Source organism: Wolffia australiana, chromosome 4 (genome assembly GCF_029677425.1).
Source record: "Wolffia australiana isolate 7733 chromosome 4, ASM2967742v1".
NCBI lineage: Eukaryota > Viridiplantae > Streptophyta > Magnoliopsida > Alismatales > Araceae > Wolffia > Wolffia australiana.
Window position 1 is genome coordinate 16,926,141 of NC_135838.1, and position 142,725 is coordinate 17,068,865.

General features: G+C 41.4%; 9 protein-coding genes and 2 long non-coding RNA genes across 16 annotated transcripts in view; 7 read left to right on the forward strand and 4 right to left on the reverse strand.

Annotated features, from left to right (window-relative positions):
- The window catches only part of LOC144702121 (Mitochondrial substrate carrier family protein), a 3,499-nt gene extending 1,515 nt beyond the window's left edge, over positions 1–1,984 (forward strand). For both annotated transcript variants that reach the window (XM_078574012.1, XM_078574013.1), the window contains exons 4-7: positions 100–296; positions 378–522; positions 1,170–1,323; positions 1,707–1,984. In XM_078574012.1, the coding sequence (XP_078430138.1) occupies positions 100–296; positions 378–522; positions 1,170–1,323; positions 1,707–1,738 (528 nt within the window). In that variant the 3' untranslated portion in view covers positions 1,739–1,984. The remainder of the gene's footprint in view (positions 1–99; positions 297–377; positions 523–1,169; positions 1,324–1,706) is intronic.
- A 1,640-nt stretch (positions 1,985–3,624) lies between these two features.
- On the forward strand, positions 3,625–8,177 carry LOC144702119 (Transducin/WD40 repeat-like superfamily protein). The gene is made up of 14 exons (XM_078574011.1): positions 3,625–3,875; positions 3,935–4,021; positions 4,093–4,175; positions 4,309–4,378; positions 4,847–4,930; positions 5,011–5,097; positions 5,348–5,418; positions 6,104–6,155; positions 6,223–6,280; positions 6,394–6,494; positions 6,619–6,773; positions 7,585–7,693; positions 7,791–7,847; positions 7,950–8,177. The coding sequence occupies exons 1-14, from the start codon at positions 3,777–3,779 to the stop codon at positions 8,100–8,102; spliced, it is 1,266 nt and encodes a 421-aa protein (XP_078430137.1). The 5' UTR covers positions 3,625–3,776; the 3' UTR covers positions 8,103–8,177.
- Positions 7,852–9,521, reverse strand: LOC144702122 (small acidic-like protein). Its single transcript, XM_078574014.1, has 8 exons — positions 9,372–9,521; positions 9,204–9,286; positions 9,084–9,122; positions 8,957–9,009; positions 8,806–8,869; positions 8,625–8,715; positions 8,323–8,507; positions 7,852–8,059 (listed from the first exon to the last, which is right to left on the reverse strand). The coding sequence occupies exons 1-7, from the start codon at positions 9,450–9,452 to the stop codon at positions 8,346–8,348; spliced, it is 573 nt and encodes a 190-aa protein (XP_078430140.1). The 5' UTR covers positions 9,453–9,521; the 3' UTR covers positions 7,852–8,059; positions 8,323–8,345.
- Positions 9,522–33,194: 23,673 nt separating this feature from the next.
- SIK1 (Protein kinase superfamily protein) lies at positions 33,195–66,167 on the reverse strand. 4 transcript variants are annotated; one of them, XM_078574018.1, is made up of 18 exons: positions 65,601–66,167; positions 65,337–65,425; positions 63,552–63,659; positions 56,393–56,500; positions 56,122–56,212; positions 55,730–55,782; positions 53,207–53,269; positions 51,089–51,133; positions 50,893–50,928; positions 40,454–40,509; positions 38,106–38,187; positions 34,902–34,997; positions 34,695–34,794; positions 34,477–34,609; positions 34,242–34,404; positions 33,859–34,062; positions 33,482–33,567; positions 33,195–33,406 (listed from the first exon to the last, which is right to left on the reverse strand). In XM_078574018.1, the coding sequence occupies exons 1-18, from the start codon at positions 66,103–66,105 to the stop codon at positions 33,307–33,309; spliced, it is 2,118 nt and encodes a 705-aa protein (XP_078430144.1). In that variant the 5' UTR covers positions 66,106–66,167; the 3' UTR covers positions 33,195–33,306. The 4 variants fall into 4 exon arrangements, with proteins under 4 accessions (XP_078430144.1, XP_078430145.1, XP_078430141.1 ...); XM_078574019.1 differs by having other exon boundaries at positions 34,695–34,791; positions 65,601–66,166; XM_078574015.1 differs by having other exon boundaries at positions 34,477–34,618; positions 65,601–66,165.
- On the reverse strand, positions 45,046–47,168 carry LOC144702124 (uncharacterized). The gene is made up of 2 exons (XM_078574020.1): positions 45,481–47,168; positions 45,046–45,163 (listed from the first exon to the last, which is right to left on the reverse strand). Exons 1-2 carry the CDS (start codon positions 46,526–46,528, stop codon positions 45,135–45,137), a joined length of 1,077 nt encoding a protein of 358 aa, XP_078430146.1. The 5' UTR covers positions 46,529–47,168; the 3' UTR covers positions 45,046–45,134.
- A 3,779-nt stretch (positions 66,168–69,946) lies between the features above and the next one.
- ABCB27 (transporter associated with antigen processing protein 2) lies at positions 69,947–78,390 on the forward strand. The gene is made up of 18 exons (XM_078574021.1): positions 69,947–70,087; positions 70,193–70,265; positions 70,546–70,602; positions 70,687–70,722; positions 70,799–70,873; positions 71,139–71,263; positions 73,401–73,500; positions 73,567–73,738; positions 75,135–75,253; positions 76,048–76,158; positions 76,244–76,388; positions 76,578–76,710; positions 76,796–76,871; positions 77,018–77,083; positions 77,161–77,268; positions 77,665–77,772; positions 77,836–78,033; positions 78,106–78,390. Exons 2-18 carry the CDS (start codon positions 70,206–70,208, stop codon positions 78,298–78,300), a joined length of 1,884 nt encoding a protein of 627 aa, XP_078430147.1. The 5' UTR covers positions 69,947–70,087; positions 70,193–70,205; the 3' UTR covers positions 78,301–78,390.
- A 12-nt stretch (positions 78,391–78,402) lies between these two features.
- LOC144702126 (RHOMBOID-like protein 12, mitochondrial) lies at positions 78,403–80,959 on the forward strand. Its single transcript, XM_078574022.1, has 8 exons — positions 78,403–78,683; positions 79,075–79,189; positions 79,349–79,468; positions 79,895–80,005; positions 80,090–80,128; positions 80,205–80,309; positions 80,421–80,462; positions 80,553–80,959. The coding sequence occupies exons 1-8, from the start codon at positions 78,403–78,405 to the stop codon at positions 80,640–80,642; spliced, it is 903 nt and encodes a 300-aa protein (XP_078430148.1). The 3' UTR covers positions 80,643–80,959.
- A 2,142-nt stretch (positions 80,960–83,101) lies between these two features.
- Positions 83,102–84,781, forward strand: LOC144702128 (transcription initiation factor TFIID subunit 8-like). Its single transcript, XM_078574025.1, has one exon. It carries the CDS (start codon positions 83,501–83,503, stop codon positions 84,584–84,586), a length of 1,086 nt encoding a protein of 361 aa, XP_078430151.1. The 5' UTR covers positions 83,102–83,500; the 3' UTR covers positions 84,587–84,781.
- A 933-nt stretch (positions 84,782–85,714) lies between these two features.
- On the reverse strand, positions 85,715–88,257 carry LOC144702127 (uncharacterized). The gene is made up of 5 exons (XM_078574023.1): positions 88,121–88,257; positions 88,013–88,029; positions 86,819–87,931; positions 86,653–86,749; positions 85,715–86,557 (listed from the first exon to the last, which is right to left on the reverse strand). The coding sequence occupies exons 1-5, from the start codon at positions 88,245–88,247 to the stop codon at positions 85,785–85,787; spliced, it is 2,127 nt and encodes a 708-aa protein (XP_078430149.1). The 5' UTR covers positions 88,248–88,257; the 3' UTR covers positions 85,715–85,784.
- LOC144702129 (uncharacterized) lies at positions 87,845–88,863 on the forward strand. Its single transcript, XR_013581190.1, has 2 exons — positions 87,845–87,954; positions 88,036–88,863. It is a non-coding gene; the product is annotated as an uncharacterized LOC144702129 (long non-coding RNA).
- A 20,131-nt stretch (positions 88,864–108,994) lies between these two features.
- On the forward strand, positions 108,995–112,397 carry LOC144702652 (uncharacterized). Of its 2 annotated transcripts, none has more exons than XR_013581312.1 (3): positions 108,995–109,999; positions 111,642–111,844; positions 112,067–112,397. It is a non-coding gene; the product is annotated as an uncharacterized LOC144702652 (long non-coding RNA). The 2 variants fall into 2 exon arrangements; XR_013581313.1 differs by having other exon boundaries at positions 108,996–109,999; positions 111,653–111,844.
- Positions 112,398–142,725: the final 30,328 nt, after the last annotated feature.

The following is a 142,725-nucleotide window of genomic DNA, read 5'->3' on the forward strand; positions in this document are numbered from 1 at the left end:
ATCCAATATTTTACCCTTAACTGTTTTTGAAATATATCTTACCCTTAATGATTTTGTAAATTTACTCTTTTGTTACTGATCATGATACACTTTTATTAGGTCAGCCAAAAGTTGATGGTCCAGGGTTACTCTGGATATGCAAGATACACAGGCGGTCTCGATGTTGCTCGCAAGGCAATAAAAGCTGATGGGATTCGAGGCCTATACAGAGGGTTTGGGCTTTCAGTCTTGGTATATTCTCCCTCAAGTGCTGTGTGGTGGGCAAGCTACGGCTCGAGTCAACGGATCATTTGGAAGTATGAAAATTATTTATTCTGTCTTTAATAACTTTTGAAGATCTCCTGGGCTTTTTATTTTTCATGTGATTGGGGTTACAGTTTCTTGGGTCATGGCAAGGACCAAGCAGAATACCGTCCTAGTCCATGGATGTTATCTTGTGTTCAAGGGGCCGGAGGACTGATTGCTGGTGCAACGGCTTCCATCATTACTACTCCTTTGGATACAATAAAGACGCGATTGCAGGTAATTCTCAATACACCCAATCCTTATCAAGGGTATTTCTATCAGTAATCGTTCGATTGTATGAGTTTTTATTCACCAGTTATGGTGTAATCATAGTTTTTCTAAAGACTTCGGACTAACAATAGGACTCTGGCGTGATGTCAGACTTCTGATTGTTTAACCTCCAGAATTTATTTAATTTTCATTTTTGAATACCTTATTCTGACATATGTTACATTAGAATGTACCTGTGGTTTAATTGTTGTGGGTCGTATGATGCAAGAAAAGTGGCCCAGGTTGACGGAATTGAATTGATCGAGTTAGCAGATTTCTTTTTTATAAAAATGCGAGCTCTACCTTCCAGTTGTTTCTCTCTGCAGAATGATTCCGTTAAATCATTTCACATGTGATGAGTTTTGTGATCTTTTTTCTCGATGTGACGTAGTTATGTGTTGAAGAAAAGGAGCTATTTAAATAAACTTTGTGAGACATGTTTCTTGCTCTTGTCCTTCAGGGTCGGATGGTTGTACTTTTTGTAGAAAAGAGAGTATCTTATCGTATTTCTATATTATTATTAGAAAATATATTATGTCTCAAGCGACATAAAATGTTTCTTTCTCTGAAACGGATGTAGACTACTTTTTAAAATTCTTGAAATTTTCATGTAGGTTATGGACAACAGAAATCGAGAAACTGGAAGAGATGTTATCAAAAGACTAATTGCAGAGGACGGATGGAAAGGCTTCTACCGAGGATTGGGCCCCCGTTTTATGAGCATGTCCACGTGGGGCACTTCAATGATATTGGCCTATGAGTATTTAAGTATGACATCTCTCCTCCTTTCAAAGAAATTCCTAGAATTCACCATACTGCAACATCATTCTTCACTTTTTAGCATTTATTTTCTCTATATTATCATCGCTCTTCACATGCAGTTCTACGTTTCATTTCCATCGTTTCCTTGAAAAAAATCGGTTTTCGTTTTTACACATTATGATTATTCCGACGCTTTGGAGATAACACGTCTGATGAATTCTTAAGTGTAGGAAAAACTGGGACGAGAAAGCTTAAACCTCATTATAGCTCATTTACATACAAACATATATGTATGTATGTGTTTGTGTGGCGCATTTTCTTGCAGTCTGCTTAATTTCTTGCCTAGTTTACCAAGATTGAAGCTTATATTATCTGTCTCATCTGGGCAGAGCGGTCGTGTGCTAAGGATGACGGTGTTTGACTTTCCCCTTCTCCCTGTTGCTGACTGGATGATCTGAAGAAATATGGAACGTAGAAGAGTATCATGCTTGTTGAAAAACGATGGTGCGAAGTCTCCCGTCTTTTCTGGAGGCTCATTCATCGCCAAATTGTATTTTTACGATGACCCATTGACATTCTTATTCGGATACCACATGGGTAGTAATTTTTTTGGACATATCTTTGGGAAATGTATTGATACATTAATAAATCTTGATATTCTGATGACCATACTAAAACTCATTATTATCAAATCCAGAATCAGCCTCCAATGACAGTGATGAGTCGCCTTCGTCCCCGTCTTTCATCAATGTCTTTTGCCAGGATGCCGATGATGAAACTGTCATTTTCTATCCTAAGCATGTTGTATCATGATCTTATGTCACTGTCTCCTGGCCAACTAGGGATGGTTAGATCATTCAGAACGTTGAGCTGGACGGTTGTGCGATTCGGGGCGGTTCTTATGTTATTTTCACTCTCTTGCCCTCTCTCTCTCTCTTGTCTCGCAATCTTTCTCTGTTATTTTCACCTCCCTCTTCTCTCTATCTTTCTATGTCATTTCTCATTTTTTTTCTCTCTCTGGTTTCTCATCTCTCTAGTTTCGCAAAAACTCTTGGAAATCCTTTCTTTCTCGTCCACTTCAGGGGTTGCAGATGCGCCTGCACGGGTCACGAGTGATGGTTACAAGAATGTTGAAGAAATGATGGAATGTTCAGCATCTCTCCGCACAGATTACGGGGAAGTGTATCATACACGATAACATTCAGATATGAATGTAGACACATCGGGCAGCGATTATCATTCCAGTCCTGGGTTGAGGTTTTGAATGCGCAACTTTAAGTTGCAATGAACAAAATGGCTGAAGCGAAGAAATGACCGAATATTCAGCATCTCTCCGCACAAATTACAGGACGAAAATTCGTCCCGAAGACCACCGGACGGGACGGTTTTCGTCATGTGGGATGAAAAACCGCCGGATTCACATCCAACGGTTGAGACAATTTGCGTGGCCTTGCTGTGACAATTTGCAACAAGGTCCCTGTATTTTTTCGCGCGTGCAAACTGACGCCACTTGGAATTAATTGTAGATAAGTCCATTTGCGTTCTATCTCAGTAATTCCCTAAAAAACTTGAAAAAATCCATATTAATATATTAAAAATATAAAATGGGTAATTTTCGTTTGGGACGAATTTCGGGACGAAAATCGTTCCGGAAGGACTGGATGGGACGAAAAACCATCCCGAGATTATTAGACGGGATGGTTTTTTTGTCGGTGGACGAAAAACTGTCCCATCCTTCGTCCCTGAGCTAACATTGGACGTAGGGCGGACGAAATTCGTCCCATCCTGTCATCTGTCCACATCCGGTACGATCTGGAACTATAATCCCGGGGCGAATTTCTGTCCCGGTTTTCGTCCAACCTCGCGGAGGGGATGATTTTTTCGTCCTGGGATGAAAAAACCATCCCCTCCGCGTTCCTGCACTAGTAATAGTTCCGGATCGTCCGGGACGTGGACGATGAATGGGACGGGACGAAGATGTCCCCTCCGGAGTTCGGAATCAGTGCAGGGACGCGGACGGGACGGTTTTTTGTCCGAGTGGACGAAAATCATCCCTACTCGGACGAAAAACCGTCCTGTCCGGAGGTTTCGGGACGAATTTCCGTCCCAATTTCGTCCAACCTCGCAGACAGGACGATTTTTTTTCCTGGGACGAAAATCCCAGATGCACAAGAGTCCATGCACAAGAGTTAAGCTAAACCAGATGACGATTTTTTTGTGACGATGACGGATTTTTTATGACGACGATGACGACTTCCGGCGAGTCGTTCTTTTTTTTTTTTTTTTTTTTCGAATATTGTTTAGGGTATTGCCAGTCTTCGAGTTCTTCAACCAACGTTCGATCGGCGGCGATCAATTTCAGCGTTCGACTTCGTTTCCTTCGCGCGAAGAATGATTCTCGTGGTTTCGTGATCAAATATTTTGAATCTTCAAGTTGCGAAATCTGTCGATCCTGAGCAATGGACTCGAGCTTAGATAAACTTCTTCAAGAAGGGAAGCTCCGGCGCCTTGCTGACGCCCTAATCGTCTCTCATCTACGCGGCCATCACCACCATCAAGTAATCTCCGATTGTTGATTTCCACTTCATTTGCATTTTCTCATGTTTCTGTTCTGCAGGCTGCTGCTTCGGTGGCGGCGGCGACGATGACGCCGTTGAACAGCGGCAATGATCTTCCTGGCCGACTCATGGAGCTTATCGCGAAGGTGTTATCGAATGTTCTTCATTCGCCTTCATCGATGAGTTAATTTCCACTTTCTTCCTGCTGCGATTACAGGGTCTTGCGGCTGAAGAGGGATCAAGGGGCCTTCTGTCTACCTCGCCTTCGGCTTTGGCAGCCTGCGGCGCTGTCGATTTCAGGTTTAGCTTGTTTTAGCTGAGGTTAACTCTCGTTTTTATTGGTTTTGATATGATTTTCTCTTGATTTTGCTTCTTTTTTTCATTAATTTTGGTGTATGTTCTTCGTTGATTGTATTGCTGTGGAAATTACCAGCGTCCGGGAAAAAAAGGGCGCCCCGAAAGTTTTTCCTAAGTATGATACGAGGCACATTTCTGAGCATAAGGTGGGGAAACTTTTAATTTCAATCATTATAAATTTCACTCAAAAAAAATTTCAATCATCATCGATGAGGAATCGTACCCGGTTGGTCTTCTAGAAATAAATATTACTCGGAATAACACGAGTACAATCTAGTTTTTATTTCATCCCAGGAATTCCCCTGTGATCACCTCTAAATTTCATTGAATTAGAATGCCCAGACTTAATGCTATAAAATCCTCAGAACAAATATTCTTATATATTTGTTCTGAATTTTGTTTCGTTCATGTGGTTTACTGATTACGCTCATTATTTTTCAAAAATGTGGGGCCATACCTGATAATTTGTTTAGTTAATTAGAGTCTTTAGCCATATTTGCTACTGCAGAAAGGAAATTAGCTCAATTTCCTCTATTATTTCAAATATTCCCTTCTGTTCTTGAACTTCGGCCTACCTTTCAATTTAGTTAAAGGAATGTCCCGGATCTTTGTAGAACATAGCTCGATGCGCTAAATTTAGCCCAGATGGGAGCTTTGTCGCGACGGGAAGTGCTGATGCGTCAATCAAACTCTTTGAGGTCAATCACACATCTGACATTTCGCTTATATTCTTTCCACCCACTCTTGATATTTATCTTCATTCATATCTTCATGATAGGTCTCGAAAATAAAACAAACGATGCTTCCAGAATTGCATGACGGATCTGCCCGGGCAGTCATCCGGACGTTTTATGATCATTCTCAGGTTCGCTTCTGACTCTAATATGAATCGTTGGAGACATTTTCATTTGCATATTAACTAATTCAGCTCGAGAATCATCTTATGTTGATGGCATGACTGATGTTTGACTGGGTGTTATTTATTTATTTATTCCGGTTTATGGAGAATAAAAACATACTTTTTATTCAATTGAGTCGTATCAACTTTATCTAACTTTTGGAACAGGCTTTCATAGCTTGTTAAATGCTTGGCTAATTTTAAATTTTATTTTCAGACAGTGAACGACCTTGATTTTAACCCTCAGAACAACATCTTGATATCTGGATCCAAAGATCAGACAATCAGGTGAGTGAATGTAACCTTTAATTTTTGTTTTTTGGTCCATCAGTGCGGCAATTAATCCTGAATTTCCGCAACATTACTATGAATTCGACCCTTCTACCCTTTTGGATTAAATTTCTATCAACACCCCAGAATCCAGTGTTTTGAAGTTCTTTTGTGGCCTAAAAATGAGAAATCCTATCAATTCCTGAATTTCTGGAACCTTACTATAGATTCGATTCTTCTACCCTTTTGAATTTAATTTCTGTCAACACAAAATCCAGTATTTTGAAGTTCTTTTGTAACCTACAAATGAGAAATCCTATTAATTCCCCATTTTCCGCAATCTTACTATAGATTCGATTCTTCTACCCTTTTGAATTTAATTTCTATCAACACAAAATCCAGTATTTTGAAGTTCTTTTGTGACCTAAAAATGAGAAATCCTATTAATTCCTGAATTTCTGGAACCTTACTATGGATTCGATTCTTCTTCCCTTTTGAATTTAATTTCTATCAGCACAAAATCCAGTATTTTGAAGTTCCTTTGTGAGCTAAAAATGAGAAATCCAATTAATTCCTGAATTTCTGGAACCTTACTATGGATTCGATTCTTCTACCCTTTTGAATTTAATTTCTATCAACACAAAATCCAGTATTTTAAAAGTTACTTTGGAACCTAAAAATGAGAAATCCTATTGCTTGCCAGGTTCTTCGACTTTTCCAAAACAAATGCTAGGAGAGCTGTCCGAGTTCTTCAGGTCATACTAGCCCTGTAAAATTTCTCTGCCTGACGACATGCTACTAACATCTGTTTCAATGAAGCAGGATACCCATGAAGTCAGGTCTGTGTCATTTCATCCTTCAGGCGAATACCTTCTGGCTGGTAATTCACCAATTAATTTATATCTTCAGCTATAAAATATTTGATATTTGGCAAATATTTTCTATTTATGATACCTTCGGTTTGAACTAGTTTGCATGCAATCTCCACTGCAGGCACAGACCATCCTATACCCCATTTGTATGATGTGTATACCTTCCAGTGCTTCATCTCCTCCGACACGAGAGACTTGGGTAGCAACGCCGTGATCAACCAAGTGGGCTAAATTTCATAATATAGCCCATTATTTTATTGGGTTGATCACTGATTTTGGGTGATCTTCCTTTTTTCTTTCAAGAAAAAATAACCCCCTTGATTATTTACCTAGATTTCTTTTCTAGGTGAGGTACTCAAGCAATGGAGCGCTCTATGTTACAGCATCCAAGGATGGGGCCGTTAGGATTTGGGATGGGTTGACTGCCCAGTGTGTGCGGACTATTGCTCAGGCTCACCGGTCAACTGAGGCTACCAGTGCAAGGTTCACCAAAGATGGAAGGTAAATTGATACGATCCTCTACCCCCAAGGGTATCTTAGGCATTTTAGCCCACTAGGGGCATTTTAGTCATCTCATGCTTAGGGGAGATTGCTTTATTTCCTATAAATATGTATAGCCGTCCCCTGAGGAGGGCAGTCGAGACTTAAGGTAATATTGGCCTCTTGGCTCACTATCTCAATCATCCCTGTCTCGGTCCCGTTCCCGTGACCGTCTCACCGGATCTTCAGCCGGCTTGTCCCTGGTTGATCCCTGACTCCTCTGTTCGACCCTCCTATCATTCCCGTTTCGACTCTCCTACCCTGGGAACGTCTACCTCGCCTCACCCTCTACCCGCCTTCCGATACGAACCTAGACGAGGTTCTTATCATAAACTTTCATGAATCTAATTGAATCCTAAATCCTTAACATTTATAAACCCCCCTGAGTTTTATAAATATCCATCCATTGTTTTCAAAAAAAAAATGCATCCGTGAGTGGAGGCCACAGATGGATCAGTCTACGAGCACAAACCTGGGGTCAGGTTGTAACTGGCACTGTGTTTTTGCTCCAAAAAAAAGCTTAGTAGGTTTATTTTTAACATATCTCATTTTTTTAATAAACTGAATATCTGACACTTTACCATTCTCATACATTTTGATATATTTTTCAACTTCTCTGTCCTTATAATTGGGCTTTTTAAGTTCAGTTTAGGTTATAGCATTAATTCATGCCTATTTTTTATTTTGCTTTCCTGGGCAACTGTTAATTGTATGGGTCAATAATTTTGTTTTAATTTGCTAATTAATTATTTCTCTTATTCCTGATTTCTAGGTATATTCTTTCCTGCGGGAAGGACTCTGCTGTAAAATTGTGGGAAGTGGCGTCAGGTCGGATGGTCAAGCAGTATCTCGGTGCTGCTCACACACAACTTCTTTTCCAGGTTGCGCTAAATTTTCTTCTTTTCTAGATCTTAAGTGGTTGAAATATCTCTATATTTGGAGAAAAATATATAAAATCTTTACCTTGCGCTGCCTCAGGCGGTTTTCAACGAGACTGAGGAGTTTGTTCTCTCTGTGGATGAGATAAAAAACGAGGTACTTTTTGCAATTTTGGCGAACTTTATTATTCAAAACAACTTTTTTTTTTGCAAATCTTAATTTCTCAGAGTACGGAAATAAATTCCAAAAAAATACCAGGTGGTGGTCTGGGACGCAATTTCTTCTGAAAGGATGGTTAGATGGCCATCAAACCATGTGGGAGCCCCAAGGTGGCTTGAACATTCCCCAATTGAGGCGGCCTTCATCACCTGCGGCAGTGACAAGTCCATCAAATTTTGGAAGGAAGTTTGAAAAATTGATGTTGTTATACTGTTAATGTCGATTAATAAGTTCTAGTTATTAATCAAACCCAACAACCTTATCGTAGACAGCATTTTTTTTTGTTTTTTGAAAGAAAAGAGGAAGATCACCCATATTGCATAAACCCAACAACAGAGAAAGTTTGCATGGTTTTCAACTGCTTATATTGCAAATTAAATGGAAAAGAGACCATATTAATCAAAATAATCACCATGATTATGGAGTTCCTCCGCATTAATTGCAAATTAAACTATCTTGTTGGTCACGGATGTTGTTTTCCACAGCCTGGGCCACGTATTCATCGATGGACTTAGCCGGAAACAGCTCCCCCTCCCTGCTCCTATCGATGATTTTAGAGCCTTCACTCTCCTTAGGTTCAGAACTGCCTTTGCTCATCTGCTCAGAAAACAAAAAATATTTGAAATCACATCACTTTCTCCTTTGATCAATCCGAATTTCCAAGACCCAACACCAAAAAAGTTCAATTTCTTCAAGTAGATCTTTGAAATTCACCGCTCGCAGAAGAGTTCTTCTGTCTCGCTCACGCGCATGTTTGAGCGCGTCTTCAACGGCTTTTCGTTCAGCTTCTACTTCCGTGATATCTCTGTTCATCAGAAATTTCAACCAAAGTGCACTCGAATCGGTAATCGAAGAGCTTTTGGCGAAGAAAAAACTCATAACCAAAGAGCAGAACCTTCCGACGATCTTATCCGTTTTGCAGCAGCACTTGGCGCATACACCATGTTCTTTGGCGCAGCCTGAACACTCAAAGAGAAGAGATTTCTGAGCACGAATGAACGAAATTTCAGAATATCAAGAAATTTGTAGATCGCTTAGAGACTAACTGGTGCAGAGATTGTGATAGGCTTGGCGCACCGCACGCTTCGAGCACCTCTGACTGAAGATTAACAGAATCATAAACTAAGTCGAGATGGATCGGATCCGTGAGAACAAGGCTAGAGGACGCATTACCACTTGGCCGGTTCGCTCAGAGGTTTGTACTTGCCGTATCTGAAAAAAAATCAGGTCAGATCCATCAAAAACGGCCGAGGAAAATCGATCAATAATCGGATCAAGAACAAGAGATTTGACCTGCGCTTCCAATCTATCTGATCTTTGCAGCGGGCGCAAACACCGGTGATGTCTGAATAGGGCCGGAACTTCCCTCCGACTTCCTGCAAACACGCGCATTCCGACATCGCTCTAAATCGATCGATGAAATGAACAAAAAGAAGATTGAAGAAGGGGACGAGGAATCACCGTTTCGTTGATCTTCTGGCCCGCGTGGGGCTTCCATGCGACCTTGTTCTGGTGCTTGGGGGGGCCCTGACGAGTCGACATCGCTTCTTCTTCGTCTCTCGCTTGTTCTTCCTCGAAGAGAGCGCGCCCCCAAAACCCCAGAAAAACCCAGAACGTATTTATACCCTATTCAAGTCTTCATCGTTCACTGCTATCCCGTCGGCCCAGTAAGCCCAATTAGTGTCTATATGCTTGAGTGAAGTTTTGTGTACAAATAAACTAAAGAAAAGCTGGATATCTCCGATGTGGAGTAGGAAGAAAGGGTAATGGGGAACGAAAACATCGAAAATGTCTGATTACAGTAAAGCTGGTGGCATATACAGGATCGTGGTCAACCATTAAAATTATTATCCTTTCATAAATAATTTTTATCTAAAAACATTTTTCTGTTCAATACTCCAATCACAAGATCTCTTGTTCTCTCACTAGAAAACAATCCCCTCTTCCATGTGAGTATAAGTGAAGGCCTAATATTGGAATTTTCCCTGTGTTTAACCATGGTGCAGGATTTTAGCTATGATAAAAGAAGTAACCATGGTGTATTATGATTTTATGGTGTTATTGTCCCCCATCACCAAAACCATGTGATAGCCATAAGAGACCACCATCAACAGCTTCATGTGTTTAAAGGGATTCTACTGATAGAAAATCACCGCTTCTTCACTATAAAACAACCATCTCTTCCCTGTGCCTAATGAGATTCTGCACTAGAATACTTCTGGGATATTTTTGGAATTTTCTAGATATAAATCCTAATTAATTATAATTAAATACTTTTTCTGGAACTTCAGCATCATCAGGTGATGGTTGATGGAAGTGGCATGAATGGAGTAAGAAGATAACTTTGATTGTCACGGATTTGATTACAGATGGCTGCTGATAAACACAAGAAAGAAGTGGAGTAAGGCAAGTGATATAGAGTTAACCGTCACTGGTGGTGGTGGATTTGGATGCAGATATGCACCAATGAGCAGAGGAGTTGGTGTGGCATGTATGATGGTGAAAACCTAGGCTATCGATGATGATAACGTAGGAAAAAGGATGACAACACAAGATTGGAAAATGCAAAAATCATACTAACCCCATTGTCAGGTGCCTGACAAGTCTAAAAATGCTTTATCCTTATGAGTCTTGATCTAAACGTCCCTATTTCCACCATTTTCTCTTGAAATGAAAGAATGGACCCAACAAAAAATTTGGATGAGGAAATCACTCCCCTACTCATTATTATGAACACAATGGGTGCCTTTTAACATTGATGAGAGGTCTACTTATGATAGGGTGGATTGATAGAGGAGGTTAAGACAAAAATAACAAAACTTTGGCCCAAAACACCTAGATCTTTAGATATCACTCTTTGAAGTAGGAATAACCATATCCATTGTAATTTCTCTCTCTTCATCATAGATCCTCTCGTGAGGACATGTTTCAGATACCTGATTAAATAAAATGATTCACTTCGTAAACAAAAATTTATTGTGTGTTCCTTTTACTATTTGTCCCTGTGTTAGCCAATGTTTATTGCGAAAATAACTCATTTTTTATATTTTACGGGCTAAATTTAATATGTCTTTCAAAAACATGATCCTACCAATGACCACGGCTAAGGATTGAATGGACGCAATAATTAATTATACTCAATGATAGGTCAAAAACTAAAAACAGTCGGAAGAAATCTGTGAATGATAATCTTCAAACCAAGATTGTTAACAACACAAATTCTCAGGCATAATAATTTTCTCCTTGTAATTTCTTCAAATTTTGACCAGAAAACACTATTTCAAATCTTACGGATATGGAATGATGTCAGGAAAAAACTTGATATTGAGAGATCTCTCAAAAAAAGCTTGTAAATTTCTGCAGAAAGCCAGATCTGATGCTTTCTCGTTGTATTGTGACTTTTCACTGATATAGGGAGAAATGAGTGGTCTAAAATTTGGGGTCTGATCAGCCTGTAGTTTTCATAAACCCAACAATCAAATGAATTTAATATTAAAGATAAAATAAAACACAATAAATGCATCAACTTCAAATCGACAATCATTACAAGTTTACCATTCACTTCATAAGTCATAAAAGGTAAATTAATAATTAAATTTCCTCCATCAATTTTATTTAAAAGAATTCATAAAAAAATAATGTTGACATCTGATAACATCGTCTTTAAAATTTTATAAATACATAATTTTATTCATCTATATTTAAGCTCTTATAAAATATTTTATTAATTCATACATAAATATCTAAGGTTGGTGGAGAAGTCCATGTTGGGCATCATGTTTTACAGGAAAAATGGTGTCCGATGCATTTAAATATTTGACCAGTGACATAGGAACTGGTGATCCATAATTTTCTTTGTTGACCAGACGGTCAAAATCACATATGCTTTTGTACATAAAGGAAGGCATCCAATGCATGAGTGACTTGCATAGTTTGAACCTTAAGAATTTGATTATATTCATATGAATAATTTCTGATGTAAAACCATTCACTGAGGGTTGAATTTGCATAATCCAATTTGAACATTCATCAAAATACATACTTATGCATTTTAGTAAAATTCACTAAGTCTTGATATTTTCAATCATCCCTTGTAACATCAGTATAAAATGAATGAAGGGTTAATGTTTGATGATTAACCATACCCTAAGTCATTCATGATTCTCATGAGGATGAAGGATCATAACGTTAATTGATGATGACAAAAGGTTCCGTAAGTTCAATAATTACTTTGTGGTTCTAGATCATAAGGTGTAGCATGACACCACACAAGTTGGAAACTGAACTTCTTGATTGGATTGAATTGATTCTTAATTCCTTAATATATTTTACTACAATTAATTAATACGATTGGCCAATACATGTTTATTGGGTTATTTAAGTTAATAACTAGACTGACACATGGGCCTTGAGGGTCACATAAATAAGATTAATGGATGTTGGTAGATAAACCTAACATTATAAGTATTTTTATTAAAAATACTCATTTTAGGTGCGCATTATTCCCATCTTCTCACTCTACACTCCATTTGTGAGATTTGATGGTGTGGAGATCAACCAGATCTTCAAGAATAGTCGAAGAAGAAGAAAAAGATGAGATCCCTTGTCCCATAGATCATGTGGATACGTCTAGAGGCTGTACATGTGAACAGTTTGAAAATCTCTCCCAAGGGGCAAGTAAAGGGTGGAATTAGTTTCCCATAAGGTAAAGTGATTATCTGATATCTACATAATATCTCTATACAGATTCTGAGCTTCTGCGGCTTGAAAAAAAGTTTCTAGCATTCAATCAAGGCCAGAGAACCCAACAACATGTGTATGAGTCCCTTGTTAAGAGCTAACTAATAACTAAATATATGCAAGTAAACCATGAAGTGTACTTCTTAATCAGTGAACTTGTAACTTTTTTACACATGTGACCACATATATTAAAAGGTATAAATAATTCTACTATTTTTGTGGAGTGTAGGAGTAGGCTCATCATAAATATTAATCGATGAAAACATAAATAATTACTTCAAAATTTTAAAACTTATAATTATTACAAGATTTCATGTATCAAAAGGTATGATTACTTGACATCTAAATTATAATGCACATGATAAGATGTGATATAAAAAACATTAAATTTTATACCATCTATTATATAATCTTTGGAGCTTATTTCACTCATAAATTTAATTGGATGTTATATATATCATATGGCACATCATATGCTACAACAAAAAGCTTAGATATATATACATTAGTCCTATTAAAAATATAGAATTAGTCATATCAAAAATATAATTATTTTTATTATATATATAGATTAGTAAACTTATCAATTTAAAATTTACATATATCAGTGCGATCTATCTTTGAAATATTGACTTGGTATAAAATTATTATGAGATTAATATGATACTTACAAATACACAAATAATTCCAGCATCCTAAATAGAATACTTTGAAATATCTTAAAATTTCCATAAAAATTTTTCAATAAATATTTATCTGATGTTTGAGAATCAGATTAAAAAAATTTGCACTGATTATTGCATTCAATATTTGTTTTAAAAATAAAATCTATGGTCCATGAAACTAAAAACAGGACATCTACGGATATTTTTTTACTATGATTTGATATTAATATATTTTAAAACATTAAAAACATCTCTTGAAAAATCCTAATTTTCATGTAATTGTTTGGACTCATATTTTCATTATGTAAGTAGAGTGGATTTCACTTAGGCAAACACAATTTAAATTATAATGTGATTTAACTTTTCTATTTCTTGAGTTCCATGTGCATCTGGAGTTTCTTATGTTTTTGATAAACTCAAATTAAGATTTTAATTTGTTGTTGGTGCTTTTGAGTATAAAATATACATATATATATAAACATGTGATCATGCATATAACTCTAGTTAGTGATAAGTATGAATGGTCTCCACATATAACAGTAATTAAGGATTCAATATTCTCTAAGTAGGAGTTAAGAGAGATGAAAAGATATATAAAAAATATGTGATAGTGAGATGATGAAAAATGTTAGACAAGGAGGTGATAACTATTACTAATATTGAGATGATTAATATAAACTAAGGGGCATAGGAGATAGGGATATGAGCAAAAAGATAATAAGAACGAGCGAGATGGAGGATGACAAGATAAGAAGGCAACTAGATAGATGATAATCTCAATTTTAGGGTTAAAATTTGTCGTTGGTGATTGAGATTATTCAATAAAAATATATTTAACCGTACTTAAAAATACTTAGTTAGTGATGAGTATGGATCGTCTCCACAGGGAATGATGATTAAGGATTTACTTTCTTATACTAGTGATGATGGATGAGAGGATCGACGAAAGCAAGATTTGAGGACGTGAGCTAGTGATATAGATAAAAGATACGTAATTATAGGCTAATTTAACTTAAAGAAAAGAGTAAGTGATTGTGATGGATATGATGATGAACGACGGTATGAACGAGGATAGTGGTTCGATATGGAGTGGTACGATGGCAAGGATGGAGAGATGAGAGAATGGGGACGTAAGTAAGGGAAGTGATAATGAAACGTTGATGAAAACCTATAACTATGATAACGATGATGTTGGGAGAGAAACAACGTAAGGCGAAGACAGTTACCTTAGATCCTTACGTTCCGCCAGGATCACGGCGATTTGCGAGTGCCGGTAAGCTCCCCCTATTCTCTTTTGTCTCTTTCCACACACCCAAGACACCAAGAACACTCTTGATGGATCTCAAAACTCACTCTCTTTCAATCAGCCCACAAAAGTGGGAAGCAAGTTCAAGATGATTTTTACAATGATCCAGGCCTCTATTTATAGATTAGAGGGTATGGATAGAAAGAGGAAGGGAAGATGAAAAGTTATGGCCGTTGGAAGTTGAAGCAATCCTAGCCTTTAATTTCTTCTCTCTCCTCATCAATGTCATCAGTTTGTGCCTGTTAAGAAGTCAAAGCACTTGGTATTCTGTGGCTTTTCGTATTTCGTGGCTTTTTCATATTCCATGCCTTTTTTTATTCCGTGGCTTTTCATATTCCATGGCTTTTCGTATTCCGTGGCTTTTCGTATTCTGTGACTTTTCATATTCCGTGCCACATGTACATGTCAAAAGGACAAAAAACAAAGAAAAAATCTCTTTCTCAACGCTGACGTGGCGGCGCATCCGCACGCCACGTCACACTATGCCATAAAAAAACCAAAATACTTAAAATTTCATATTAAATCAAATAAAAGCCCGAAAAATATGTATAAATATATATATTGAATCAGAAAAATCATATCTTTCCAAATTTAATATCCAAAAATTCCAGAAAAATCATATTCTTTCTCAAAAAATTATATTATTTTGTAATATACTATTAGAAAAATCCTAAAAATATAGAAAATTCAGAAATTTGTTCTAAAAATAGATTTAATCATTTTAAGCTTGATAACATGCAAATATGAGTAATTTAATGCATAAAGACACATAAATATAATAATATAAGGCACTAAAAATGCATGTTATCAATAGATATGTGGCATGTGATGATAAAATGATGTATGTAAATGGTATGATGGTTGGATGATGAAGGCACAAAAGTGTGAAAAATGTAAGACATGGTATAAATTTGATGTGTTGATAATATGGATATAAGCTCACTACGATAAATAAAAGAAACAATATGATGTGAAGATATTTACCATAAATCCTTACATTCCACTAGGACCATGATAATATAATTGTAGGTTAGCTTCTCTTGTTCTTAGTTTTCTCTCCCAAAGCTTCTCCTAAATTACCCAAGACACCAAGAATCAACTTAATTGATATCAGAAACACACTCTCCTTGAAAATGCCCATGAAGATATGAAGAAATTTTTAGGATAAGTTTTGAAAATACCCACACTCAATTTATAGCTTTGATTCTCTGGATGGAAAGAAGGGAGAAAGACTAATCTACCCTAAAAATTCAGCTCAATTGGCCTTCTAGATTTTCAGACATCAAGCTTTGAAATTAGACAAATCCTAGACATCCACTAGATTATGTATTCTCTTTCATTTTCAATGCCATTATCCCTTCAGATTTATAGTGTACCAATTTTCAAGTTTTGGAAAATTGTTTGTTTCAGCGTCAATATTGATCAGGCCCTCAAAAGAATGACATGTGTCCTGCACCAAAAAAAAGAAAGAAAATTCAATACAAATAAGGAACGAACATGTGACATGACACATATTTACATGCCAAACTGCACATTCTCTTTTATCCAACATCACACAACCAGGCATCCCTGAGAGAATAATTACAAATAAAAGATTATAAATGAAACAATCATTGTGCATGATGTGGTGACATTAATGCACACCAGGTTTGACTTTTTTATTTTTCTTGCAATTGATGTGTAGGCATGTGTGTACGCGCTGGGCACATGCCAAGTAGACATAGCCACAATAGTTGAATTTATGTTTCATAAAATAAATAATACTTAATTTTTTATCTATTTCTGCTTTTTTATTTATTGAAATTTCAATAATATCTTTTTCTATTGATGCACATCACCATTGCAGACTTAAAAAAGTGTTAGTTAATCATTGGAATTTATGCATCACAATTTGTGATGACACAATGGCACCTTTTTGTAGTGATTAGCTGACTAAGTCCTTACAAAACGCGAAACAAAATGGTGACACATTGTATGGCAAAAGGTTAAGACTGGAAAACATCAGATAAATTCAATTAAATAAAATTATGACTCACAAATTAATTATATTAAAGAATACAATGTCTACAAATTTGACAAAAAAATATTATGGCTCTGACATATGAATTCTTAATCAAGAGGTCACAAAGTCCTCAAAATACCGATAAATTCATAAAACATTAGAATATCCCTTAACAATTGTATTTATTCATTTTAATATTGATAAGATGTATATAAAATTACTTCAATGCATAAAGCATGTAAATTTCATGATATTAACCTAATAACTTGTTTTTAACCAACTTCGGCATATTTTTAAGGGAATCGCAACCTATGTTAAGATGCATTTTCATGTCATTTATCATATTTATTTGTGCACAGACTGTTCTAATTACTCCAATCCTGCACTACGAATCTTCATCTAAGTATATTTCAAATTTTATAAAAATCAAAGACAGATTAAACATTATCATAATGTTTTTATAGGTTGGAGAGAGATGAACGAAGATAATGGATCCTTTACTACACCCTTCTTGATAAAGCATGGTGACTGCTTGATCATCTTGAATGTATTGAGTGAAATTTATAGGTACATAATTTCCAAAGATTCCTATTTGTAGGATGTTTTCTAAGGACGCTGAGATAAAATACAACCATCAGATGATTATGACACTGTGGGTATGATTGATCCCATGAAAACTAGTGTGGATACATTGAGGATAGAAAGTTAATGCTATTTAGAGAAAGATTTGAATTATCTGATCTGTATGAATCCCTCAACGATATTGTACGTAAATAGTAATCAGATTGATTCATGTCATGGTTGTGATTGTGGTTCTTAAACCTTAGACACCAAAGACATCTTGTGGATAGAGGACTGTGTTTTGGCTATGATATTTGATTCCTTAATCACAATACTAAAAATGATATGAGCTCCAATGTAGTAACAAGTCTACGAAAATGACTGAGGGGTCAAGAAGGGGTCATCCACTCTTTTTATAAGAGATGATGATGCAATAAAATATTTGGCTGAGGTACATAAAATACTGGGGACATAGCTATTTGATGAGTTTATAATGCTTCCATCCTCAATGGGATGATCAATTAGGGTTTCACAGTTGACCATAACCTGTCAATTCTAGTAGTGTTGCACAGATAAAGTATTATATATATACGATAAGTGGTGACATACGTACGGATAAAGAATAATATGAAAGAGTTACTAAACTCGTTATTACCTTCTTTAGAACACCATGGAGCTTGACACCTCATGTGGGGACAAAATGACATATCGATTGATATAACTTGATCCATAATTATATATGTCAAATATATTTAACTAATTAGGTTGCCCCATAAATAGTCGATGGGCTTTTAGATTTACTGGATTTGTGTATGAGCTTAGAGGGTAAAATGCCTAAGGTTTAACGGACATTAGAGAATATGTAGTGAGTTTTAAGAAAATTTTCTATTTAAGTATCAAAGGAAAAAGTTACTTTTTAGAAACACCCATGTGAGTTCCCAAGGGCCTCTGATAAGCCTAAAAATTTGTGTGTAAATACGTTGTCGTTTGAGCTTTTAGACTTATGCAATGAAATTTATAATATCCCTTAATCACTAAATGCTACGTAAAGAGTAAGCAAGGAGTCGAACCACAAGGAGGCACTAAGCAAGAATTTTTGTCCTATTTCAAATCAATTAATTCAAGAATGAATTAATTTTGCACTTAATAGACCTCAATTATGTTTAATTCTGTTTATAATTAATCAAAATTAAGTAGAAACCTAATTTTGATCTTAATGTTTTCGGTCAAGACACTCAATATAGGATAATTTTGATTATAATATCAGAATAATTTGGATTAGTAATTTCCCAATCAAGGTAATTTTTTAAGACAATTTTTATGTATAAAAATTTTGAATAATAATCCAGAAAGCGGTTTTTGAAATTGGACTTGAAGATGAACGAATTTTTGGATGAAATTTTATATTTTGGTGTTTTAAATGTTTAATTGAATATATAACAATCAATTTTGAAATCTAGAGAGAGAAAATAGGCGATCTAACCTGGAGAAAGAAAGTAGACAAATTGGGGGAAAATGGATTAGACTAGAAATTTGATCCTTTTTTTGTTTGGCAAAAAACACGATGTCGGGTACGGCCAACCTTGGGGTTGTGCTCGTAGACCGATCCATTTGTGCCGTGGACGCCACCTAGGGGGATTTTATTTATAAAGTGAAGTGTTTATCAATGTTTATAGGCTTGGAGCGAGTATAAATATCCCAATTACACTCGGATCCCACTCGTCCACGCCCATGTGCAGAAAAGAAAAAGATACACAAGTGATACCTCGCAGGTGCTCAGAGAATTGCTTGCGTCGACATCTTGCCGAAGCGTCCCTAGTGACGATGATGGAGCAATGTGGGAGCTGTCCTCGCCTACGACCAGTGGCAACGATGAGGTGCGTGGCGAGGCTCCATTCGAGGTGGGCATAGCCCACCCCGCTAGCTTGAGATGATACGGCTTCGGATTTGGCGGAAGGATGGGCGTTCCCACCTCGAGTGTTCCACGCAATTCGCCAATCCCGCGGGCCTGGTGGCAAGAGTATGCTACGCGTGCGAAGAGTCGCCAAGCCGAGACGGTCGATGCAATAGCAGCCCCTAGCTGTCAGAGGGAGAGCCTGCCAAGAAAGAAAAAGGGAAGAAGAAGTGTGTGTGTGTACCGCGTGGTTGACGAGGGCATCTGCTATCCGGCATGATGTCTCCATTACGAGCATGTACCTGCACGGAGCATGTCTACTAACACTTGTGAGTCCGATTCTGCGATGATATTATGAAGGTTTTGTTCCTCGCAAAGGAGTAAACCATCACGTATCACCGTAGCTTCGGCTACTGTATTAGTTTGGATGCCGTAGAAAGAGGAAAAAGCAAAGAGAATACTCCTTGTATGATCACGGAGGATACCCCCTCCCCCTAATGGCCCCGGGTTTGCTTTAGCCGCGCCATCCACATTCAATTTGAGGATGACGATTGGAGGTGGGTACCAACGGACAACCTTTAGATGAATGTGGATAGGGGTAGGGGTCACCGAAATGCCCCAGGAGCGAAGGAAGTCGCACACCGGTGCACAGTTGCACCCGCGGGGAGGGATGAGATGATAGATGCACCATATCAATAACTTGACGCGCCGCATGATATCCACGACACGCATGGGCGAACTTGCAAAACGAGAAGAATTTTGCCCTTTTCATATCTCCCATAGTAAATAAGCTATGGTGATGTGTAGGATGGGGCTCCGCTTCGAGCATGATGGCGAGAGAAACACCCTGCCAAAACACTCGAACGGGGTCAGTTGAGTATGAAGGATTGGGCGCCAATGATGTGTGATTTGGCTCCAACAGTCTAAGGCTGTCTCACTATGGAAAAAAAGATGTGCCATGGTCTCAGTGTGTGGGGATGTGGGACAACAGTGGCAACGAGAGCTGAGAGAGTGACCTATACGGATCACTCGATCATCGGTGGAAGGCCGCGATGTAAGAGTCTCCAAAGGAAAAAGGAGACGCGAGTAAGGATCGTCGGATGCCATATGCAGCAACCCCAATGCTGGATGGGGGCTTTCTCACGGAAATGCTCCCAAGAAGATCTGCACGAGTAGGCACCATCAAGTGTGAGCGTCCAAATGGCACAGTCAGGAGTCGACCCCATTGGGGTGGTTTGGACCTCGAATAACGTGGCTGAAGGGATCCCATGCTGCTCCCATAGGTGTTGTGTGTTGCCCAGAAGCAGTTGGGCAACTATGAGTCGCACTCGTTGTGGTACAAACTATGGGTGGCGAGCAAACAACTCATCAACATGCCAGGTATCAAACCAGGCGCTAACCTCTCCTCGACCAATATGCCAATGTGTAACCTGAGCAATCTCAAGCTAGTGGCACTGCCACGTTCGCCATCTACGATGGCCCTGGATATCTATATCTTGACAGGCCCACTCGCCATACTTGGCTGAAATAAAATTTCCCGCTGGGGAGTGTGTGGTGTGCATATGCCATACTAGCTTCTTTTGAAGCATGTCCTGGACGTCTGTGAGGCGTCTGATCCCTAGACCCCCCTCGGCCTTGGGTCGACATGCTTTCTCCCAAGAAACCCAGTGATGTCGGCTCTCTCCCTCGAGGCGACCAGACCATAAGAAACGTGCGCATAGTCGTTCCACTGAGCGGAGGACTGTAAGAGATAGTGAGTGGACCACGAGGATGTGTAGCGAGATACTCATGTGGACATGTCGAATAAGTTGGATACGTCCTCCAGGCGATAGGAACTGAAGTTTCCATCCCTCTAGTTTCTTTCTAAGTTTGCCCAACAAGGCATCGAAGTAATGATGCCTAGCGGGCCCTCGAAAGATAGGGCATCCAAGATAGTCGAACGGGAGGCATCCTTGTAAGTATCGGGTATAGTGCTGGAGTATCTCAGAGCGCTTTATAGTGGTGGAAGTACCAACTATGAAGCTTCTCTTCCAGGCATTGACGAGCTGGCCTAAAGCTTGCTCGTATGTTGTAAGGACATTCATAAATTCCTTAATGGATTTTTTGTATCCATTGAGGAAGATGATGGCATCATTGGCAAATAGAGAGAGCAAGAGGATTGGGCAGCCCCTTTTCATAAAATACGGTTGGATTAGGCTGTGGTTGATTGCACGTATGAGCGATCGGCTAAATACATCCTCCATCAATATAAAAAGGGTGGGCGAGATAGGATCACCTTGCCTTAGACCTCTCCTGGCCCTGAAGAAGCCAGTGGACTTTCCATCCATCAGGAGAGAGAAATGATTCTCTCTAATGCAGGCATCGACAAGATCGATGAACACATCTGTGAATCCAAAGTGACTCAACACTTCGGTAAGGAAGTTCCACTCAACTCGATCAAACGCCTTCTCCATATCTAGTTTGATGATGACATTTGAGCCTGGAAAATGAGCGTTTAAGGACTGGGCTAGCTCTTTAACGAGCATGATACTGTCATGGATCTGTTGACCCTTGACAAAACCACATTATTCAGGCGAGATAAGGCTATCAAGGAAGTTCCCTAGTCGATTTGTAATGATTTTGGATGCAACTTTGTAGCATACATTACAAAGACTAATGGGGCGAAAGTCCCTAAAGGTAGTTGGGGTGTCCACTTTTGCAATGAGCGCCAAAAAAGTAGATTTCCAACTTCAAGGGAAGACTTTTCGCGTAAACGCTTCCTTTATAGAAAGCACTAAATCTGTACCTACAATATCCCAACATGTGGTATAAAAATCCGCTGAGAACCCATCCGGTCCGAGAGCCTTGTTCCTAGCCAAGGAAAAGACAACCTCCTTTATCTCTGCTCGAGTAGGAAGGGCTGTGAGGATGGCATTCTTTTGGTCGGTCACCAAGTGAGGGATAGATGCAAGGAGGTCCTCGTTCACAACAGTTGGTTGTGAGGAGAGGAGTGATCGATAAAACTACTCTCCTGCGCCTGCTAGTTGGGCGGGGCCCTGATCATACGTCTCTAATAGGGTCATATAATTAGGACGGGCTCTGTGACAAATCGAGGCGTGAAAGAAACATGTGTTTCTATCACCTTTTCTCAGCCATTGGACATGTGATTTTTGAAGATAGAAAATCTCCTGACGCCGCATAGCGTCCTCAAGTTGTTCCCTAAATCGAAGCTGGCGCTCTCCCACGTCGTCCGTCCAAACCTGTTGCAACTGTCATTCGATAGCAGCTTGTTCCTTCTTGATTGCTTTGACAGGTGTGTGTACGTCTCTGAAGACATGTCGATTCCACTATTTCAGGTGGAACTTGAGATTCCTCAGTCGATTATTGAAGTTCTCCATAGGTGATGTCGAGATCGTTCCATGCCAATGGCTGTGTACAAAACGATGGAAATCGTTGTGCTCTAACCACATGGCTTGGAATCAGAACGGAGAGCGAAGGAGGATCGGTGAGTGGTCCGAGTAATATCTCGGTAGGATCTCAATCATGATGGTACACTGCATCAGTGCAGTGCTATTTGTGAAACAATGGTCGATCTGTTCGTACATACGCGCATTTGCTTGACGTCCATTACACCATGTTCACTTCTCCCAGATGGTAGGAGTCTCCATAAGTGATGTCTGGTGAATGAAGTCGTTGAACGCTCGCATAGATCGCGACCTAGGGGGGCGACCTCCCTAGCGTTCTCTGACTACCCGTATATAGTTAAAATCCCCAGCTAGAAATCAAGGAAGATCAACAAGTCGTGAGTGAGTACGAATGTGTAAGGCGAGTTCCCCCCAGAGGGCCTCCCGCACGAGGTGTCTATGTGAGGCATAGACTACGGTAAGTGTGCAAGCCTTTGGGGAATACGGTACGTCAAAAAAAGTGGCTTACTAGGTCCCTTTGACCAGTAGTTCCAAAGAATAATCCTGCTTCCAAAAAAGCCAAAGCTTATTCGCGGGGTGACAATAAACACGATCCATTTCGAGTTTCCTCATAATGGAATGGGAGTGGTCCGATGTAGTCATCGGCTCAATAAGTCCAACTATTCCTAAGTTGTAATTCTTGATTAGGGAGAGGAGATGTGACTGGGTTAGAGGGTTGCCTATCCCTCTACAATTCCAAACAAGGCTTGGAATCATAAAGCTATCGGCTCACGTGACGCGCCCGTGATCGAGTGTTGTAGATGCGAGGTGGATAAGGATCACCCGAATGATGTCCTGAAGGGGAAGGGGTGTCGACGTCTAACTCCTCAGAGATGGAGGCATCTTCCTCCTCCTTGCCCGTGGAGGCATGACCACTAGTATCCCCACACGTATCCTTTGAGCTAGGAGGTGCGGCTTGACAGTTAGTCAAGTAGTCCTCCCGCTCAGAGGGGGTATGTGATAGGTAGGGGTCGGGCAGGGAGGTATGTATATCAGGTGGGGAGAGTAGCCAGGGTCGGGCGGTGGGTCCAAGGGGGGTGAGTAGGGTAGGGGGAGGAGGGGGTCCGAGGGGGGGAGAGATAGAGGTAGGAGTGGGCCCAAAGGGGAAGAGCGGGATGATGGGGCAGGGGGGGAGCAAGGTGTGATAGTGGGGGATGGAATGGCGGAGGGGGAATGTGAGAGGCATGAAGCTAGTGGAGGGGAACGGGGCGCTAGGGTAGGGGCCATAGGGGAAGGTGGAGGAGAGCGAGGTAGGGATGATGTGGTGTGGGGGGATGTGGAGCGAGGGGTCGATAAGGGGTGGGAGGTTGGGGGCGGACGGGAAGTGCTGACCTGGCCACTCTTTCCCCCCTCCACGCAGTCTCCAATAGGACCATCAATTGCATCTAAGAGAGCAAAAGTGTTAGAGGTACGTGTAGGTGCAGATACATCCTTACCTTTGCCCGTTCGAGTACTAATATGAGGTGCATCCTGAGGGTGTGGGCGCTTATCAGCACCCTTCTTTACCCATTGTGAAACTGAGGGTGTAGGTTTGGTCATGGCAGGCCTGACCGACATAGAGTCCCTAGGTAGGGGAGGAGTGGTGGTGGGTGCGCCTTGGGCTGCAGGACCGGGGCGTGTAGTCTGAGTTGGTCTCTGTGTGGGTCGTCGCCCTTGGGATGTAGACTTTGTCTCTATTATATAGTCATTATAAGGCAAATGTGGGAGGTACTCCTCTGAGGGGGTCAACGTAGTCTGCGACATCTTTTGGCGACACGTATGAAGAGTGTGGCCCAAAAGGGTACAATGTGTACAGAACTGCAGGAGGTTCTCATACACAATAGGTTGGCGAATCAGCTCATTCCCATTACAAATGAGGATCATGCGGTGGATCGGCTCTAGTAGGTCTATCTCTACATAGACCCTCGCATATCCAGGGTGGTTGAACAAATGTATGTCTTTGTCCAGACGTATAAATGTTCCGACAACACTAGCTAGCGACTCCAGAGTAGTGGGGGTGAAGAGATGGGGTTGGAGCCCTGGAAAGCCTATCCATACCGGGACAGTGTGGGGGGAATGATCTCATGAGCTGCTCGTCTGCTCAGTTGTCCATCGGCAAGTATGCATCACAGAACCACTAATTGTCCACGTGGTACGGCTCCATGCCTTCCTAAAGTCATCTTCCAGTTGGAAGCGAATAAAGACACTCCGGGGGTTACGTGCCCCAATAACCACCTGTCCGATGAAGTGCCCTGGCGCTAAGTATACCCGCATGATGTCGTCGATAAGTGGGCACTTCGTAGCGAATCGCCCGATCAGTGTGTATGCAAATGGTGCAGCCAATCGAGAGACTTCCTTTTTGGAAAAGGTGACCACTCTCACCCCTTCGGAGTTCGTAAAACCCTGCTTTGGGGTCGTGTCATCGTATAGGGGGGGAAGTGTAGGCTTGGGAAGTGGTTGAGTAGTAATCGTGTGTGTAGGTCCTCCCATTCTCGTCGCCCAGGTCGTTGGTGGTGCACATTGGACTTGGTCACAATTGACCGAGTCGACCGGGTGAACTCGGTTAGAGTCGACCAAGTTGGTTGGCTCAACTCGGTCAAGGACGATCGGAGAAATTGATATGTCTTGGACGGGGTTGACCGAGTCGACGGTGTGGACTCCATCATCAGTGACAGAGTCAATCATTTCGTGTCTGTCAAAGTTGACCAGGACAACACGTGTGACTTCGGCGGCGTTGACAGGGTGGACCGGGTTGACCGAGTTGACCGAGATGTGCGATTCAAGACAGTCATGATTGACCAAGTCGACCGGTTAGACTCCATCGGCGCTGAGTGAGTCAACCGATTCGGGTCGGTCAGGGTTGATCGGGGGGATTGGTATGACTCCTTCGTTGACCGAGTCAACCAGTACGCTTAGGTTCGGGTTGACCGAGGCAGCTGGTTTGACTCAGTCTGCCTTGACCGGGTCAACCAGTTTGGCTCAGTCATGGTTGATCGAGTCAACTGATTCAACTTGGTTTTGGTTGACCGATTCAACTAGTTTGATTGGGTCTTGGTTGACCGAGTCGACCAGTTCAACTCAGTCGAGCTTGATCGGGTCGAATCGGTCATTTTCGACTGGGTCAAAGCGGTCGACCAGAGCCAAGTCGACTAGGTCGATTGGGCTGTTTTCGACCTAGTCGACTCAGGCTGGAGCGATTGAGCCGACCAGGTCGACTCAGTCATGGTCTATCGAGTCGACTGGGTCGGACTTGTCTGACTCAGCCTGCCCATTCGGCGCCAACATGGCATTTTGCTGAGATGGCACGCCACTCAAATCCACGTGGGCCAATCAGAGGTCCTCATTTTGGCCACGTGTATCGGTAAGCGGGCGATCTAAACTGGCCACGTCAGCAGGTGCATTTAAAAGTTGAGGAATTGGCGACGTGGCACAATCGCAGCCCTCCATTTGGTGTACCACATGGAGATCCAACAGCGGGAGAGGCGTGGAATAGTCAAATATTGTAGGCGCCATAGGAGGTGAAGTTACCGACGGCGCATTGAATGCATTATTGGACCCTCCATCCACGTGGAGGGGTCGGTCTGATCCGACGGTCGGAAGTGGATCGATCTGGATTTTTTATTTGATTCCAGCCGTCGGATCTGACGTGGCAATGGATTGCGATTCGAGGCCAAAAGGTACAGTTATGGCGTAGTTGGCATTAAATGCCAACAGCTCTTTTTTTTGAACTTTCGGGCGGTCCACCGAGGATCCATCATCGGGACCGTCATCTGCGCGACATGTGTAGTCGCCAACAGTGGACCATAATGATTGAGGGCGGCGTTGTAGCCAATTTTTTTTGGGTTTTACTTAAATTTTGTTTTTTTTTGTTTTCAATTTTTTGGTGCGTTGGATCCATCCAGGCTATCAGATTTGACGGCCTGGATGGATCTTATGGATCGCACTTTCGGCTCGCCAGTATCTGACGTGGCGTGCACATCAGATGGCAGGTGAGCTGGCAGCGTCAGCTCGCCTTGGTGGGCGGGCTGGCTGTTTGACGTGTTTGACACATCAGACGGCCAGCTAGAAGCCTCTGCTGACTCAGCGACTCGCATGGGATTGCAGGCCACGAAGGAATGTTTTTGATTTCACGGTAAATACCTCTAAAACATCAAAAATTAAGGGATAAACAGATAGATAAATGAAAAATCAATTGTACCTTGCCGTTCTGCTCCACAAGACGAACAATCCAAGTTCAAATTTGATGCAATTTGGATGTGTATAACCCCTAAAATTTAGAAAAGAAAGTTCGGAACTAAAATCACCTTTGATCTTCAATTCCTTCTAGAACGAGCTATACTGATCCGTTTGAGGCAATTTTTGAGACGATTCCAATAGATTTTGACCATCTAAATCCAATGGAATCAATTTCAGCTCGTTCCAAGGTCAGACGCAGAAGTTATGAGCAAATCGCCGATTTCAGAGGAGAGAGGAGGATAGAGATAGAGATTTATAGTTTGGATTCGATCCTAATTTAAAGATCTAAAAATGCAAAATGGATCCAAATCAATGTAGAACTAATTATTAACAATCAGATCTTGAATCAAAATCAAAATTCAGTGTTAATTTCATTTCAAATCAACTTCAAGGGCATGTACATTTCGCCCAGGCCATGGCATTTTAAAATCTTTCACGAAGAAGTTCAAAAAGAAAATTAGAAACTTACAACTTTCAATCATGAATCAGGATATGTCAACTTTCAAAGCAACTCCTGTATCCTTCCTGGCCAAATCCTTGTTGAAAGCTTCAAAAAGTAGATTTTTAGAATTCACGAAAAGGGGATATACATTACAATTTGATAAGACGATCCGTATGGATCGTAGAGGGTGATAACTTGCAAATTAACATCATTAACTGATGAATTTTACATTAGATTTATGTGTTTTAATGACTATATTTGCATGTTATCATATAAAAATAAAGATAAATGATTTATTATTATTTCTAATTTTTTATCTTTTTTTACATGGAATTTAACCTCATTTCAGTGAAGAAATGTTTTTTACAGGGCCTTAAATACTTGGCTAAAAGTTGGTAAGGGCTTTCTTGATTTTTCTGGAATTGTTCTATATTTTTATATAATTTTTTGACCGTTATATAGCCAAGAAATGATTTTTATATATTTAAATAATACATATTTAATTTATTTGGCATTTTATCAAGGGGCATCCACGTCATTTGCCCAAAATTTGGGCGAATAAATGGATGTATTTTATTTAAATAAGAATAGAGATAGAGAGAGAGAGAAAATGAGCATTATTGGCTCATTATGGCATCGCAATAACGAGCCAATCATTAGCTATGTGGCGCACAAGGCGACGAAAAGAAAAAAAAAAATTAAAATCTTTGTGCAATAAATGCACGCCGAGATTCTCCACGTGCATTTATAATTTATCTTAGTCATTAGCGCGTGCATCTAATGCACGCGCTAACAGAATTGCACGTGCATTGCTTATTGTATTTTTCAAAAAGTCATTAGCGTGTGCATTTAATGCATGCGCTAACCGACATTTTTTAAAAAAAGAAAACAACGCTTTACGGCGTCGATTCGCTGTGTGCATTAAATGCACGCGGAAATTGACGCCGTAAAACGTAAAAGGCAAAACGGTAAGCTTACCAACCTATTTTATTATTTTTATTTTTTAAATGACGCAGGTCAAATAATGCCGCTAACTTTGTCCTTTTCTGTTATTAGAAAAAAATTATATAAAAGAAAGTGACCTGGCTTCTTTATAGCCATTCAAGGAGACGCATTATTCTCCAATGATTGCCGACGGCGGACATGGACAACCACATGGCAGCGCATGATCCGAGGACGGGGGAAACAAGAAAAAGACATTCAGACCAATAGAAAAATGCCATTTTCCTACCTTCTTGGAGGAGAGATAAATACATCCAACGGCCTAGATTAATCCTCATTAAAACCTTGATATCTTGAGATCTAGACGTCCGATTGGGCTGAAATTTTGAGGGTAAGTTCGTATTTTCTCCCTCTACAATCCAGACGGTTGGATCTTTAAATGGAAGTCTGGAAATGGACAAAACCCACTTTTTGAACCTCTCTGCAAGGATTTGGCCAGGAAGGACACAAGGGATGCTTTGGAAGTCAACAGTTCTTGATTCTGCACTCAAAGTTGTAAGTTTCTGATTTGTATTTCAATCTTCTTCTTGAACAATTCTAAAACGCCAAGGCATGGGCGAAATGTACATGCCCTAGAAGTTGGTTTTGAATGAAATTAGCACTGAATTTTGATTCTGATTCAAGATCTGATTTTTGATCTTTAATTATACATCAATTTAGAAAATTTATGCATCATTAGATTTTTAATTAGGGTCGGATTTCATCTTTTCCCCAAATTCTTCACTTTATCTCTCTATGTTAATTTGTCTGGTTTCTCTCTCTAGATTTTGATTTTTATTGTTTAGGAATTTAATTTAATATATAAAAACCTAAAAATAAAATTTGATTCGAAAATTCATCCATCTTGAAGTCCAATTTAAAAATCCCTTTCTTGATTATTTAATTCCCAATTTTAATTTATAAAAATTATTTTAAAATTTTATAATAATTGGGAAATTAATAATCCGAATTAATCTGATCCTATGATTGAAATACTTCTATCTTGAGCTTTCTGACCAAAATATTTAAAATCAAAAGTAAGTTTTACTTGATTTTGATTAACGAAAAACATTATCAAGCATAATTAAGATTTATTAATTGCAAAATTAATTCATCTTAGAATTAATTCATTGAAATTGGATAAAAATTCGTATTTGTTGCCTCCCTGTGGTTCAACCCCTTGCTTACTCTATATTCTATATTTATTGATTAAGGGAAATTATAAATTTTATTATATAAGTCTAAACGCCAAATCAACGACTTATTTACACGCATTTTTAGGCTTATCAGAGGGGGAAAAGACAAACATCCCCTCAAAATTTCAGCTCAATCAGACGACTAGATCTCAAGATATTGCCATTTTACTGGCGTTTAATCTCAACCGTTGGATCATTTGATTATTTTAAAAAATGGATTTTTCTTATTGGCTGATGCCTTTTTTCCTTGTTTTTGCTGTCGTCGAATCTCGTTTTGCCACGTCGTTATGTGCTTCCACAGGTCACTATCATTGGAGAATGATGCTGCACTTGAATGGATAAGAAAACGGCATGTCGCCCTCATCAACGCCTTTTTAAATAAAAATAATAATAATAAAGAATAAAAGAGGTGAACTTATCAATTTTTTTAATGCATGCAACTTTAGATTTCCGCGTGCATTTAATGCATGCGGCTAATCGATTGCCGCTTGTATTAAATACAATGCGAATCTTCTCCCTTTTTAGAAATGCACGTGTGTCGGTTGCCGCGTGCATTTAATGCACACAGCTATATTCTTGTTTAATAAATGCACGCGGAGATCAATTACCCGTGTGCATTTATTGAACAAAAAAGTTAACTCAAAAATAACAAATCATACCTTTACCTCGCTGCCCGTGCCACGTTGGTCCTTTTTAAGTAATAATTTGCTCATTATGACATCACGTATTGCGATGCCATAATGAGCCAATAATGTTCTATTTTTTGTTGCCCAAATTTTGGGCGAATGACGTGGATGCCACATTATATACATTGAAAAAATGTTTTTTTAAATGCCAAATAAATAAAGGCAATAGATTCTTTACATTCTAAAAAATCATTTCTTGGCTAAATACTGGTCATAAAATTATTAAAAATATATGATAAATTCCAAAAAAATTAGTAAAACCCTTACCAACCTTTAGCGAAGTATTTTAAGCCCTGTGATAAAATATTTCTTCAATGCAATGTGGTTAAATACCATGTAAAAAATACTAAAAAATTAGAAACAATAATAAAATCAAAGTGTAAGTCATTTATATCCATTTATATATCATAACATGCAAATATAGCCATTAAAACACATAAATTTAATGTAATATACATCAATTCAACATTATAATTTGTAAGTTATCAGCCTCCTTTCTTATCCATGTTCTCTTCATAAGCACCCACCCCATCTCTCATAGAGTGAAATGGGGGAGGGCATATTAGCATATGTCTAGTGACATTACTCAAGAATAAGACAAGGGGATTCGATGCACTGACTGTGTAGACATATATGGACTAATAAGCAAAAAATGATCCTTATTGATTAGGATTCATAAAGTAATCGATCACTACTAGTGTAATTGATGCAACACAAGTTTATCCTTCTATATACATATTTTGGTTCATTTTTAAAAAAATTATGATATGTGAATCATTACAGATTGCCAGGCATGGCACAAAACCCCAGAAGAGGATGGTATTGGGTATCACATCACTTATTTAAAAACTTACATAAATTTAACTGGCAACAATAAGTTACCTAGATTTTACTTGTAGAGAATTTGATTCACAACATTACAGCAAAGTGATGATAACTTTACATTGATGATATTATGCCATATTTATTATTTGAGATAAATAATTGTGGTAAAGTTTTTACAAGAAAATCCCAGAATGAACCATATATGATTATGATTTGAGTTTTGAGGGTTGGGTTGAGCAAAAACCGGTACAAGGTACGGAAAACTGAACTCCATTGTAGATATATATAGGTACAAAAAATACTAAAAAGTAAAACAGAATAATATAAAATACATTCAATGGTATGCAAAATTTAGTTGTGATACCAATGTAGATAGATATATGGAACAAGGTAAAAAGGGAAGCCGGTTTGGAACACAGAAAAATAAATTTGAAAAATTATAATGGATCATATGTGTCATAAAACACTTTTTTGCATGTTTGGAAGATCAAATAACCCTTTGTAAATACTTCTGCATATAAAATTTGAGGCGGATTTTTTTCCGTTTATGTATATAACATAAAAGGTAGCCTTAATAAACATCATGATTATTCTCATTCTGAGTCTTGAAGGTGACAATGTCTGGACACCTTCAAGACTCAGAGATCAGAAAAGAAGAAGAAATACAAAGATAAACTAACGGATAACAGACATAAATTGAATTAAAAATAAGATGACGGTCACTCTAGCATTTAATATGGTTTTTATCATAATTTGGAATTTGATGTAGATATTGGATATTAAGGAATTAAATAAGTATATTGAATCCATGACGAAAAACTTGGGAAGGATATTTCATGATTATTCCTGGTGGATTTAGATTTGCTTGAGATGCGATGTGTTATACCACTGAGAGTGGATAAAGAGACAAAATAATTAGACATGTTTTGTCTGTTGTGACTTTAAGAGATATTACTGTTGAGTTTAAGAGCATATAAAATCCAGTGTCCATTGAGATAGGTCTTGGAGTGATTTTGAGAAATTTAAATAATAGAAGTTGAGAGAGTTGAGTTATATTACTCGAGTTGATATCACAGGTGTCCATCCGAGAAAGTTAAATATCTCATTGATTCAATGGAGATGTGATAACTTAATTGATTAGAATTCATTTGATATAATTGGAAAATTTGAGGATTTTTTTAGTAGACTGAAATGAATATTGAGGACACTTGAGAGTGATTCAGCGTTTGGAGTGACTTGAAATTATCAAATCATGTTTGTTATTGCTAACCTCTTATCAGATATCCAGGTTCAATGATCTTCTGTTAAACGGCCTGGATGGCTAGAAATGTAGGAGAAACGCAGCTAATTCATGGAATCCCTGCTTATGTCAAGATCAGTAAGTGAATCTCTTAGAGAAACAGTTCACAAATTTATTTGTGATCGTATTGGCCTGATATATTGATCTCAGGCTATTCTGATGATTATATGGATTTTTGTCATGACATTAAGATGATTAAATATACTCCGTTGTTTGGAAGACAACCTACAATGTAAGGTAAATTTCAACTTGCATTTTAATTTTCTCAATGAACACATCCTATTCATAGAGGAAAATAAGCAATATTTTAAACATGGATTATAGCAGTATAAGAAATAACAGACGACTTGGGGAGCTAGAGTCGGCCAAACAGCATTAACTATTGAGTCAATTAACATCGACCAACAACATTGCTCATTATCTGTTTATCAGGTTCTGAAATACTTTCACATGTAATAAATAGTGAGACTTGTTTAAATTTCCATAATATTAATCAAAAGAAAGAGATTCTGATAAACAATCTCTAAAACGAAAGACATAATTTAAACTGAATATGTGAAAGAGAGAAAATTAAAAGATTTATCGCCACTTTTTCATGAGAAATCTCAGTCTCTTGCGCTCCTCTAAATCCACATTGACAATATATATCTGAATGTCAGTTTCAAAAGTCTAAAATTCTGTAGAGGCATTTCCTCTCGTCTCCTACACGAAGGTCACATATTATAGGGAATTTATTATCAGAAAATATCAAAGTTTTGGCTGCCTTTTATCATGCTATGGGAAGATTTAGCTCCGTGAAATATAACTGGGTGAATATAACAGGATGATATGCATCTTACATCAATTTAGAGCAGGTTTTGCTCAAATTATTCAAGCTCCATCTCAGGTGTTGTCTTTCTCGCTGATAGGTTTGACTTGCAAGCTCTATCATGTTCAGTGATTGGACGCTTACAAAGAAAAGCCATATAGACTAAGTTCAACTAAAACTTGTATTTTTTCATTCACTCAGAATCCTGCAACACATTACAAAGAAGAATGCACATAGTAAACGAATGAACATTGTAAAGAACCAGAGAAACTTCTATGATACAAAAATTAAAATCAAAACTGAGTCATATCAGAGATGATAACAAATTTATGCTACAACCGAAGAATAGTACGAAGGGTATCAGACAGATTCTGGATTGTCTGCCGCTCCTGTGCAGCTTGCAGCTCCTGGAGCGGCATATCCTCGTAACACCTGCATGAATACACCAGTCAATGTCCCTCTGTTTGACTTAGGACCCAATTGATATTTAAAGGTAAATAATATTACGTTTGATGATAGGCTAATGCCTGAGCTAAATTCATAAGCGTGGAACTGGACGCCAGCCTCTGCTGTACACTTGTCGGCAATGGAGTCTACAAGTAAATTGTCAAATGAGACGAAAATGAGCAAAAGCTTCCGAGAACCATATTTAAGGCCCTAAGGCATATTGTTACAGTACATAATAAAAATACTTTTTTTATTGGTATTGAAAAAAGGTATAACATATATTTCCATTTTCCAGCGGACAAGTGCATAGTGCCAATAAAATTAATAGAAATACTGAAGACGAAACTAAATATCTAAAAAATTACTATTGAAATATTTTCTCTCAGGATTCATTAAAAAAAAACAATGCAATAAAAGAAAAAAAACTTAAAGAAAACCTCGTTCTGGGACTTCCGAAATTTTTTTGCTTGTCCATCACCATTGAAGAGCCCCCTGATGGAGTCCATTGCTGGGCTGCTATCACTTTTTCCCGGTGCTCTATCCCCAAGAGAGTTGCCAGAGAGTAGGGCAATTGGGGACACGTCTATTGCCCTAACAAATGGTATTGGCACCGTGTTTCCAGCCGCATATATGGACCAGAGCTGTAGAAGCCAATCAAGCCAGGACATGGTGAACAGACGACCCTTGGATAGTTTAAGCAGCTCTATGAAGGTTTTTAAGTTTTTTGGGTTTACTGTTCAGGATTCAAGGTCTGTGCTTTAGGATTTAGGGCAGTGACTTGGGTTCAAGGGTTCAGGGTTAGGAAGACTAGAGACCTCACCTTGTCCTGGACTGCAAATGCTTTGCGAGAAAGGGTCACCTTAACAGTGTTCTTAGTGTTGAGCTTCCTTGCACTTTCTTGCTCTTGGGAAGTTGATTGAAATGTCATTGATTCCTGGAATTCTTCTTCTTGGATAACATCACCCGGTTTTTGGGGAAGTTTCCTGGTAAAGGCATCATAAGATATGATAAAATTGAAGGTTATGGGATTGGTGGGATATATTTCAGGCAACCACCTTGTGTTTAAGACCATCCTTTCATTTTTAGCAGAAGCAGATGGCAAACTCTCCACGGCTTTATTTTTAATGACGTTGGTTGTCTCCGGAGCAGCTTTTTCATTACCCTCGCGGGAGTGAACAATGACTGTTCCTAAACCATCTGAAAATAATTGACATAAGAAAAAACAGATAAATGATTAACATGATGAATAATAGCACAGTAGTTAACGGGAAACCTGATGCCTGATGCTTGTCAATCATGTCCACGTTCTGACGTTTCATGAGAAAAGTGCTATCAAGGGTTTCTTCTTCACTCGTTCCTTCATCAATAGGCTGCTTTAGATCAAAAGTTGAGCATAAAATCACCGTTAAAGAAAAGGATACCGTAAATCAAAAGCTATTTCAGCCTTACTGTTCATGGACAGAACACCAAAGATAATTACCTGGACAACCATTTCTGCCCGGATCTGTCTTGCTCTTTTGAGTTTAGGAAGCATTTTAGAAGCACCATAGTCCCAATACTTATCGATGAACTTATGCTGGAGAAAAAATCAAAATTTCCTTGAATAAACTAATTACTAGCAAATCCTGTCAATTAAGAATTTCCATCCAGGGGGCTCGACATCATAAATATATAAAACCCTATGTGTAGCTATGCCGATGAAATAATAAGCAAAGAACAGAATGGCTACTAAATCTAAGTTGCGATTGAGATTTCCGTCAAAACTGAAAATCAAAAATATGAATGGCCGTCCCAAAAAATCATATGATGCTGAAAAAAAAGAAGCCCACCGATCACCCATAGAAATGCATGTAGTTTGGTTTCTCTTTAGTCGTGTTAGAAGCTAAGTGACACAGAACTGCTGGAGATGCTAAAGTTTTATGGTTGAAAAGAAAAGGTCAAGGAATTATAAGTTTTACACTGAAACAAACTGCCCCTTATTTTCCTCGATCATGGAAATATTAGATAATTAAGGGTGTATCAGAGAGTGTTTTCATCAAATGAGATGATTTAGTAAATAAAAAAACTAATCCCAATTGTTAGCTGAGGTAGATCACTTGATAGGGTTAAATATTAATAATGAGGCCAGAAGTGACGGAGAAGACTTCAACCCAAGGTCTAAGAGAGTGGAACTCCTCTTCAGTGATCTGTTTCAACTCAGGTACTGACACCAACCACCAGGAAAAAGATAGCTCAAAAACACTAATCCAAGAAAAAAAAGGGTGGCCCTCATTGATGTGATACGCACTCACATCTATGACTGTCAACCCCGTGGGCCTTGGAGGGACAATGGTCCAGCCTGGACTAGTCCAATATCCAGGCTATCTTAAGCCAGACTCCTGTAAGTGCTCTCATGCACTCTCGGTCTCTGGTTCCTTCCCTTCCTCTCACAGACGACCATCCCTGCGAACACAGGCTGGATCTCCTCCACGAGTGTGTGGCATTGTTCATCCTGTCTGCTTGATGGCGTATTCATTCCGCCGGCCATCTCTCCTCTCTCTCCTTTCTCTTTTTATCTCCCTCTTCTCTGAACTACTGTCAGGACACAGTGTTGCATAGTGCCATTGACTTCTCAATCTAAGAACAGTTGGAATTTACGCATTAGGCTTTGTAATACTCATGAACCAGGATTTTTTTGTTAAACTGAGCTGTGAAGCCTCCTGAAAACTGGCATGCAGATAAGAGGAATTCAAAAGCAGTCGAGAGAGCTTCCGTCCCTTAGGACAAAAGACGTTATTATTCTATTGGGCCCAATAGAATATTAGCGAGAAATAATTAAAAGAGAGAAACAAAGTATGAGTATGGCCCAATAATCCCCATCAAGCTGGTGAGTCTGCATCATCCATTCATAGATGGCCTATGTGCCCCCAAAACATAGGGCCGGAAAGCACTTCAGTAAACAGGTTCATACTTTTTGGTTGTGTTGAGTTATGTTGTACTAACTATGAGCCTAAGGCCATGTAAATGTAATAAACTAACTCTAGGCTGATAATGAAACTGCTAACACCTCTAGAAGACTGCTAATGGACCACTGGAAGGCCCATTAGCAGCCCTGTAATGGTCCCTTAAGGACCATTACTCTCCCACTAAGGGCCCATAAAGGGTCCCTTAGTGAAGGCCCACTAGGGGCGGAGATATCAGGCCCTTAGTGGGCCTGATATGGTCTGGGCCTGTCCTAGACAGGCCCAGAGTCCAACGGCTATTTAAAATAGCTGTTGGACAGGCCCTCCAACGGCTCCTTTTCAAAAAGGTAGCCGTTGGAGCTTACTTGTAAAACAAGTAAAGGATTACTTGTTTTACAAGTAAGCCTCCTAACTACTTGTGAAAGGGTCTTTTAGACCCTGGATTTATTTGTATAAAAGGGGAACTTCAGTGCAGTAAAAGTCACCTTTTCAGCCCCAACCCTTGTGCACTCTCTTTCTCTCTCTACTTTCTCTCTCTAGACTTTCTCTCTCCTCCGAATTCTGCTGTTCTACAGGTTGAGATAAAATATGACGCAGGCTAATAATGCCACTTTCAATCTTCGCCAAGTAAAATATCAACCCGCCTCCACTTGTTGGGTCTTGTCATGATGTAGAGGCTGGAGTGCAGTCTCAATGGGTGATTTGCTGTCAGTTTTTTCACCACCTCCTCTGAAGAGACATCCACCCATGTGCTCAGCTAGTGAGTCCACAGTGCTCAGGCAAATGGCCATCTGAAGAATGGATGGGTGCAGTCTTCTCATCTCCCCCACACAACACATTCCCCCAAACCTCTTGGAGCCACCTCTTCCTGATGATAGATGATGTTTCTTCCTCCATCGCATTCTTTGACAACCTTTGTTCTTGGTGGGATCCATCACTTTTCTGCCCCAGCTATCTTCTCTATCTCCCAGCAACCATTCTTCAGTGGTGATGTCTTCTTCTGGTGATCTGCTCGCAGCATTTGTGTTTCACTGGAAACTCTCAGTCAGTTTTTTTGAGCGTTTATCTGTTGTGTATTTCCATTCTTCTATCCTTTTTCATTATTTCTCCTCCAAGCTTCAAATAGAAATCCATTCATCATCTTCAGCAGGAGCGTTGGAAGTAGGTGTAATATTGTCCTTTTTCTAAGGATCCCTATCCCTATTTAAGGGTAGGGAACTCTAAAGTGTAAACTGCGTCTGATTCTGTAGAGTTTTGTCAATTCCTCTCCATCTGTTTGACTCCCCGGCAATCATGGTTCTTCCCACCACTCGGCTTTTTAATCATCTCCTGCTATCACTTCTGCTCGTTATACCAGAGAATCCGAGCATTATAATCTATCTATAGACAAGAAAAAATGCAAAAATCTTAACCAATCGCCCAGTCTAGGTAAAATCAATCATTAAAACCATATCATACATGGTATGAGTCAATAGAGGATATTATCCGTTGATTTCTTTCTTCCTTTCTTTTATTTTCATTCCTTTTTTCTTTCTTTCTATTATCAATGGCCCCAATAATATTTGGACCCACAAGTAACCCCATAAATATGGGGACCGTGGAAAGAGGTAAGGTTTTTTTTTTCTTTCCTAAGCCCGATTGTTCGACACCCTAGCTGCTGCCAGACCCACCAGCCAGGTAATTGACACTTAGTAACAAGAGCTGCTTTATGGCCAATTCATATTATATAATTCTGCATGCACCTTCAACATCTCAACAGCAGTGGGGCGCAGTCGTGGTTCTTTTGTAAGACACTTGGCAACAAAATCATGAAAAAGCAGGGACCTGAAATAAGTAGACGGACTGATTAGACCATACGACTTTTGCAAAAGGCCACAGATATAATTTTAGATGATATTGCAAACCAGCCTGTTAAGACTCCAACAAGATAATGAAAAATGTTTCAAAAACCAATTACAACATAACAAAAATTTATATCAGCCACACACTGACCAAGGAAAGTATTTACATCCATATCTGGTTATCCCAGGGATTAGCGAAGAGGGATGGATCAAAATTATTTAAGTGCTCAAAATTCAAACTGGTAAAGCAGGAACCAAATCTTTGGTGCATTATAAAGAATTCATAGATATCAAATATTTCATGAGATAGTGCATTAATATCGTTACAATGTTGGAGACTCAAAGACAAAACGATATCAGACCATCCCAAAAAATGAACAAAGATTAAAAGAATTCACCGTGGATCCAACGTTGCTAGAGATCAAAGGAAGCCCTATTTTTTGACTCCTTTCTTCATTAGGTTAAATTATTTTTTTATGAATATGGGTTTTCAGGATCAAGGTTTTCAAACTAGGGTTCGTAGAAAGTAGTGCTGATTAATCACAACGGGGAGGACTGGTTTAAATACTAGCTCCATAATAATAAGTAAAAATCAAAATAACAATCTGATAAGGGCCCAGTAGAGAGCTGCCCAATATCAGGTATGTAAGTGACAAAGTAAATGCCTACGTCTAACACCGTCCCTTTAAAGCGAGGTGTGGATATTGTCTATGCCAAGTTTGTAGATCAACATGTAAATGGTTGAGGGTAGGAGACCCTTGTGAAGACATCAGCAGTCTGACCAGATGAACTGAGGAATCAGATGTCGGTGGCTCCACTATCATCTTTCTCCTTGATAAAAACTGTGGTCATGGGCAGATGAGGGGATGGTGTTTGTCTCCCTTGTCATTGTTGGCCTGTCCCCCCTCGTTCCATGGGATTTTGTCTCCTCTAGGCTGGTGCATTATCTGCCCCATTGTTCCGCTAGGTCGCATTCGGTAGAGGCCTACCCAACCCCTCTCATAATGATGATCTCTAGATCTGCTTCCTTCACCACTGCCTTGTCCCAGCTCTTGCCACACTATTGCTCATTCGATGGACCTCGCATACCCAATGCTTGCACCGAGGGGGAATCCACCTCCTCTGGAAGTATGGTTTTGTTCTCTTTTTGGGGAACAAGTGTCAATGTGGGCATTCTCCTCCAAAACTTCTCCTTTTCTTACCAGGCCGATAATGATTTGGGATGACCCTTTTCTGTACCTCCGCTGCAAGGGGATGTGCCCCATGGAAACTCCTTGAGAATTTGATGATTCTGGTATGGCCATAGAGCATGGAGCTTGGTCCCCTCCCCTGTATTCTCTTGTTCACCACTGCTCCACTCCCTCCCTCAGTCTCTGAAAGATTAAGTCCTACCAGTTTGGAGAACTCGATTGGGCGAGGAGGAAAGCAAAGTTGTCCCCCGTACATAAGTGTCTCTAGTGGTCGCTGCTGAGAGCCCTGCGCATTATTCTTGTGGTTTACCCCTGCCAGATCATGTTGCTCAAAGTGGATCTTGATGATGCAGATAGCTGCGGGCTGTCTGAGAGTTCCACGGGGAGGAGTGGAGATATGAAACTCATTCTCAAGAAACGTTGAGTTCATCCATGAAATAAAAAGGGAACCGCCTAAAAACGTTTCAACCATAAGGCTAAAACTTTTAGAGACATTAGAAATAACGTCTTTGATGACAGGAGAGTTAATCCATTTTAAGTCTGAACAGGGGTTTTATGTAACTTTGTTTCATATCCATCAACCCATTCAAGGCAGATGGAATGGAAAGAATGTAGACATTTTTTCTGCCCCACAGAGTGTTCTAGATTAGCAAGGTTTCCCCCCACTTCCTTAATGAATCCATCATCTCAATTCATAATATTATGTTGTTAGCATTCTCCTCGAAGATTTTCTTAATCTTAGTTTCACTTTAACATTGACTAACTTATCCGTGGGGGTTCAGTATAATGTGCCTCTTTATGCCTGAGAATAAAACCTGGCTAATAGGAAATTACCAAACTTGAGTCTCATAACAGAAAGGTCTGTACCAAACAAATACTTTACAGAAGAGCTTCATTTATTCGCTCTCATCTTTCCTGAAAATCTCTCGTGTAGAGTTTCACGGATCCTAAATTAAACAGAGTTTTAAAGTCAAACAAGGAAAATAAATTGTCGCAAGTCAGAAAAATGAGAGCATATCATGATGCCTAAACCAAACAGAGACTTTTCCAGAGTCGTACCATTTTTCCTTATCTTCAAGCATAGGAGCTGGCTCACTGGAAATCATGAAGAGCACCTGAAAGACGAATTATCAGTAATTATCATAAGCAAAAAATGAAAAGTGGTATACAGTAGTAATTCATTAGAAGAATCTTATAATTTTGAAATAGCAGAAAAAAAGTAGAAGGAAATCAATCAGTCCAGAGAACAGACTCCTGCAGACGAGAAACTTCAAATGTCTCCATCTAAGAGTCAAAATCATTTTTCAAAAACATACGGCACAAAATTTTGACTCTGACTCATGTCCCTAATTTTCAAATTTTATGCTATTCATCTAAATGTTTTACATTCCTCTCGCGCCATGGAGAGGTCAAATCTTATCATGACAACTCAGGCAGAACCATGGCACACCGCAACAAAAGACTTTCTCTCCGCCTATAGAAATCTTAAAAATTTTATTTTTTCTACAAAATGATGCAATGCTCCTCTTCAATTCAGCATCTTCAGAACTGGGGATCGACAACCATTACCATTGTATCAACCCTGAACGATGGCAAGCCCTTTGATGTTGACAAGGTTAGTCGTTGACAATGACATTGATGTTGACAGCTGTTAACAAGTTTGATGTCAGTTGGCGTTGATGCAGTTTTTTTTTTTTGAAGAAAGGTGTTGATGCAGTTATCGGCATTTCATCAACGACCCATCAACATCATTGTCAATGTCTCACACCATCGTTGTCTGAACCTGCCAAACCCTATCCAGAAAACATTTGAAGCAATTAATCTGATACTGTCCCTGGAATAGAAATCTTGCACTGACTTTCCCAGATGGAATTCCCAAAGTATTAATTCAAACAAGATCAAAAACCATATCTTTGAAGTTCAAATGTTCCTCAGAATGAAGTTCAGGTCAGAGTGAGTAAACCGGACAAGACAGAGAGAGAGAGAAGGAAGTAGAGGATAGATAGGAAGACATGGATGGAGACAGAGGGTAGCTCCTTCTCGCCTCTGGCTGCAGGTGCCTCCCCCACTCCAGTCTCAGCAGCAACTGCCGAAATGGTGACTTCTTGAAAAAAAAGCTCATGTCTTCCTTCCTGCTACATTTTATTTGTAAACTTTGTCACACGTGCGACGGTGCGAGGGAGTCATTTAAATAGCGCGCCTATGATACTTTCTTGAAAAGTACGTGTGATAATCATGTCATTTCTATTCAATAATACGATAACAGATTGCACTAGAGATGAGGAAAGGACACTAGATCAAGGGCTCGGAGAGAGAAAGCAATAAGAGAAAGTTTCCAAAACAGAAAGGACAAAGTAGATTGGATGAAGAGGAGAGAGGGAAGAATAAATCCATATACAAGACTGGAGAAAGAGGGGCAGAGAGGGAGAGTTAGTTAGGGGATGGTAGAGAGCTAGATAGGATACAGCACAGAGAGGGGCAGAAATAGCTTCATACACTGCTTCAGGGGCCACAGCCCTTTATTTAGGTCCCCAGGGTCCGATAAGTTACAATTTCTGGGATGGGCAGATTTGTATTTTTAAGCAATTGATATACTTTTCTGCTGATGGACAAGGGTGGCTAGGGTTTTGAAGAATAAGAGAAAACAACACAATAACTAAGAAAACGTTTCCCCCTTTTATAGGGTTACATGTTGGCCCGAATTTAAAGACTGGGCCCGAAACTTAAAGAGAAGTGGGCCCGGGCCCGAAACTTAAAAGAAAAAAGAGATAAACAAAAAATAACGGTTGCTTCTAACACTCCCCCTCAAGCTGGTGAGTAGATGCTTCGAACTCCCAGCTTGCTCAGCAACCGGTCGAAGATGGATCTGGCCAATCCCTTGGTAAGTATGTCTGCAGTCTGATTAGTCAACTTTACATATTGAATATAAACATGCCCTTGGTCTATCTTCTCTCTGATCCAGTGCTTGTTCAGCTCACTATGTTTTGTTCTATCATGTAAGACTGGGCTATGAGCAATGTCGATTGCTGCTTTACTATCACAGTAGACTACAGTGGGTTTGTCTTGTGCCATCCCAATCTCTGCAATAATATTTCGTATCCATAGAGTTTCACTGATACCTTTGACTAGAGCTCTGTATTCAGCTTCAGCACTGGATAATACAATTACTGGTTGTTTCTTGCTCCTCCAAGTAACCACATTTCCTCCCACAAGTGCACAGTATCCTGTTGTGGACCGTCTATCTATCAGTGATCCTCCAAAATCTGCATCAGTATACATCTCCACATCAGTTCTTCCATTTCGGCTGAAGAGAATTCCATGGCCTGCTGAACCCTTCAAATATGCTAATACACAGAATGCTGCCTGTAAATGCGACTGGCGTGGATTATCCATAAATCTGCTCAACAGCCCAACTGCAAAAGCGATATCTGGTCTTGTATGATTCAAATAGATTAGCTTTCCAATCAACCTCTGATATTGCCCTTTATCCACTTGTAGTTCCTCTTCACAAGTACCCAGTTTCGTATTAGGACTGATAGGCACAGGTGATGGTTTGCATCCACTCATTCCTGCCTCTTGAAGGATATCCAGAATATACTTGTGTTGGGAGATGAATATTCCCTTGGAAGAATAAGCAACTTCAATGCCAAGGAAATATCTTAGTTTTCCAAGTGACTTAATTTCAAATGTTTCAGCTAACTTGGAGCTCAACAATCGATTTTCAAGAGAATCATCTCCTGTAATGATAATGTCATCCACATAAACTAATAAGATTGAAATTTTACCAGAGACGGCATGCTTCAAAAAAAGTGTATGGTCACAATTACTCTGCACATAACCCATGGATTTCATGCAACATGAGAACTTCCCAAACCATGCTCTCGGAGACTGCTTCAGTCCATAGAGTGTCTTCTTCAATTTACAGACCTTCCTTGATTCAGACTCATAGTATCCGGGGGGTAGCTCCATATAAATCTCCTCATTTAAATCACCAAGGAGGAAGGCATTTTTTACATCAAACTGTAACAGTGGCCAGTCCAGATTTGCTGCAAGGGAGAGAAGAATTTGTACTGTGTTTAGCTTGGCGACTGGTGCAAATGTCTCTCCATAATCAATACCATAGGCTTGTGTAGATCCTTTAGCTACTAGCCTGGCTTTATACTGTTCCAAGCTCCCATCAGCATTATACTTCACAGAGAACACCCATCTGCAACCTACAGGACGCTTGCCAGGTGGTGTCTGAACAACTTCCCATGTGTCATTCTTGATTAATGCCTCCATTTCAGTGTCCATTGCCGTCTTCCAGTTCATATCCTTCATTGCCTCCTGATAAGTCTGAGGGATCGGGATTGAATTGATGGCTGCAATAAAGGATCGATAGTCCTGTCCAAGATGAGAATATTCAACCACATTGGCGAGTGGATATCTCACTCCTTGGGTGCATTGTCTTCGGCCCTTTCTCAGAGCAATAGGCCATCCACTACTTTCATCTTCTTCTCCCACTATTGTCTCACTCTCAATCTCATTTGTTACTCCCATGGTGTTGTCAGCTTCATTTAAAACTTCCCCTCTGTTCAGAGAAATTGGGAGAACTTGAGGTGTCTGATTGTCAATTGTAGGTACTTCCTAGATTTCATGCTGAGAATTCAAATTTTCTTCAACTGATATAACGCCTGCTTCAGTTTCATTCAGTGGTTGGCTACCACTGTCCTTGACTCCTGTTACCTGCTGATATATATCAGTAGAGGTCCCTTGTAATGCCTTGAAATAACTTTCATTCTCATGAAACGTCACATCTGCTGACACAAAGAATTTCCTTGTATTAGGATGGTAGCATTTGTACCCTTTTTGGGTAAGTGAGTAACCCAAGAAAACACACTTAGCTGATCTTGGACTAAATTTGTCTTCTGGATTGTGCAGATGTACGAAGGCTACACAGCCAAATATTCGGGGTTTAAGATCTGTCTTCCACCGAGTGTGGGGATAGAATTTCATCATTAGCTCCACAGGGCTGTTATAACCTAATGACCTTGATGGCAATCGATTAATTATATGCACAGCTGTTACAACAGCTTCTCCCCAAAATCGCTTGGGCACATCATTATGAATGAGTAGTGATCTGGCAGTAGTGGTCACATGACCTATGCGCCTCTCAGCTACTCCATTCTGTTGTGGGGTATACACACAAGAAGACTCATGAACTACCCCTTGAGTTTTGAAATACTTGGAGGTTGTTTCATTAATGAAGTCCCTTGCATTGTCAGAACGTAGTCGTTTAATGGCAGTATCAAACTGATTTTTCACCATGTGAAAGAATGTTTGAATTATTGCAGCAACATCCAACTTGGATTTTAATAGATACACCCATGTTAGCCGTGTGCAATCATCAATAAACACAATAAAATATCTTGCACCTGTTAATGCTATAGTAGATGATGGGCCCCACACATCACAGTGAACAAGCGCGAATGATATTTCACTTAGTTTACTTTTTCCATTAAACACTGCACGTTTATGCTTGGCAAACTGACATGTATCACAATAAAGATCAAAAATATTCAGGTCCTTGAACAATACTGGAAACATATATTTTAATAATTCAAATGACGGATGTCCAAGACGACAGTGCATCAACTTGATCTGCTCCATTCGCCCACTCTCCTTTAGCTCTTGTGTAGTGTAGCATGATGCAGGCTCTCCACCACCTTCACTGCTAACGTACAGGAGCCCATCCTTCACTTTAAAAGGTGAAGTCCTCCGGTTCTGTGACTTATCATAAATAAACACATTGTCAGGAGTTATGGAAAATATAATATCCAAATCTCTGACAAATTTCTGTGGAGATAATAGTTGAGCTTTGAGGCCAGGGACATGTAGAACATGTCTAATAAGCCCAAGACCTCTTATTTTTATGTCCCCAATTCCTGTGACAGGAAGGGCCTCTCCCCCTGCCGTGAACACAATTCTTTCTCCTTTATACAGAGTATAGTTATGAAACTTAGAACAGTAGGGAGTCATATGATCTGTTGCACCAGTATCTATTATCCAGTCAGATAAAATATGATCAGGATAGGTAGGTAGCTCACCAGCTCGAGCCATGGATGTAGAGCTTATCATGGTCTTGAGCTTCTCAAATTCTTCCTTCAGAGTAGCATAGTCTTCAGCGGTAATCTTAGAGGAAGTCTTATTTGGGGCTTGCCCTTGCTCTGCTTCATCATCTGATTCACTTTCTCTAGCATCAGAGACATAGGCCTGTGCAGGTTTGGGAGGACGACCATGTAGAATCCAGCAGTTGTCCTTGGTATGATTCTTCCTTTTGCAATAAGAGCAATATAGATTAAATTTACCCTGCTGTTTGCTCCCATGCCCTTTCTGCTCTGGAGCTTCATCTCCTTGCTTCTTCTGATATTTTAAAAATTGGCCCTCTGATGTGCTCTTCTGCTGTTGCTTTGTCTTCACCATAAACCCTGCTCCTGTTTCCTCTTTATCATTTCTGTAAGCCCTTCGCCTTTCCTCATCGATTACAAGTTGAATGGCTTCCTCCAAATCTGGGATATGTTCTCGGTTGAGGATCTGACTTCGGAGTCCTTCATATTCCTTGTTTAGTCCCATCAGGAATCTAAACATACGATCTTGTAGTGTAGCCTGCCACTCCTCTGGATTCTTGATCGGTCTGAGATGATCAATCTCTCGCCAGATTGCCTGAAGTTCTTCTGCAAATTCTGCAGCAGACATTTCTCCTTGCACCAATATGGTTGCTCTAGTAACTAGCTCAAAAATTCTCCAGGCATGACTCTCCCTTACATTACTCTTGTGCAGGTGATCCCAGATGCTTTTAGCCGTCTTCAGGTACAGGTATTTCCTGAATCGATCTCCAGCCATACTGCCCAGTAACCATGCATGTACACCTGCATCCTCCTTCTTCCAGGCTCTATACTTTGGACTCTCCGGGTCTATTTCTTCTTTGAGATGATGGACTAATCCCTTACTCTCAAGGATTAGTTCAATATATTGACTCCAATCAAGTAAGTTGAAGCCATTAAACTTAACCACCTCAGGAACAACAGGGAAGAGTACCTGGCTGAATGTCGCCAGCTCCTCTCTGTCCATTCTTGGATTTTCGGATTTTTCCATCAATGCTGACTTGTCCCTCCACTTGAGTCAGCTTCAATGTCCTTGGTCGCGGTTGCTTCTATGTCGCCGTCGCCAAGCTAGAGTTGTCTTGGTGCTGTTTTCCTCCTCTCTACTAACCTTGTAGTGTCAACTCTGGACTCTTCAAGGCTCACGAGACCTGCTCACCTCTGCCTCGTCGCAAATAGCTTGAATGGATGCCAGGCAGATCTGATGGAGATTCAGATCGTTGAGCTCCCAGGTCGCTCTGATACCATGATGTACTTTTCTGCTGATGGACAAGGGTGGCTAGGGTTTTGAAGAATAAGAGAAAACAACACAATAACTAAGAAAACGTTTCCCCTTTTTATAGGGTTACATGTGGGCCCGAATTTAAAGTTTGGGCCCGAAACTTAAAGAGAAGTGGGCCCGGGCCCGAAACTTAAAAGAAAAAAGAGATAAACAAAAAATAACGGTTGCTTCTAACAGCAACAAACAAGCATTTGTTTACAAGTAGTATCTGGTTTATAGCATTGAGATTTTTGTTGACATGCATCAGTAGATCACTGAAAGTAAGTCTTCAAAAAGACCTACCTACCCTGATGTCTATGCAACGAAAGCGACCAGCACAAAATAGATTCCCTGATCCAAAATCTTCCTGTCATGCACTATGTTCACAGTCCACAGGAAGCATAAAAACATAGTGATATGAACCTCCCCAAGGCTCTGATGACTTCTGCAAAGGAGAAACAAAAGGCACCTTGTAAAGTAATGAGGCTGAGGAATAACGCATGTGTGGAACATGTGGAATGAGACAGCAAGTGCCACTAGCCTCTAAACAAGAAGACGGGAAATCAAAGAAGCCATTCGTATTCTGGTATGTTATAAACGGAGATTCTCCCACTGGTCCCTGGGGATCCGATCTGGAGCTGGTCTCTAACTCTTGACCAGATGTAAAGAGAGATTTCCAAGGAAACCATCTGAGTAGACTACGAAATCAATGTTCAAACAGGAGAGGGATGATATTTCAAGAAGAGAGCATAAGGGGGATACCTACCCAATGCGAGGCAGAGGACAGGTGTCGCCTCTGTACAGAATCTGGATTCTAAGATATTCATATTCAGGATTAAACCCCATCAGGAATTTTTACAGTCTGTCTTTCATGGTGTTTTACCATTGTCAATGCTGAGTCCCCAAGCGAACAGTAGCGATCATGCTCCTGTCATACTCCGCAGAAGTCATCATTCCTTTCCAAAGATTTAGCTGTCTTTGTCACCGGCTCATAGATCTGCTAATCTTGATTCTTCTTGGAGCAATTTACACGGATGTAGTCTAATATCTGCTTTGAAGTCATGAGGTGCAGCAAAGTATAAGTCTATATATTAACCATACTACCAAGTAGACAAACATATATTTGAGCATCATCTCTCTTCCAGGTCTTGAAATTTGGACCATATGGCATCATCTCAGTATCCAAGTGGGACTGTAATTCCTTGCCCTCTAAGATAAGGTCAACATACTGGCCCAGATCAATAATACTGAATACCGTCTATCTGGGATTATCTGGGACTGCCAGACATATTAAGCAAAGAAAGATTCAGCATGGACCCTTCTAAGTTGGGCCACACGAATACATATAAACAAGGGTACAGATCAACAAGCCTCAGGTTAACAATTTTTGAATGTCCTATGTCTAAAGACAACAATGCCTCTCTGCTCACAGGCAACTTTTTCTACCCTATTCTTAATATGACTTTCATGAATATCTCCTTCAAAATAAAATTGTATATAATTTTTTTAATCCTTGCTCTTGCATTTGATTGTACTTAGGTAATTGTTACAACTCCAATAATGCACCAAGAAATTCCAAGAGTAATCAATCAGATCAAAGATCTGGATTGTACAAAAAGTCGAGTGTTCGCTTAAAACTAGTCAAGATAAGAAATATAAGAACAAGAGAAGGATAACAAGGATGAAATCAGGGAATTCGGATCGAAATCCTTGGAGGAACTAGACAGTGCCGAATCAGCTACTCCCTGAGACCTGAGCCGAAAGAATCTCCCCCAGAGCTCCAACAGACTTTCTTGGAGAACAATCAGCACGCCTGATGTGTGCATCCTCCTTATTTATAGCAGCCACCTTTCCCACTTGTTCCAATTTAAACTCTCACGTGCGAGTTCGCACATGATGATGGCGCGTCACCACCGGACGTCGTCGAGCCAGCAGCAGAGGAGCAGCAGGACTTCCCCGACTCAGCACCCGAGGAGCCGGCACTACCCAGCTTGCCACCGAGACGAGTCCAGCCACCACGACGAGCCGCCGCAGCAACACGGGATCCCGCATTCCGTTACTCGGCATGACGCGGACGCCGACCACCGGAGCACACCGTTACAGTCAGTTACTTTATCTTATAGTTTTCCCTTTATTCGTATTGTCGTGTAGCGGGGGAAGGGCCCATAGGAGGAACCCTTTCCCCCCCTTTTTTTTATGTTGGGCCTGACAAGCCCGTTTCCTATTTTCTTGCTTATTTTCTCTCCCTTTTATTTTGTGTTATTGGACTTAAGGAAGGGCCATCTTCACCCATATATAAGGGGAAGAGGTGGGCGCTTCCCTTACCTTGACCTAATTTTTGAAGAACTGCATTTTGAGAAAGAAGGGTCAGGTCGTGGAGAAGAAGAGAAGAAAGAAGAAGAAGAGGAGAAAGAAGAAGAAGAAAAAGAGGAAGAAGAGAAAGGGAGAGGAAGGAGGAAGGGGATCCGCCGCCGCCGCCGCTGCGCCGCCCCTGCGCCGCGCCGCCGTTGCGCGCCGCCCGCGCCACCGGCTGTTGAGCGCCGCCGCTGCCGCCGCCAGCGCGCCGCGCCGCCACGCGCCGCCGCTGGCGCTTCGCTGCCGCTCGCCCGCCGCGCGCCGCGCGCGCTGCCGCGCTGCCGCCGCCGCCGCTGCGCCGCCGCCAGCGCTGCCGCCGCGCCGCCCGCGCCGCTGCCAAGCCGCTGCCGCCGCCGCCGCGCGCCGCCGCCGCCAGCGCCGCCGCGCCGCCGCGCGATCGCGCTGCCGCCCGCGCGCTTCGCCGCCGCCCGCTGCCAGCGCGCCGCCGCGCGCCGCGCCGCCGCGCGCCGCCGCTGCGTGCCGCCGCTGCGCGCCGCCGCCGCCGCCTGCCGCCTGCCGCACCGCTGCCGCTGCGCCGCCGCCGCCGCCGCTGCGCGCCGCCGCTCACCAAGCTGTCGCTCCGTGTCGCGCTAGCCGTGACCGCCGTCGTCCGACCGCGGCAACATCGCCGCCGTGCTCGTGACGTCGTCCCACCGCACTGCTCGCCGTCGACCACGCCACCCTGCACCGCTCCGCGCCGTCTGCGCGCAACCGCCCCTCCGCACCAGTCAACCTCCGGCGCCCCCGACAACTCCCTCCTCCGGAACCAGTTGGTACGAAGATCCCGTCGCCAGCGCGACGAAGGTACTCTGCTTCCCTCGCCTCTTTACGTCATTTATTTCCTTCAGTATTCTTTCGTATTGCCTCCACCGCGCTCGGGTTAGATAGGTGAGTGAGACAGATTGAGAGAACGACGAAACAAAGACGAGCGTCTTACCTGCCCGGTACGAGTCGGGACGCCCCGACGCGCGTGAGCGTTCCAGTGGGAGTTACCCCCATTCGACGGCGTGCGCGCCCTCGACCCGCCTCGGACGACTTGGAGGGCTGGTTCAACCTAGCTAGGTGACCCCGTCCCCGCTCCGGATCGGCTCTCGTAGCTTGTCGGCGCATTGCACGTACCATAGTAGAACCATCGTCCTCGTTATCGTCATACATGCATTTCTGTTCTCCGCATATCCATCGGTTGACGTCGTGGACGTAACCCGATTAGTTAGTGATACGACACCGAGTTCCTACCCTCGGTGACGGTCGGACGCCGTTGAGACGACGTCCGGCATCACATGATGTCCGGCCTCGCGTTTCTTCTAAATATGATAAGTCCTAGTTGGGACTTTATCAGTACTCCCCTACTCTTGCTACAACACTAGAGTTAAGGAAATTTGACACAGCGCTTGGAGAAGTGGGATGTCACCTGAACTTCATAGCAATTGACTTAAAAATGTTAGCTGAAAAATAGAGGAATCCAGATCAAATATGAACTGGTGACCATAGCAATCAGTAACTTTCAGCGGACAGTAATTGCTGGTCAAAGCTACTAATTAGAAAAAATCAAGTAAAAGAAAATTCAATGAAGTTTGGAAGAAAAGGGCAATCTGGACTTGCAAACAAAAATGGGCCCTGATTATTCATCAATTCCACTACCTTCAAGAGTTAGACCTTAGATGGAAAATCATAATATTCTAAAAAGCATGAATCCCTGGCACAAAATCTATGTAAAAGCAAAACAAAAGAATTTAACTTACTCTCATCGGGTGAACATTGGACCGCGGAGGGAATCCCTGAAGTAGACAGAATAAACCCAAGTTAGTTCCAATGTATGAAGACAGTCACAATAGTATAAAATTAGCCAAAAAATTTTTAAGAATTAGGAAACTGAAGCAATTTAAGATCGTGCATTGCAGATACAAAACGAATGATTCAAGTGGGATGGGAAATCACCTCTGCCATTTCAATTGCAGATACACCAAGAGCCCACACGTCAACCTAAAAAGAAATTTGACCATCAAAAGAAACTTCTGCAGAGATGTATGCAGTAAGGTTCCTATATCAGCACTACATTCTGCCGCAATAAAGAGAATGCACTTACTAATGACTACCTATAGGAAAAATAAAATAACTACAATGAAGAAATAAAATAACCATGGGAAAATGTGATTGACGCTCCTGATAATGAATGCACAGCCGAGTCACATTAAGATCAAAGAATTATCATCTGATTTAATAAGAGATAAAACCTATGCTATATAGAATCATTTTACACAAAACTGTGCATAAATAATATAAGATAAACCAAACAAGGTAATTATTTAAGTCTCATTTTTTGAAAGTTGCAAAATAAACTAGAATACCACCTGGTCCAGGCGTTGACATAAATGTTGGAAATCACCATAGATAGATGAGATCAAAGAAATGGAAAAAGTTGGGAGAAAGAGGAGGGAAAGATGGATGCCCGGCTCCTGGAGCCCCTGCCTTGCAAATAAGATAGATCAATAAAACAACTCAAAGGATCAAATAACATGGTCTCTGTTAGTTTACATCCTCTTGAGTGCTTTATATCTTTCTTTTCTTTCTACTATTGCCTATATTGTGCCAGTGGGCCATGTGACTTTTTTTTTTGGCAAAGGGCCGAAGATCACCTGCAAACAGTGATCAACCCGATACTAATATTATATAAGCAATGAATACATGGCTGACCAAACTTCTCCTTTTCCCACCCTTTACTTCCTTCAAAACTAGTAAGAGAGAAGCCCTCTACATCGTGTAAGACATTTCCCAACGAGGCAAGCCTTCCTTGAACACAACTTCATTGCAGTGCAGACACAGTGCACAAAGGATGTCAAGAAGCCTGGCCCATGCCACGCATCCCCTGCAATCTCCTCCCCCGATCGATCCCCAGCATGCTTCATTGGATGTCATGTCCACTCCGGTGAGCTTCTGCGAGCTCCAAATTGCCCAAGTGAACGAACACTCGAAGAACAAACGACTTTCTTCGTCTTTCAAAGGCACATATTTCTTTGGCTTTGTGTGCAAGTGGGCCACGAGTCATAAGCGGCACATATTTCTTTCTTCGTCTTTCAAAGGACTATATGTACATAGCCCATTAAGAGTAAACTTTTCAGTCACCTATTTCCCACGAGGGGAAGAAATGACTTAAGTGGGCCTCGGCCCATACCCTTGTTAGCTGTTATTTAACCAGCTGAATAAATATTCATTTGCAAAGGTTTTCAGTTCATTCTCCCATCTAACCCTAACAGGACAGGTGGCAGTTGAGTCTGGAGGGGGAGCTTAATGAACCAACAGTCTCATTCTTTGTTAATAGGAAATAAGAACCCTGTCTCAATCATAAATGCACACAAAGGGCAACATAATCACTAGGACACCCCGTTCATGAGAATCTCCCTCGCTTCCAACACTCCACCCCGTCTACCTCACAAAAAAAAAATTTCGTCTGCAAAATAGAGGACTATTAAATTCATATGAGACCAGGATCTCCGGTGATCTTCCCCCTTTTTCTTTAAAAAAAAAACTTTCAGGCTCTAACACATCTGAAACCAACCATTATTTGACATCCCACAACTCCCACTGTCAAATACTGAAAGAGTTGAGGTCCTGAATAAATAATGGCATTATACCCATAAGATACAGATTATGATACAATATGACCGTATCTCAAGTAATTCAAGTAATTCACTTGAAAATAAGTTTTTCCTTTTAAATAGTTTGGCCTTTCTCCTTGGAGGGAAGCAAAGATTCATTTGAGAAATTCATCTCACAGAGTTTATCCTGCTCCCTGCTTTTTTTCCGGTCTACATCTATTCCTCCAAGTCTTTTTCCGTTCTCTATTCTTGGGACAATCTTTCATCCGGTATCTCACTACCCATCAGATTCTTTGAGAAATTCCTAGCACTATTAAAAACAACTGAAGAGTCTACGAAAAAAAGAATGGAACCAAATGATGTACACAAAGTGAGATAGCACAGAGTCCTCACAAGGCACAACACATATAATTCATTCCAAAGCACATAAAAATTACCAAAACAAAACTGAAAAGGCTACCTTTCCATCATAGCGGCTTTCCTGAATAACTTCCGGGGCCATCCAATGTGGAGTCCCAATTAGCTGCAAGAAAGCAGTTTCCACAATTATTAAGACTATGCCGATAACAATATAGCTCGATTCATCATTTTGGCAGTGTGAAACTTTTAATAACACTATTATGCATGCATATTCATCTCACCAGTCACTTTAATTGACAAAAATTCTGATAAGGAATATTGAAAACGAAATAAGATATCACAAGTATACATTTACGATATCCAGTGTTTCAAATCATGAATTCTGACTTTCGATATTAATGTTTTGAGCCACTTCATAAACTGGACTTATGAGTCTCCCAGGTCATTTCTCTGCCTTTCTCGGTCTTCATGTTTTCCTAGGTCTTCCTCGTGGCTTGTCCTGGTTTTTTTCAGTGTCCTCCCAAATATCCTGAATCTCTTCCCAGACCTCAACCCAGTTCTGAACTGGGCTGCACCAAGAAGTTGCAGAATGGACCCAAGCTAATGGTCCCTGCAGGAAAATCTACCTAGGGAAGCTCGGGGCTGGTGACTTGGGTTGTCTCTGCTTTGTGCTACCGTCTTGCACGTAACGAGCAGTCACCCGGCCACCAGCTTAGTGTCTTCCGTGCCACCTTAAATGCAGCAATTGACACCGCTACCTTGAGCAAAGCACCCCACCATTTCATCATGCATGTCAATGACACCTTAAACACCGTAAGTGCATCTTTGATCGGCCTGTTCAGCCTCCATAATACTGGAACCGCCTTCGTGGCCACCATTTAATGGCAATGCATAAATCACCATTCGGGGATAGCGCTGCCATGTTGGAAACGGTCAACCCACACTGGCTTTGGTACACCTGCAGTGTCTCTGTGTTGGTCAGGGTGATCCTGCACATTTCATCAAACAATTAGTTGCACCTCTCTATCAATTGTTCGCCCATGAGGTGCCTGTGCACCTGCACATTTCATCGGACCTCTGCGACGTTTTCCCGTTTCTGCAGTCCAACTGTGTGTCTTGGTATCCCCATGCATTTTTTGTAAAAAATGGAGTGCGCCATCTTTTTACAGACACCCTAACTCGTGCTGATCCCAATCATTTTCTCGAACAAATGATAGACATGGATGTGTTCATGCTTTTTACGTCATTCTTGACTGTCTGCTTAGACCATGCTTCTCTGGCGGTCGCACCATTTTGCTGTGGTGTGTCCTAGGGTGCATTTCAGCAAACATTTCATGCGTGTGGCAAGTTCACAGCCCATGCCCATATCTGCATTATGTTGAACATCTGTCGGGCATGACAACAATGTCTGGCTCTTCTCCGGCCCTCTTTGCCGTAACGGCAGTGGTGGCGTGCCTCCAATTCTCTTCCTCTCTTCTCTCTCTTCCTCTAACCTGCTCTGATATCATGTTGACTTAAGAGAGAGAAGGCAGGGTTACAAGAGGAACCCACACTGGGAGCAAGGAAAGAAACCCAAGTAAAACCAGTAGAATAGCTATTTTCATTCACGTTCATGCATAAAACTTGATAATAAAGTGGGGACTGAGTTTTTTCCCTGTACTGTAGTTTTACAATTAGGCTTCACACATGCCCTACCGACTGCATGGTATTCTGATGCAACACAGTGAGGGGTATGTGCGATGGGGCAAGACCCATCAGTTCAATTAGAGAAGAGTACCGCAAGCATTTATAAGGCACAACCTCCACAATCAAAAGTATCTTTAAGCCTCTCTCACTCAATCCCCTCCACTGAGACCTAGCATCCCTCTCTCTGAGACTCCTCAGGGTCACATCACTTTCGGCAGTGCTATTCTCCCTTGATTCTCTACTTTGCTCCGCTATTTTAAACTTCTCTTCCCTCCTCCACTCCTCTGGCTCACCCTGCCTCTCTATTTCCCTCTTTGGAAAATCCACTATTGACTGGGGGAAAAACAGGAGTAAATTTGTATTTGATATGATACTGGGTTGTTCTTATGCTAAACAAGTCGATGTCCTTCTGTCAGCCCAGCACCATGCTGCCCAAGACCAGTTAAAATTCCGGCTTCCGGACTAAATTCGTCAAGATTCAATTTGGCAGGCAGAATCATCCAGTGAGAATTATTTTCATCTTTAATTGTTACCTATCCATTTCCCTTCCTCTCTCTACATTCCTTCCTTTCTATCGCCTTCTGGATTCACAATTCTGGCATGTGGAGAACATGCTCCAGGGAACATCATTGGCGCGTCTCTTTCATTTCCCCTGCTTAAAGGTCTTAGACTGAATAACATGCCACCTTGCCCAAAAAAATATTTGTTATGATGAATTCCACTGTTATACATTCACAAGAATGCCGAATTATTAGGGATGCACTGGCTAAACGTTAACCAGATGTCTGGAATATCACACTAAACATGATCACAAGTAGAGATAAGAAAGATATGAACTCATCCTTTTCAATAATATAAGATGAACCTCCTGAGATTTAAAACATGGACCATTGCAAGAGTGATTTTAATTAGAAGAGAGATTTCAACTAGGAAATACCGTGTTGCGTTTAGACATTGTCCGCGTAAGTTGAGCAGCCACTCCAAAATCACCTGTTCAACATTGCAATCATAAAAAAATTAAGAACAAACAATAAAGTATCTTCAAATTATATGCAAGAATAAACTATATGACAGTGTGGAAGAAAGAACGTAACAGAAAGGCATATCGTTCCATTGTGTTAGGTTTAGTTATATACAAATGTAAAGAGAGTCAAATGACACTTGTGCCCTTAACAGGAAGAAAGGAGTCAACAGGAAATATGGAAACTGCAATATTTCCTCAATCGCAAAGTACAAGTGTGAGCTCCATGCGCATGTCGTTAACATCATTTATGTAATATTTTCCATCAAAAATTATGCAAAGAAAATGAAACAAAATACAGATTTTACCTAACTTGACCTCTCCTTGCTCAGTGAGTAAAATATTTCCTCCTTTGATGTCCCTGTGAACTTTAAAAATAGAGTGCAAGTATGATAGGCCCTGCAACGTCAAGCTGCGAGTATCAATAAAAAGTTGAAGCTCAGAGCATCGGCAAACATGAGTGCGAATTTTATCAAAATATACAACAACATTGTTACTAAACTCTCAATTGCAGAATTAGCATTAAAGAACGGAAACTGGGAAGAATAATTATTATTCAGCAGGCCGATGCTTTTGCACCTTCAAAGCTTCCCGACAAATATAAGCTATTTGACCCTCATCTAAAGGTTCTTCAGTAATGTTCATGAGGTCAGCGACACTTCCACCACCGCAGTACTCCATTACTATCTGCCCAAAATGAATCAAGGGGGCAATTAAAGTTAAGATTAAGGTAAAAGACTTTTATGATGAAAGATATAACATGCCATTACAAATGCAACCGCCAGGCTATCCAAGAAACAGAGAAAAAAAATAAACTTGAAAGAAAATATATCCAAGTGACAGAAAATATTATCGTTTGTGTAGACCTTAATACAAACGAGATGAAACAATTTAAATCCTCTCATTAATGAATGATATGCCAAAAAAATAGGGAAGGGGTAGACAGAGTGAATAGCGAAGTGGAATGAGCAAAAAATGTCTCACTTAACAAAACAAGAACCTCAATGAGATCAACCGTTTAAGAGATCGTCCGACACCATCTTAGATCTTATGAAATTCAAGGGGTCCAACTGACAGTTTTACTCCAAGTGGATAATGGATCGGGAAAGGTTTTCCAGAGATTATAAGATGTTCCTGGAGGCCTACTAAGGGAACACAAAAGAATGAAGCGGAAACCAATCAGCGGTTTATGAGGCAAGAAGTTACTCATGATGTTGCTTGGGCTTCTACAAAATGCAGCAGACAAAAACAAGCACAGAACCCCCCTCCAGTACTCCAGTCTAGGAATTATTGTGTTCAATCTATAGAAACACCCTCTAAGTCTATCTCCCAGATTTTTTTTGATCTTTTCAGAAGTCCCTGAAAATCTTACACATTTAATTGTCTTCAACATTGCTGCCATAGACTGGAACGTTCCTCAATATATAGAGAAAAATAATTCTGCATGGAGGGTTTGACAATGAATGGTTCTTTTCTTATTCAGAAGTAAAGGAGACCACAGTACCAAGTGAAAGTTGAATTCAATACTTTCTATAATTTAGAGCAACTCAAGGGTTATCAGGGGCTGCAGCATGACATTTACTTACCAAGTTTAAACAAACCAATTATTTTCTATCTGAACAATTCGCGATTTTCTGAGATTTTCATCCAGATATTCCTAAACCATCTATTCTTTCAATGCTCTAGTGCTTGAGTAATATGGGCTCCAGCCGAATGGGGGTGGATGTCTCCTCAGAGGAAACTTTCTGGGATTCTATGCGGGGCAGTACCCAAGGAAGCATGGTTGACCCTTACCTGTGCGCTAGGCAATATGGATGTATAGGAACGAGGTTATAAATGAAAGGATGCGAAATCCAGAATTGAAATAGGCTTCAACCCTCGTAATGGACTATTACAAAGAGATTTTTTTATTTTTTTTTTTGAACTACGAAAAGGGGTGACCACCCGAAAAACTCGGTGGACTCCCCAAAGACATCTCTGGACTATTACAAAGAGATATGTTAGTGAGAGGTCTCTCCTAGTGGGTCATGTTCTATAAGCCCACTAGGCCCTCTATCTTATATCACTCTCATATTCTCCTCTCTCTCTCTCCCCTAGGGTATATATACCCCCTTGTGTACATTCTCCAACTAAGGTATATCATTCTCCTCCTTCCTCCAAATCCTAGCTTGGAGTTCAACATGGTATCAGAGCTGCCTGGTCCTCCTCTCTAGCCCTAAGCCTTTGTGCGGGCCTTCCTCAATCCCTATTTCTCATTCCCAATCTTGGCTCTTGATCGACCTCCCTCCCTTTCTTCCTTCCATTTTTCTGGAGGGGGGGGCCGCCCTGTCTTCATCCGCGCCGCTCGCCAGCAGCGCACCGCCCGCAAACAGCGCGTTCGCGCCGCTCGCCAGCAGCGCGCCGCCCGCAGGCAGCGCATTCGCGCCGCCCGCAAGCAGTGCGCCGCCCGCCGGCAGCGCATTCGCTCCGCCCGCCAGCAGCGCGCTGCCCGCGCGCAGTGCGTCGCCCGCAAGCCGCGCCTTCGCTCCACTCGCCTGCTGTCTGAGGGATCTGCTCCGCCCGTCTTCCGTCATGTCGACTGCCTCCAGCATGGGCAGTGATCCTTCTGCCTCCAACGCCCCGGCTCCGACCCAAACTGACTTCACCGCGGCCGATTTTGCCAAGGAGCTCCCGTCGCCGAAAATTGGCGTCCCCCTACCTCCGGCTCCGGACAATTGCCGCCTCAGTGCTTCGAACTTGATGTCGTGGCTGAAGTTCGTCGAGTACACTCTGCGCGGCCATCTGCTCCAGAAACATCTCACTTGCCAGCCTCTTCCCGTCACGGATCCGCACTTGCCAGCCTCTTCCCGTCACGGATCCGCACTTCCCAGCCTGGAGTGCCGAGCAGTATTTCGTCCACTCGTGGCTCCTGACTCACACTCTCTCCCAAGAGGTCTACGACAAGTTCCTCCACCTGACGACACCTCGGGAGATTTGGGAGCACGCCCGTCGCTACTGCGGGCACGATGCTGATGATTGGAAGATCTTTACTTTGGCCGAGCGGGCAAGTGCACTCCGACATGGCACCATGTCCATCATGGATTAAAGTCTTGCCCACCAAGCCTTGTGGCGCAAGGTGGATTACTACATGCCGGTGGGGGATCCGAATTGCGTCGACCGCCGCCATGCTCTCAAACTTCGTTACATGTCATTCCTCGACAAGCTGAATCCGGAATATGCTGATGTCCGGCGCCGGGCCCTTCACTCCCAGACTCCTCTCCCGGACTTTGATGGTCTGGTTAAGGAGTTGACGGAGGTTGAAAGCAGTCTTCGCCGTCAACGTTCGCTGCTGGATCTGCCTGCCGAGTCTCCCGGCGAGAGTGCTGCTCTCCTGTCCCGCCCTACGGAGCAACCTCCCCTGCTGCCCAAGCCTTCTTCGGGCCCCCGGACACCGGTGGTTTGCTCCTATTGCGGCAAACCGAACCATCTTGAGGCCCGGTGCATCAAGAAATTCTTGGACAGTACCCGGGATCAGGAGCCAGCCCCCTCGTCGTCATCAGCTCCTGCATCGTCTTCTCGCCGGTCCCGCAAAGCCAGAGCTCATCTTGCCCAAGCACCGGCCCCGTCGCCCTCTACCTCCAGCCATCCAGCCATGACTACTGACCAGCTGACTGCCGAGCTTGCCCGTATCAGTGCCCAGCTGGCTGCCCTATAGACCGCGCCTCCTCCGCAGCCTACCGTGGCTCACTTCAGTGACTTCGGTGCGTTCTTCCTCCCCAAGTCAGATCAGTGGTATTGTGGACACTCGGCCCTCCAAGCTCCAGTCGTCTCGGATACCACCTGGGTGCTAGATACCGGGGCCACTGAGCATATGACCCCGTTCAACCACCGGTTCGTGTCCTACGAGCGGCATCTTGGAGGTCGAGCTGTCCACACCGCGGGTGGGGGACGACTTCGCGTGACTGGTATCGGGTCGATCCATGTGGATGGCCTTGGTATCCTTCACAACGTCCTCCATGTTCCGTCCCTTCAGACTTTGCTTATGTCACCGCAGCGCCTCGTCGATGCGGTCCACTGTTCGTTCCACATTCAGCCTGATGGGATCTTTTTGACTGACAAGGTGGGGAAGACTTTGCGAATTAGGCGGTCGGATGGCCTGCTGCTGTTGGACGATGGGGGGCGGTCGGGGACTCCGGTACAGCGGTGCTTGTTGACGATCGAGGACCAGCGTCGGCAGCGGCTTCTACTCACTCACCAGCGGCTCGGGCATCCGTCATTCCATGTTTTGAAAAGACTTTTTCCGACGTTGTGTACTGGCTTGGACCTGTCTTCCGTTGTTTGTGATGCGTGCAAACTGGCGAAACATCGCCGGGCTTCCTTTCCTCCGTCGACTTCTCATAGTGATATTCCCTTATATCGCATTCATAGAGATGTGTGGGGCCCGTCGCGGCAGGCCAGCCTGAAGGGACACCGGTGGTTCTTGATCTTCGTTGATGAGGCCACCCGCTACACGTGGACCTACTTGTTGCCGTCCAAGAGTGCCGTCTCCTCGACTGTCCAAGCCTTCTGCACCATGCTTCGGACTCAGTTTGGCCGGACTATTCAGCGGTTCCGGTCCGACAACGCGCGGGACTATGTCAACCATGAGTTGACCTCTTATTTCACCGCCCATGGGATCCTCCACGAGACGTCTTGCGTGGCGACGCCCGAGCAGAATGGCCTTGCCGAGCGGCGTATTGGGTATGTCACGTCGACTGCCCGCACTCTCCTGCTGGACTATCACGTCCCGTGGACTTATTGGGGGGAAGCCGTCCTGACGAGTACTCATCTTATCAACCGGCTGCCCACCCCGACCCTCCAGTTCAGCCCTCCGATTGACCGGTTGTCGGCTGCCTTTCCCGCCGCGCAGCTTCGCACTCACCTTCTTCCCCGCGTCTTCGGCTGCACGGCATATGTTCACGACACGACGCCCTCCTTGTCGAAGCTGGATGCCCGGGCGCTCAAATGCGTCTTTGTTGGCTACTCTTCGCTCCAGAAAGGGTATAAATGTTTTCATCCCTCCTCCCGTCGTTTTTTCGTCTCCGCCAATGTCACCTTCTCCGAATTTCAACCCTTCTTCTCTCCCTCATCTTCCCCGGCTCCCCCCTTGGAGCCGGATCCGGTACTGGAGCCCGCTGCTCCCTTTCCTCCCACAGTCGTCTCTCCTCATTCCTCATCTATTTCACCCTCCTCTTCTACTCCTCCATCTCCTGCTACCTCCTCGACGCTTCCGGTCGACCTCTCTTCCTCACCCATCGCTCCTACTCCATTATCCTCTTCATCCGACTCTTCGCCTATTGCTTCCGCTCCCTCCCAGTCTGCTGATTTCTTGCCTTCCTCTCCTCCGCCAGCTCCTTCCGAGCCTCCCTCCTCTTCTCCTGATGACGATGACTCGATTGACTTGCCTATCGCTTTGCGTAAAGGGGTCCGCCAGTGCACCCGCACTTCCCTTTACCCCCTATCTCACTATCGCTCCTTCGCCAGGTTGAGTACTCCCTACCGCCTGTTTTTGACCCGCATCGACTCCGTTTTTGTTCCACGCCGCTTAGCCGATGCTATCGCTTGTCCTCATTGGAAAGCGGCGATGGACGAGGAGATGCGCGCCTTGCTCAAAAACCACACGTGGGATGTGGTTCCTCTACCGCCCGGGAAGACGGCTGTCTCGTGCAAGTGGGTTCACACCCCCAAGCACAACGCCGATGGCTCCCTGGAACGCCGCAAGTCACGGCTCGTGGCTCGTGGCTTCACTCAGTCCTATGGGGTTGACTATTTCGAGACGTTCTCTCCGGTCGCGAAGATGGACACCGTCCGCCTCCTCTTGGCGCTGGCCGCTCATCATGGGTGGTTGATCCGCCAGTTCGACGTTAAGAACGCCTTCCTTCATGGTGATCTTACCGAGGAGGTCTACATGCATCATCCTCCGGGCTACCCCCTCGGGCCCCCGGGGACCGTCTGCCGCCTGCGGAAGTCCTTGTATGGACTGAAGCAATCGCCGCGGATGTGGTTCGGCCGCTTCAACTCCGTCATGCGCGCCGAGGGGTACACCCAGAGCAATGGGGAAGCCACTCTCTTCTTCCGTCACGGCCCGGCCGGGGTTGCTATCCTGGTCGTTTATGTGGACGACATCCTGATCACTGGGTCGGACACTGCTGAAGCTTCACGCCTCAGCCACTCCCTTGCTCGCGAGTTCGAGATCAAGGCCCTTGGTCAGCTCCGGTACTTCTTGGGGCTTGAGGTGGCCTACTCGGCTCGCGGTATCTTCATCAGCCAGCAGAAATACACGGTGGACTTGCTGACTTTGACGGGTATGACCGACTGTGCTCCTGTGAAGACTCCCATCGATCCCAATGTCAAGTTGGGCGAAGGGGGTGACTCTCCGCCGGTCAGCACTCATCAATATCAGCAGTTGGTGGGGAAACTCCTCTATTTGACCCACACGCGTCCCGACATCAGCTATGCAGTTAGCCTTCTCAGTCAGTTCATGCATGCTCCCCATGAGATTCATCGCCAGGCAGCTCACCGGGTGCTCGCGTACCTGAAGGGCTGTCCCGGGAAGGGTTTACTCTTCCCCCGGAGCTCAGAGCCGACTGTGAAGGTATATACAGACGCTGACTATGCAGGCTCGATTGTGGACTACCGGTCTACCACCGGCCTGTGTATCTTCGCCTTCGGGGGTCTTGTGAGCTGGAAAAGCAGCAAGCAGGATCGTGTCTCCCGTTCGAGTGCAGAGGCGGAATACCGGGCTCTTGCGGATGGGGCCTCTGAGGCTCAGTGGATTCACGGGGTGCTCCGCGAACTTCGCGTCGAGTACACCCGTCCGATCCACTTCTATTGTGACAACAAGTCGGCTATTGCCTTGGCTCAAAATCCGGGCCAGACGGGCCGAATCAAGCACATGGAGATCAACCGCTACTTCTTCAAGGAGCGGATGGACAAGGGCTTGTTCGACTTGTCTTTTGTGCCGTCCTCCGACCAGGCGGCCGATGTTCTCACGAAGGGATTATCGAATCCTCTCCTTGTTCGTGCTACCTCCAAGCTTGGCATGGACGACATCCATACCTCGCTTGCGGGGGGCTGTTAGTGAGAGGTCTCTCCTAGTGGGTCGTGTTCTATAAGCCCACTAGGCCCTCTATCTTATATCACTCTCATATTCTCCTCTCTCTCTCTCCCCTAGGGTATATATACCCCCTTGTGTACATTCTCCAACTAAGGTATATCATTCTCCTCCTTCCTCCAAATCCTAGCTTGGAGTTCAACAAGATATAAGAGAGAAAGAGAAAGAAGCCCATTCAACAGAAAAGAGACATCTCTGGACTGTGTACTACAAGCAGTGCAAGTCTTGCCTCTTCATGGTTTAAAGGGCCATGACCAGAGGGTGCGGTGGCCCTTTAGGCCTCGTTTACTTTATGATCATATCTATTTATCACATCGGACGTTCACTGATTTTGGGTGATCTTCCTTAATTTTTTTTCATCCACATCAGGAAAATTGTTTTCATCATTACCAATTAATACTGACTAAATGCTGAGTCAACAAACACAATAAGTATCAACAATTTATCGTGAGATAAAACCCTTTAGTGAAAGCCAACAAAATTGCCTTCTGTATCAAATGTTTCCTTATTAAGCCAATAAACAAACCAAAGCTAACCAGAGACTTGAAAAATAACAAAGGAGATACTTAGGCCAGATGAAATCATTTGAAACAGAAGTGTTTGTACCCAGAGGTATTCTTCTCCTTGATAGCTTCCAAGGTAACGGACAACGTTTGGGTGACTACATTGTTGCAACATTTCAATTTCACCTCGAATTTCCTCATAACCTTCTTCCTGGTCACAAATACATATAGTAAGCCTGTGCTCCAACAAGAATATATAAATATGAGAGATGAAATTAATTCGTTTCAACATGTGGCCTCCGTCATGAAGTCATCAAACAACATTTATTGTAGGGTCCATGCGCCCATCAATAATGAACGCAGAGAGCTCGATGAAATAAGAAGACAATGACACCAAACGTTGGGGAAATACCTATTGGAAGTAAGGTATTTTTCAGTGTTTCCAGAAAGATCTATCAAATTAACAGATTTTTTGTTTCATGCTGTGACGATCGCAGTATAACTGAATATTTTGCGATCAAAGAAAAGTCGTTCCTTCTTACAGAACATACGTTTTGATGCAAACTCTTCTCAATTTAGCTCAAATATGAGAACTGAACCCTGCTTAAGATTCCAAAGAATTTTTCAGAATGTATCCCAAGCCTATTCTTATTTTCATACAAATAACATGCCCCTTCCACTGCCAGTCAGGAGTGGCAGCTCTTTTAAAGGTCATCCGTATTCACTCAATAAAATAACATTCTACAAACAAACATAAAAATCCTCCTGGCATGCACAAACATTCTATAGTTTCTTGGATTCATTTATGGGTTCAACGTTCAGCCATTTCATCTTTCAAAAAAAAAAAACGTTCAGCCATTTTCTCAAAATAGTTAAGTCACAAACATCATACGTCACGACTGAAATATGATCATATTTCACGACTGAAGACACCAATAAGAGCTTGATAAAATAACAACTCGATGAGATCAAACTTCAACCAAAAGAACAGACCAAGTCTGAGATCAGGTTTTTCACATCTCGAAGACACCAAACAGCCCAATTTCCCACACGTCGGGAATTGTGTTTCTTTGTTTCAGTCACAACCAAAAAGACGCTCTTTTATTTTTAAAGAAAACCAAAGAAACACCAACTAAAACTCAAAAGCAGCGAGTAGAAATACATTATTAAGCAACATTATTTCTTCTACTAATCCTCCTTGCCGGAAATTTTTAAAGACAGAAAATTATCAAACAAGGCTCTTGAAGAAAGTAGAAAAATAACTGATGATATTAATCAGAATTCAATTGACCAGATAAAGGGTGCTTGTCAGAATTAATTACCGAATCGCATACTCTCAACCATTTTAATTTAAATATTCAGATTCAAACCGCAAGCCACAAAAAGCATGCTTAAGCCAAAGCAAGATATACTATATTTTCACACAGAATCAATCTGTAAGATGAAATGTTAATCCTATAAACCCAATTTTCCAACCTTAATTCATCACTTTCGACAGGAGCATGGAAACAATACATTGCCTTTGAAGACCCGATCCTAATGACCCGATCTTGCAAAAAGTCAATATCCTTACATCTTTTGCGTGAGAGCTTGACCTTTAAGATAGATGATCATTGTTTGTGGGACTTTGGATAATCAATATTTTTTTTGAAGACTTGGATTAATCAAATTTATATTTAAGAAGACTTCCCAGGGGAATTGTTTCGCACACACATTTCCTATGACTCTCACAGAAACAAAACAAAAACAAAACTGTGATGTTATATGCATAAAGTTCTGCCAACACTACTCACACAATAGAATAGCATCAGAGAATAAATTTCTCAAAGCCTACAGAAGGAAAAAGCTGAGAACAAGAAATAATAAGAAATGTGCTAGGAGTACTTGCCCCTTCGGTCAACGAGATAACTTTGATAGCAACTAATTCTGAAGTTTTGATGTCTCTGGCCTTGTATACGGCTCCATACGAGCCTTTCCCTGCCAAAACGAGAAAAAACTCCAAAAAATTAAAAAAGAGAACCATTGCTACGGCCACAATGAAAAAAAAATACGAAAAAATAAAAATTGAACAACTCCAGCCGTCCAGACAAGAACCAAGAACAAAACCCAAATTCCAACGATGGAAAAACACAAATGGGATTCGAAACGGTACCAAGCTCATGCAGCAGTTCGTATTTCGTGGTGGGGTCTTCCCGGGTGATGCTTTCAGCAACCGAGCTCACAGACATCTTCCGCCCCTGTCTCGGGCGATGATCAGGGGCGTGATTCTTCTCGCCCTGTCTCATAATTTCCACCGCCCGGCTCAAAGAGGGATGATTAGAATCGACCCGTCTGACGACTGTCCCGGAATCCCAGTCCGCCGGCCCCGCCTGGCCCGATCGGGGCGTGGATCGACGCAAGAACGTGGCATAGGCTCCGTCGAAGCGCTGTTTCGGGCTCGCGCGAAGGGCTTCGGCGAAGGGCGAGGGGCGATCGCGGTTGACGAGGAGGGAGTCGTCGTCGGCGAAGTCGAAGCCGTCGTCGTCGTCGGGGTCGGCGCCGAATCCGTGGGGGAGGCGCTGGAGGAGAGGGGGGAGCTTGGAGACGTCGTCGTCGTCGTCGTCGTCGTCGGCGGCGGAGGAGGAAGAATTGGGCGGGTTTCTTGGGGAGGAAGCCATCGAGGTCGGAGGAGGGAGGGAAGAGTTGGGAGTGGCCGATGGCCAGTGCTTATGTACTGGGTGGAATCACGCGGGGCTGACTCCTCTTTCTCTCTCTTTCTCTCTCTTTCTCTCTCTTTCTGTGTGTCGCTCTCTCTCTCACACACATTTTTTGTCTCTCTCTGTGCCTCTCTTTCACTCTTCCTCTGCCACTCTCTTCTGTCTCTCTCTCTGACCCTCTCTCTCTGTCCCTCTCTCTCTTCTGTCTCTCTGTGTCCCTCAGTTTCTATCTCTCTCTCTCTTCTGTCTCTCTCTATTACCCTCTCTCTCTCTCTCTCTCTCTCTCTCTCTCTCTCTCTCTCTCTCTCTCTCTCTCTCTCTCTCTCTCTCTCTCTCTCTCTCTCTCTCTCTCTCTCTCTCTCTCTCTCTCTCTCTCTCTCTCTCTCTCTCTCTCTCTCTCTCTCTCTCTCTCTCTCTCTCTCTCTCTCTCTCTCTCTCTCTCTCTCTCTCTCTCTCTCTCTCTCTCTCCCTCTCTATCTTTCTCTCTCTCTCTCTCTGTGTGTTTCTCTCTCTCTCTCCCTCTTTTGTCTCTCTCTCTCTGTGTCCCTCTCATTCTCTCTTCCTCTCTCTCTCTTCTATCTCACCGTGTCCCTCTCTTCTGTCTCTCTCTGTTCCTCTCTCTCCATGTGTCCCTCTCTCTTATGTCTCTCTCTCTGTCCCTCTCTCTTATCTCTTTCTCTCTTTTGTCCCTCCCTATGTCCCTCTCTCCTTTGTCTCTCTCTCTGTCCCTTTCTCTCTTATGTCTCTCTCTCTCTCTTCTGCCCCTATCTCTTATGTCTCTCTCCCTCTTTTGTCCCTATCTCTTATGTCTCTCTCTTATGTCTAGGCATGGGGGATCGGATCGGATTGGATCAGGTCGTTTGAATCTTGATCGAAAGATTCGAACGAACAAATGACAATTCGAACAATCTGTTCGAATCTCTCGATCGAACAGACCCTTTGTTCGTGTTCGATCGAAACTTTCGAACGAACAATTTGGTTCGTTCGTGTTCGATTGCCATTCGTTCGACCTTGTTTGAACAAATTCGAACAAATGGCCAGCAACCGCCAGCAACTGTCTCTCTGGCAGCCAGTGGCTTCCACTGGCAGCCGCTGGCTTCCACTGGCAGCCGCTAGGGGTCATTGGTCGGCGCCCGCTGGTGCCGTTGGCGGTCATTGGCCGGCTGGCGGTCGCTGGCGTCTGCTGGCCGGCCGTCGCTGGCCGGGGCTGGGGGTCGTTGGGCAATGCTGGCGGCCACTAGCCGTAGCTGGCGGCCGCTGGCCTGCGTTGGCGGCCGCTGGGCGCCGTTGGCCGGTGCTCGCCGCTAACGGCCGCTGGCCGGTCGCTGGGCGGTGCTGGCGGCCATTGGGCGCAGCTGGACGGAGCTGGCCGCCGCTGGCGACTGCTGGATTCGAACATTTATTCCGATCCAATTTGAACAACGTGTTCGAATCGGATCGTATTAGAACATTTGATCCGAATAGCCATTTTGTTAGAACAATCCGATCCGGACAGGCACGGATCGTGTTTGTATCGGATCTGAAGTGGACAGATCGGTGTTGGGATTTGTTCGTTCGAATGCCCGATAAAATTCGAACAATCTGTCTGAATTCCCAACCCCTACTTATGTCTCTCTCTTATGTCTCTCTTTGTGTCCCTCTCTCTCTTATGTCTCTCTCTGTGTCCCTCTCTACCTTTAGTCTCTCTCTCTGTCTCTCTCTCTCTCTTATGTCTCTCTGTGTCCCTCTCTTCTGTCTCTCTCTCTCTTATGACTCTATGTCGCTCTCTATCTTATGTCTCTCTCTCTCTGTCCCTCTATCTCAGTCTCTCTTATGTCTCTCTTTATCTGTCCCTCCCTCTCTTGTGTGTCTCTCTCTCTTTTGTGTCTGTCCCTCTCTCTTATGTCTCTCTCTCTCATGTCTCTCTCTGTGTCCCTCTGTCTCACTTCTGTCTCTTTCTCAGACTTTATCTTTCTAGCGTCTCTTCCTGTGACCCCCTCTCTCACTTCTGTGTCTCTCTCATACTCTCTCTTTCTTGTGTGTGTGTCTCTCTCTCACTTATGTCTCTCTCTCGTACTCTCTCTTTCTTGTATATCTCTCCCTTTTTCTGTATCTCTCTATGACTCTCTCTCTCTCTCATATAGCTCTCGTGTCCCTCTCTAACTTCTGTATCTCCTTTTTCTCTCTCTCCTATGTCCATTTCTCATGCTCTCTCTCTCTTGTCTCTCTTTTTGCCCCTCTTTCTCTCTCTATCTTCTGTCTCTCTGTGTCCCTCTCTCTCTTATGTCTCTCTCTCTCTCTCAGCATAGTAATATCCGTTATCAGCATCTCTATATACTTTTAATCGTATTTTATTATTCTATCTACTGCACTAATCTACTACACTTCTTCCACAACCTACATTAACATCATCTATACCTATAATATAATTAATCCATTTCAAGTCTTTTACTTATTTCCTATATCTAGTGCGTACAAAATGAAATAAGTAATATCTTATTTTCTCTCTTTCTATAGTTCTCTCTCGTGTCAATTACTATTCATTATTGTTGAATATTATCTTAAATTATCTAATCCATTAGATACTACTCCCCACCTACTAATTACTTATCTTCTACTGCATTCATCATCTTTATTCCTGTTATTACCCATCCTTAACCATAAAGTCAGTTATTGAATTCATATCTAAAGGCCAGTTCAGGTAGAGACTACCTTGCTTCTAATATACGTTTGAGCGAGTTTTCTATTTTTTATCAGATTAAAACTATAATGACACAAAAATTAAGCACTTAATTTGCCTTCATCAAATATCTGCCCAAATTTTATCATGATATCGGATATCGGTTGTTTTATATCAGATATCAGACAAATATCAAACACCAAACACTACCTCTCTCTGTCTCTTTACGCATATACCTCTCTCTCTATATATATCATTCAAATTACCCGTAATATATAATATCACCACACAAATTGTTTTCTTTTGGGAAATTCTGAAGTCATCAGATTTCAGCTTAACTTTAAATGATTTTGCACTTTAGTATGGACAGATAAAAAATAGATGACCAATTTGGGGGTCTTGAATTTAAGAGCACAAAATAACAAATACGATTAGACATGGATACCTTTCAATAATTTAATAAATTCTAGTCAACCTGAACATTTGAGCGCTAATTCTCGACACATTTACCTTATTTTTGAAATTCAGTGTGTCGTAAATACGAATATACAGAATAATATTTTTAGATTAGTTTACAAACGAATTTCATTATTCATTATATGATGTCCCATGATACCTCCAGAGATATTATTTGATTCACCGTGTTTTGCCCAAACTCTGTATGCAATAACAAATAAAAAGACCATGTACAAACATAACTGGCAATTTATCTAATCTCCCATTTTCCATTTTCTAAAATTCAAACTGTTTTAGAAATATCAAAACTTTTTTATATATCCTCCTCTCTCTAAGATTCACTAGAATTACCTGTAAAAGACAGTGAGCGGTAAACTACAAGTAGACATGGTCGTTCTGTTCTGTTCATTTGAAATGAACACAAAATTCCCACAAAAGAACTGCGCAGGGCCTTGTTCTTTGTTCTGTTCTTTTTCTTTTTAAAAAACGAACAAAATTGGCACAAATTTACACATTGGCACAAAATTAGACTAAAATTCGCACCAAAAGAACAGAACTACCGTGTCTAACTAGGACTGGTGGCCCCCACCATTGCCACGTGGGATGCTGTAGGCCCCGTAAATTTAGCTTATTCTGATTATTAAAAAATAAGAAATAGATAAAATAGCGGCGAACTGCTCTCCGTTATCCACGTGTACAACCGTCTAAAAAATATGAAATAGATAATTCGTGTAGAGCAAGCTGACGAACTTCCGTAATCCGATCTCAAAAGAGGGCGAAATCTCGCGATCTTCGAGTTTTCTGCGATCATTTCCCACTCCGACAGAGGTATTTGTAAGCTTATCTTGTAGTATTTTCGTTCTCTTGATCGTATTGCGACGGAAGAGTTATTTATACACTTTCGCTGGCGATCTTTCTTGCTTTGTTTGACAGGAGTTTGCTGCCGATGGGAAAATTCTCTTCAGAGCGTTGGACTAGGCAGAGGGAGCCTTTGTTGACCCCCGAGGTAAGGCATGAAAATGCGAGATTGAGCCTGTCTTGAGATTTCGTGGTCTGTTGAGCTGATTAACGTCTGAAATGATGTAATTGGCCACTGTTTCATTTTTTTGTTGCTATGTTTGCTTATAAGATTGTTTTTTTTAAATTTTCGTGCTGCTGCCGTAATTTATGGCACATTGTGTCCGCAGGCTTTTTCTGAGAAAGTTTTGTTCATACTTTTTCGTCATGAGCTGGTTTGCTGGAATATTTGCTACTTTTCTGGTGTTCATTGATATATTATTTGCCAGGCAGCTCAGACATCAAATGGCCATCTTTCGGATCTTGAACATGGTGATTCTGTACAGGTGTTTTTTTTTCCCTTTTCCCTAGTACGCAGATGATATTTGATTGGGATCTGGGATTAATTGCAATATTTGATGGAGATGTAGGCTGCTACTGTTGGGCCGGGTAGAGTTCTATCTCTGGTATGGTTGGTTTTTTTTCTTAAAATCTTCAGGTCAGATTTTTCGGCCACGTCTTTGACGTCCTTCTATTTTGTAGGCCAAACCTGAGGCTGCAAAGCTATCTCTGGGGACTATATTTTTGCTAATATCGTCTACGACGAGTATCCTGATTGTGGGTATTCCTTAAATGCAATGACTATTTTATTTAAAGAAGACTTTAAATTAAAAAAAGAACAGTCTCTCATGCTGCTCGAGCCTTTTCATGAACGGTGTAAATTTTATGAATAAAACATTTTCAATTCTCTTTATGATTTGATTGGGGAAGATATTATGGATTAATAAGTCACTCTAAGATCGTAGACCTTTTTCGAGAACTTTCCGTTGTTTGTGATTCAGTGCCATTTATCTGATTCATAAAAAAATTTTCTTTTCTCCAGCCAAGATTTGGTGGGAATATCATTGACATTGTCTCAAGAGACATCAAAACTCCAGAACAACAAAATGAAGCTCTCGCTGCTGTAAACCATACGATATTTCAAATTATATTGATTGTTGTAATTGGGTATGAATTTTCTGACTTCTTCTTTTATGTTTCCTTAAATCAGTGTAAAATTTCTGCATTATTGGAACATGTTCATCGGTCTTCCATCAATAAAAATCTTATTGGGGTTCTTTTTGAAGCCTCGTGCACATCAAATGTTACAAGGAGCATATAATAGTTCCCTTTTGAAGTAGAACATTTACATTTTAAGAGTTAATCCTCAATATTTCAATGTCTAGTTGAATGACTCACCAAGGAAAAGCAAGAACAATGGAGAGAGGAATGAAGCACTAAGGAAAAGCAAGAACAATGGAGAGTACCGGATTGGTACTCCTTCCCTTATGGATAGGGAAAGATCTCCCAGCATCCAGGCCACTGAAGCAGAAACTCATTTCTAAATTGCTTCTGACCCGCCATCTCCTCCTTATTTAGGAGTCAAGATCTGACCAAAGCCCTTTGACCTGCCAGGTCCATGCGTGGTCAAAGCTGTCAGACCACTGTTGTGGTTTTTTGTGTCTTCTTGGCTCGCCTCCTATGATAGGACCTAGGGAGGTTCGAATCGCGGGTCTTATCAGTTTCAGTATAAGCCAAAAGACACATTCACTAGCTGTTCAAGCTGGTTTGAATTCCAGACTATCGAACACACTGGTCGAGCCCTACTCATGTTATTTATTCCCTCTGTTGTGACCCCTTGATTGTAACTTCATTAGTTCTTGATGAAATCACGATGATGTTCACAATGCGATCGCAAGAGGGTAGAAGAGAGGGAAGAGTGGAGGAAGAGAGATGAGTGAGAGACGGCCAACCCCCCCACTTCTTTGAGAATCTGTCATTTTCCTGCCTATGACTCGGTCATTGACTAAACCTTCAGTTGACCGAGTCTTCTGTTGATGGGGACTCTATCTGAATGCCCATTTGGTTCTTACTTGAACCTATCATACCAGCAAGAGGAGAAGGTCCCAAGACTCTATCGGAATGCCCATTTGGTTCTTTGTCATCGGTTCCGCGTGTTCTCTACGTCAGTTGTCATTTGGATTTTGGTTTCTTGAAGAGTTGCCGAAAATATCACTGTCTAGTTTATTTTCATATCAGTTCTTCTTGTTTAATCCCGATTTAGTCAAGGATCATGACTAGAGATCGTATAAACACTTCCCTATAGAGGGGAGCAGGACTCAGGAGGAGTGACACTCTAGGTGAGCCAAGAGGAACCAGGAAGAGTTACGATGATGTCTACAACAAGTCACCCATTGTCTTCCCCATTTTTCTTTGCACTCCACCATTTCAATCCTTTCCGTCTTTCTCTCCATCTTCTTTCTGCTCACCTCACAGAGTTTAAACGCAGTCCTCTGGGCAATCTGGATGCACCGTAATGAAGTGGTGTTCAAAGGAAGAGTTGCCTCATTAGGTTCTGTCTTACACAATGTAGAGGCTCTTCTCTCTCACTGATTTCAGAGGGAGTAAAATGTGGGAAAGGGCCAGTTTGGTCAGCCATGTTTTTATTGGTTATATAATAGTAACAGCTGGTTGATCACCAATCGCAGGTGATCTTCCTCTCTTTTTTTCACAAAAAAACTCAGTTTACTTATTTTTTTATCCAAGTCCCATTTATGCCCATGATCACTCAGGTGAAAGACATAAATTTAATTGGGTTGCTCCACAAGTCATGTCAGACCATGTTCTTAGGCCCCAGCCGATTCTCTTATTTCTCTTCCCCGACCATATTATTCATCTACAGGTCAACAGGAAATGTAGGTTTGCAATCACCGAATGCAAATCACTCCACATTCTTGGCATAATAACTTCATTTCCTGTCGTTCTGTTGCAAACTCATCTAGTCCGCTACCTCATCTATAATACTGTTGGAAGGAACTAGTGTCTCATCTATGATCATGAACTAGTGTCATGATGAATCTGCTAAAATGTCTATTCATGACACCAGTTGATGTGTCGAGTTAGGGTGTCTCGTTTCATTTATAAACCTTGGATAGAGTCTGTTTTAGAGGTATATGGGTTTAAATTAGGAACGAGCTATATTGCTCGTTGTCTTACCCTTCCGCTGCAGAAATTAGGCGCTAACTTTTGTTTTTTCTTTCATAGCTTAGCTTAATCCTGATGATGTACGTATAAAATTTTCAATGCCGAACTTTCGTGTTTCCAGATCAATTTGCACATGTCTGCGGTCATGGTTGTTCAACTCTGCCAGTGAAAGAGTTGTTGCTCGACTTAGGAAAGATTTGTTTCGCCATCTTGTCAACCAGGTAGATTCCCCCCCCGCGGTTTTCCTCTTTATAAATCGATTTATTTACAAATGTATATTTTTCCAGGAAATAGCGTTCTTTGATGTCACACGTACTGGCGAGCTGCTCAGCAGGCTATCGGAGGATACACAAATAATTAAAAATGCTGCGACAACAAACATATCAGAAGCTCTACGTAATATCTCTACAGCTTGCATTGGCCTGGGATTCATGTTTGCGACATCGTGGAAGTTAACTCGTAAGTTATCGTATATTTGACTGAAAAATGGTTTTATCATCTATTCCCTTCCATTTATTTCTTTTTAATTAATAATATGCAGTTACACTCTGCAATGAGAACTCTGCCAAGAGCCCGGGAGCCCTCTTTTACTCTGAAACTCCATGGTCTCTTCGTTATGTCTTTTTGTCAGCCCTTTATTTCTGTTTGGCCCATCCTTACAGAGAAGAGAAGATTAGATTATACTAAAATTAGGAAAGCATGATCAACATTGAGACGATTAAATTGTGGAGAGCAGACTGGAATAAAACTACTCAGCTGATTATATACTGGGTTATTTCCTTCTCTTCTTCTTTGGCGACGTCCACTCTGCCAGCCTCTCTGTCTCATAGTCTTAGCAATATCCATCCCGCCGGATTTCCCTCTGTCTATCCTGCTCATGATATGAACCATGGCGATTAGTATCAAAATCTAGAAAATCATTAAAGTTTCACTCGTTACCTGGGACATCTGCCAGTTGCGATGAATCTAATGGTTTCTCGAACACAATCTCAGTTAATCAACTAGCAAGAAACTGACATCTTAAATAAACCTAGGAAATCTCTTAGAGTCGCATATTGTCGTATTTTAATTATGAGTGGTTTCTGTTGAAATTTGCCCTTGTTAAGCAGCTCTTCCTCCAGCGTTTCCTGTGTCTCCTCTTGTCTCCTCTCGTGAAGCTAGAGTTTAAGAACGGGAAAAAGACAGGATTTTTCACAGTAGCTGGTTTAAATACCAGCTGGTAGGGTTAAATGCATCAACCTTAAGTTATTCTCTCACGTGAGAGAATAAGTAGCTTGCCTCTTTTTGTCCTTCGCGTGGGTCCACTTATAGCACGTGGCCAACGTTCATATATGAAGGGCAGAAAGAAAAATTAAGAACGGCTTGTGAACAGTTTCCTTGCATTTTGTCGCGTTTCTTGTATAGCTTCTGAAAATATTTTGCGAGTTTCCTGGAGAGTCGAAGTCACAGAACTGAGGGAAGAATAAGACACCCGCAGAAGGAGGAAAATCAGTCCTAACATTTCATTAATCGCTAGAACGATTTATACAGGGCTGATTGGTCCAATTCATTATGGGCCAGTAAGCTTGATGATCACGGGGTAAATACAATTGCAATATTGGCCTAAAATTATTTGTCGTAATAGCTTATTTTATTTTGAGAAGTTTAGAAAGACAAGAAAAGTTAAGTTAGATTATATTTATACGGGTGTCAGTCTAATTGACTTAAGACCATTTACTCAAAAGGGGAAAAACGTAAATGTATTTGACTTGGCCTTCACTCATTCATGTCATCTCGTTCTAGTCATCGTAGTTTGGCTGATAAATTATTTTTCTTTTTAGAATTTTGAGCACGATCTTCTTGTTTCATTCAACAGTTTTGGCATTGGTTATTGTACCTGTTGTGTCTGTTGCTGTCCGAAAGTTCGGGCGATATCTTCGCGAACTGTCTCACAAAACTCAAGCTGCTGCAGCAATAGCATCTTCAATCGCTGAGGTTTTTTATATTTTCCCCTTCACTATATTCTTGAGCCAGTATGTTCTTCGGGAGCGATTTGTCAATGGTTTTTCAGGGAGAATTTTCAGTTCGTAGATTCTATGTTCGTGCACCTTAATACTTGGTTGTCCCAAAGAAGCCTTGAAATAAGGGGAACGAAATAAGGGAAACAAAATTTGAAGGCAACATTAACTGTTGAGAAGGCAGAATTTGAAATCGAAAAAATGTCCACGTCAAAAGAGAACATTCTTGGCGGGTATTTTGATTGAAGAGTGTTTATGGATATGTCTCTTTGTAGTTTAGAAAAATATCCATGGACAAAATTAAGAGAAAGCACTCACATACTAGATTTTATGCCTCCAATTTCCTGACTGTCAATGGTTTTTCAGCGAGAATTTTCATTTGTAGATTCTATGTTCGTTCACCTTATTACTTGGTTGTTACTATAAAGCCTTGAAATAAGCGGAATGAAATAAGGGAAACAAAATTTGAAGGCAAGATTAACTGTTTAGAAGGCAGAAGTTGAAAGCGTAAAAATATCGACGTCAAAAGAGTTCATCATGGGCGGTTATTTTGATTGAACCGTGTTTAAGTGTATATTTCTTTGTAGTTTAGAACAATTTCCACGGAAAGAACAAAGAGAAAGCTCTTTTTCATACTTGATTTTATACCTCAAATTTCCTGATTATCGATGCCATTTCTGCATCTAAATCGCACATGATGTACTTTAACCTGTTTAAGACTTTTTTATTACATACTACTCGATAAGAATGAAGTTGTATGCGTGGATCCAGGAATCATTTGGAGCTATACGCACTGTGAGATCCTTTGCTCAAGAGGATTACGAGATTTCACGCTACAGCGAGAAAGTAGATGAGACTCTGAAACTTGGGCTGAGACAAGCGGTGAGTAATTAAATCGCGGCTCTTCCGAAGAAATCTAGTGGCTCTAATTTCTCTAACTCAAAAGATTTGAACTTTTCTGATGCAGAAAGTTGTTGGACTTTTCTTCGGGGGAATGAGCGCAGGGTCGACTTTATCAGTCGTTTTTGTGGTGATATATGGCGCCAATTTAACGATAACTGGGGCAATGACAGCAGGCTCGCTGACATCTTTCATTCTTTACAGCCTCACAGGTTCATTCCCCTTTTTTTGGTATTAAAAATTATTTATTGGTTTATGTTGGATTCAAGCGCTTACCTCCTGTGCTAAAAGTTATAGTTGATAACAGGGGCGCTACTTTTCATCTTTAAGCATGATGTTGTAATTCAACAGTTTATTTTACGATCTGCCCCCAACCAGTTTTTTTCCACAAATTTCTGCAGTCGGCTCATCTGTGTCAGCATTGTCTGGGCTGTATACTACCGTGATGAAAGCAGCTGGTGCGAGTAGAAGAGTGTTTCAGTTACTAGACCGCACATCGTCCATGCCAACAGCAGGAGAAAAATGTCCATCTGGGTCTGCTTTCATTTTATTTATTACTTTCCTATTTGCTTTATTTTTCCTTTTTTTATTTATCATTCCTGCTTCACTGTCGCCACAGACAATTGGAAGGTGATGTCGAACTGGAAGATGTCTGGTTTGCTTATCCTTCCCGACCCACCCACATGATTCTTAAGGTTTTTCCTTGGATTTCAGTTTTTCTTTAAGTCGGATACAAGTTTATCTTCCCATGAAGATTAAACTTGAGTAGAAGAAACTATTAATTCTTTCCGTAAGCTCTTTGCGGAGATGTGTTGATTCTTGTGACGTGTTTTCCTCCCAGGGTATCTCCTTGAAGCTCAGACCCGGATCAAAGGTTGCGCTTGTCGGACCAAGCGGTGGAGGCAAAGTAAGATCAACTTAAAAATCTTTTGTTGCAGATTCCGAACTGAAATCAGTGAAATTCATGAACCGAATTACTCACAGACGACCATAGCGAACTTGATCGAGAGGTTCTACGATCCAAACAAAGGCAAAATCTTGCTGAATGGTGTTCCGTTGGTGGAAATATCGCATCAGTTCCTCCACAAACAGGCAAGTGCCCAATGCATAATTCACATCAGTTCCTGCTCGTTCATTCTTTCGAAAAATTCAGTTCCTGCCCGTTCATTCTTTCGAAAAATTCAATTCCTGCCCGTTTATTCTTTCGAAAAATTCGGTTCCTGCCCGTTCATTCTTTCGAAAAATTCAGTTCCTGCCCGTTCATTCTTTCGAAAAATTCAATTCCTGCCCGTTTATTCTTTCGAAAAATTCGGTTCCTGCCCGTTCATTCTTTCGAAAAATTCAGTTCCTGCCCGTTCATTCTTTCGAAAAATTCAGTTCCTGCCCGTTCATTCTTTCGAAAAATTCAGTTCCTGCCCGTTCCTTCTTTCGAAAAATTCAGTTCCTGCTCGTTCAAGCCTTCGGAAATTGAAATTCCAAGATGTGCAGGTCAGCATAGTGAGCCAGGAGCCCATTCTCTTCAACTGCTCCATCGAAGAAAACATCGCCTATGGGCTGGACGGGAAGGCCAGCGCTTCAGACGTCGAAAACGCAGCCGTAAGAAATTCAAACAACACCCACCAATCCAATCTTCAGAATCCGACATCCTTGATTTTCCAGAAAATGGCGAACGCGCACGAGTTCATCTCCAAATTCCCCGACCAGTACAAGACCCACGTCGGAGAAAGGGGAATTCGTCTTTCCGGAGGGCAGAAACAGAGAATCGCCATAGCCAGAGCTCTGCTGATGAACCCTAGAGTCCTGCTCCTCGACGAAGCGACCAGCGCTCTCGACGCCGAGAGCGAGTTCCTCGTCCAGGCGAGAACATAAAAACCCGATTTTTTTTTCTGAGAATGAACGAAAGATTTCATCTTTGATTGTTCGTTGCAGGACGCGATGGATTCTCTGATGAAGGGAAGAACAGTGCTGGTGATCGCCCACCGGCTTTCTACTGTTCAGAGCGCGAACACGGTGGCGGTGATCTCGGAAGGACAGATCGCCGAGAGCGGCTCCCACGAAGAACTGCTCGAACTGGGGGGGGTGTACACTGCCCTCGTGAGGAGACAGCTCCAGGGCTCCAAATAAAGCTCCGATCTTTAGTTTGCCCCCTTAAAATATTATTCTGCCGAACTCTTTTTTCTTTCGAATATCAAGTTCTTGCAGAGGTTCCTGAAAGTTTCGAGGAGAATGCGGGGGATTTTGGGCTTGTTTTCTCGAACAGTTCGTGGGAGATTCGGCTCTGCGAAGATTTCAGCGCCTGCGGCCTCCAAGGAAGAGTTCTCTTTCTTCTTTGATTCTCGGCTGATCTTGTGGCGTTGCAGGGGGAGCGGAGCTGCCAATTTGTTGTCGCGATTCCCGGTGGGGGAATTTAGATCCCTAGCCGGGCTCGGAATCCGCCGATGGCAGTCGTCTTTGGGAAGGAAGCGAGGATTTCGACTGGACGACTACTTCGGCCGGAGAAATCACTGGTATGTCGATTTAAACTCGCCCAAAACGATCGTTTTTTTTCCGTCTACGGGTCGTTCTTCGATCCATTCCATATCCGCCCGTCGATCTCGAGATAGCTCGTTGTTTCTTCCATTGCCCGTCGTTTTCTGATTTTGTACGATCTGTTCTTGCGTACTGGTTCATGATTTTTCTCGACTGATTCACTTCCGTCAGATTATATTTTTGGCTCGGAGATATTCTTCCTTTCCCCGACGATCATGGATGCTAATTTCGAACAATTGGAAAGAAAAATTCTGGTGATTGATTACTTTCTCTTTGCGTGATCCGTTTTCTCGTGTACACTCATCTACTGACCCTAATTCCTCTGGCTTGTTAAAGATTTTCCTTTTGTTCTTGTTTTTCCTTTAACAGGAGATCATGGATGCCAACCTCCGAAGGTGTTGTTTTTAGCTTGATTGGGGCTAATGTTGCCGTTTTCATCCTGTGGAGGACTGTAAATCCCAGATTTATGATGGAAAATTTTACTGTGAGTACGCAAGAGATCAACTTTTCCTGCGGCTGCTACGCTTCTTGGAATAGAATTCTGATTGCCAGATACCCCTATTCTGTATTTATTAGATTCGATGTTCTTCTTGACTCTGATTGCCAGATCTGCGCAATTTTGATGTTCTTCCTCTTGAACCAGATATCCCTGGCTAATTTCAAGGACGGCCGTCTGCACACATTGATTACCAGTGCGTTCAGCCACATGGATGTGGATCATATTTTGTTCAACATGATTGGCCTGTACTTTTTTGGATCAAACGTAAGAATCGAATTTTCTTGAATGTACTTTCCTTGGTTCAAGCTTAGGACCGCACGTGATTATTTTCCAAAATTAAATTTTCTTAGAATAATAAAATTATAGAGCCAACTCATGAGTTTGTCTCTTCGTACCAAGAGTTTATTATGATGCACGCTTTATTCAAAAGAGTTTTTTATAATCTTCTTCAATGCTCAGGGCCAAGCGTGATAACTTTTTTAACACTAGTGCCTTCGAATCATAAAACTATTTTCTTGCAAAAAACTACAAAGTCACCTCGCAAGTTTTTCTCTTCCCATGAAGATTTTATTGTGATACACTTTTTTTCAAAAGAATACACTTCATAAATTTGTCTTTTCCTACGGAGATTATATTACGAGTCACTTTTTCTCCTAAATATTTTAAGATAATCATCCTTAATGATTCCAGATTGGAAATCTCTTCGGGCCCAGATTTCTCCTTAATCTTTATCTCGCTGGGGCGATCAGCGGGTCCATCTTCTTCTTATTGCACAAATCTCTTACTTCTCCGTCCCCCACGGTAAATTCAATCGTGGACGTCAAAATAACTGAAAAATTCTTCATTTCCAACAAAAATCCCACCTTTATTTTTTTCTTTTTGCAGTATGTGGACATGATGCTTCACTCAAGATCTTATGCGCTGGTAATTTTATTCTCTGGTTATTTTTTTTCAAAAGAAAGGGAGAAAATTTCAAAATTTTTAATTTTCCATTTCTCAGGGGGCCAGCGCAGCTGTGAACGCCATCCTCCTCCTGGATGTTTTCCTCTTCCCGAAGAACATTTACTATCTCAACTTCTTCATCCCTGTTCCTGCGGCTCTTATGGTACCTACTTTTCTTTTTAATTCTTTTTTTTCAAAAATAAAAGATACCCCATGATTTATCCTACCCATGTCTTCTCATAGCAATTATTTTCTCTCTAAATTTGAAATTTAGGGGGCAATAATCATCGGATCAGACCTCTTGAAAATGAAAAAGGTGAAGCTTGGTGGCCAATCATAGATTTTGATTTTCTGTGGTTACAAAATTTTCTAATTTTAATTCTGGGATGTGTGATGAATTGTGCAGGGTGATGAGAGAGTTTCTGGGTCTGCCCACCTTGGCGGCGCCATGGTGGCGGCGCTCGTCTGGGCCCGTGTCAAGAAAGGTTGGATTTGATCTTTGAAAAGAAAATAAACATGAAAAACTTGAAACCCTCTTTGGGTTTCAGGTTTTTTTTTCTGATGAATGATAGATAATCAGAAAATGGGATTCAATAAGAACAAGGTTCAAATATATGATGATAAAAGAACTCTTGGAGAAGCTCGGATGTCAGTCGCTGAAACCCTCACAGAAAAAAAATATCATGATTTTTAGTTTCCCAGAAAAAGATCTGAATCCAAAAGAGATAAAGTTCTATACATATTTCTGTTATTTTCTAGATCATGAGATGCAACTAGGACAATTAATTTTTTTGTCCTAGGCTTAATTTCTGATTTCTTCAATCTTTTACTAAAGTGATTGGCTATTAGGTGTTTGATAGCATTGCCACTGTGTAGTCTGCTTGAAAAGGTGAAGAAAATACCTTTGAGGAGAGGAAAAATACAGAAAGAAAGCTTCGAATTAAACATAGATCTATGATTTTTTGCTAAAAAATAACCGAGTGGGATATTCTAATACTGTTATGTTGCCTAGTAAGTTCGAACTTACAAAATTCTAGACTTACTCTTTTATTTTTTGATCGAGAGTTCTATATGTCGGCGTGGCAAGATATGCAAAGAGAGCAATTAATATGCAATGTCATAATTACGAATGGCAAGATAGCCTGAGTTACGAATTCCCATTATTTTACTTAATAATTTCTCATTAAAGAAGGCTTATCAAAGTGTAGTTTACTTTAAAAAAGGAAGAAAAGACCGAGGAGGATGGGAAAAATAGGGAAAGAAAGGTTCTCTTTGAACTTATATATTCTATAATTTTCGCGAAAAAAACCGAGGAGGATCGGTGACTGTTGTTTTGCATGGTTATTTTAAACTTATAAATTTATAGATTTATTTATTTTTCTTGATCAAGTAGATGCAAGGAGAGTAAACTATGTCCAATGTCTTAGGCTTAGTTATGATTTCCCCATAATTTTATTAAATAATTGGTTATTAGAAATGCTAATCAAAGTGTTTGATGGTTTAGTCTACCAGAAAACAGTGAAGGAAAGACTTTCAATTTGAAGGAAGGAAAAAATAAAGAAAAGAAGAAAACTTCAAATTTAACTTGTATTTTCTATAATTTGTAGTCTAGGAAGAGTATCTAAAGATGCAATATTATTACCTTTGGTCTAGGATTATATTTCTAGGCATTTATTTTGTTTTCGTGATCAAGAATCCTGTTTTGTTGACGTGCCAGGAGATACAAAAAAAGAAGCAATCATTTTTTGTGTTTGACGCTTAATTCTGAGTCAATATTTAATTTGGGGCTAAATTTAATTAAAAATCAATAGATAAGACAATTTTATTTAGATACCGTAATTTATTAAATAATTGGTTATTAGAAAGGCTTATCAAAGTGTTTGATGGCTTAGTTTACTAGGAAAAAGTGAAGGAAATACCTTTAGTTTGAAGGAGGGAAAATAAAGAAAAGAAAAAAAAAACTTCAAATTTAACTTATCTTTTCTACATTTTATTGGGTAGGAAGAGGATCTAAAAATGCAATATTATCACATTGTAGTCGAGCCATATATTTCTAGGCATTTCTGTTGTTTTCTTAATCAAGAATGATGTTTTGTTGACGTGGCAGGATATACAAAAAAAACCAATCATTTTTTGTGATTCGCACTTTATTCTGAGTCAATAATTAATTTGAGGCTTAATTAAATTAAGAATCAAGAAGGCTGATTAACTATTTGGTAGCTTATGAAGGTCACATAAAAGAAGAGGAAAAACCAATAATTCTAGTGTTGGAGTCTTAATTCCGTATCAACTATTAATTTGATGCTTATTTTGAATTAAGAATAACGAAGGCTGATTAGGTATTTGAAACCTTATTATATTTAAAAGAAGATAAAAAACCAACCATTTTAGTATTCGATGATTAATTCTGAATCAACAATTAATTTGAGGTTAAATTAAGAATATTCTTAAAAGAAGAGAAAAAACCACTCATTTTAGTAATTGAGGCATAATTCTGAATCAACAATCAAGTTGAGGCTGAATTAAAAATTAATAATCAAGAAGGCTGATTAACTATTTGAAACCTTACTATACTTAAAAGAACAGGTAAAACCAATCATTTTTATTGTTTGAGTCTGAATCTAAATTAATAATCAAGAAGGGTGATCAAATATTTGAGACCGCATCATACTCAAAATAATAAGGAAAAACCATTAATTTCCACGATTTCTTCAAAAAACCCAACAAAAGCTAGAAAATGCAAAATCACCTCGTAACTCCCACTTAATTCTTCAGTTCAAAATTTTGAATCCTCGTGTTTCCCCCTCCACCTTGGAAGACAAAAAATTAGGACCAAGGCTTCATAAAACAGTATCTAAGCAATACAGTCTTCTTACAGGGATGTTCATGTAATTATACCAAAGAAGAGATAGAGAGAGAGTGTTGGGGGGGGGGGGATCTGTGGATCGGGGCTCATTTGATAAATTGTTCTTGGCTTTGCAGTTCTTCCCCTCCCGTCTAGGGTTTTAGCCGGAGTTCTTCCGCTCTACAGTTGCTCTCAAATCCCCCAAAATTCCCTTCAGATTCGACCCCCCCGTCTCGATTCCACGGTAATTTGATCCCCCCAACTCCCCCAATCCCTCCTTCTTCCTATTCTTCTCTCTTTCCTCTTCTCCTTCTTCTCCTGCGTAGCCCTAGCTCCGCCCTTCACTGGGCTCGCAAGAAACTCCCCCGAGCTTCCGTTTGCGATTCCAAAGATCGATTCTTGCAATGGCGCGGCTCAATCTTCGCTTCCTTCCGAGCCCCACCCCAGCATGACTCGCGGGTTCCGAGCCGCTCCATCCGCTTCCCTCCCCATGGTGTGATTGCTTGAACATGAACGATGGTGGCAAGGAGAATGCGAGAGACGCGGAGAATGGCAGAGGCCGCTCCACAGGAGACGTCTTCGGCCGCGCGATCGCCCGTGTCGCAGTCGCCCAGATTTGCGAATCGCTCGGGTTCTTCAGCGTGCAGCATTCCGCCCTCGACGCACTCTCCGACGTTGCAATTCGCTACGTCTGCGATCTGGGTCAGACCTCCCGCTTCTACTCCAACCTCGCCGGGCGCACCCACAGCAACGTGTTCGACGTTTTGCAAGGATTGGAGGAACTGGGTTCGTCCCAAGGCTTCTCTGGAGCGTCTGACGTGCACCACTGCCTGGTTAACTCTGGTATTGTGCGTGATCTAGCGCAGTATGTAGAGATTGCTGATGAAGCCCCTTTTGCTCGATCGATTCCTCGTTTTCCGGTTGCCCACAAGTGCAAAATTCCTGCTTCCTTTGCGCAGAGCGGGGAGCAGGCGGTTGGTAAGCATATACCCGATTGGCTTCCGGTTTTCCCTGATCCTCACACTTACGTTCATACCCCAGTGTGGGATGAGAGGGCCGCCGACCCGAAGACGGCGAAGATCGAGCAAGCCCGGCAGCGGCGACGGGCCGAGAAGTCTTTGCTCAGCTTGCAGCAGCGCTTGGCCTTGAGCGGTGCAGCTTCTGTGGCTCCAGAGAGTGATAATGCCGGTGGAATTGGAAGGAAAGATTCAATGGGTAATCCGTTTTTCGCCCCGCCTTTGCTGTTTGGGGAGAGAGAAGTCTCTTTGATTGTTCCTGCCGAGGCTGCTGCCCCTGCTGACAAAGTTTCAGTTCTTGAGACTTTTGCTCCTACCATTGAAGCTATGGAAATGGGTGTTTCGGATTCTTTGGAGATGCCTTCTGGGTCTAAGATTTTGCCCGGGAAGCGGCCTGCTGTGTGCTTCAAATTGGGGAGTAGGAAGTTCATGGCTGGGTCTTTCAATTTTAGAGCTCATAGCCCTGGGAAGGATGGACTGAGGATAATCAAGGATGACGAGAGAGATGACAAGAAGCGGCGAGCAGAGCTCATTCTCAAAGAGGCTATGGAGAATCCGCATGAGCTTGCTCAGTTGTAGACTGACTGGTAGGCAGGTAGCCTGTTGCAGAATTGTACACCTTTGTTTGTGTGCGGAGATGGAAAGGGTGTATATTGAAAGTTGCTCTGTATCTTCCATTTTGATTTTTGAGGTATGCCCAAAACCCTCAGCAGGCTGTAATCTTGCCTCGAATTAATATTTTTCGCAGCAAATTGAACGCCCTTTTGTTCCGCACATTCAGTCATCTTTTTCTGTCAATGTACATCGCTGGTTCGGTGAATTCGGCCCCAAATTCTTCTGGGATTGGAATCCAAATTCTGTCAATTGAAGAAATAATGGAACCGAATGCTCTAACAACGTCCCAGAAAATCCACTTTTTCCGATAATCGCAGGTGGGATCGTTATATATGCACCGCTGAAAATACCGTATGAACAAAATTATTTTAATCCTGCAATATATTAGAAATCCTTTTTATAAAATATGAAAATTTATGATACTGTATTTTACTTGGGGTATCTATTTCGTCGGTTGTAGTCACTTTCCAACTGTAACTGTCAGGGTTTGGTGAATACGGCCTCAAATTCTGCTGGAATACACCTGCGCTCCATCATGGAACCATTTTTTTTTTCTGAAGAAACAATGGAACCAAGTACTCTAAGGTTCTAGGAAATCCACTTATTCCGTGTTCGAAAATTGCAGGTGGGGTCGTTTTATGTGCACCGGCTGAAATTAACGTATGAAATTATTTTAATCCTGCACTATATTAGGAGTCTTTTTTAAAAACTTTGAAAATTTACTTGGGGTATCTTCTTCCTTGGTTGTAGTCACTTTCCAACTGTAACTGTCAGAGTTGGATTTTATATCAGTTCTTTTTTTACACTTCATAAGCCTTTCGTCCCAGCTTCTTCTCTTATCCAATTTTTTACAGAAACAGAAAAATTATCTAAATAATGGGGTGGAGACTTGGTTGATTTAACAGATATCGTAATTCAAATAACTCAATGCATGTTATCGGTAGTTCTGATGCTGGCACAAGGAAGCGCAGCAAACCTTTACTCTTCCAAATTTTGTGTATCTTAGTCGCAGTTTTTAGTGTTCTTCCTCACTGGTGTTCGAGTATCACCCTCCAGCCTGGTCAGCTTGACCAAACGGTATGCAAAATAATGTGCAAGTTAATCCATATTTTTGTCTTTATATGTAAAATCTTACACAGGTTTTTGACATTGACCCTGACTTTTAGCGGAACAGCATTCTTCGATTCTGCAACCTGAATCTGGCCGAGCCATTCAGTGCCATTGACAGCTCAGAATTGACTATGTCGTTGACCAGGTCTCTGAATAAAGTACGTTCTATGTCAAGAACAACTGTGGACGCCTCCTTGCCGAATGAAGCCCATTCTTCCGATTGCTGCGTCAAGTGTTTGCAAATGGCTGATTTCAAGGCATCGTCCCCTGCGGTGCCACCATCGCTGCGGGCACTGAGCCTGTCGATTTCCCGGCAGAGCTCCTTCAACAGATGCTCCCATATCTGGGTTCCATGTAGGGACCTGGTCAACTCCATCTTTTTGGTCAACGTCTCGTTTATTGCATCAAAAAGGAGCCGCCGGTGAAGCTTCTCTTCCTTTGACGTTGACCCTTTTGACTTCTCAAGCAGGAGGAACACACATGGGTCAACGGGGGGATCAGGCTTGTTAGACTGTCTGGTCAACGCCTGATCATCAGAGCCAGTTCCCATGATTCCAGATGCTTGCAGGATCTCATACACGTAGTGGTGACGCGGGTTGGCCATCTCAACCATGACAGCTGCTGGCTTGGCTTCATTTCCTCGGTCATCATCATCCCCATCGCCATTTTCTTCGTCAGGGTCGTCGTCATATTTGGAAACGGTGGGCTGCCATGGCTTCTGAAGCGGGTGGTCGGCGTTCTTTAGAGTGGGCTTCTGCTTTAAAATGACTCTGAATTCTGCTGGATCTGACTGAGAAGCCTCTTCTTCTCGGACGAGCCTACGCACTGTAGGAGTAAAGGTCCGATCTTTTAACGATTTCATGTGGTGGGCATTGCAGAGGAAAGAAGTAAAATTCTAAGAACAAGACTCATCAGTTTACCTCTGGTAGAAGTCCTGGGGTAGTCATCTCTGTAGAAGGAGGAATCAAGAACAGAGATGGGGCTGGGATGCTCCGTCTTCGTGCTGTCATGTGAATTCTGATGAGCCGAAGAGGTTAGATCGGTTCAAAAAGTGCTATGAAAATCAAATGTCATCAAGCTGTGTACCTTATCCAGGCCGATTAAGATGGAGGCCAGTTCTGTGCATCTTCTTCCTGGGCTTGAAGGGAAATGGGCGTTGACTTCTGCCCTTATCCTGTTCATACTCATCTCGCGCAGCCACTCGTCCTTTCTTTCCCGGCGTTGTCGCTGCTGCTGCTGCTGTTGGGCTACTGCAGCTGCTGCGGCCGCCATTTTCTTGGAGGGCGGGGTCAGAGCTCTTGGTGATCCGGACTGGTCGTTGATTGCTGTCCCACGTCTGACCGTTGACTGCTGACTTTTAGGTTCTGCTGACTCGGCCTTCTTCTCCCTGTCTAGGTGTCTCATTTGGCCCAGTCTTGGGCTGACTGTGCCATTCTCCTTGGTCAACCCTGGAGATCGAGGCGAGCTTTGAGGGAGGTGGGGAAGTTGAGCTTGGTTGCCCACTTTCTCTGTGGCGATGCCTGCGGTACGGATTCTCCGGATTGGGGGGAGGCCAGCGAAGGGAGCTGTCTTTGGAAGGGAAGACGTCACACGGGTAGATGTCACTGGCTTCATGATCACGATGGGGGACTCTGACCTGCCCCTCGTCATCGGCTCATGGATGCGCTTAGCGCGGATTGTTTGGAGGATCCTCTCCAGCTTCCGGAGCTCCTTGTTTGGCTGCCTCTTCCTCTCTGCCTCGCTCTTTCTGGGTTCTTGAAGTTGCTTCCTCTCCTTCCACGGCGAGACTCTGGAGCTGGCAGAAATGGCAATGTCCTTTTTGGAGAGCTTTTCGGCGGCAACGGCACATTGTAGAGAGGGAGAGTTCGGCAAACTATTGCTCGCGGGGAGCTCGGCCAGACCCATGAGCTTAGCCACCACGCCAGCGGGGCGGAGGTCTATGGCGGCGAGATCCTCCATCAGAGAGTAAGACCTCGACTCAAGATTCGATCGTGGAGCTGAATTTGAACCTGGGTCAACCCCCAAACGTCTCATATTTGCCTGCTTGCTGTCCAGGGACCATCTGGGGAGGTCATGAAGCCGCAGGGCCAACACCTTACGGTGCGAGTCTAACGACGATCTTGCCGCCTCTCGCATCGCCGCTCGTGGCGGCCTTGGAGAGTCCACAATATCTCCGAATTGGGGTCCTGGGTTTGTCTCCTGCGGAGGGAGTCCCACGCCATGTGAGTCAACGTGCTTAATTGAGGAACAACGAGCAAACCAGCGAGATAATGGACTCACCGGTGTAGGCTGAGACTCTGCAGAAGAAGAAGAAGAAGAAGAAGAAGACGATTAAGAGCAGAGGAAGAGAGAAGAAGAAGTTTAAGGCGATCTGAGAAGGGAATTCACCGTGGCGGCGGGGAAGGAAGCGGCGGCGATGGAGCATCTGGAAGATACCCATCATGCATCCGGCTTGATTCTGCAGATTCCCCTTGTTCTTGCTGGGAAGATCACTCAGGAGCTTGCCGGGGGACATCGGATCCTTGGCCTTCACCTCTGGTGATCCATTTCTCTAGCTTTCTCTCTCTACCTAATCCTCTCTCTATCTTGCCCAGGATCGGTGTCTCTCTCGATGGTGGGAGCTATGAAGTTGTTGGGCCTGCGGCTTATAATGTGATGGAAGTCTCTCTCTCTCTCCAGGGGAAGAGAGAGAGAAGATGGTGGGAGAGAATCAGTGACGTCAGCAGAAGAGGGTGAGCGTGGAAAGTCTTGTAAGAGAGTGCCATGTGAGAGTAATAATTGATGGTGGGTCTGCCCCTCTCTGTATTAGCATGTGAGCGCTGTCAGCTCTCTCTCTCTCTCTTCTCTTTCAAGACAGCATAGCATTGGCCGCAACGGTCATGTATTGACTCTCTCTCTAGTTTTCCTCTCTTGTGTGAAGATCGTGGACTTAAAGTCACTCTGTCCCTCATTTTCTCTCTCTAGAATGCATTAGCTGGCGGATGAAGGGGTCCCAGGACAGCGATGGCGCCTGCTCCAGCCCTACCTAATATGCTTCTAAAACTATCACTGGTGCTACATGAGTCATTTTTGGGGGTATTTTTCTCTGGAACAGCCGCGTAAGTGGGTACTAGGCCTCTGTACCTTGCCAATTGACCTACTTAGAGAGAGAGAGAGATAGATAGATAGATAGATAGATAGAGAGAGAGAGAGAGAGAGAAGAAGAAGAAGAGAGAGATGAAGAGAGAGAGGGAGAGAAGAAGAGCGAGAGAGGAAGAGAGAGAGGGAGAGAGAAATAAAGAGAGAGAGAGAGAGAGAGAGAGAGAGAGAGAGAGAGAGAGAGAGAGAGAGAGAGAGAGAGAGAGAGAGAGAGAGAGGGAGGAAGAGAGAGAGAGAGAGAGAGAGAGAGAGAGAGAGAGAGAGAGAGAGAGAGAGAGAGAGAGAGAGAGAGAGAGAGAGAGAGAGAGAGAGAGAGAGAGAGGGAGAGAGAGAGAGAGAGAGAGAGAGAGAGAGAGAGAGAGAGAGAGAGAGAGAGAGAGAGAGAGAGAGAGAGAGAGAGAGAGAGAGAGAGAGAGAGAGAGAGGGAGAGAGAGAGAGAGAGAGAGAGAGAGGGAGAGAGAGAGAGAGAGAGAGAGAGAGAGAGAGAGAGAGAAGAAGAAGAAGAAGAAGAAGAAGAAGAAGACAGAATAACAGCAGAAGCTTCGAGGAAAAGAAAAAAAGGGTTTTCCCATGCTTTCTATCGTAGAAGGGTATATCTCTCACGTTGAAAACAATATTCCTGCTCCACTGTCCTTTCAAGGAATCTCTGAGCAGGCTTCCTTCTCTCTCAAAATCTCTCTCTCCTGCTCTATACCTCGATACATGCTTTTGTTCTTAGTACATGGCAGGTGGGTAACAGCACGCTGATAGCAGCTGTAACTTGAGAGAGACAAAAAAGAAGACTTAGCAAAGAAGGGGAATAATATATAAAAAAATCGATTCTCCCTTCGATCTCGTACAAAGACCCAGCTGGCTCTTACCTCTCTCAGGCACACAAAAGAGAAAAAAGTCTTCCTTGTCTGCTCTGCTCCTCTCTCTCTCTCTCTCTCTCTCTCTCTCTCTCTCTCTCTCTCTCTCTCTCTCTCTCTCTCTCTCTCTCTCTCTCTCTCTCTCTCTCTCTCTCTCTCTCTCTCTCTCTCTCTCTCTTATATCCTATATTCTCAAAGACGAGGCTTCTCGGCTTAGAGAGTGACCCAACGTAGGTTTTTTCCTGACTAGAGGGGCCTAGGTTTTTGGGCAAAATGCCAGCACTAGTGCCACCTTGGCCACTGCCATTATCTGGGCGGAGATTGAGATGTACGTGCATAGATAGATTGATAGATGGAAATAAAGATAGGTCGACAAAGATTGAGATTAACTTAGATTTGGGTTGATGGGTAGATTATAGATCGGGTTGATCGAGATGGAAAGGGTTTGAAACACTTCTGCCTTTGTCTGTGCGAAAGAGAGCGGAGGAGAGAGGGAGAGAGAAAAAGGAAGAGGAGAAAGAAAGGGCAGTAAAAGTAAAGAGAGAAGGACGAGAAAAGATGGATAGATAGGAAGAAAGAAAGAGTAAACACGGGGTAGAGAGATATATATAGACATCTCTACATATATAGACAGATAAATGGAGAGGTAGATATAAATAGATCGATTCGGAGAGACAGATAGATTTAGATTTATGGGAATTGAGAGATAGATAGATACACGTAGAAAGAGATTGATAGGATATGGAGAGATAGAGATATATTGAGAGGGAGAGAAGGAGAGAGGGAGAGAGAGAAAGAGAGAGAGAGGGAGAGAAGAAGAGAGAGAGAGGGAGAGAAGGAGAGAGGGAGAGAGAGAAAGAGAGAGAGAGAGGAAGAGAAGACGAGAGAGAGGGAGAGAGAGAGGGAGATAGAGGGAGAGAGAGAGGGAGAGAAGAAGAGAGGGAGAGAGAAAAAGAGAGAGAGGGAGAGAAGAAGAGAGAGAGGACGCGAAAAAGAGAGAGAGAAAAGAAAAAAAGAGAGAGAGGAAGAGAAGACGAGAGAGGAGAGAGAGAGCGAGAGAAGAAGAGAAAGAGAGGGAGAGAAGAAGCGAAAGAGAGAGAGGGAGAGAAGAAGAGAGAGAGAGAGGAAGAGAAAAAGAGAGAGAAGGAGAGAGAGAGGGCGAGAGAAGAAGAGAAAGAGGGAGAGAAGATGAGAGAAGAGAGAGGGAGAGAATAAGAGAGAAAGAGAGAGGGAGAGAGTAAGAGAGAAAGAGAGAGGGAGAGAGTAAGAGAGAGGGAGAGAATAAGAGAGAGAGAGAGAGAAAAGAAGAAGAGAGAACGAGAGAACGATAGAAGAAGCGAGAGTGAGGGAGAGAGAAGAAGAGAGAGAGAGAGCGAGAGAAGGAGAGAGAGAGAGAATGAGAGAGAGAAGAAGAGAGAAAGAGAGAGCGAGAGAAGAAGCGAGAGTGAGAGCGAGAGAAGAAGAGAGAGAGAGAGCGAAAGAGAGAGCGAGAGAAGAAGCGAGAGTGAGAGCCAGAGAAGAAACGAGAGAGAAGAAGAGAGAAAGAGAGAGCGAGAGAAGAGAGAGAGAGGAGAGAGAGCGGAGAGAGAGAGAGAAGAGAGAGAGAGAGAAGAGAGAGAAAGAGGAGAGAGGAGAGAGGAGAGAGAGAGAGAGGAGAGAGAGAGAGAGGAGAGAGAGAGAGAGAGAGAGAGGGAGGAAGAGAGAAAGAGAGAGAGAAGAGAGAGAGAGAGAGAGAAGAGAGAGAGAGAGAGAGAGAGAGAGAGAGAGAGAGAGAGAGAGAGAGAGAGAGAGAGAGAGAGAGAGAGAGAGAGAGAGAGAGAGAGAGAGAGAGAGAGAGAGAGAGAGAGAGAGAGAGAGAGAGAGAGAGAGAGAGAGAGAGAGAGAGAGAGAGAGAGAGAGAGAGAGAGAGAGAGAGAGAGAGAGAGAGAGAGAGAGAGAGAGAGAGAGAGAGAGAGAGAGAGAGAGAGAGAGAGAGAGAGAGAGAGAGAGAGAGAGAGAGAGAGAGAGAGAGAGAGAGAGAGAGAGAGAGAGAGAGAGAGAGAGAGAGAGAGAGAGAGAGAGAGAGAGAGAGAGAGAGAGAGAGAGAGAGAGAGAGAGAGAGAGAGAGAGAGAGAGAGAGAGAGAGAGAGAGAGAGAGAGAGAGAGAGAGAGAGAGAGAGAGAGAGAGAGAGAGAGAGAGAGAGAGAGAGAGAGAGAGAGAGAGAGAGAGAGAGAGAGAGAGAGAGAGAGAGAGAGAGAGAGAGAGAGAGAGAGAGAGAGAGAGAGAGAGAGAGAGAGAGAGAGAGAGAGGCAGTGAGAGAGAGAGAGAGAGAGAGAGAAAGAGAGAGACAGAGAGAGAGAGAGAGAGGAAGAGAGAGGGAGAGAGAGAGAGAGAGAGAGAGAGAGAGAGAAGAGGCAACGAGCAAAACTCGATGATTAAGATGAATCCAGCGCGGCGTCGGCTCCCGCGGACCAGCCAAATCACGGATGCCCGTGTTCTCTCATGCAGAGGAGAACACATCACTTTCCTCATTTCTCTCTCTGTCTCTCTCTATATCTATTATTATCTATCTGTCTATCTCTCTCTCTCACTCTCTCTCGACTCGTCATCCGCTGTCGCTGTCCGTTGACACGAGGGGTCTCCGTCCGCGACGGCGATGGATCAACGACCGAGCATCTTCCGCTCGTGGAATCATTATTTATCGATGTAGACCCGCATAGCCTTTGCTATCCTAGCTCTATAGGCCTTGCACTAGGCGGTCCATGCCTTTGCATGAATGCGTACGGCGATTGTGGGTGAATGGTGAGGATAATAGCGACGATGATACGGGCGAGATGCTCGATAAGCGAACCTCGCCACATGGATGTGCAGAGCATTCCTAGCATGTCACATCCGTCTCTGGTCCATGACTCTGATGTCGAAGAATTTTGAGCTGTTCTTTTGTCCTCTAGATTCTACGCCTTTTACCGTATTCCCGGAAACTGGTAGCTATCTAATTACTTGATCGTCGTCGCCGTTGTCCTTCTGTTTCTGCTGTGTTTTCAACGATAGATTCCATTTCTTTTATCGGACTATCGGATTCTTAATCTCCATCACATCATCATCGTCAAATTGCCTATGCATCTGACCATCATCCTCGTATGACCGATACGTCAAATTGCCTTCATCGCCATCATCAATGTCTGTCAACGATAGACTCATCTAACCAATAAATCGTCCTGTCGTCTTATTGAAGTAGGTGAAAAGGAACTTTGTAACCTTAAAAACTGGTCTTAATGAGCTAATAATCATACGACTTCTTTTTTGTGTGGGTCCGAGTGCGAAAGAGACGGATAAATAAATAATCAGATAGATAAAGAGATAAGGGAGGTTGGGGAGACGTGGATAGATAGATTCTTAAAGACGGAAAGATTTAAAGATATATTGATAGAGACTCAGAGATGTATACATAGATAAGAGTGATAGATCTAGAGATATGATATATACCATCTTTCTAGATATATAATGAAGGGGAAAGCTGGATAGATAGATTCTCAGAGACCTAATATATCTTTCCTGAAGACACATAGATGTCTATCTATCTATCTATCTATCTATATATATATATATCTCTGTCTGTCTATCTCTCTATCGCTCCTGAAATTGTGCCTTGGGTTTTTGTCTTTATCTTGCTTTACAAACTCTTGAGATAGATGGATTGGATGCCAGCTCCTCTAGGGATCCTTCTCTTATCATCAAGGTATTCTTCTCCCAACAATCTAACCATTAAAAGCTGAACATTAGGTTCTAAAAGAAATAGTCTGGATAGGGAAGAAACAGCCCTGAGATTATTATTTGATAAGCACAGGAAGAAATCTAAAAGCAAACATTCCAGAGATTGAGCACCCATTCCTGTGTGTGATGATTATCTAACCTGATATCTTCGTCTATAAAGCTATGCTATCCATATGGAGAGATTTTCTAATAAAAACAGTTCGTTTTTTCATATATCTATTGGGTTTCCAAATTAATTCCTCAAGGACATTATTCAAACGAGCATGAGGATGAGTCATACACAACATCTCTTTCTTTTATCATGTATTCTTCCAATTGATATGTTCCCACGAGTATTTTAAATTGAATATCTCGATATCTTCCATTTTTGGAAACTTTTTAAAATTCTTCCTTTAAACATATATACATATCCATATATCATATATATTTAGAGAGAGAGGGGAACAGATAAAGAGAGAGAGGAGAGAGAGGAGAGACAGAGGGATAGAGAGGGGGAGAAAGGGATAGTGAGGGGGAGAGAGAGAGGACAGAGAGGGAGGTGGAGAGGGGGAGAAAGAGGTGGGAGAGAGAAAGGAGAGAGAGGGAGGGGGAGAGAGGTATAGAGAGAGAGGAGAGAGAAGGAGGGGGAGAGAGGGATAGAGAGAGGGAGGAGAGAGAGGGAGGGGGAGAGAAGGAGAGAGGGATAGAGAGGGAGAGAGGAGAGAGTGGGAGGGGGAGAGAAGGAGAGAATGATAGAGAGGGAGAGAGAAGAGAGATAAAGAGAGAGAGGGAGGGGGAGAGAGGGATAGAGAGAGAGAGAGATAAAGAGAGAGAGAGAGGGGGACAGAGGGATAGAGAGGGAGAGATAAAGAGAGAGAGGGAGGGGGAGAGATGGGTAGAGAGGGAGAGAGTGAGAGAGAGAGAGAAAGAGAGAAAAAGAGAAAGAGGGAGAGAGGGATAGAGAGGGAGAGAGAGAAAAAGAGAGAGCGAGGGGAGAGAAAGAGAGAGAGGGAGAGAGGGAGGGGAGAGAAAGAGAGAGAGAGGGAGGGAGAGAGAGCGAGACGGAGAGGAGGGAGAGAGAAAGAGAGAGAGGGAGCCAAGAGAGGGAGAGAGAGCGAGAAAGAGAGGGAGAGGGAAAGAGGGGGTGAGAGATAGAGGAGGGAGGAAAGAGAGAGATACGTTCATGGTTGGAAGGTCAATGGCCGAGTGCGGCTTCTTACATTTGTTCGTCGACAATGCGGTCACCGACTTGGTCGGAGGCTTTTTTTTAATCAAAACCTTTTGGCAGGCATCTGCCGAGTTTTCGATGTGCAGTCCACATGGTCGGTTGGTCCGTTGACCCATAGATACAGCAACATACAGTAAATAAAGTTAGTTGGAAAACAGTATAGGTGGATACACATGGGCATTTCTCAAACAGAAAAAATTTATTTAAATCTTGGAAAATTGGTCGAGTTGAATTTTCTATATGCTGGGGCTTTATGGCAGTGAAAAAGTCATATGGATGATGAATTGCACTCAAACGCACGATAAAGTGTGCTATTTCTTGATACGAGCAGATATATGTCTTACACTATTTTTACATAAGTTAGAGGTCCAACCCAGTTAAGTTCTTTTCCGTCATCCAAGTGTTTTTCGTGTTTTTTTTTTTACTTCCATTCACCAACTGATCAAATTCAAACCCTGTATTATTCCAGCTATATTTTTATTCGGAAATTAATTTAAATATTTATTGATCTTAATGTAACTCTATAATTGTAAGCTCAAAGATTCCTAGGTGATCTAAGTTGTCTTGTCAATTAAAAAATATGTGAGGCTCAAATTCCAAGGTTCATAACCTGATTTTACATCATCAGGACTTAGCAATTGAAATTGTAATGATAAAGATATATTGAAAGGCCGGCCATGAGAATATAAAATTTTTGGGGCTCATTTTTTATCTGATAAAAAATTCATAGCCAAATCAGTTTAATGATCGGATAATAACTCCAGCACTATCACCCTCTAGTACAATCAATCTATTAAGAAATTCAATCAGATTTAATTTGGGCTGGATGATCAAAACTCAATCGATTCAATGCAATTTGATTGCTGAGGCTGAATAGGAATAGAATGGATCCAAAAAAGCCTTGACTGATTGTGAGACCGAGGTTCCTTTAATCTCCATTAAATGAAGAACTTGACACAGATTAGATGCGGTGAATTCTGGGATTAACATACTATTATAATTTAATTTTAGTTTAAATAATTGTTATAAGCTGTTGTTAAGTGAGTAATAAGTGAAACAACCTAGGATTTGCCGAAAATTGATCGACCAATGATGTATATTGCATTGTGATTGATTCCTCTTTACAGTATACCCCACGATTCAAGCTTGATTTTCTCCCTCTTCATAGAACCAATTGATGTGAAGTGGCATTTTGATGAATTCCAACACTCACAAAACATGTACTAGCATAGTAGTTTTTTTAACTAGGTACACAAATTGGAAGCGATTACTACATCAGATAGAAAATGTGTTGGACATTCGGATTTATAAAAAGTCTTTTGTGACGTGCAAAGTGCACAACGGTCTGGTCACATGCACATGAAATTTTCATTATGGTGCACAATGTGCTCATCATGCACATGAAACTGATCATTTACATGTGATAAATTGAATAGCCCCCTTCCTCAATTTATGCATAGGTTTCTGATTGGTACATATTAATGCACGTAGAATTCCATGTGTCAAGGCATTTCCCCAGTTTATTCATCTTAGCCACAAATAGACACCTCAGTTAATACATACTAAGAGATGTAGTAGGAAATAATGGTAATTCACCTCAGCAAAACCATATATTCGACAACCACCTTCCATTTATAACTGATGTCATTCCTTTTAATATGGGTTTATGTACAGTGGCAAAGATAAATTAGTCGAGAATTTTCCTACAACACAATTTTATCCATGAAAGGGATAAGTAGATACATATTTTGATAGTTTTTACACTTTTGCCACTTCTTTTATGTTTTCTTTGATAAAGAAGGTTTAGAAGATGTAGACTTTATATGAACTAATGGTCCTTATCCTACCCACATGTCTCCCTAGTATACATGCATCTCATTTCCCCATGGATATTTTATAATCCTCAAATTATTAAGGAGTTTTACTCTAAAAATGCTAAGAATTATGTAAAAAAATAAGTTTAAGACCTTGTTGACCCAATAAAGTGAGGGGGTGAATGAGTAGGTTCAAGTAGTACAAACATGTGTTGAATGTGTTCGACTTTAGGACCATGATTGAGGGAAAACTTAGACTGTTCTTTTAGCGGAAGAATTGAAATGTAATCTTAATGGAACTTTAAACTAGGTGATCAAATCACATATGTGCAGATCAGATCTACGATTTCTTAGTCCCTCAAGTGAGACACATCTATCTGCTCAAGTTTGGATCCTCTAGACTCATCCATATGATCGTCAGCATGTCAAATATCCTCCTCCATCATGATAATCCCCATTATAGATGCATTCTATTTGTTACACCATGGTGATCGTACTAGGAATGGAGGAGAGTAAAGAGGGGAAGTGAAAGAAGGTTGGGTACTTGAAGAATTCTGACCTTGGTTAATTTCATACAAGGCCTTCTCCTATTTATACTTTTTAATAAACCCATGAACTTTAAGTCTATCTTTCAACGTGCAAAAGACCATTTGCATGTGACCTTTTATAACCATGCATTATTCTAGTTAATGAGTCATATTGATTGGCTTCAAACTCATTAGATCAATATTCCACAACCATGGCCTAAGACTTTATCACATCTTCCTTGAGCTATCTCTTCTTATAGTGAGGGATGACAATGTCGGGATGGGCACCAAACATGATATTGATGATGCAAAAACTGACAATTGTCTTTGCTGACATCCGAATATCAGATTATTAAATCAGATATCTATTAGTTTAGTATGGATATCAAATATCAACATCAGTTTGTGTCTCAGGGGTTGGTCGACATTATCAGATATCAGTGTAGGAAGTATGCTGAAGTGAATATTAAAGCGGAAAATCGGTAGGTCAACTTTATTAAACATATGATGCATAGATAATATTGTATTTCATTATGTTATTCTTTGAAACCATTTATAGTATTTCTTACTTTTCTTTTTATCCATATGGGACAATGGGTCCTTATTTATAGAACCAAAATCCTGATATCAAATCAATATCCAGATACCAATTTTGGTATCTGATATCTGGATATTAGATCTCTCGAAGAGTTCCCGGAAGTATTTTAAATCCTGGATGGCATGAAAACAATTCTAGGAAGTACTCCAAAGTCAATTACCACATTTATTGAGGGAAAGTTGTTAAAAAATGTACATGGATCTTCGGAGGAAAATACTCGAGGACTTAAAAAATCTCCAAAAGAGTCGTTGGCGCTTAAAATTTCACTAACTTTGATTTTTTTTGCATTTGACCGGGCTCATCCAATGGATTTCCCCAACATAGTTCAACTCTTTTTTTTCTGAGTTTTCTGGATGTCTCTATTCTTTTTTAACTTGATTATTTAGGCACCTGACTTTGAATTCACATTTTTTATCAATTTGGCGGATATTAGGGGTCCATTCTAAGATAAAACTCGAACCAGTTTTTTGTCAATGTCTGCTCTATCTTTTCATTGCCCACCTGGTCAAGATATTCAAACACATTTCTACATAGTCTAATCAAAATTCATGTCAACAGTAAAAATAATTACATTCTCTGGGCGAATAGGGCTTGTTGAATGATATCATATGATATGGTTTCATTATTGAGTTATAATGAGTATATTTATTTATGAATTATTGTTCTCAAACCTACAAAGTCACATATTTTGTTTCAACTTCTAAAGAAGAGCAGAAGAGCAAAAGTTTCGTAAAGGAATAAGACGAGAAAAAAAACGATTTTCGCTTGCGTCTATGGTAAAGGGTAAATCTCTCACGTTGAAAACAATACTCCTGCTCCTCTGTCCTTCCATGGAAACGCTGAGCAGACTTTTCTCTGTCTCTCTAAATCTTTTTTCTCTAGCTCGACATATGCTTTTTCTCTCTAGGTCGATAGATAGACAGTTAGATATATAGATTGATAGATGGCGAGATATATAAATATATATATATATATCGATCGATCGATCGATCAATCGATCGAGAGAGAGAGAGGGAGAGGGAGAGAGAGGGAGAGAGAGAGGGGGAGAGAGAGAGAGGGAGAGAGAGAGAGGGGGAGAGCGAGAGAGCGAGAGCGAGAGAGCGAGAGCGAGAGAGCGAGAGCGAGAGAGAGAGAGAGAGAGAGAGAGAGAGAGAGAGAGAGAGAGAGAGAGAGAGAGAGAGAGAGAGAGAGAGAGAGAGAGAGAGAGAGAGAGAGAGAGAGAGAGAGAGAGAGAGAGAGAGAGAGAGAGAGGGAGAGAGAGAGAGAGAGAGAGGGAGGGAGAGAGAGAGAGAGAGAGAGGGAGAGAGAGAGGGAGAGAGAGAGAGAGAGAGAGAGAGAGAGAGAGAGAGAGAGAGAGAGAGAGAGAGAGAGAGAGAGAGAGAGAGAGAGAGAGAGAGAGAGAGAGAGAGAGAGAGAGAGAGAGAGAGAGAGAGAGAGAGAGAGAGAGAGAGAGAGAGAGAGAGAGAGAGAGAGAGAGAGAGAGAGAGAGAGAGAGAGAGAGAGAGAGAGAGAGAGAGAGAGAGAGAGAGAGAGAGAGAGAGAGAGAGAGAGAGAGAGAGAGAGAGAGAGAGAGAGAGAGAGAGAGAGAGAGAGAGAGAGAGAGAGAGAGAGAGAGAGAGAGAGAGAGAGAGAGCAAAGATCTATTCAGCCAGCTGGCACTTGCCTTTCTCAGACGCACGAGGGAGGAAGTATATTACTTGTCTTATCTCTCCCTCTCTCACTCTCTCTCTTAGCCTATCTTCACAAATACAACTTCTTGGCTCAGACCTTGACCTAGCGTTGGCTTTTTCCTGACTAGAGTGTAGGTTTTAACCAAAATCCCAGAGCTAATGCCGCGTTGGCTGCTGCCGTTATCTGGATAGAGATAGAGATGTGTGCGCATAGATAGATCTGTGGAATCCTAACCTAGGTTAGGTTAGGAGGAAGAAGATGGAGAAGGATGATGAGACCAGAGGGAGAAGAAGAACAATAATCTCATCACTACGAGGTGGTTACACGAGAAGGGTCTTTGTACCCTAGGAGAGAGAAGATGAGTAAGGCTAATGGGCTAGTAGAACAGGGCCCATTAGCCATATAGGGCCTATCTCACTAACAAGATCAATATAGACTGTGACCAATATATGTATAATGGGTTGATGGATAGATGATAGATCGGCTTGTTTGAAGGATATTCATACAAATCGACCGATAACTAATGTAAGATAGGCAGAAAATTACAGATAAAGAGAGAGAAATAGAAAGGGTTTCAAAGATTTCTGCCAGTGTGTGCGCGAAGGAGAGAAGAGAGATAAAGGGAGAGGGTGAGAAAAACAAAGGGCAGTAAAAGAAAAAAGAGAAAAACGAGAAAATTTGGATTGAAATAAAGAACAGAGCGATAACAGGGGGTTGGGGGAGATAATATAGTCAGAGATGGAGACTGATGGTTACCGAGAGACAGATGAAGACAAGTGGATATAGAGAGACAGATGGAGCCCGATGGATATAGAGAGACTGATGGAGATAGAGAGGGATAGAGAGAGAGAGCGAGGGACAAAGAGAGAAAGAGAGAGAGAGACAGAGAGACAGAGAGACAGAGAGACATATGTATATATAAGAAGAGAGAGAGACTTACGAAGAGAGAGATTAACAAGAGGCAAATAGCAAAACTCGATACTACGATGAATCCAACGCGGCCTCGGCTTCCCGCAGAGCAGCCAAACCACAGATGCCCATGTTCTCTCAGGCAGAGGAGAACACATCACTTCCCTCATCTCTCTCTCTCTCTCTCTCTTTATCTATCTATCTATCTATCTATCTATCTATCTATCTATCTATCTATCTATCTATCTATCTATCTATCTATCTATCTATCTATCTATCTCTCTCTCTCTCTCTACTAGTCATCCGCTGTCGCTGTCCGTTGAAACGTGGGGACTCCGTCCGCGACGGCGATGGATCAACGACCGAGCATCGTCCGCTCGTGTAACGATTGTTTGCCGCTGAAAATCCGGATTGCCGTTGCCATCCTAGCTCTATAGGCCTTGTACTAGGCGGTCCATACCTGTGCACGTTGAGTATGGCCATTGCGGATGAATGGTGAGGATGATAACGACGATGGTTGATAAATGAACCTCGTCACATGGATGTGCGGTGGAACCCTAGTATGTCACATCTCTCTGGTCCATGACCTGATGTCGAAGTAGTTTCAGCTTCTCCTTTCCACGTTAGATTCTATGTTTTTCGCCATATTCCCGGAAACTTGGCCAATCTTATCGCTTGATCATCGTCGTTTATCGTCATCTTCGTCGTCGCTTTCCTGCTTATGCTTCGTTTTCGACGATAGATTATGTCTTTAAAGCAGCGTCTGTCTACGATAAACTCTTCTGACTGAAAAAATACAGGAACGGAATCATCCTGGAGCCTTTGAAATTGGGTAGCCCTGAAAGCTGGTCTTAAAGAGCTTGCGCTGGCCGTTCAACAGCCAAGGCTGAGTAATGCTTGTACAACGTTGTTCTTTGTGTGAGCGAGCGCGAAAGAGAGGGATAAACGAATAATCAAATGTATAGATAAGGAGATGTACAGCTTGATTGATAATGATGGAGACATATATTGATAGAGATGAGAGAGAGAGAGAAGGATATACAGACAGAGAGACAGAGAGTGAGAGTGAGAGAGAGAGAGAGACAGAGAGACAGAGAGACTAAGTGAGAGAGCGATGGATAGACAGACACAGAAAGAGAGACAGTGAGAGAGAGAGAGAGAGAGAGACAGACAGAAAGAGGGAGAGAGAGACATAGTCAGAGAGAGGGAGAGAGAGAGACACAGAGATAGAGAGAGATGCGTTCATGGTTGTAAGTCAACGGCGATGTGTAACTTCTTATGAGTTAGTTGAAGAGCTTTACTATTTTTCTGTGGTGTGAATGGGTTCGTTTAAATTTTAAATGACCCCCGACATGTGTACCCTGTTCATAAACCTGCCATATAAGGACTACACACGAGTAGGAAGAAGTTTGAAAGAGCAAAATTTTTGCTTCTCTCAATGTGTGGTCCTCTGCGTTTGCCAACTAGGGTTTGGTGCAGGTGAGGCTTTGGCTTCTCTTGACAAGTTTGCTACAGTGTCAGGGATCCATGGGCTGGAAACTCGACTTTTTGATTCGTTCCATTAATTCTTGATTATTCATTCTACCTGTTGATATATATGTTTATTTAGATTGGTCGGAAAGTTTTTTGGGCCATTTTAGTTGTTAACTAGACATATACATGGGCCTAGAGAGTCACATGTAAATGATGTTTTAATATTGAGGGATTTTATGAAAAATTGTCGCCACACAGACCGAGGAGAGAGAATATCATAAATTGAGAATGATTTGAGCTGAAAATTTTTGAGCTGAAAATTTAAGGGCCCCTTCGTCTTTGTTCCCATTATCCATACATCATCTTGGATCCATAGATAACCCCCCTTGTTGTAAAACGGGTACCCTTAGATTTTTCTGATTACGATTAGCAGAGTGATTAGGTCATTCAAATATCGTTTGGATCGAATGTTGCACGACATTGTGATCAATACTTGTGAAGAGAAAACACCAACTTGGCCCATTGGGCAAGTGGTGACGAGATTAATCTGATCTCATTTTGTTTCTAGGTTATCATAATCCATAGCCTAGTTTTCACCATCTCACATGTGACCACTAGCTCTACCACTTATCTACGCTTAACTGCCTAAATCTCCATTGCCACTAGTGATGGTCAATCTGTTTCACTTGATCCCACTCCGTTGCTTGTTGGTGCATATCTGCACCATCTCCATCGCAATCAGTGAGAGCATTTCATCCATTCTCTCAACTAAATTCACGATATTGGTATCAATTAACATCTTGAGCAGTAAAGTGTTGGTAAAGTGACACAACCTTAGTACACGAACAATTTAGGAACATGACTTGAATCCACAAGCCTTGCACTACTTGAAGGAGCCAAGTTCTGAATCCACAGAATTAGATTCTCCAACCCTTGAGTCCACAAGGAATTGTGCTTGAATCCACAAGTAGCTAAGCACTCTCTATCAAAGAGAACACTCAAAGGGGAGAAAAAAAAATCAACAAAATAATAGACTTCAACAATAATCCTTCAAGGGTACATGGGGGCCTTATATAGGTCACAACAAGTATAGGGTCGTCCATAATGACTGTACTATGAAAGGACAACTCAAAACATTGAGAAAAATAACTCAAACAAGCTACAATAGAGGATAAGCAGCCTGACAGGCCTGAGCAGGGATATCCTGCAGATTATGGGGCCTGTAGAAGCTGTCTAGAGATATTTGTGTGACACAAGAAGATCCTAATAGGACAAAACAAAAGATATGCATCTCTGACAAGTTAGAGCAGAGATTCTGGCGGAAGAAGAATCTGTTGGACGATTAAGTCAGATATGAATCTGTTTGAAGATCCTGCCAAAGAAAATCCTATATGAGGATCATGTCAGAGAAAATCCTATCAGAGGATCATGTCAGAGAAAATTATGTTAGAGGATTCTGTTATAGAAAATCCTGTCGGAGGATTTTGAGGGGCTCTAGGTAGTTTTCTCTAGATCCTGGCAGTTCTAGAAGAATCTCCTTCTTGGGCCGCAAGTTGCTAATGGGTTTTAGAAGATCCTAGGACACAAGAATATAGAACCATGAACACATAAAAAAGACATGAGAGAAAATCATATTCATATTTGTTAGTGATTGTGAGGCCCCAATTCTTGACTGGAAGGGACACCCAAAACTCTGCCCTTCTATCCCTTGGATAGATAGAGCGGGAGGGCAGAGTTTTTGGTTTTTTCATGTTGTCAAACAATTGAACAATGAAAATAGATGACGAATGCCTGATCAAATTGATTAGGTTATAGCTAACTGATATGACTCATTCTCTTAAAATAAATAAATAAAGATTGATTTACAGCACAAATTAGACCGAAGGAGTTCTATTTGCTCGAGTAAGCACTTCTAAATTGATCTCATTCTCTTAAATTAAAAAATTCTATATATGCATGTTATCAAACTTAAAATTATCAAATCTATTTTTCAAGCGATATTCAAAATTTTGAGATTTTGTGGTATTTTTATGGAATGTCTGATATCCTATTCTTAAATCATCTGTTCTTCAGAGTCAGAATATATATTTATATATTTTTGGATACTATTTTCATGAATACTTTAATTTTGCAAGTCATAAGTATATTTATTCATATTATTTTGATGAATATAGTAGTTTGTTTAATTTTATATGAATTCCTAATATAACTTTTAGGATTTATTACCATGCAATTCATTAAATGGCGACCGATTAATTATTTCTCCAATGATTGGCACACCTAATCAAAGCAAAAGGTGAAATTATGGCATCTTTAGTCTTGATGCCTTAATGGCCAATCATTGCATAAATCATGATGTTTTCAGTAATAATTACATGCATTTTATGTTCTTATGTTTATTGAAATGATTATAAATGCATGTTATTAATGGTTGAAATGATTTACTGAACTTTTTGAATAAATTTCCTTTTTTTATTTTACAGTTTTTAACATAGTTTTTGAATATTACTTTCATTAATGCAAATAATTTTAAAATTCAGGACATATTTATTTATAATTATCTAAATATTTAATCGGTTTGTAATATTTTTGAAAATGATATTCTGATTTTCTGAATTTTCTTGTATTTTTGTGGAATTTACCAAAGTTAAATTCATTAATAAAATTTTTATAAATGAGAAAATATAATAATTAGTTTATTTAAATTTTTTAACGAATAATTGACTTTTATGCTCCTAGAAGAGCATGCCATGTCAGCAATCAGCCATACAAATCGGGGGAGAGAAAATCAAACGGCTACAATACTCCAAATTGAAATGAGGATATCTTAGGCTCGCGAAAGAGTTTCATGCTGAAATTTTGAGGGTAGTTCGATATTTTCCTCCTATATCCATTTAATATTGGATATACAAAAATAAACCCTTATCTTTTTTAAAATATCACCCTTTGATTTTGTACCTAATTACAATCAACGAGATTATTTGTTCATTCAAAATGTTGGTTTGGGTTCATTCTTGTACTCCAAGATTGATGGATACAAGGAGTGATGTTTAGATCAAGGCACATAAATAAAAAAACATCACTCAGACCATTGGGAACATGAGGACGACGTTAGTGTGATCTTCATGATCACTGATAGCCTAGGTTTCCACTATCACGCATGCCAATCTCTGAGATTTTTCCCTTTTGTCCTTTTTTGCTGCTCGTAAGTGGGTATCCACCCATCTTAATTGCTCTATCAATGGTAAAATCATTATCACTAACCCCCACTTCACCACATGTGGGCGCGAACCCATCATCAGCATTTCCGTCGCAATCAGCAGCAATGTCTTTTCCATCTGCTTCTCATCCATCAATAATCATCTGGCCCCGTCAAAGATTCAGTAAAGGTATTTATTTATAATTAATTATATTTTTTATATAAGATTTTTGGCTTGTATAATATCACAAGAATTTTCACATTTGGCCACTTAATAAAACAATAGATTTTGAGAGAGGAAGATAAGCCATGTGGTAAATATATCTTGGATAATCCATCAAAATCTTCCCAATTATTTGACGTATTATCACAATACTATAATGATTACAATTCACCTGATTTATTGGCTACCGTTCAAGTTATTGAATAAGGGATGCCTCATCGACATCATCTCTAGATTCACATTTCAGATTAACTTAAGTTCCAAGTGTAAACCTAGAGAATTCAGATATACAGCCTTCATCCATATACGAATCCCAGTTGACAAGTTCAGTTGGAGAACATTTATTCACAAGGGAAGGAAGTATAAAAGCCCCATGATCATAACTAATAACATGTTGTCTCCAGTGATTGTACTTTTTAAGACAACCGATAGTTCTGTCAGAGATAATCAGAAACTCATTTTATGATTATAGTTGAACTATCTTGGTGTGCTTTTAGTTGAGGAACAAATACTGCACTTACAAACCATAAATTGTTTGTGGAGCTGAAATAGCCATCAAGTGACTGATTACATACTAATAAATACATTACTAAGATGCATTTAATTTACTATTTCAATTAAAATGGTACATATATGTATGTTATGGAGCTCTAATTGTTAATTTTAAGGAATTTTCTATCATTATATTTGTTAACAAAATATTTTAAAGTAAAAATATTATTTGAATTGTCTGATATAATATTAAAAGATATATTTTTTAAAGCCATAACATATATATTTTAAGATTTTTATGAGCTAGGATATATTTCTGTGGAATTATCCAAGTAGTTTTATGATTTTATCTTTTTATTTCAGTACAACCATGTCATCCTATGCAAAAGGTATCATTATGAAATCAAAAATTGTACATCCAAAATGGTCCAATCATGTGTTGACACTCACCTTTTTAAATGCACATGGACACATGCCTTAATGAAGAAGGGACTGATTTTATTTTCATTACATATAAGTGACACTATGGAGCTGTTACAAATCCTGTGATTTAAATTACAATAAATGAGATTATGAAGGCCGATAAAGCGTGACATGTTTTAGGCACAAAAAATATTATTTGAATAGCAAAAAATGTGATTCCAAAACTTGAGAAAGTTTGTACACAGGGTAGAATGGGAGTAGCCTTTAATGGAACTGATGATACTTTTTTGGAGAATCCAGGATGTTTTTTGAGCTGAAGTTTTGAGTGTAGCTTCATCTCCATCTCCTCTATCTATACATAACCTCCAATATATAACTAGACCTATCTAAACATATAATAGTACTCTTTGAATTTCTCCCGAAGGTATGTCATGATTTGTCAAGTGATCTTAGTGCAAAGCATTGATCAAAGTTAGAAGGATCATGTAAATGATTAGCATGCCTCTCCCACTTCTGTAAATTGTCTTGATCCTGGTTGAATATAAGGATCCATAGTGAGTTCCTTGCACTCACAGTGTCATTTTCTTCTTACCATTCATCCATCCATGTTCATCCATCCATACACATTCATCATATTTAATTCATATTTAATATTCTTTTGCAGCTATCTCTGGGTTATCATTATTTGCCATCTGGTTCGAAGGTTTTCAATATGAAGAAGAAACTGTACACTTCAAATAGTCTCTATGGTGAGCTCCTTGCACTCACCGTGTCATTTTCTTCTTACCATTCACCGTGTCATATCTATTCATCATATTTAATGCATATTCAAAATTTATATGCAACTATCTCTGGGTTATAATTCTCTGGAATTTGGTTCAAAGGTATGCAACATGAAGAAGAAACTGTATGGTCTCAACTAATCTACCAAGGCTTGGTTTTGAAAACTTTTCAGAACCCAAAAAGTAAAGGATATATGCAAAGTTATGGTGACCACACTCTCTTCACAAAGCAGTCCGATAAGAGCGAGTAGCATTTCTATTGGTGCAACAAAACCAAACCCATAAAGATAGTTGCATGACAGAAAATTTTGGTATAATTCTGCATCAATGGATCTACAATGTGCATCTAGACCAAACAACGGTTAAACTTTCTGTCATGACAATCTTCATTAGCATATCAAAGCCATTACTTCTGGACAATAATCTCTTCAGCATTAAAAAACTCATGGATCTTGTGATGCCACACATCAATGTGCTTTGAGTGTACATGGTATAATTGATTCTTTTTGAAGTAAATATTACTTTGAACAAACCCATGATAAAGGAACACCACATTGACCTGATGGCATAGTAGGCATGATTATTCACATAACAGTGGAACTCTACCTCAAAAAATACCAAGCTCTTTGAACAAACCTTTCAACCACAAGGCTTCCTTATCAGCTCCAATGGCTGCCATGTACTACGCCTCCATTGAAGACCATTGGACTGTAGACTAAGGCATTGAATTTCAGATACAGGTCGATCGGCTAACATAAACACACTACTAGTTGTGGATATTTGATTATCAATGTCATCTGAAAAATCAGAATCAACATAACCATGCAATGAAAGAGAACTCTCATAAGAGAGCCATCCTCATACATCCTCGTGTAGATGTAATAATCAAACTCAGACCTGTAATAAGCAATACACATCATGAATTAGTCAAACTTCTCATGACACTGCCTAAAGGACTGCTTCATTCCATATAGGGACTTCCTCAATTAAGAAGCAAGGTTTTCCGACCCTAGTATAATGAAGCCTTCAGGTTGCTGCATATAGACCACTTCCTCTAATTCACCATTAAGGAATATCATCCTCACATCCAATGACTCCAACTCCAGGGCTAAAACCATAGAAAGATATGTGTTTCAAGAGAGATCACTACTTATTCAATATTAATATTGATGAGAGCACCTGCATTACTGATTTAAGTCATTTATTTTAAAGCAAATATTTTACAGTTGACCATTACTTGTAATTCTAAACACTATATAAACCCTATTTCATGAAAAATGTTTTTTCCAGGAAAGATGTCTAAAGTCAAATTCTAATTCTTTTATTACAGATCTAAACCATTAATTTTAACGCTAATATTTTACCATTGACTATTACTTATTTTCCTAAACACTATCTAAACGCTATTTCACAAAAAATGTTTTTTTCCAAGAAATATAGCTTAAGTCATTCTAATTCTCTTATTACTGATTTCAACTAGGGAACGGCAAGCATCATCCTTCAAGTCACACGTCACCGTGACGGAAACATGACGAATGACGTGATAGTTTTAGGGGTACATGACGGTGACTGTGACGGACGACGATGGGGCGTGACGGTAACGTGATGGTGACGAGGTGCTCGGTAGCATTTTTTCCCACAAATAATAGAGTTTTTTTTAAAGCAGGTAGCGTTCACAAATGAATACGAACGAACCAAAAACAAACACAAACACAAATTTTGAACTGTTCATACATCAACGAAAAATATTCATTCAGCGGAAAATAAGCAATTTCCCATCCCTATCCTCAACCCTTGCAACATTAGCAGTGGTTGTCTCACTAACATCTTCCTTCCCATTTACCAGCTTCTCAAAATCTCTCCTCAAGTGTCATTTCTCATTACACGTATTGTTTTATCAACTGGTCCTATACTCGGATTGTTGATTATTTCATACGACTTGAGAAGTGAGAAAAGTAGAAATGATTGGGGACCATCCACTTCGAAGCCCTCATTGATCCACTTCCTCACGTGAAGGTTCACGCATATGATCCAGTCTTCGGAGCACGCGGCCTCGTCAACGGCCCAACAAGGTTTGACGTTATCTTTACTTGCATTTTCTCGTTTAGTCGGCCATGTACGCCGGCCAATTGTTTGCTTGTTTTGTTTATTCGCGTGTGTTTAAACCGTTGTAAAACCTGCACGTTGCGTGTGTGTTAGCGCACGTGTAGGTATAGTCGTGTGACGCTCTCCCTCTCTCCTAATAGGGGGGCCCTACTCTTTAATTGGGCCTTTCTCTCCTTTATTTTTAAGGGGACAAGGCCCATATTTGCCCCTACAAAAAGTGGGGGCCGCCCATGGGAAAGAAGAAGAAAAAAAGACTCAAGAAAATGTGATTTTTAGCTATTTTTCTGATTTTTAGTGTTTTTTTAGTTTTCGACATATTTACGAAAATGCCACTGCGAAGTTAGGAGAGAGAGAGGAAACCCTAAAGATCGCCCGGAACCGCCGCCGCCATCACCGGAAACCGCCGTCTCCGCCACCGTCGCCGGAATTCTGGCGACCGTTCCTGAGGCTGCCTAGCGCCGCCAGCTGACCCTCCGGGCCACCAGCGGCCGCCGAGGGCCACCAGCAGCCGCCGAGGGCCGCCAGCGGCGACCGCCGCCGCTAATGCCGCCAGAACCGACCGCGGCCACCAGGGCCGACCGCGGCCGCCAGCGCCGACCACGGCCGCCAGCGCCGACCGCGGCCGCCAGGGCCGACCGCGGCCGCCAGGGCCAACCGCGGCCGCTCGAGCCACCGCGGCCGCCTCAGACCCCCGCGGCCGCCAGGTCGTCCGCAGCCGCCAGGGCCAATCGCGGCCGCCGAGCCTCCGCGGCCGCCCGAGCCACCGCGGCCGCCCCAGGCCTCCGCGGCCGCCCAAGCGTCTGCGGCCGCGGCCGAGCCTCCGTGGCCGCCAAGCTGACCGCGCCGCCAGGGCGGACCGTCGACGCCGTCCCTAGATCGCCGGGCCCACAACCGCCCCTCGGCCATCCGGCTGCCGTTCTCTCGCAGGCGCCGTCCAATCCTACGGGCGCCCCACAGTCTCCCTTTGGACGCCTCGCGCCCGTCCCCGCGGCCGCGCCTCGGTCAGCCCCATCATACAATCTCGGTTGATCGTGGTACCGCCGCACCTTGCTGCTTGCCTTCCACGGCTGCCGAAGAAGACCCCCCCGAGCCTATCATTCCTGGTACGGTCTTTGACTTCCCCATCATCGTTATATTATTTCTTTCAGTGACTCCGAACGTTTTCTCCACCGCCGGGGTTAGGCTAGTGATAGATAGGATTCACGCTCTGAGAGTTAGGATTTCCTTCGAGACGTCCTTGGTTGGGGCCGTCGAGGGTGTGTGCAAAAGCGGCAGTAGCCGAGCTCGCACCGTCGGCCTTCAACCCGATATCCGGATCATCGGGAGCCTAGTGGCATTCCCAGGTCCTGCTTGCCGTGGCTTAGTTCATACTTCTCATCGAGTTTATTGTCGTATTATCACTATCATGACATCATCATTACGTCTTTGCTCTCTGATATGACCGCATTAGCCCCTCCTTTGGTGTAACACGAGTCGTTCGATCCGAGAACCCGATCGTGTTACATCAAGAAATATAACTTTTTTTTGGCCAAAGAAGACCTCTTTCTTTATCAAATATTTAGCCAACTGATTAGAACAATCAATATGAGTACATAAATCAGCTCCTTTAGACATACATAGCCATTCAACCTTCTCTTGAACACCAACTTTCTCATGATCTACTTTGACGCAACGTGTTTTGCCAACTTATAAAAGATCATTGTGGGATCCTTATCGCCAAAAACATGATAAAGTGGACTATCAGATAAACATGAATAAATGGTGCAGGGAGCTTTCTGTAGAAATTTATGCCAATCAGCTGTAGAAATCTGTAGCAATCAAACCTACACCTGCTACTATCACAGGTTGAAGTTTGACAAGTAGTTTGAAAATTTATCCTCTTAAGTTCAAAACAGGATGATGGATGATGAATCAAATATTAGTGTTAGAAATGCCATTTAAGGCCTCTAGTTTATGCAATAATTTTTATAATTTTCCTTGCAAGCACAGGGTGATTAACTCTCAAATCAATACTAAGCCAATATCGAACAGTGAATTTTATCTTTAATTTCTATTTTTTTGGATTATTATATTTATTTAGGAGTTAAATATAATTTAATAAAATTAACCTTATGAAATAATTATTCAGAAATCATAAAATATTAATCTTATTTAATATAATCCATTCAAATGTTGTGGAATAACATTCAGAACTTTAATATATTTTAATAGTACAAAATTATAAATTAATTGTAATTTAATAACCTTACCTAGCGCTTATAGATTTTCAGGAGATGATTAATGGTGAGGGACGTGAGTGGAGTGTACTGTAGTGTATGAAAGAGATACAGCCTTTGACTGCGAGGAAATGATGAAGGATACACGCAAATGAGCAGCAGAGTAGGGCAAGTGATGAAGTTTTACTTTTCCTGTTGCAACAGAGATGGAGGCTGATACGCATGGACAAATTGTGGAGTTGGAGGTGATCCCTGTGATTGTGGAAACCTAGGCTATTAGTTACAATAACCTAGGAAAAAGTATGAGTATGTGACTTAAAAGTACACTAACCTCATCATCACGTGCCACTGGGCTGAGTGGTGCTTTTTCCTTGTGTGTCCATGTCTTGATCTTAATGCGACTCTTTTACTCTTTCACTCTTGGGCCATAACGAGCTATCCAAACTAGATTTTAAATGAGAAAATCATTCCCAAAATTAAACGGGATTTTTTTTACAACTATGGGGGTATTTATTGATCCATGATAAAGGATGGATGTAGGGCCTTGATGGTTGCTGCAGATGACAAGGACGACTGGATCTGGTGAAGAGCAAATCATGACCAAGAAAGTGCTGACATGGTGGCTGACGAGACGCTGATCTGGTGAGGTAGGGGGTACACTGTAAGAAGGGCCCACGGCTGTGATTTCATCAAAGATGATGGACAGGTTATAAAGGAGATCAGACGGACAGGGTAAATTTCATCCACCTCCACCCCTGGCCATCGATGCCGTCACCGGACGGTGGTTTTCAATAGGCGAGGGGAGACCGCCAGGTCATCCGACAGCATGGGAGGACCTCTAGGGCCGTCCCCCTCTATCGGATGGTCTGGGAGGTCTCTCCCAAGCCATAAAAGGGGCCCAAAGAAAGGCCCCTTAATTCAACATCTTTTGATCAATTTCCCAAAAATCAACAGAGAACCCTTTTGAGACTGGCAAGGCAAGAGGAGGGTTATGACAGCCCTCCAATGGCTCCTAGAGATTAGGACTGTGCAAGAAGAGGCTGAAGAAGATGAAGACTTGCGTCAACACGAGAGAGAAGCAAGGGGGCAATTGCACACTAAGGCTAGGTGGCGGCGATCGGTGCCACCGCCCCCTTATCTTTAATTCAGGGTGAGTTTGGTAATCTTTTTTGCTTCAGCTGGATGACAAATCAATTGAAATTCAATTAGTTTTAATAATTTTTATTCAGCCTAGATATGGATTGATTTTCATTGAAATTGGGTTCTGCAGCCTCTTTAGGGCATTTTATCACACACTCGATATTCATCGCATGATTTTCACAAGTTTCCTAAGTTTGACTGCTTCCCTTTATAAAAAATATATCTATCTATTTTGTCGACCTTTGTGAGGCATTCTGTCGAACACATCAAGGGTGTTTGATAGAATCACCTCAATTTGTTGATACCTTCAAATCTAAAAATTATATAAAAATACATCTCGCTTATTTAGAACTCCCTTTGGGCATTGTGCCAAACATGTCTCCTGCCAAGTGGGGTTTGACTAGTCAAGCCCCCTACCTCTCCCGCATTCCTACCAATGTGAATGAGAGCTGAAAAAGTAGGAATGCTATAAGTCTAGAGCCAAATGGTTGAAAAAGTGGGATTTTCATAACTGTCATGCAAAATAACACTTATGACGGGATTGTCCGGAACTAAATGGGGTTAAGGGAGCAAGTGGAGAGACGAGTTGAACCAACATCACAAAGGTTGATGATAGTGCTGATGGTGAAGTATATTATGCCCTAGTTGTGGATAAAAATGGGCATATAAGTTGATTCTTGACTCTGGCTGCTCTCATCATGCATCCACATGTGACAGGTTTGAATATTATACGAGTTTGGCAAATACCATTTATATGGGAAACAATGCTTCGTGCAAGATAGTTAGATGTTGAAGATTCAGGTGTTAGATGGTTTTGGGAGAGTGTTGGGGAATGTGTGACATGTATCAGCTTCGCATCAAAACTTGATTTTTCTTGGTGCGTTAGAGATGGATGTTCTTATTGGGCCGAGAATAGGTTGCTCAAGGTCTATAAAGGTGGTCTTCTCATTATAAAAGGGATTTGGTAATGAGCCAACATTTACAAACTTGAAGGGTAGTTTGTTGTAGGGGTAGTTGGTACAATGACACCACACGAGCCACCAACTGATGACACTCCATTACAGCACTTGCGGCAAGGCTATATGAGCAAAAAAAGCATGCAGATGCTACATGCACATGCACTGTTACCTTGAGTTACATCATGGAAATTGGATTTTTGCAAGTATTGTATAATGGGCAAGTAATGCAGGGCAAACTTTAAGTTGTTAAGGTATACTACCCGAAAGAGCCTTGACTACATTCATGTCGATAGGGTCTTGGTGATGTGACATCGAGAGGAGGTGCTCGTGTTTTATTGACCTTTGTTGATGATTTCTTCAAGAAGGTTTAGGTTCATTTCTGGGGGCACAAGTTCGAGGTGTTTTCTTGGTGAAAGACGTGGTGTGTTAAGGTTGAGAACCAAATGGGGAGGAAAATTAAGGTATGCTAATTGATAATGGAATGGAATTCAAGGACTCAGAGTTTTATCAATTTTGTGATGAGGAAGGGATCAAGCATCACTTTATAGTGAAGACAATTCCTTAGTAGAAAGGTGTTCAACAAACAGATGAATCACACTATTATGGAGGGGGCAGGGTGGTTGAGGGTGAATGCAAGATTATTTAAGGCATTTTGGATGGAATTAGTGAACACGAAGATTTATTTGATTAATCATTTACCTAATTCAATTCTTGACGAGAATGCAACTGAAGAAATATCGACTAGCAAGCATGTTGACTAATCCATTTTGTGTACTTTTGGATGTCTAGGTTATGCATTAATTCCTACTAATGAAATATTTAAGCTTCATGTGAAGTCCAAAAGGTGCATTTGTTTGGGCTATGGTGGTGGAGTAAAGGGCTATATGCTCCGGGATCTTGAAGCAAATAAGATTGTCGTCAGTCAAGGCATGGTGTTTGATGCTATAGTGGAGGAATCCATTGCTCAGCCATTGTCACAGAAGTTACATGGTACTGTTGTGGAGAAGACAACGTGGGTGGTGGTAGTGGAAGCAGAAATCCAACCAAGTTGATGGTTGAATGTATGAAGAATATGCACTTGTTGGAGGATAATATTCCATCTAGACAAGCCAGCAGACAGACAAGACCTCGTCCATTTGCTTTTGCTTTGCTTTTAGGAGATGGTGAGCCAACATTCGAAGAGGTGATCCATTTTCTTGACATGGAGAAGTGGCTGAAGGTAATATTTAAGGAGAGAGCATCCTTGGATAAGAAGCACTCATGAGATCTAGTGGAGTTGTTTGTAGGAAAACATGCTATTGGATGCAACTAGGTCTTCAAGAAGAAGCCTCTTATGTCAAAGTGTGGGCCATACACAGTATAGATCACAACTTGTTGCAAAATAGGCTTGCTCAAAACGAAGGAGTTGATTTCAATGAAATCTTATCACTTATAGTCAACAATACATCAATTGGCTTGGTGTTTTCACTGGTTACCACTGAATATCTTATTGATAAAATGCCTACACCTTTTCCAAACAATAAAAATCCATTTTAGACTATTTTTAAACTCATACCTGATTATTCAATTCAATATTATTTTGATGTTTGTGTTTTTTATATGTGCAACATAAACTAGAAACCATATATGAAGGAGAGTATTCAAGGTGTACAACTCTATGCATGTTGTTTACATGTGTCTTTCACTTCATATAGGTAGATTTTATATTTCTTGTCATGTTATTTGAATAAAAATTATTTTCCACAGGTTTCAAAAGTAGAGCTGGCAGACTGATGACGGTTTCATCATCCGTCATTTAAATTTCATTATCCGTCTTCGTCCGTAGTGATTGACAGATGACCGGGCGATCCTATGTCCATCATTCGTCATTAGTCATTTGTTATTCGTGATGAATAACGGATGACGAAAACTACTGACGAACGACGGAGACGACGGATGACTATATCGGTTGACTTTAGTGTTCGTGAGATTGGGGGGAATGAGTGCAAGGTTCAGAGAAGAAGGGGGCGAAGAGCGCCTAAGGGTTCGGAGAAGGGGGGGAGAGCACCGAAGGGTTTGGAGAAGAGGGGGGGGGGAGAGCGCCGAAGGGGTGGTGTTTTTTGTTTTCCGTCATCAAAACGTCCGTTCCGTTCCATTCCATTTACGTCAATAGACGAATGACAGAAACCTGCAGATGACAGAACGGTGACGAATGAAAAAAATGACAAATTTTCATGAGAAATGGATATCAGAATGGAATTCCATTCCGATACGTTCCGTTCGTTCAATTTTTTTGTTCGTCTCCATCTGCCAGCTCTATTCAAAAGTTAATGATACCTCAGGAATAATGGAATTGCATCTTGACTTCATACCCACTAATTCAATAACTGTTTTGCATATCCTAAATAGCCTACCTGATGTCTCATAAGCACATATCAACAAATAGATCCTCATCAACTACCTACTATTTCCCCATTTCCTAATAATAAACTGCCTCTGCTTAGTCTGTCTACATCTGCTATCTCTCCACCAACAACCACTAACTCATATTAAAATACCTTTAAAACATCGTTGTGAAAACATTTCCAGTACGTTTGATAGAGTACCTCCCAGAAATTCAAATCTTCATTAGGTTTGCTGAAAAGGAGTCAATTTGGCACAAGTTCAGAAATTTTCCTTGAATCTTTGTCAAATATCGCCAAGTGGCTGACATACTCAATCATTATCTGATTCCCACTTGTCTTGCCACAATGCCATTCATTTCAACAGAACTTACATCATTCAGCATTGCATCCAAAAATGATAATTTTTTCTGAATAATATTGGAATGCAAGCCATGTCTGCTAAATTTCATGGTCTAATGTGCAATAACACCAGTTCATTAGTTCCTCTGAATCCAAAATTTCATGTTATAGGTTTTAAGTTGGCTTATAACATAAATACATACCATCACGTGATATTGATCAATACAAAGTTAGACTCATAATGAAATGTTTTACTGAACAAGAAGTATTAGATTTTACTGAAATATTTAGCCAGTCATTAAGCATACTATTATTCAATTACTCTAGGCTATAACCATTTATCATAACTGGAAAAGTCATCAATTATTATTGTTAATAAATGTTTACATGTATATTAATAAAGAAAACCAAAGGGATTTAAATACCACAACTGTATGTATCATATTTTATATTCAGAGAAATAAATTATGCAGTTAAACAGTCACCTAGAGCCTGGTTCACTAAATTGACTTATCAGTTTCAATTTCATAACTTCATGGGTTCTATAAAATATACATAATTAATTTTTTAACTTCATAAAACCAAGTCAATCTTCATTTTAATTTGTGTTGATAATAATCTGATTATGTATCCTAATGTTGCAAAATCAAAATTCAATTGCAAGACCAATTTGAAACAGGTGATCTCGGTCAGATCCCTACACTCTTGGAAGTGAGTTGATTCTGCATGCTCAAGGGTTTGAATAATCTGTGTCAAATTATATTTCTACAATGTTTCAAGTAAACTGTTGTATACTACCTGTTCTCTATTATGTTCCTCCTCAAATAGACCTACCTTCTTTGATGACTCTTGAAATATATTTTTGTGCCCTTCAATATGGATTACTTGAAAGACCTGACATTTCATTCGCTGTTAACAAAATGCATAATGCAAGTCAGATTATTGGATTGCATTGAAATAATTTGTTTTCTATCTTCAAGACATTTTTATTCATGGACTACATATTATAGAAATTTAGATCTTATAATAAATGAATTTAGTGATGCGTATTTGATAGGTGACCACTCTAACAGACAATTCACCAAAGCATACTTGGTTTACATTGTATGAAATTTGATGTACTGGAGTTATAAGAAGCAACCTATTGTAGCATGTTCCAGTACAGAGGTTAAGTTGTAATCTCAATGTAATGCCACATCAGAGTTACTATGGCTTCAATACCTACTTAATGAGATTCACTTGACAATATTCACCCATTTTTGTAAGGCAATAAGATTAAATCAGGATATTTAGTGGCAAATCCAGTTTTCCATGCAAGGATGAAATCAGCTTCCATTTTGTTGAGAACAAGAAGTTGTGAGAAATCAGCGAACAAACTTTGCCAGCAATGAAGGGAAGCTCGTGGATGCTCTTACAAAATCTATGTCTAAAGCCCATTATCTCGGCATCACAGACAAGCTCAACGTCATCGCCATTGTTGATAAGTTTGAGGGGGGGTTTTGAGGACCAACATGATTTAGCACAACTATAGACTAGTAAATATCATTCATGTATCATACACTTGTTATGGAAATATCAATGGAAATTATGTGGCCGTCATGCCAATCACACTACCACGTTTATTTAAGTTTATTGAATAAAATATTTGTGTTCATTATTTCGTGTGATGTTTATAATGAAGTCTATGAATACATGCAATGACACAATGAATTATGGTGAGATCATAATACATTGATCACTAGTCTTTAAACGCATTCTAAATATTTCTATTCGATGGATAGTCGAGACGGACATTCAACAATCCGGATAGAATAGAATTAGATGATCCTACTTATACGATAAATATAGCTGATCCTATGGCTATTAGTGTGGCGACACTAAGGACAGATAGTGGGTGCTCTTTGGAGAAAGAGTTCACAGGATTGATCTGTACGAATCTTTGAATGGCATTATACCTAAACGTCAATCAGGTTGATTTAAGTCATGGTTGTATAAGTGGTCCACTTACCTGAGACACCAAGGGTATCTCGTGAGTGGACGAGCACATTTTGACTATGACTTACGAGCCTTTAATCATGGGATTAAAATAAGTTACAGATTGGATGTAGTAAGAAGCTTACATAGATGATTGAGTGGTCAAGATGGGATCATCCACCCTCGGTATAAGAGGAGATTGACTCAGGGAAGACGATGTAGAAAAATCCCTGGCCAGGGTAGTGAGGATATTGGAGAAGGCATTCTCTAATGATCCTTGTTTCGCATTAGTAGTAATCAAATGACGGATTAGGGTTTGACGATAAACCATACCCTAAGTCGTTCAAGAGTCTTGCGCGGATGATGGATTATACATATACGGTAACTGATGACGGTAAAGGTTCCATGAGAGAGTTAGAGACTACTCGTTATCTTCTAGAGCACAAGGTGTAGCTTGGCACCCCACGGGCTGGAAACTTAACCTATCAATTGGGTTAAATCGATCCTTATTTAATTAACCTATACGTTGATATAGTTAATTAATAAGGCTGGCCAATAAATGTTATTGGGCCACTTAAGTTATTAACTAGAATGATATATGGGCCTAGAGGGTCAAACACACAAGTTCATAAGGGCATTAGTGGATATATTTTACTTTGTAGGGTTTTTGAGAAAAACCTTATGTGAAATATGAAGACGGAAAGTGATCTCTTTTTAAGCACCCATGCAAGCCTAATTTGAGAGCCCCTCCGTTTCTTCATTCTCTACATCAACCAAGGAGAGAGTTTCCAAGAAGAGTTGAAGAGGAAGAGGTGGAGATCCAAGTGCCGAGTGATCAGGCGGATACTTCTAGAGGCTGGACGCATGAATGGCTTCAGAACGATCTTAGAGTGAGCATGTCAAGGGTGGAATAAGTTCCCCAAAATGGTACATTCAATGATTTGTTTTAATGATCGATTGTGAATCGATCGACACGTTTCTGCATCCATGGAAACGTGTTTTCCAAGGACGAACCAAGGCACCGAAACCATCAGTGGTATTAAAGCCAGGTTTTTTGAGTGTTTTGGTTCAAACAAGATGGAAAAACCATCCAAAACAATGTTAAAATGATGATTTTAACATCATTAAGCGGCGGCCACCACTAATGCCGGGCTCCTAGGGATGCCTAAGGGGTGCCTAGGGGTGCCCACGACCACCTAAGGGGTGCCCACGGGCACCCACAGCCGCCCAGGGACACCCACAAGCGCCCACAACAGCTCGCGGCCGCTCGGGGGCCCCCATGGCTGCCCAACGGGTGCCACAGCCACCTGCGGGCCCAGCTGCATGCTGTTGCATGCGGCAGTCCACGGCCGACGCGCAAGACTGGCGTAGTCGCTGGCAACCACCAGCGGTGCCCAGCAGTCGCTCTCGCGCGGCACGGGTGTGCGCGTGGGCGGGTCGCCACCTGGCACTAGACCGGGTCGAACCTGATCCGATTTCGGCGACTTTTCAAAGCTTCCGACGGATCGGGTCGACGGGTTCAGCTAGGGTCGATCAGGTCAGATCCAGATCACTGGGTCACACCTGGGTCGACCGAGTCAGACCCAGATCGTCGGGTTGACTGTGTTGATTGGGTCAGACCCAATTCGATAGGGTCGGACTCGTGAATCAGATTTGATCCAATCCAATTCGATGCGATCCGGTCGGATCTGCAAAAATAATTTAATTTTAACTGAAATGCGGGAGCCAGGGCTTGAACCCTACTTCTGCACTTCAGCGCACGTAATCAGGTGGCGCTACCACTACGCCACCCAATGTTCCTTATTACTCTATATAGATATAAATTCTTATATATAGGACCAATTTTTTAATTTAAATAATTGAGAAATAAATTATTTAAAGGTGAAATAAATTGCAAAAAATTCTAATAAATTTCAAGAAAATATTTCTTAATTTTATTAACTCAAATAAATCAAAATAAAAATTATTTGAGGTTGATAAAATTATGAAAATGATTTTTTTGAATGGAATAATTTTAGAGTTAAATTTATATGGCCTTCAATAAAATTCCAAAAATTATTAAAATTTTTTAAATAACTAATTCTTGAATTTTTAAGCATGAAAGTTATGTTTCTTTACTAGAATTTTGGAAGTATTTAAATAATTGTGTTATATTAATTTTGTTATATGATTTCGTTTGTGATATACATATGTGGCATGATGAATATGTTTTGGAAATCCAAAACTTAGATGAATTAAATGTAGGTTCCCTTAAGTTAGTGGACCAATGAGATTGGAATGAGGAGTTGACTATATGAGATAGTCAACTTACACTCACACATACAAATTCATACACCACACATGAGTTAGGGCATATGTTAACATGAGATATTATTACATGTGCGCATGTCATTGATGAGACCATATCAACATCCTTCTCTTTAAAATCTGAGCCGCAACGCAAAATTTGACGAACTTAAGTGTGGTCCTGCGTCATTATAGCCTTAGGATCCAAGTCCCTACTAAGCTAGGTTGGTGGAGTTTACTCCAGGCCTACTTCAGGAGGAGGAACTAAGAGCTAGTGTGTGACACAAGGTCGAGATAGAGGAACCATGTATTTTGGTGGGGGTATACTCCAGGATTACACACACATCTATTTTCGACAAGTAACGATGGTTATACTAGCTAATAAAAAAATACAGCAATAGGCTGTTACAATTGACTATGTCATTATAGTACCAACTAATATTGTAAGATAACTTTGTGGAATTAATAAAAATAATGATCCCTTTCTTGGTCTCTCTCTCTCTCTCTGTATTGCTCCTCTTATAGAGTTTGCTGTTATTGTGTGTGATATTAGATGACAATATCAGGACGATGCTGAACTGGATATCAAAAATGGGATATCTGATTTTGGTCTTGACCAATATCCAGATATCACATAAGGATATCAGATATTGGCTGCTATAGTACCAGTATCCGATATCATTACATGTCCTGATATCCACAATTGTCTTTGGCTCTCGGGTTAGCTGATGATATCAGATATTGGTCTATGATACCAGTTTTTTAATATATGACACATAAATAATAATGTGTTTTAAATAATTTAGTATTTCACTAGTAGGCATAGAAATGTGTAATTAAGATAGAGATATAAATGCACAATCTTTAAGCATTGATTAGATTTCTTAAATAATTTCATCAACATTGAATTAATGATTTATACTTGGCCCCTGCCAGCCCAAACAAGCCCAGTAGCATGAATAGTACGGCCGAGTCTTTTACACGTGCAGCAAAGCATGGCACATTATTGCAATATCTATCAATTCAACAGTATATATTCTATTTTCTATTTTTTCTATACGAGACAAGGGGTAATAATTTTTTGGTACAGATTTTAGTATCCAGTCTCTGGATTAGGATTATCAGATATAGATATTGGATATTGAATTCATTACCCCATATGGGAATCTACCGCATCTGTAGCCGTACAATATTTTTAATGATACCTAGTATCTGGTGGATATTTTATATCCATTTAATATCTGATATCCAGTAGCAAAATTTGGTCTAATTTCATCTGGTTGCATACGGAACAGCCAAAAAAATCCAAACAATATCCTATTCTCTTTTCCTTTCCTGTATCCTCTTTCTCCACCTTGATCTTCTTGGAGCATCTTTGGATTCTCAAAAGAATGACTGTCCTAATCGGACAATCCAAACATGACCAATTTTTTAAAAATACATTTTCACCATTTTATTATTGTTTTTAAAGTTTATTTTTTAGGATGATTAGGCCTCTCATGTGGTTTTTACTGAATGAAAAATTATATGGAAAGATGTGGGAAAGTAATTCCAGGCTCCAAACCATGTCCACACCACAAACACCAAATGGTCCATCTGAATGATGACACAATAAAATAGACCATTATAGGATAAATGTTTCTTTACCAGGAATAACTATTAGATTCAGTAAAGGAATATTAATGGCTTGTAAATTGGACAGATCCAATTTAACAGCCATTAGTATCTTGTTAATTGTTTTTACTATTTTGAGTTTCATGTCATTAACCCCACCGGTGATGCAAGCAGCGTATGGACCACATCAAAGAAAATCTTAAAAGTCTAGTTAAGGTTCACATACTATTAATATTGGACTTAGAGTATATTCTCTTTTGTAAGAGAATATAATTACCACTTGGTCTTAAAGGATCGAGTTCCACATTACCACATATTCCTAGCATCAATTTGTTAGATCTATAAAACCAATGGAGATTTTCCATTTTAGAATCCTCAAAGTTATGTGAATAAGTGTAATGTAAAAAAAAATAACCAAATTAATAAAGTGAAACCAACTTTAAATACACAAGTATTCTCCAGGGAAAATACTCTAGGACTTTTAGATTCTCTGAAAAAATAGTCCTTGGAACTGAATTTTTTGTTGACTTTAATTTTGTGCATTTTATCAGCCTTATCTAACGGACTGGATTGAAATAACTCTTTCTTCTTTTCCTCTTTTTCTTTCTAATTTTCAACGTATTCATTTGCTTATATCACTTCATCATTAGACCTATGACCTTACAAAGATGGTTATCTCAGTTTGGGTATATTAGGGTCCAAACCTATTATCAAATTTGGCATTATTCTATCACTATCCACCCTATGTTTTCATTTCCCACCTGCTCAATATAAATTTCTGGCAGTTGTTAAAATCAAACCCATTCTTTTTTCAGATAAGATTTAGTGAATCATAACATCTGATTTGGCTGCACTATTTAGTTAACATGGGTGTACTTTTCAAGAATTATTTTTCTCAATCATACAAATCACGTTTTATTTACTTATTATGGAAATTATGTTTTCCCTTAACAAGGAAAATGTGGTCTTTACTTATGTATTCAATTGATAACTTATAAATGAAAATGAGAGTTAAAGTTTATATTTTATGATTAAATTATCTCCTCAATTTTTATGACTATTTAAGGATATTTAGTTAAATTCAAAGCCTTTCAACTATTGTTTTTAACTATGTAAGGATGTTTAATCTCTCTCCAATCAAATTAAATGAGATATTATGGTATACTCATTAAATAGTATTTTTTCCCATTTAAGTTAAAAATGTCAGAATATGATTGGGCACACCATGTAAACATGTATTTCAATGCCAATAGTTAGTACCTTTTTTGGAAATTAAGTACAAATGTCATTGTTTCGTCAAATATGTAGATCTTTATGCCAGTGATTCACATAATTTTTCTTAAGAGAAAATGTGTCAGCATAATGGAACATCTATATAAATGCATATTTTGATGATGAATCTTCGCAGAACTCAATTATTATATGCCACACAGGCAATCAGTAACGAGGATCAAGGGTGAGCGAATAAATCAATGGCTCAGATTTCATAAACATAAATACTTGATATCTAAAAATCTAGAAGGATATTTGGGATGAAAGTTTAAGGGTATTTTTGTAATTATCTCCTTTATCTCCCAGTTTTTTAAAAGGCACACTTGGATGTTTTCCTAATTATGGTTAGTTGAGTAATTTTATCATTCAAAATATTTTTTGCATCTTTTAAATTTAAGAGCGAAGTATTGAAGGAGTGGTAATCTGATCAAGGCTTGTGAAAAGAAACCACCACTCAGTCCATTCGGCACATCTTTATCTTTTGTAGACTCACATCTTCATCTTTTTTTCCTAGATTTTTTTCATCAAGGCTGCCCTTGGCGTTCACCATGACACACATGACCAGAAACTACACTGCTTGATGACAAGTACCCACCATCATATCCTAGGCGGGAAAATCATATCACTTGCCTGCTCAACTACTCTCTATGCTTATCAGCATTAGTATTTTATTCATCCAGTTCATTTATGCAACTGCTATTAACCATTTCCCCGCACTGTCAAAGCACCCCGAAAGATATTTAATTAGAATTAAAATAATATTTCTTACCATAAAACTCCATTGAATTTCACAAATTTATTCTATAAAATAGGAAAAAATATTATCATCTTAGAATTATGTTGATTTTTAAATAGTTTTCTTATATCAAATTATGTTTGATTCATAAAAAATAAAATTAACTTAAAATTCAGTTTTTCACTATTTTCTCCCCACGAAGTTGCTGCTTTCAAATAATTTTGCCTAAATCAGAGGCATTAACCAATATAATTTACTCTATTTTAATGGATGCCATCAAACATAGACCACCACATTTGTTGTGTTATTAGGTGAAAAAATAACTTACTGTGTTTTAGATGTTCATTGAGGTATGAAAATAATAAGCCAGAGTGGGGGAGCTAGAAATATATATAGTAATTTAAGAAAACAGTGCATTGATGTATTTTATTTTTAATATTGTATAAAGTAAAGAATGGAGACAAAAATAAAAAAGAATAAGATGGTAATAACAATAGATTAATTATTTATATATATTGATAAGATGAAGGTATATTATAGTTTAAAATGGAGTGTAAGCTCTACATGATAGAGAAAATATATTTAAAATTGTAAGAGGATATAATAAATTTGATAGAGAGAGAAAAAGGGATGGCAATAGGGAATAATGAGGCTTAAGGTTTAATTATATGTATTAAGGAAGATTGATTACTTAATAAAATAATATGTAATTTTAGACGAGTGTTAAATTTAAGAAGTAATTTATGGTCTTTTGTGTAATAAAAAGTCAAATAGAAAATAAGACAGAAACAAAGGAAATTTGCATGATGCTCAATTGTTTGAAAAACTCACTCCCTCCTTCATTCAGACTTATTCAAAGAAAAAAATATGAATGTATATTAAATGTCAACCAAAGTGGGCTCAAGAAGAACTGGGATTGTCAAGATTTTGATGACTAGGAGAATGAAGCATCGAGCATTGTCCCCCAAGTTATGCTTTCTTCTTCAACTGCTGTTGTCCATGGGGAAGATCTTACCTCCGTAAAGCTTCCTTGGCGGCTTCTTGAGCTAGCTAAGCCGTCAGGGAGCTGTCACGACTCTAGGTTAGCTGGACGAGCCCTGTATGGGTCTCATGCTGCTGTTATGTTCTTGGCTAGTATATGTTGCAATGTACGAGAACACATCCTTTTAAGGCTTGAGGAAGGGTCTCCCTCATATCTTGATGGTGTGAGATGCATCATGACAGCCTTTTGAGGTTGTATGGTTGGCCTTACGGGTTCACTCAGTTGGAAATGCTCTCTGGCCAGAAGATGATGATGACTAGGGGTAGATATTGATGGCTTTTCCCCATGGCCATCAGATCTATCTTCCTAATGGCTCAATGCCTTAATTTAAATTACAGCCATGGAACCTTTAACACCAGGAATACCACTCTCCTTAATCAGCCTTCCTTAACGTTAACAGTTGAAGCGCTTGTTAGCATCTTCTAGCAAATAACAATGCCCGTCATGTGGTCCTCACCATCCTCATCAGTCTTTCACCTATTCACAATCGTCGAACGAAATAAGAATAGAGAGTGATAACACGTAAATTATAGGGTTCATTATGAGAAAGTTACACATTTTTTAAGCAATCCATTGAATAACGACCGATTATGAGTTAATGCAATTATTAGTTGCACTCATCATTCCAAAAAGGTACAATTATGGCATCACAAAACGCGATGCCATACTGTCGCAAGCATTATCTGACAATTTGATGCACTTTTTTGCATGAGGCGACATGGGCTAATGAAAAAAAGAAACAAATTAAATTGCAATAAATGTGGTACAAGAATTGAGAGAAGCAAAAAAAGGGAAAAAGAGAGTCAACAATTGTGGCTGTAGATGTGGCGCGCATGTGTACCCTCGCACTTGATGAAAATGTTAAAAAAGGACATTGACTTGGTATGTGGAAACACATGATGTGCCAGATATTGATAAGGGAATATTTCCCTTTTTTGACGTGAATGACACACATCAGCATGTCATTCACTAGAAAAAGGGAAAAGTAAGGGAATGTTGTGACATGGCACATGGCGATGCGGGATCACATCAGGTAATAATGGAATAATACAATTGATTTTTTGTCCTTTTCTCTTACAAGTACATGCGGTAATTTCAAAGCGTGTGATCACAAAAGACAAAGTGATCGTCCAATCATTAGAGTATCTGACGATTAGACAACTTAACCAAAAATGGGAAAGGAGGAAGTGTCAGCACTGATGATGAGAGAAGAAAAAGGAATGGTAGGATTTCTCTAAATTCAAAACATTATTTCTCACAATACACAGGTCAAATCGAGCTGAAAATTTTAGGGATTCTTTGTCTTCCCCTCCTCTTTCCATCCATACCCTCGGATATATAAATAAAGCTGTGAGTCACTTTCAGAATCATCCTTAAACTTGTTTCCTACTCATGAGGGCTGATTGAACGATATTGAGTTTTTGAGATCGATCAAGTGTGTTCTTGGTGCCTTGGGTGTGTGGGAAGAAGCAACGAAGAAGAGAGGGAGCTTACCTGCACTCAGAAATTTCCATGCTCCTGGCACAAGATAAGGGTCTACGGTAATCATCTTTGCCTTAAAATTCTCATTCTTGATATCATCGATGACATAGTTTGTTTCGATGATCACATCTCATGATCTCACAACCTCCATACGTCCTCCAAATCATGGCTTACCACCTTCATATCATCATCATACTATTAACGTACTCATGAATTATCGTATTCATCTCGTTCTCTACCCTATTCCCATTACACTTCACATCATCATTATTTCACGCTCGCATTCACTTGCTCTTTTCAAACTTCAAGTATCAATATATATTAACTACTCACCCTAAATTAATATCACTATCTTGCCTCGTATTTTCTCATCACTTGATTTCATATTTAGTAATTATCTTCTCATCTCAAATAATCGCTAAACTAAGATTATTTAATCCTTAACTATTGTTTTTTGTGGAGATGATTTGTAATCATCAGTAGATAAAAATTACTAAGTGACTGCAAGTTTATATTTTTATTGAATAATCTCAAAATACCAACGACAATGATAACACTAATTTTGAGATTATCAGAGATGGTTTACATAATCTTCCTTTAGAATATTAGACTGTTAAGATTATATCTTTAGTTATAAACCAGCTCGTTATCATGTGGGCTTTGGACCAAGTTGGCTCATGCCCCATAATATTATTATGTCTTTGTTCCTTAAGGTTGTCGCCTGTTGGACTGTGATACTCTCATGGTCTTTGTCAGCCTAACCCCTACTGAAAAAAAACATGTCAATCCCATGTAAGAAGTTTAAAAAAATTAAATGCTTTTGTAAGTGTTACACTGGCTGTATTCCGAAATTGAAATATCCTTTCCACAAGTGCTTTGGTTCAACGTTGATACTGAGCTCCATTGGGGGGGAGAAGCTCACTAGACCCACTATGATCCACCACGAGGCACTTCTAGAATAGTGTGCTTCCACTGGCCATGTGATGTTTGTCATTGTGCTGGTGCTTGTCAACCATTCCTGACTTGAGCGCTTGCACTCACTTCTCGGTAGTTATCTTGAGCACCTACTGCACAGAGTAAATAATAGAAAAAATGAAGTACATGATATATCGTGATGGGGGACGGATGGCGTTGAGAAAGGTGGTATTAAACTAACTAATGTATATGATATAGAACGACAATGCAATGCAAGAGACTAACCTTACATGCCTAAATTGCATTGGAATCAAGGCAATTTCTTGCTGTAGATTAGGCAATCCTATTATCTGTTGACATTATCCAAGCACTCAAGACACCAAGAAATTATAATAGTATACTTTATTATCCTAAAAATAATATATTCATGAATAGGATGTAGAAAAAAATATAACAAAAATCATAATTGCCTCCAAAAAATATTTTCATTTGGAATCTAATGTCAGAAGAATCTGTAAAAATACTGAAAAATTGAAAAAATTGTTGTAAAAATAAATTTAATCATTTCAAGCTTGATAGTGCGGATAACATGTACAAACAAGAATATGTAGCCATTTTAATGCGGATAACATGTAAATAAAATAATATTTATCTATTAGAAATGGATCTTTTCAGCTACGCCAATTAAGTGTGTGACGTTGGATTCATTGGAAATCTAATATCAATACAAATATTCTGATCACATGATCATATGAATTAAGGAAGACACAAGAAATACATCAAATATTGTATCCAGATCTCTGAAGTTATGGCCATCTGTTGATGAAGTTAGATCTGATAATGATTTAGAACATTTATTATGGAACTCATGTTATATTTATTCCAAAATCATATAAAATCAATTTTCAAAACTAATATATCATATAAACCGGTTAAAGCCATACATCTATCATCAGGTCCACATTTTCTATAGTTTTTAAACACTTGGATTTAAGGTAATTTAACTAGCTTTAATGACCTTTTTTCATTTTTTTGCTTATATTTTATCCTATGCTGGTTTACATAAATTTCCATCATTTTTTAAAAATAATGGTTTGAAGACATGAATCTCCTTGGATAGACATGAACTCACCATTATGGAAATAATGTCTATTTAGTGAAATTAAAGTTTAAATTATTTATGATTGATTAATATGTTCTAAACAAATAATCAAGATATAAAACATCATTAAGTGAGAAGGATTCAATTTATTACAATGTCCATACACAATATAAGTTTAAGTAAAATGGCACTCGACCATTTTTGATAGGGTTAAAATTTAACATTTTGACACTAGTTTACCCATCTGAAAATTTCCTGTAGGGAAGTTATAAAACCTATAGGGATACAATGCCAGATGAAATGAATAAAACCTGCATTTGGCTAAGAATTAAGAAACATACAATTTTAAAATTGTATAAATATTTTAAAAATAATTTTAAATATTTTTGTAAATATTTTAAATATATGATATGTCCCTGATATGCAACATTGAATGAATAGAAAAATTAGACCTACAGGTCATGAAGTATCTTAACTACATAATTATTATTGTAGATATTTGTAATATTATTGATCCTTCGGCCAAAGTAACAAAATAGTCCAAGCGATTGAATTGGAGACAGGAACCTGCCCATTAATTAAAAATACTTATTTAATTAAAATTAGTATTTGTAATTAATTTTTTCTATGTGATTGAATTGGAGACAGTAACAAAACTCATTTGAACATAGATGGGGAGAGAGATATTGTAAGAGACTAATGCTGCCTGACCAAAGAATTGTGATTAAAAAACTAAGGTAATGTATGATTAAGTTCTGTTGGTAATATCCTCATTTTAACTTTGTAATAATTTTATTTGATATATTAACCATTTTCAGGAACCGAAATTGAAATAAAATCAATGCCAATGAGGCATACCAACCAAAACTTTTCTCGATGACAATAAAGAAGCAGCCAAGTTCTCCCATATCTTAATACATACTTTATCAAACTTCTATTCCCTTTCTCTTTTTTTGGTGCAAGTTTAAATCAGAGCAAAGATCTTTAAAGCAAAGCTAGAATGATACAAAGAAAATAATGCCCACAAGCCCGAATCAGCACCTGCACTCCCGTCGGTATAACCTCCCTGGCAGAAATGGCCTAATTGATCTTCTTGACTGTCCTCCTTGGGGAGGACTATAGGTATTTTAAAAGCAAACGAAAGAAATATTCCTGATTGAGGTTGAGGCTCATATCACAATGTGTCTAAATTAAATGATTATAAAATCAAATGAAACCACTAATTTGACTTGATCCAGCGGGTTAAATGCTCTCTCTCTCTCATCTAACCTCTGTTTCCTCCATGGCCCTTGCCATACAGCAACACAAGAGATTGCACTCTCCCATTTTTAGTCAATAAAGTTGATTCTTTATCCGGTTGTAAAAGCATCTCAAGGGGCTTGTGAGGTTTTCTGTTGCTTTGAAGTGCGGTGAGCAGAGGAGGCATCCTTAGCCTTTGCATTGGCCTTCACATTGGCCTTTGCTTCTTGCCTCTCTCTCTTCAAACCTTTGAGATCACTAGAGAGAGGAAGATTTCCAGCCTTCTGGTCTGGATTCTATTCCCTTTCTTATTCATTTTTTATCTCCATAACCTTAGCATTCACAAGGGATATTCTTCTCCCAAATTCAACCTCATAAAGCATCTACCACCTCCATTATCCCTATTTCAACATGATCTTCCACCTAAGACTTCCCAAAACACCTTTTATTCCCATATTTAGATAATCTCTTATATTGGTTTAAGTGGCTAAGGTATGACCTCAGAGTGGGTTGAATTTGGTACTTTAAATTGTATTCACTCTAATCTAGTTAACTATGTTCAATGTTTTACCTATCTAGGAAATGAGGTAAAGGATAAGGCAAACTCAGTTAATTTTTTAGCTTAGGCTAGTCCTAAATGTTTTCCAGGTGTGTCCAGCACGAGTTTGATCATGAGCTATAACCAGGTTTGTACGTATGCCCCCCACGTGAAACACTTGGTAATAAAATGTAAAAAGGATGCCAATAAAGTAAAATTCTGGTGGATAAGTATAGTCTTCCTCACCCCTCAAAGTCTTCAATGGAGTGAAGATGATTGATCTTCTTTGACTCCACTCTCCAGGCCTTATCTTCTTCAACTGCAAAAATCTTCATGATAGAGGACCATCCAACGGACCAAATTCAGACCGAGCCCCCGTGTATGGGCCTCCGTCATCCGATCGTCTTTGTTTGTCTTTGTTTTGGGTTGTTTGCTGTTGCATTTGTTCTGTTTTGTAAGACTCTTAGGGGAGAGTCCTTGTTAGACCTCTCCCCTAAGAAGGCCCATTAGGGCAATCCCCCACACCCCTCTACCATATAAAGAGGGGTAGGGCTATCGCTTGTTGTCACGCGGTCAGATCCCAAGCTATGTCAATCCCTTGAATCTGGCGCATGCCGGCCTCAGTGCTTGGAGCAGAACACTGAGCAGCCTCGATCTCTTGCAGTGAAAGTCTTTTACAATAACTTAAAATCACATAGAAGGGGTTAGAGGAGAGTGTGGGGATGCAGCCCCGTCGAGGAATAGGATCATTGCATAAATATCACAAATGGTTACATTACAGTCTTGATCGTTACATGGGGGAAGACCAGGGATGATACATAGTAATGAGACAAGGCACATCGCGCCAGGGTAATGTCGCCTCACCGCCTCGAGGCCCGCCGCTCTGTGCGCGCGTGTCTGCCAGCCCTGCCTCTACACATGTGCACAACTCTGTACACTGCACCCGCGACCTGCCACCCGGCCTGTGCGTCCCACGTCCATGCGTGGCACTTGGCACTTTGGCGTGGCGGTTGGCACTCGCGTGAAGCATTGGCGCCTGCACGTGGCACTTGGTGCTAGCGCGTGGCGCTTGGCATCTGCGTGCTCACACATGTCGGCCCGTGTGTCCAGCACGCGCAGACTTCACCTGATCCGTCCCGCCTAAGCATGAACGGGCACGTACACCATTCGCAGTGTGTCATCACCTACGGGGGCTATGGCGTGAAAGATCAGGTTGGGCGTCACCACCCTTAGTGCATTGTAGCACTAAATAGGATTCAGTCATTACAGATCGTGAGTCTTACGTGAACACGCCCTCCCAATAAGCATGCAGGCCTCTAGGCAGGGAATGCCGCCTAGTTAGGGACCTAACACTTGTAGTTAGAGACTCTTTTAGACAAATATCATTGTGTTGCACACTTGTATCTTCCTCTCCCTAGTGGAGTGGAGTCTTGGTTTTGTTATAGGTTCTTGCCATCGTGGGAGGATCTCGAATGCTGCCGCCGTCTAGCCGCCAGCAACCACAACCACCTACGATTGTTGATCACCTCCTTGATGCTCCGTCTAGTCTGTAGTAGAGTTCTCAAGGCCATTCTGTGATTCTTCCCCAGCCACCTTTTTCTCCGACTTGCACTATCAAGACTATGACTGCACCACCATAATCGTCAGCTTGAAATTGTGACCTGCCTGCTCTGCTTTGCAAGCTCAGCTCATTTCCTACGGCTAATTATCGGTGCAACGCGACCCTCACCATTGTGACCAGCCATCCCCTGCGTGTTCTCGCGAGCTACCTGTTGCTGTATCACCTGTCTCTTGAGAGTGCTTGTCGTGGTCATCATGTTTTCAGCTGTGGCCTAACACTGCATTCCTGCGGGCTCCTACGGCCTCACCCTCGTCAGTGGTGACATACATCAACACTCCCATTGCCCTATCTGCGGTCCCGCACGAGCCTTTCACACTTTCTTGGTCACATAATCCGCCAGCAAGGCACCCTCCCCGACATCTCATGGCCTCTGTTGTGTATCTGCGTGGACCCCTTTGTTCCTTCGTTTCTATCTTTCTCGATGGTCTTGACCTGCCTCGAGCCCCTAGGCCCCACAAGCTTTGCTGACGTCGTGAACACTACCTCTTCGATCGTGACCCCAACCGTGCTTTCGGAGAGCTGTTCACACCACCTGAGGACTCCATCCTACTTGTGGTTATCTTGTCCGCAACCGACTACCTCGGAGCGATCTTCTAGAAAGACCGTCATCAGCGATTGCTGCTAACGGTGCTCCAAACTGGGTCTCATGTTACCCTATCGCTGTATTTTATTGTAACTCCTTAGTTATTGGGTCGATCACACTTGCTACCTGTGTGCGTGAATGAGGCCACCAGCCCCTCCACAGCTAAATCTGGCCAATCAATTGCACCACCCTGACTGTGCCCGCAGGTTATTACATCCGTCTCCTTGTTATAGTATTATTATGTTTTCCAGTGACGTCCTTGTCTATTCTGGTGCCTCGAGAAATTTAATACATGTTATAAGACTAGCCATTGTACTCGTGTTAGGAATTTTCTTTCATCAGTGTTGAATTTGGATCGCTCCCGGCGACGGCGTGGATGCTCATGGACAGAGATTGTCCCCCTTCCTACTAGCCTTCGAGCTGATCACCCAGGTGATTGGGAGCCTGTTCATTCCCCAGACCCCTCATGTTGTTAACGGCTTTATTTCCCAATTAGTCGGTCTTTTCGACATTCTTCTCGTTGATTTTACAAATTTACACATCAACTAGTCCCGTTTGCATCACGCTTCCATGCCCGTTCCCAGTGGTGAAACATGAGCCACTCAATTGTGCCACATCGTGTTCTATCACTTCACATAGAAAATTTCAGCCAAATGTATTTCCAAGCACACAAGAATAAATCATCAATGTAGTTATTTCAATGAAAAAGAGACATGACACAGATTCTATTTTATATCCTTAAAATTGCTTTATTTATATTTTGATCCACAAGTTTGTATGTTTATTATATAGCTCAAATGAAACTATTATTTATCTAAGTAAAGAATGAATAAGCTCTAACATCATGGTATGCAATGGGATTTGATTTGGATTTTGGGATCCATACTTATTGTGACTTTGTTTCCTCTTTCCTGTAAATGTCAGCCGCGTATGTGTCTGTTATTTGTTTGTTCACACGTGTTTGGATTACTGTATGGACCTACACTTTTGCGAGTGTGTGAACCCATGTGTGGGCATGATAGTGGGTATCTCTCTCCTATTAAGGGCCATAATTACTCTTGATTGGTCCTTCTACCCTTTATTTCTAGGGGGAGGCCCATATTTGCCCCTATAAAAGGTGGGGCTCCCCCATAGGAAGAGAGAAGAGAAAATGATTGAAGAAAATGTGATTTTAAGAATATTTTCCTGATTTTTAGTGTTTTATAGAGTTTTTCCATATTTACAAAAATGCATCTGCAAAGTTAGGAGACAGAAAAACCCTAGAGTTTGCCGGAATGCGTCGCCATCTTTGACATAAACTGCAACTGCCGCCGCCTCCGCCAGACCTCTAGTCGCCTTCTCCTATGGCCTTCCCATCTGCAACTACCACCCCCTAGGTTGCTTGTGCCGCCGCCAGGACCAGCCATGCAGCCAGCGCAGCCTTCCGGCTAGCTGTCGTGGCCGCAACCGGAACAGCGATCGCATCCTATTGTAGTCATCACTGCTGTTGCAGTTGCGGCCGAAACTAGGGCTGCAAGCTGCACCCTATGACCACAAGCCGCAGCCTGCGGCCACAAGCCACAAGCCACAGCCCGCGGTCGCAAGCCGCGGCTGCAAGCCGTAGCCCACAGTAGCAAGCCACAGCCCACGGCCGCAGCCCACGGCTGCAAGCCGTAGCCTATGGCCGCGGCCGCAAGCCACAGCCTACGACCGCCGCAGCAGCCAACAACCGATGCAATAGGCAGCACTTGCGACAGCAACTTGCGGCCGTCGTAGAAGTTCCGACTGCCGAAGCCGCCCACTGCCGACGCAGCAGCCGCGGCTGTCAAAGTCGCTCGCGGTCGCTGCAACAACTACGGCTATAGAAGCCATTTACATCCGCCGCAACAACTAGAAGCTGTCGCAGCCACCCACGGCCACCGTAGGAGCTGTTGGAGCAGCCTATGGCCACCGAAGTCGCCGGAGCAGCCTACGATTGCTAGAGTCACTAGAGCCATTGCAGCTGCCCTTAGCCACCGCCGCAGTCACGACCGCCGCAACAGGCTGCTGTCACCGCAACCGCGGCCACCACTACAGACATGATTGCCGCAACTGTAGGGCCCACATAGCCCACTATAGGCACTACAGCAGCCCTAGCACTCGCCTCAGCCCGCAACGGTCGCACCAACCCTAGCAACCGCTACACTAGCCCTTCGCAGCTGCTGCCGAAAGCCGTGCTGCAGCTTGCTTGGCCATCTAGATCTACGCTAGCCGTGAGCGCTGCCACCAAACTCATCGCTGCCGCACCCATCGCCTCCACGCCCATTGTTGTTGCCCTTGCTGCTGTTGTAGCTTTTTCCCCGAGGCCGCCGCGTTCACCACCACTGTGCATCGCCACTACGCCTAGTCGCCGCACCATTGCACCGCCACAACCTGCTATCGCTGCGCCATTGTCGCGCCTATTATTGCGTCCATTGTTACATCCACCGTTGCATCTATGTGGCTGACACGCCTACTCACACCGCTATGTCTACATGGGCCGTCATCTATGTGGCTGACACGCCTTGCATTGTTGATAATTATTTCCTGTCTCAAATGAGATTAATTACTAGTGAGCTAGTCACTATTAACCTAGTGATGGTCAATACAATATAAGGTCAATAAGTCAGTCAACACTAAGTGAAAGTCAACCGTTCAGTCTAAATCAAAACAACTGAATGTTGCTTTGAGATGATATTTATGCAAGTAAATTTACTACTTTAGGGCGTGTATTTCATTTATTTATTTTAAATTATATCGATGTTTCTGTATAATACACCACCATGTCTTTACTTTAAGTTCATTGAATGAAATATTAGTTCCTTATTATTCCGGTGTGATGTTGCAAGTCCATGAATACGTGCACTGACCTAATAAATTTTGATGAGATCATAATACAGTTGTAACTAGTCTTCAAATATGTATTCCAAATATTCATATTTGATGGATAATTGAGATGGTCATCAAATTATCAGGATATAATAGCACTAATTTATTCTATTTATATAGTAAGTATAGTTTATATTATGACTATTAGTTTGGTGACACTAAGGACATAGTTGGTGCTCTTTGGGTACCCATTTTAGGCACCTAGGCTAGCCAGATCTGGGCACCCCCACTAACTCCTCAAGGCGGGGTAAGTTCCCCACAAGGAACATATGATGTATAATATTTTAGAGATCAATCTGGAATCCATCATTTCTTTTGTTGCATAGAAAAGTGTTTTCTATCATTTAATCAGTGCAGCAGAACCCATTAGATGTATTCTCTCAGAGTTATACACACACTATCATTTGTTTAGTCATTGTGACCTAAAGGATCTAGATATTTTCATAGTGAAGAGACTATACATGACACCACCTGAATGTATAAGAACACATAGGAAAGAAAGGTATGACATGATGTGTGACCTGGGTGAGGAGGTTACCACAAGGGAGTCATGGCAGAACACACACCCAAGAGGCATTATCTGAATCAATATTAAAAGAAACCACCCAAGTCAAGACAAGTCATCATAGCCAAAAACACTTTTCCACAATCTCCACATTGGTGTCAAGGTTTCTCAATTCACTCATCTATATATACATTGGTGTCAAGGTTTTTAAATTCACTCATCTATATATACATTGGTGTCAAGGTTTTTAAATTCACTCATCTATATATACTAAGGTTCTCAATTCACCCATCTATCTATTCATTGGTGTCAAGGTTTATTAGAGTGTTTTAATGACACTTTAGTCAACTACTCTCGTCTATGTATTTTGGTTTCTCAATGATGGAGCGCTCTGATAATCTCAATTTTCGGGGTTTAATTAGTTGTTTGTAATTGAGATTATTCAATGAAAATTATATTTAATCGTACATAAGAATACTTAAGTAGTGATGAGTACGGATCGTCTCCACAGGGAACGATGGTTAAGGAATTAATTTCTTATGATAGTGATGATTAACGAGCGAAGCGATGAAGATGAGAATCGAAGATATGAGCTGGTTATATCGAGTAAAAGGATGTAAGTTATATGTTAATATAACAAGTAAGTTAATGTTGAGGATATGGTGATGGTCGAGTCTGTGAACGATGATAGTGGTTGAATGTAGATGGTGTGATGGAGAGGATAGAGAGACGATATAATGGGTATGTAAGTAAGTCAAATGATAAATGAAAAGTCGATAAAAAAATCTAATTATGATAACGATGGTATTGAAAAAGGAGCAAGGTAACGTGAAGACACTTACCTTAGATCCTTACGTTCCGCCAGGATCACGGCGATTTACGAGCACTAGTAAGCTCCCCCACTTCTCCAATGCTTCTCCCCCCACACCAAGGACACCAAGAACACACTTGATGGATCTCAAAACTCACTATCTTTCAATCAACCCACATAAGTAGGAAGCAAGTTCAAGATGAATTTCACATTGATCCAGGCCTCTATTCATATATATCATAGGGTATGGATGGAAAGAGGAGAGGAAGATGAAGCAACAGTGAAAATTTCAGCTCAATCAGAGTTGTAGATCAAAAGTTATGGCCGTTTAAAATTGAGCCAATCCTATTCCTTGATTTCCTTCTCTCTCCTCATCAACGTCCTCATTTTCTGTGCTCGTTAAGAAGTCAAAGCACATGATATTCCACACTTTCGTATTCCATTTGGTCGCTTTTCGTATTCTGCGCCGCATGTACCTAAAAAAGATAAAGAAAACAAAATAATTTTTTTTTTAAAAACTCTTTCTCGAGTGCTGATGTGGCGGCGCGTAAGCACGCCATGTCACCATCTTCTTTCTTCTTTGTTTTTTGTTTTAAATGAGTGAACGTGAGTGAGCTACGTCACCGGGCGCCCAAAAAAAAAACCAAAAATACTTCAAAAAATTATATTGAAGAATATGAAAGCCCAAAAAATATGTATAAATATATTTTTTGTCAAAAAAATCATATCCTCCCAAATGTTATGTCTAAAAATTTCAGAAAAATCATATTCTGTCTAAAAAATTGTATTCTTTTAGCATCTATTGTTAGAAACATCCATAAAAATGCAGAAAATTCAGAAAGTCATTCTAAAAATAGATTTAATCATTTTAAGCTTGAGAACATGAAAATATGAGTGATTTAATTAAAATATACTTCTAAATATGAACACATTGAAGCGCTAAACATGCATGTTATCACGCACCAGCCCGAGCCATCAGAGATGTCTTCGGAGCCACCATAATCATCATGGACAGCCCCGCTGGTTCGCGTCCAGCCCGACCAACATGCCAAGGTGCACGTGAAAACACCCGGGTTCAAATACACCAGGTAGAGCACTTCCACATATGTTAACTATGATCATCGTTTTGTCGAATTCATATTCATCTTGCTCGTGTTTGTGTCATTTTTGATTCGTGTTATCGTATTCATATGTGTCAAGTGTTTTTTGAGACATGTTTTGTGTTATCGTGGGAGTTACATTCATTTCAGATCTTACCAGGAAGAAGAAGGGAGAAGAGGAGAGAAGAGAAGGGGTAGAAGGTGTTACCAAGCCATATTGGAATGCCACTAGGACCTCACATGTCCATTTGCTAGAGTCAAGTCACAATGTCGTGCTGACCCTCCAACGCACGTCGAAAACCCACGGGAATTTCTGGGTTGACGCACATTTGTGCGGCAAAGTCACCCTCGTGTCGGACAACGCTGAGCGCGGTCACAACGCTGCCAAGTCCTGCCGGACCGCCTCCTTGGCACTCGCGTTACCGATTCTGCACATACGGAGTCGCCGGCGCCAAGTCGCTGTGTCGTGTGTTTCCTTTAGTGCGTGGCGACGCCCGCGGGACACAGCATTGTGGCCACCAGCAGATTGGAGTCACCCGCGTGCCAATCAACATTGCTCGCGGTCACATTTGACCCGTGTTGTTGTAACACGACTTGCCGGGATCGAGCGGCTCGTGTTTACACCACAAGGAGTGGAGGGCAGGGCGGCGGAGCAGTCGCGTGGAGCAAACGCTTTAGCAGTGGTGGCGGAGTGGGCCCGGCTTCAATCTGCTATCGGGCAACAAAGATAGGCGTCGGGGGTGCAGAGCGGCGGCTGTATATCCTACTTCGGCATGTACTTCGCAGCGGTAAACTAGCGGCGGCATGTCATCCGGCACTCGTCTTCTTTGGAGCTTCTCTAGGAGACCGGAGTGGCGGGCATGTGATGACGGACGGAGCAGCGGCATAAGGCGGCTGCATGTGACGAACGGCGCAGCGGCATAAGGTGGCTGCATGTGACGGACGGTGACGGCGCAGCTTTGCGCGTTGACGGACTCAGAGGCGAGTGTAGTATCGAGGACAGTGGCGCAACTAGGCATGATAATGGGCTCGGAGGCGAGCGTAGTATCGAGGACGGTGGCGCAGCTGGGCACGGTAACGGGCTCGGAGGCAAGCGTAGTATCGAGGATGGTGGCGCAACTGGGCGCGGCGATGGGCTCAGAGACGAACGCTGTGACGAGGACAACCGCAGTGGCATCTGCGCACGGCGGCTGCGGAGGCCCAATGCGGCCGAAGCGGCTGATGTAGCAGAGGCGACCGGGCGATCAAAAGTGGCCGAAAACAACTAACGAGGGCGGCCGAGGGTGGCGGCACTCGAGATGTCGACGACATCGCGCCATCATGGTGCTTTGGTGGTGGTCAAAGGCAGCTGGGCGGCGGGGTGGCCGGAAATGCCCAGGGGGGCCCGAGGCGGCTAAGTTAGCAGTTGAGATGGCAAGAGGCGGTCGGGGTGGCCGGCGCGGCCAGGACGGCCGAGGCGGCCTAGGTTTGTCGAGGTGCCCTAGGTCAGCCAAGGTGGCCTAGGTCGGCCGAGGCGCCCAAGAACTGCAGAGATTGACCAGGGCGGCTGGTCGGTCGATGGCGGCTGACGCGACCGAGGGCATTCGCGACGCGCAAACGACCATGGATGGCTGAGGTGGGCGGGGCGACCGCAGTGGTCGGGCGGCCAGCAGGAGCAGTAGCGGTCCAGGGTGGAGGGGCAACAAGAGCGCCCGTGGCGGCCGAGAGCGACCGCAGCGGCGAAGGGCGGTCGAGTGGCCAGAGCAGCCAAGATGGCCGACCATGGCAGAAGAGAGCGGCCGTGGAGCCCCATCAGCCAAGGAGCCCTACAAGGCAGCAGTGGCGGAGACGGCGGCACCGGCGAAGGCGGCGGCGGCGGCGCTCTGGCGGACTCAAAAGTCGAAACCCTAGCTTTCCCCCTCTCGCAGGGGCAATTTCATAAATATCCAGAACTTAAAAAATCTCTCAAAATACTCCTAAAATAAACCAAAGACCACAAATGGACTACATTTTCAAACTTCCTTTTTTTTACTTGGCTCTCCTCTCTTACGATGGACACCCCTCCCTTCTTATAGGGGAAATATGGGCCTTCTTCCTTAGAGAAAGAAAAGAAGGCCCAAAAGTTTAAAGGGAGGGCCCAATTAGGGAAAAAAGAAAACGGATACACGGGCACCACGAAAACATAGACGAGATGTTTGTAAGACGAAGGAAAACATAGACGAGATGCTTGTAAGGCTGGATGGTCCCCCATCACGTATGCACCACGAAATTGGCACCGACTACAACGTGTGTGCTCTCTGAGTGCATCGGCGCTCCACGGCTATTCAGTGCTGTCGCACAATCGCAACTCTAAGCTATCTTTGCGCCCGATCGACATCGCTTGCGATCACATTTGACCCGCGTGCACGGCGACACCGGCGTTGATTTACACCTGCTCTATGACATGTTGACCTAGGTGGTCGTTTACACGATGTCCCTTGAGCCTACCTGTGTCGACTATTCATGTCTGCGTAACTTTTTGGTCTCGTAAGTGGTCAAACCTGCATAGCGCCATGCACAAGCCGCTAGGTCGAGCACCGTCTGCCGCGTACGAGCAGAGAACGAGCCACATACGAGCATATAATAGGCTGTAGAGTCTGCTCAGATCGGGTGGGTTCACGGAGATGCATCTTTTCCCGGTTGAGACCGGGACATGTTGATCGGGGGATTCACTTGCTCAGTGCCTTGAGCACCGTCCACGCCGTTCGGATCACGTCTTTAACGCAGTCGCTGTTCGTGTGGTACCCTACAGGGTGCTAGGTAATACGACCAAGCTGACCTACGGAGCCATGAATTCCTCGCACTTGTTTGCTGCGTAGACACATAGCCATGTGGCCCATTAGCCGCTCATGCTATCTTCGTGCACAACCGCACCGTTTGTCGTTGCACGGATCTGCATCTTGCCACCGAGCCGCCTGTCGCCACTCGTCACAACTCCTGGTCTCCACTTGCACCATCTACCATAAGGTTGCGCCCGCCTAGCACAGTCGACCGCTCGAGCTGCCTTGCCGCTAATCCACGCCCTCGCCTCCAACCTATGGCATCACGCTTGTGCATCGTGACACCACCGCCAGTCAAGTGAAGCCATGCCCGACAACAGCACACATCCGCCTACCTGCTTTCCCCAGCCCGTGCACCACGTGTGACGATGAACACCGCCACCAATGAGATACATTATTCCTTTTGCTCATCATTTAAATTATGTATTTCAGTATATTTTTGTCTGCACACCATCGTGCTCAGGTTAGATTAGGTGAGAGAATAAATCAAGAAAAACTACAAATTGAGTGATTTCCTAGGCGCTGCTCGAGCCCGTCTATTACGTGTGAGCATCAACGGAATTATTCTGTTTGATGCCGTAGTCATCATCGTCGGTCCAACGAGGGTCAGAAGGTCACTGTCACTGTCACCGGTCGCCCACCTGGAGCTCGGAGCTCGACAACGCCCCATGAGTCGGGGCCTCTGCGTACGTCTGCGTACGGTTTAGCGCATCACATAGTTCATATCCCATTATGGAATTACCCGTCAGACGACACCTTTGATGACGTATGATATCACTTAGTTTTGCATGAAAAGTTAGGTTTTTTGTTCTTTTAAATATAACCAGATTATTTCTTGTCTTGAAAGAGGTTAGTAGTTTTGTTTCTTTGTCAATCTTGGTCATTGGTGGTTTTCTAATGGTTTGTTCGTTCATTTTTATGATGTGTGATTATAAGTTGTTTTTAAAGGCGTTTGTTCTTTGTTATTATCCCTCTATTATTTAATTATTGGGAAAATTATTTACTATGACATTTCTGAGTTCTTGTTTAAGAAGTTCCATATTTATCCATTTTTTGTGGTTTTATTCTGGTGAATGTAAAACCATTTTTCATTATAAGGTTAAATATTGAAATTTTGGGTATATGTAATCTATTTTATCAAGGTTTGAAAAATGCCTATTCAATTATTTTTAGATGTGCATCCATCTGAAGTTTTTCCTACATAACCCTTTTAGTTACCTAACAATAGCACTTTTTTCTGAACTAACTATTTATTTTTATGTACTTTAAAGTTAGAGTTCAGGTATTGGTGGATCTAGTAAGAACATATTGCTTACTGTATTATATAATGAAAGTTGGTAATTGGTATATTCATTAATATATTTCTTTTTGTTCTTTTGGTTCCCAATTTAATATAATTGACAAACCTAAATGGTTTATATCAGAGTTTTAATTTACACTTAAACAAAAAAATATTTATATAAAATTCCACTTAAATACTGTACCACATATAGGGAAAGCACATCAATTTCAGAATCCACTTGACATTTGGAATAAACTAAATCACTTCAAAGGAAAATAACCTTTGTTGGAATTTCTTTTGGATTTTATGAAATTTGAGTTAATATTTTAGGATATATTTCAATGATTAATCCAAGTAAAGTCACTAACATAATTTAAATGACATTTCCTGAATTATTTTCAATTAAAAGGGGTTGAGTATCTTTTTGGGATTTTGACACATTTTTAGGATTAATTTATCGCAAAAATTACAAATATTGCACTTAGTTAATTTTCTATTATTTAAATAAAGATTAGAATTACCAAATCTGAATTCTTGTATTTTTAGGGGTTTTTCTTATTTTTTATTTTTCAAATCGAGAAACACCTTATTTAACCTTTTTTGGCAACTGGTGGTGGCTGCCGTAGTGGGCAGCAATGGCTGATGGTGGGAGATTGGAATGGGCCCTTGGGCTGGCTGGTCCAGTATATGCTGGTTGAGTCTAGTCTCTGCTCAGGGCACCTCACTCTACTAAAGCCCCAAGGAATGATGGTGGGCAGAAAAGCCTAGAATTGACGATTAACTGACGGAATTTGTTTGATTATTTTCAGAGATGAACAGGAGTGGATTATAGTGAGAGAAAGTGGTCCAAATTAATAGATAGAGAGAGAATCAAAGAAATTGTGTAGGAGGCATTGGGAATTTAATTTGAAGTTAGAAATAGTTTAGATTTTCCATGAAACTTTATAGAAATTAAATAAAGACATAGATAGAGGTTAAGGGACAGAAAAGACTAAAGAGAGAGAA

What these genes read in the sequence shown, in the direction of transcription:
- LOC144702119 (XM_078574011.1), top strand. Translation starts at nt 3,777, where the DNA reads ATGGACTCGAGCTTAGATAAACTTCTTCAAGAAGGGAAGCTCCGGCGC. An exon ending in GGCACATTTCTGAGCATAAG is followed by an intron (nt 4,379 to 4,846) that starts GTGGGGAAACTT and finishes GGATCTTTGTAG; the next exon opens with AACATAGCTCGATGCGCTAA. An exon ending in AGGTTCACCAAAGATGGAAG is followed by an intron (nt 6,774 to 7,584) that starts GTAAATTGATAC and finishes CCTGATTTCTAG; the next exon opens with GTATATTCTTTCCTGCGGGA.
- LOC144702122 (XM_078574014.1), bottom strand. Translation starts at nt 9,452, where the DNA reads ATGTCGACTCGTCAGGGCCCCCCCAAGCACCAGAACAAGGTCGCATGG. An exon ending in CTATCACAATCTCTGCACCA is followed by an intron (nt 8,870 to 8,956) that starts GTTAGTCTCTAA and finishes TTGAGTGTTCAG; the next exon opens with GCTGCGCCAAAGAACATGGT. An exon ending in ACGGATAAGATCGTCGGAAG is followed by an intron (nt 8,716 to 8,805) that starts GTTCTGCTCTTT and finishes TCTGATGAACAG; the next exon opens with AGATATCACGGAAGTAGAAG.
- LOC144702124 (XM_078574020.1), bottom strand. Translation starts at nt 46,528, where the DNA reads ATGGAAAAATCCGAAAATCCAAGAATGGACAGAGAGGAGCTGGCGACA. An exon ending in TACATCCATGGCTCGAGCTG is followed by an intron (nt 45,164 to 45,480) that starts GTGAGCTACCTA and finishes ATTTATGATAAG; the next exon opens with TCACAGAACCGGAGGACTTC.
- SIK1 (XM_078574015.1), bottom strand. Translation starts at nt 66,105, where the DNA reads ATGGCTTCCTCCCCAAGAAACCCGCCCAATTCTTCCTCCTCCGCCGCC. An exon ending in TTTGTCGGGAAGCTTTGAAG is followed by an intron (nt 56,213 to 56,392) that starts GTGCAAAAGCAT and finishes TTGACGTTGCAG; the next exon opens with GGCCTATCATACTTGCACTC. An exon ending in CAATGTCTAAACGCAACACG is followed by an intron (nt 53,270 to 55,729) that starts GTATTTCCTAGT and finishes GCTTTCTTGCAG; the next exon opens with CTAATTGGGACTCCACATTG.
- ABCB27 (XM_078574021.1), top strand. Translation starts at nt 70,206, where the DNA reads ATGGGAAAATTCTCTTCAGAGCGTTGGACTAGGCAGAGGGAGCCTTTG. An exon ending in CGGGTAGAGTTCTATCTCTG is followed by an intron (nt 70,723 to 70,798) that starts GTATGGTTGGTT and finishes TCTATTTTGTAG; the next exon opens with GCCAAACCTGAGGCTGCAAA. An exon ending in GACCAAGCGGTGGAGGCAAA is followed by an intron (nt 77,084 to 77,160) that starts GTAAGATCAACT and finishes AATTACTCACAG; the next exon opens with ACGACCATAGCGAACTTGAT.
- LOC144702126 (XM_078574022.1), top strand. Translation starts at nt 78,403, where the DNA reads ATGCGGGGGATTTTGGGCTTGTTTTCTCGAACAGTTCGTGGGAGATTC. An exon ending in TTATGATGGAAAATTTTACT is followed by an intron (nt 79,190 to 79,348) that starts GTGAGTACGCAA and finishes CTCTTGAACCAG; the next exon opens with ATATCCCTGGCTAATTTCAA. An exon ending in ACCTCTTGAAAATGAAAAAG is followed by an intron (nt 80,463 to 80,552) that starts GTGAAGCTTGGT and finishes TGAATTGTGCAG; the next exon opens with GGTGATGAGAGAGTTTCTGG.
- LOC144702128 (XM_078574025.1), top strand. Translation starts at nt 83,501, where the DNA reads ATGAACGATGGTGGCAAGGAGAATGCGAGAGACGCGGAGAATGGCAGA.
- LOC144702127 (XM_078574023.1), bottom strand. Translation starts at nt 88,247, where the DNA reads ATGTCCCCCGGCAAGCTCCTGAGTGATCTTCCCAGCAAGAACAAGGGG. An exon ending in TCTTAATCGGCCTGGATAAG is followed by an intron (nt 86,750 to 86,818) that starts GTACACAGCTTG and finishes TCGGCTCATCAG; the next exon opens with AATTCACATGACAGCACGAA. An exon ending in CCCCAGGACTTCTACCAGAG is followed by an intron (nt 86,558 to 86,652) that starts GTAAACTGATGA and finishes TTACTCCTACAG; the next exon opens with TGCGTAGGCTCGTCCGAGAA.